This window comes from Onychomys torridus, chromosome 16 (genome assembly GCF_903995425.1).
Source record: "Onychomys torridus chromosome 16, mOncTor1.1, whole genome shotgun sequence".
Taxonomy (NCBI): Eukaryota; Metazoa; Chordata; class Mammalia; order Rodentia; family Cricetidae; genus Onychomys; species Onychomys torridus.
Genome location: NC_050458.1, coordinates 48162189 through 48303966, shown reverse-complemented (window position 1 = coordinate 48303966; position 141778 = coordinate 48162189). Strand labels below are relative to the sequence as shown.

Sequence of the window (141778 nt, the reverse complement as noted above, 5' to 3'; positions counted from 1 at the left end):
AAGGAAGGGGCCAGAGAGGGTTTCTGCTGACCTGCCTTGGAAGGGGCTGAGAGGGTCTAGAGAGGAGGCCTCTCCAGACCCCGGGGTCTTAGAGAGAGGAAACAGTCCCCACTCCCCAGGACTCCAGGGAGAGCCAGGCTTCTTCTTTTTCTTTCTTTCTTTCTTTTCTTTTCTTTCCTTCTCTTCTTCTTTCTTTCTTTTTTCCTTTTTGGGTTTTTCCGAGACAGTGTTTCTCTGTGAGGTTTTGGTGCCTGTCCTGGATCTCACTCTGTAGCCCAGGCTGGCCTCGAACTCACAGAGATCTGCCTGGCTCTGTCTCCTGAGTGCTGGGATTAAAGGCGTGTGCCATGGCAGCCCGGCTAACAACCAGGTTTCTTATATAGTAGGAGGTAAAAGAGAGAGTCAGAGGCTAATACAGGTGTTTCTAATGCTGAGTAGAGCATTCCAGAGTTCCCAGCATACATTTGGGGATGGGCCCTGTCCAGAACCACTTGGGGTTGCTAGTGTAGTAAGGACAATATGAGAGTGACCCATGCCAGCTGCAATGGGAGCCTTTGGGCTCAGTCCTGAGGGCCTCTGTGGTGAACCCATGTGAGGGAGAGTCTTGCTAGAACCATGAGGGTCTTGGTAGATCCCTCTTTAGTCTAGCAGGATGTGGCAGGAGGGTGGCCCAGCGGGAGTTCGTGAGGCCCTCTATTTGCAGAGCAGGCTGGATGCTCATCTCCGGGTTAAGAAGCAGAGGCCAGGGCCTCACCCCTGGTCCTGAGTTATCCCTCACACTCCTCTGAGGGACCAGAAGGCTTTGGGCTGGAACTGGCAGCCAGAAGCTCTTTTCCACGTGTCTCAGTGCCCCTGATGCTTCAGATCGCCCCAGGTTGGGTCCCAGTGGTGGCAGTTGGAGTTGCGGCTGATGGGTGGGGTTCCCATCCTCGGGGTGCTGTCCTGTCCCTGACAGCCAGGAGTACCGCATGTCATCCATGCTTGTAGCATCCCTGCAGAGTATACCCGTGTGGAGAAAAGGGGGCTGACACTGCAGCTCTTGTGCCCAGGGTCACACTGCCCAGAAATGGCGCTCTCGCCGCCACACCACATTGTCCCTGTGGCCTTGGTGTCACAACCACGGCCAGCCTTGTTCATCCCAGCTCAATTCTAACTCCTGGCCTTTCTGAAAAAAGCGCTGTTCAGAACTCAGTGCCTAGATTCCACTGTCAGAACCCAGAAGGGAAGCTGCTCCAATAGGAGGAGCCCCTGGGAGCCCCCCTCCAGCTGTTTACATTAGCTCCCTAACAGGCAAGATGCTCCCCCAGAACTGAACAGCCCGCTCCCAGCTGCCTGCCACATGCTCTGCTTTGTTTTGTTTTCAAGCCACACAGAGCCACATGGAGGCCGTGTGTGTGTGTGTGTGTGTGTGTGTGTGTGTGTGTGTGTGTGTGTTCCCATTCATCCAGATCCTGCCCCTCCCCATCTTGAGCTAGTACCAGGGCAACCCCAAGCCTGACAGGCAGCCTCACTCTGCCCTCAGTCTGTGGCACAGGCTCAGTACAGGCCAGAGTGTGAGCACGTGCATGGCTCCTGGAGGCCAGGGTGTGAGCACGTGCATGGCTCCTGGAGGCCAGGGTGTGAGCACATGGACGGCTCCTGGAGGCCAGGGTGTGAGCACATGGACGGCTCCTGGAGGCCAGAGTTGCCTCCTAGCAGAAGCTCTTGTGCCTCGAGGGAGCTCGCTATGCAGCTGTCTTCTATTGGAGGGACTGGCCACGCCTCCATAGTCAGACTAATGCTGAGGTCCATCTGTTGTGTTTGCCTAAATTGTTCTAGTATTAATAAAAACTCAAGAGTCAGAAATTGAGATGAAAACCTGGTAAGTCCAAGGAACAGCGGAAGGACAACTGGCTGACCCCACTCTCCATGTTTTCCTGATCCCAAAGCTTCAGGAATCCCTCCTTCTCTCTTCCTGTCCCTCTCTATCAGACTTCCTCGGACTCCCAGCATCTCCATGGCTAATCCAGGTCAGCCAATTGCTGGTTCCATCTTTGACACCGTGGAGTGGCAGTGTGAACAATTCTCCCACAACACACATCCATGTGATGCTGTAGTTGTGACAGTCCACACCAGTGCCGAGCACGGGCTGGCCTGAGAGGAAAGCTGTCAGCACATTCACTCCCGGCACTCCCTGTGCGTCAGCCTGTTGCTGCTGCAGGCACCGTTCAGAGAGTGTCCGTCCACCAGAGCAGTCCCTAACACAGACACCACGCCACCCACAGAGTCTGGCTCTGGACCAGCACAGAAGTCAGGGAAATTCGGCTTCGGCAGCAGCAGCAAAGCATCTTGGTACCTGTTTCCTTAGTGCAAAAGACTGCACATAACTCTGGGTCCTCAGGCAACACAGCAGTAAGCCAGTACCTCAGAGAACACTTTATTTATTTTTTTGGTTTTTCAAAAAAGTTTCTCTTGAAACTCAGAGATCCGCCTGCCTCTGCCTCCTAAGTGCTGGGATTAAAGGTGTGTACCAACATGCCTGGTTAGAAAACACTTTAAAATGACCAGAATGAAGCCAGACATGACAGCAAATGCCTTTAATCCCAACACTCAGGAGGCAGAGGGGTAGAGAGTCATGGTGAGGAGAGGCAATCTCTTCTGGGTAACATGTTTCTCCACTCTCAAGGAGCCTTAAGGAAGGAGTCCTGCTCACAGGCACCAAGTCTGTATCCTGTTCTTCAGATGTGACGTCCAGTCTGTTCCTCAGCCCTGCTGAGTTACAGGGCTGAGGTACAGGCATCAACTGGAAAACAGGCCATGAGAGGACAGTGGCAGAACAGTGACATCATGATGGAGCAGCCCAGCCCAGCCCTTCCTGGCAGTCGGCTGACACTGGTTCCCTAAATGGGATTAGGCCTTACGTCATAGGGTGTGTGGAGAGTTTCCAGGCAGGAGCTCCCTCCCTGCCTCCCCACCCTGGGCTGGCTGACCGGTTTCTCATTCCCAGCTCCTCTGAGGTTATTCTGCCTGGAGGCCTGTTAAAATGGCATCTGCCTAGGATGGGCAGTCCACAATGGCAGTTTAACTGGGCTTTTCTCACAGGCTCTGTGGCCTTGTGTTGTAGTCAGTGGACTCCCTGTGGGCTGGAGAGGGGAGGGGCTTGTCCGGAGTCTGGAGCTAGTTGGCTCTTTCCAGTAACACGTTTGCTCTGCAGCAGCCCATTGGCCACTCCACGCCGCCACCACCCTGAACAAGACCCCCTCATGATTCTCCAGTGGTCTGTTTCAGGTACGATGAGGAGCTGGCCCAGGGTGACGGGGCTGACAGAGAGCTCAGAAGCCGCCCCGGCCAGCCAGTGGGGCCCAGAGCAGGCCGCTCGAGAGAGTCGGGGAGAAATGTCCTCACGACTTGGAAGTGACCAGCAGTGGGAAGAAAGACCCCCAGCCTTCCTCCAACCGCTCCACCAGACGCTGCTCAACACGTATTTTGGAATTTCCTTTTTCTAGAGTGCTTTCCTGAGCCCTTGTAAATAAAGACACTCTGCAAGGTGGAGGACTCCATGTCATCAGGGCTCACATACGCTCTCGAAAATGACAGCATCAGTGTGTGATGTAACATCCTTTTTTTAAAGATTTATTTTATTATTTTTATTTTTTGAGATAGGTATCCCGGGCTGGCCTGGAACTTGTTATGTAGCCCTGGCTGGCTTGGAACTCTCAGAGATCCACCTGCCTCTGACTCCTAAGTGCTGGGATTAAAGGTGTACACCATCACATCTGGCTTTATTTTAGTGTGTGTGTGTGTGTGTGTGTGTGTGTGTGTATGTGTGTGTGTGTGTATAGCACCCAAGGTAAACACAAGAGGGCACCAGATTTTCCAGAGCTGGAGTTACAGGCTATCCAAAGAGGGTTCTGGGAACGAAACACTGCCTCTCTGCAAGAGCGACAAGTGCTTATAAATTTGAGCCATCCCTCCAGCCCCCTGATGCTGCTTCTTAAAAGGCTCGCATTCGCCTGGCGGCAGTGGCACTTGGGAGGCAGAGCCAGGCGGATCTCTGTGAGGTCGAGGCCGGCCTGGTCTACAGAGTGAGTTCCAGGACAGACACCAAAACTACACAGAGAAACCCTGTCTCAAAAAAACAAAACAAAACAAGACAAAAAAAAAAAAAAGGTTCACATTCATTAAACTTTTCACTTTGAAAAAGGTTAAACAGTTAAACAGACACGTTTCAAAAAGACTAAACGTGACGTGTTTCCTGGAGCTCTGCTGCCGTGAAAAGGTTTACTCTGAGAGCCGTTCTGTTTCATCCCCTCACTTCATGGTGGAGCAGACAGGCATTTACTCCTGCTGCTGACTCCTGGAGGACCAGTTTCTGTCGCTTCGCTTTGGAGACAAGGCACAGTGGAGCAGGTGAGCCCAGACAGCTCCTGAGGAGAGGTTACTGTGGCTCAGGCATCTGGCTTTGACGGCACTGCCGGCAACAGTTTACAAGGAGCTTCCCTGGATACCAGGGCCTCGGAGTAGTTTGGGGAGAGACGAGCTGTCACACACATAAGCCCTGCTTGCAAGTGGGTTTATATATATTTTTTAAAAGATTTATTTATTTATTATGTATACAGTATTCTGCCTACATGTATGCCTGCAGGCCAGAAGAGGGCACCAGATCTCATTATAGGTGGTTGTGAGCCACCATGTGGTTGCTGGGAATTGAACTCAGGACCTCTGGAAGAACAGCCAGTGCTCTTAACCACTGAGCTGTCTCTCCAGCCCTTGTTTTGTTTTTTGAGACAGGCTTTCTCCGTGTAGCCCTGGCTGTCCTGGAACATGCTTTGTAGACCAGGCTGGCCTTGAACTCAGCGATCCACCTGCCTCTGCCTCCCAAGTGCTGAGATTAAAGGTGTGCGCTACCACCGCCCGGCACAACAGCCTTTTTCTGATAGTCACATCTAACACCTGTAGCTTGGTATGTTAGTCACTACCTGGAATTTATGAAAAGAGACCCCTGTGCTCAGCTGTGTTGGACAATGGATGTCACATGTGTGCCCATGTCTCCCTACACATGTATACATGTTTTTAATGTGTCATTGCTAATAAAGGAAAGGTCTTCTTCAATGTGTTTGGTGCCATGTAAGGTAAGTCACAGCGGATGTTCAGCCAGAATCTGAAAAGGTTGCAGCTGGGGTACGTGATTTTTCCATGTGACTTCCTGGGCAGGCAAGACACACTCTGTGCACCCCACAGGTGCAGCACCATGTGCTGGTGACGGGACTCGGAGCCGAGCTGAGAGCCAGACTCTGTTTCTTAGCTGTGATCTATGTGGTCCCATTGGCTCTTGAGACGTTGGTTTCTTACAATATAAAATGAGAGAACCCGGTGTGGGGACTGTCAGGTCCCAAAGACACTCAGGACAAATGGCTAACGGTGGTGCCTGTTAGCAAGCCAGAGCACACAGGGGCGGCCAGGCTCACTCAGCACCTGTGGCTACTCTCAGCTTTTCTCACCCTGTCCCCTACCTTAAATCTCTCTAGCCCGAGGACTCCCTTCCCTTCCCTAGCTTCTCATTCCCCTGGGAGCCTGCCATTTCAGCCACACACTCTGTCCCGTGCCCCTCTATCCTGGCCCTCTCTTCTCTTTCTTTTCTTCTCTCGCTCCCCCCACCCACCCATGGCTCAGTTCAATCTATTGGCCAAGTTCAGCGTACTATTTTCTCTCCCTGCTCTGGACTCTTCCAGATGCCTCTGGCTATTTCTCCCTCATACCTATAATAAAAACCTCCTCCTTGCCAGGCGGTCGTGGCACACACCTTTAATCCCAGCACTCAGGAGGCAGAGACAGGCGGATCTCTGTGAGTTCGAGGCCAGCCTGGTCTACAAAGCGAGTTTCAGGACAGGCTCCAAAGCTACAGAGAAACCCTGTCTCAAACCGCCCCCACCCCCCCAAAAAAGCCTCCTCCTCAGCCATACCTTGGAGTAGTCATGTCCTCATCTTCACTCAGAGATACACAGCTGTAATCCCACACTTGGGAGGTGAGGGTCAGATACTCACAGTGCATTCAAAGTCAGCCTGGACTACATAGCTAGACCCTGTCTCAGACTCCTCGACTGCAGAATGGGGGTTAGCTGAATTTTCCTCAAAAGTAACAAGGGCCACAGGCTGAACCTGGCTCATTTCCCTCATCATCTGGCTCCAACTTGCTCCTCTCCTGAGACAGTGAGTTGCAAGGCTCATTCATACCCACACCCTACCCCACCCGCACCCCAGAGCGCCCCTGCCTGTGGTGGTGAGATGACTCCTGCTAAGTTTAACCCGTTGTGTTCCTGCTTAGTTCTTACAGTCTTCCTTTGCAGGAGGTCTGGAGAGGGGAAGTCCCTGGCCAGGCAAGCTGACCCACTGAAGGACTGAGGATGCTCAGCTGTTTCGAACATGTGATAGGCGATTTGTTGATGGCTCGGTTGCTAGGTGTGAGGCCCTGCCAAATGGATTTGTGTCAAAGATTGACTGTTGCCATGGTGATATCATACTCTGCGGCAGATGTTTCCTCTGCATGCTTCCAGAACACACACCAGGAGGAAGCGTGTGATATCAGAGCAGGCCTTGAGGAACCGTGAGGATGGGAAACCGAGCTGCATATCGCCCAAGCCCATGGCTCAGGCACTCACCCCTTTTGGGACTGTCCTGGATCACAGTCCTGTTTGTTACTTTCCCCTCATAATGGGTGGGTCCCAGGACCTGAACAACAGTGTCTAGTTATGTCCATGACCAGATATGTGTGAACTATCCCAGGGCTGACCTACTGTCTACCTGCTTCCCACAGGGGCTGCTGTAGCCCCCCCACCCAGGCCTTGAGATAGCCCCTCACTCTGTCTCCCTTCTTCTCTGATGCTGAGTCTCTGCTAGTGTAACCATTTGTCTTGGGACTACACTTGTCCAGCAGGCTTTTTCTACAATGTGGCTCTGCCACTGTCCTGTGCTTGGGCCAGTCCTTGGTCCTCTGGTCCAGGCTCCTGCCTGCCTGACTCCCTGCACAGTGTCATCGACCTCAGGTTTACCTACCTCTTCTCTGCACGGGTTATGGGCCATCCTTCTCCAACAAAACAGCACACTCCCTCTGGGGGACACTATCACCTCCGTACCAGGTCATGTTCGGGGTAGGGGGCAGGCTGGGTCTGCTGCAGAGCTAAAATGCCCTGCCATTGGGATCCTGGACCTCCTACTCCTGGCCTAGCACCTAGATAGTCATTGTGTTATTTAATGTGAACTGTGCCAACCATTGTTGTGCCCTGGGACCTTTCAGGACCTGCTGTGAGGGAACAGTGGCTGTTTCTTTTATGGTTCTTACCAGCCTCAACTGGATCTGCAATGCTTTGAAGTTAAAAACAGCATTCTCTAGGAACACGTTCTGTTTATGGAATAAAGTATTACCTAACCCTAGAATATAAAGTAAAACCAATGTAGTATCTTACAAGAAAAGAGAAACAAAAGATTGCTCCTTTTGGACCCCAAGAAAGGCAGCCTTTTGCCCCCTGCCAAGGTAACTGGAGCTGTTAGCAGGAGCCAGCCTCTGGATCTGCAGCATGCCCTGCATACAGCCATGCCATGCCTGCCACACATGCTTCTCCCCACCAGGTTTAACTAATTCGATTTTTGTTGTAGAATATCATTTTAAGGTGTGTTACTTTTGTTTATGCTGCATTTGTTTAACTCTGTGAACCTGTGTTACTGTGCCTGTCTAAAACACCTGATGGTCTAATAAAGAGCTGAGCGGCCAATAGTGAGCCAGGAGAGAGAAATAGACAGGGCTGGAGGCAGAGAGGATAGATAGGAGAAACCTATCATCTCTGAAAAGGAAGCAGTAGCCAGAGATGGAGAAGGACTCCAGGGGCCAACCACCAGCTTACACAGCAAGCCTCGGAGTAAGAGTAAGAATTACAAAAGTAAGAGAACAGGAAAAGCCCAGAGGCAAAAGGTAGATAGGATAATTTAAGGTGAAAGCTAGTGAAAAACAAGCCAAGCTAAGGCCGAGCATTTATAATTAAGAATAAGCCTTGGCCGGGTGGTGGTGGTGTATGCCTTTAATCCCAGCACTCGGGAGGCAGAGCCAGGAGGATCTCTGTGAGTTCGAGGCCAGCCTGGTTTCCAAAGCGAATTCCAGGAAAGGCGCAAAACTACACAGAGAAACCCTGTCTCGAAAAACCAAAAAAAAAAAAAAAATAATAATAATAATAATTAAAAAAAGAAAAAGAAAAAAAAGAAAAAGAAAAAAATCTTAAAAAAAAAATTTAGCGGAGCAGTGGTGGCACACACCTTTGATCCTAGCACTTGGGAGACAAAGCCAGGTAGATCTCTGTGAGTTCAAGGCCAGCCTTGGCTACAGAGTAAGTTCCAGGAAAGGCTCCAAAGCTACACAGAGAAACCCTGTCTCGAAAAAACAAAACAAAACAAAACAAACAAACAAACAAAAAACCTAACTAGAAACAAGCCAAGCTAAGGACTGGCATTTATAATTAAGAATAAGCCTCCATGTATGGTTTATTTGGGAGCTGGGTGGCTGGCCCCGAAAAGAGCAAAAACAACCAACAGCAGAGCTAGATGTCAAGGATCACCAGGGCCTTACCATCTCCTCCATCACCCTGCTGCACAAGGACACTGGAAGCCTGTCCAGGACTGAGGCCCCATGAGTAGCAGCAGCTATATTCTGCCCACCTCACCCCGCTTTGTTTTTTGAGACATGGTTTTTCTTTTTTTTTTAATTATTAAATATATTTATTTATTAAAATTTTTTCCATTTTGCATACCAACCTCAGTTCCCCCTCCCTCCCTTTCTCCCATCTCCTCACCTCCCTCCCACTCTGCCCCCATCCACTCCTCAGAGCGGGTAAGGCCTCCCATGGTAGTCAACAAAGTTTGGCATACCAAGTTGAAGGAGAGCCTAGCCGCTCCCCATTGTATCAAGGCTGAGCAAGGTATCCCACCATAGGGAATGGACTCCAAAAAGCCAGTTCAAGCATCTGAAATAAGTCCTGGCCCTGCTGCCAGGGACCCCACAAACAGATCGAGTCACATAGCTGTCACCCACATTCAGCAGGCCTAGTTCAGTCCCATGTAGGTTCCCGAGCTGTCAGTCCAGAGTCAGTGAGCTCCAACTAGCACCGGTCAGCTGTCTCTGTGCATTTCCCCATCATGATCTTGACCCCCTCTTCTTTTTTTTTTTTTTTAAATGTCAAATGTCATTTATTGAAGGAGGGAGGAGGTCTTAAATACAGACTTACAGTACAATGGGGGAACCCCAATTGGCAGAAGTTTGCTTCTGATGATGTGTGTTTTTTTTTTTTTTTAAACTGAGGATCGAACCCCGGGCCTTGCGCCAAGCGCTCTACCATTGATCTAAATTCCCCACCCCCGCTCCTGATGTTTTACAATCTTGTATCTAAGCAGTTAATGCCCAATATGCTGGATTCACAGATGAGGAGCTTCCCTTAAGCATTCAGGAGGGTGGAATCTCGATGGGAATTAGCATAGGGAGGATATCAAGGTCAAGGAGACTTGGTTTTTCTGCATAGCTCTGGCTGTCTTGGAATTCACACTGTAGACCTGGCTGAACCAGAGATCCACCTGCCTCTACCTCCTGAGTGCTGGAGTTAAAGGTGTGTGCCACCACCACCCAGCATATTCATATTATTTTTAATTGTGTTTGTGGGCATATGCACATGACCACAGAGGTCAGAGTTGATGGGTCCCCTGGAATTGGAGTTTCGACAGTTGTGAGCCACCTGATGTGGATGCTGAGAATCAACCTCAGGTCCTCTGAAAGAGCAGCAAGTGCTCTTAACCACTGAGCCATCTCTCCAGCTCTCTTTTTTAACTTTTTCATTGCATTTATTAGTACTGTGGCATGGAGTCCCCAGTGCCATACAATATCTTGAACCTGGCCCCTGAGTCTGTTTCTGCAAGGTACAGCCTTCAGGACACACTTTCCCATTAAAAACAACACAACCCCTCTTGTCTTTAGCATGAGGACAGGGAAGGAGGGTCTCTGCAGATGTTATGAGCTCAAAAACCTACTGACATGGAGAAGGCCATGCAAAGACAGGCGGAACCTGAAGTGAAGCTGCTGTTGCCTAGAAACAAAGACAGGTGTAGAGGCAACAGTGCCCTGCAGACACCAGGTTATGGGCCTCAGGCCTCCTGAATCACCCAAATATATCCTGGGTTTTTAGGCCACCCTGCAGGAGAGATGGCTCCAGAGACATTGTTCCTGAGTCAGTAGCTTCTTAGTGACGGTGGATGTGCCTGTTTGGGTCTGTCCACGTGTCCTCAGGCTTTATTCCCCCTGACCCTGGCTCTGCAGCTCAGAAGTCACCTGCAGCACGCTGATGATCTTCTTTCCCAGGCCCAGTTTCTTCATCCAAAGCTTATGCTCAGTGAACTGCCCTGGAATCCTGTCACTCTCAGCAGCTGGTACCCCAGTCCATTTTTGCCTCTTGCCTTGGGTTTCTGGGATCTCAGTGCCCTCCTCTCTCACATGCATGCATACACACACACACACACACACACACACACACACACACACACACATCTGAACTCCATCCAGGAACCAAGTTTTCTTGATTTTTATTACCCCATCACTGTCCCTTCTGTCACCCTGTCCCCGTTCCTCTGTCTCCTCACCCCTTCTCTCCCACTCCCTCCAGCCCCACCCTTCTCTTCAGAATGGCAAACCCAAGGCAGGGCAGGCTCCTACTTCTGGTACACCTGGTGGCACTCATGCATTTTGTCAACAGATGTTGGGGACACCGAGCCCCCTAAGTGGACAGAGGGCATGGGCAGGAATGGCTGGCTCTTTCTTTGCAGAGGGTCCCCCTCCTGCTGTGGTTATGGATTTGGCAGGCTGAAGACAAGTTGTTAGTTAACTCATCTCAACCAGAACCTCTTGGCCCATTTCCATTCTGGCCGGTCCCGTTGCTGGGCTACTCAGCCTGCTGGGTACCTTGCTTCAGGTGTGCCCCATGGGATCATTCTCTCTCTCCCCTTACCTCTGAATTCCATCCAGGAACCAAATTTTCTTGATGTTTCCCACTCTACTGCTGTCTCTTCTGGTACCCTGTCTGTTCTGTAGCTTATCCTGGTCAACCTTTGTTCTAGACATCAGGCCCTAGCAGTCTGGAACTGCCACAAACAATGTCAGGTGGTGAGTTGAGGGAGAGCCCAAGAGGTGCCACTTAGGGGTGGGGTGGGGAGGTCACCATGGGCTGTTCCAGGTAGAGAGAGCATGGGTGGGAGGCTCCTGGCCTCTGACATTGTTCACTCTCTTGCTCTCTCTTAACATGGGGTTTCTCTGTGTCCTGGGTGTCCTGGAACTCCCTCTGTAGACCAGGCTGGTCTTGAACTCACAGAGATCCATCTGCCTCTACCTCCCAAGTGCTGGGACATTGTTCTCAAGAAGAAAACACTGAGAGCCAGGACTCGGCCTGGTCCTCATAGCTTGGTAGTTATCCTGTTGAACATGGCTTCCCTAGGACTTTGGTTACCACACAAAGAATATCCCTCCAACATCCTGTGATTCTTTTCTTTATTTTTAAAACAGTGTATTTTTATGTGTATGGGTGTTTTGCATACATATATGTGCACCACGCTCATGCATTGACTGTGCAGGCCAGAAGAGGACACTGGATCCCCTGGGACCAGAGTTATAGACAATTGTGAGCCACCATATGGGTGCTGGAAACTGGACCTGTGTGGTGATATTATGTTCCCCAAAATTTTGTGCACCCTAACAAACTTATCTGGGGTCAGAGAACAGAAGAGTCACTAGATATAGAGGCCAGAAAAATGGTGGCACACATGCCTTTAATCCTATCACTTGGGAGGCAGAGATCCATCCGGATCTCTGTGAGTTTAAGGCCACACTGGAAACAGCCAAGCATGGTCACTCATGCCTTTAATCCCAGGAAGTGATGGCATAAAGCAGAAAGGTATATAAGGTGTGAAAACCAGGATCTAGCTGGTTAGCATTCAGGCTTTCAAGAAGCAGTTCAGCTGAGATTCATTTGGATAAGGACTCGGAGGTTTCCAGCTGACTGGATCAGCTAAGGAATTGTCAAGGTGAGGTGGCTATGGCTTGTTCTGCTTCTCTGATCTTCCAGCATTCACCCCAATAACTGGCCTCAGGTTTGATTTTATTAATAAGTACCTTTAAGATTCATGCTACAGACCTGCATCCTCTGGAAGGGTACCTACTGCTCTTAACCACAAAGTCATGTCTCCAGCCCTTAATCCTATCATGCTAAAGCAGGTAACAGTAGGACCACCATCCAAGCCTTGGATTGCCCACTGCATCCCAGGTAGGCTAACAGGGACCACAGCTGGCTTACCAATCAGGCCCCAGCCTCTTCTCTGGGCTCCTGCCCTGTGGACAAGGTTGTAACAGTCCATCTGAACTGCCTGCCACCTACAGCACCACCCAAGAACAGAACCCTGACCTTACACTTTCTCCAAGCTTTACAATGACTACTCCAAGCCTACAGCGGGTTCCCTCCTTGTAGTGAGACACCCTGGTTTCAGTCTGTGCGTTCTAACAGCTGTCAGTCATGAGCCTACTGCCCAGTGGTCTCTTAGGAAGAACAGGAGAAAGCAAAAACCTTTAATGGTCCAACCTGGGAATGTGGGGTTTGGACACCGCTGAGTTTCAGGAGAGGTTGAATCCCTCCCCAGGTCGGCAGAACCCCAGTCTGATCTTAGCTTGCTGGTAGACAGATTTCTCCAGTCTGCAGCTTCAGGGACTGGGAGAGTGCATGATCGGTGGAGGATGGGATCTCAAGGCAGCAAGCTCTGGGCACGGTGCCACCCTCCACAACAGTGAGGTAGGGACCCACAGACCCATGTCACTGGACAGTGCTGTGGTATGGTTAATGACTTTTGCAAGTGACACTCCTCAAAGCCTTCAGGGCACTAACTTAAACAAAAATACTGCTAGCCTGAGAGGTATGTCACATGGTCCAGGCAACAATTCCAACCCCCACAGAATCATCCTTCACTGGACAGAGAGAGGGGTTAGGCTCCGAGAATATGGGGACTTCTCGCAGGTCACATGGCTGCTGAAGGGCGGAAGCTACTATGGAATTTTACCATGTGACTTCCTGAATGACTCTAGGCAGGAGGCTGCTTTCTTGTGGGAAAAGTAGAGATGGAGGCCAGAGTGTGACAGTGAGGAAATACCTGGTCACAACAGCGGCTGAACCTGGAGAATGGAGACGCTGGTGACTGTTACCACTTTCTGACGTGTATGAGTTGGAACTGAAAGACCCATGGGGGAGATTTTAGTGCTAATGGCTCAGTGGCAGGACCAGGCATCTACAGATCTGGGCCTTCCTCCTGCTTTGCTGTGTGACTGCAGACTAGTTACTTAGCCTCTTGGAGCTGGGCTTCCTCATTTGCCAGATGGAAGTTAGCCTGTGCCCTCCGACCTCACAAGGATGAGGAAGGGAAGATGGAAGGGTTAGAAAGTGCTAGAACAGGCCTGGCTGTGGGGGGCACAAGCCTTTAATCTCAGCGCTCAGGAGGCAGAGCCAGGCGGATCTCTGTGAGTTCGAGGCCAGCCTGGTCTACAGAGCAAGATCCAGGACAGGCACCAAAACGACACAGAGAAACCCTGTCTTGAAGAAAAAAAAAAAAAAAAAGACAGAAAGAAAAAGAAAAAAGAAAGAAGCCTCTGTGTGTAATTTATTTGGGAGCTAGGTGGCAGGGCCCCAAGAAAAGAATAAAAACAAACAACAACACCTCACCATGCCGTACTTTCAATTTTTTTTCATAGGAGTTCAGTGGTTCAAACTCAGGTCATATGCTTGCATGGCAAGTTCTACACTGAATGAGCTCAGCTCTAGTGACTTTTTTCTTATTCGGTACCTTTCAAGACCTCGATGTACATCCTCCTCTGTAGCCCAGGCTGGGCCTTGAACTCACAGGATGCACATCCTCCTAAAGTTCCCAGACATCTGTGAACAAACAGTGCAGACTCCAGGCCAGAGCAGCAGGAATGAAGGTGCTCCATCCTTTCTCATGTGGGTTGTCTGGCGTGGCTTCCAGATGCAGCTGGCTTTTCAAGCTGAGCTCTGAATAACAGTGAATGGACAGAAAGAGCATGGGAGACTAGAGAACAGTATGGGATCATTTCATAAAGATGATAGGGGCAGATTATGCTTGCTGCTGGCTAAAGAATTTGGACCCTGGGACTGGAGAGATGCCTCAGTGATTAAGAGCACTGGCTGCTCTTCCAGAGGACCCGGGTTCCATTCCCAGCACCCACATGGCAGCTCACAACTGTCTGTAACTCCAAGATCTGACACCCTCACACAGACATACATGCAGGCAAAAACACCAATGTACATCAAATAAATAATAAATATTTAAAAAAAAAAAAAGAATGTGGACCCTTTCTGTAGGCACTAGGCAGCCCCTGAATGTTTTCGAGGAGCAAGAGCAACAAGATTGGTGTTCTTAGAGAGGTGTGTGAGGGTGTGGGTAGTGGTCCTGAGGATGCCCCTCAGTGAAGGCAGCTGAGGATTTGAGAAGGGAGTTAGTTCCACCTGGGGAGATGTAGAAGCGAGCCGGTAGTCCTCAGCTGCCAGCAGAGGGCAGGCATGGAAAACGGGTTGGCACCTTCAAAGCGATGACTTTCATAAGGGACTTACTGTGGAGAGGTCATTTGATCTTGGTTATAAAATAATACTGTTTCAAGGGAACAACCCAATGACCAGGAAATCAGCCAGTCTCAGGTCCCAAATCTTCTAATTAAGATGAAATTGGTCCTTTCAGAGCTGAGCGTAGTGACTGGCACATGCCTGGGGTCCCAGCCCTCCAGAGGTGAAGACAGGAAGTTCAGAGTCACTCATCCTTAACTATATAACAAATATGAACAAAATAATCCGCAGGAATCTGGGCTTATAGGAGCTCTTCCCCAGCCAGCAGAAGAATGGGCTGGGCTTTCTCCTATTGCCAGCACATGGTAGTCGACATTCGATAAATGTGACTTCAAAGCCTGGACCCTGAAATGAAGAACCCCTGGAGGAATCTCTACCACCCCAGATCAATCTGGCTCCTCTGAGCCTGTTTCCTTGGGGAGGGCGAGTGGCATGGGAGTAACAGTTATGCCTGCTGTTTGGACAGGAGCACAGGCTGCACTTGCACACTTGGGCCTGGGTCCAGGGCTTCTTACCTCACTGCTATTCTTAGCAGAGAAAATGACACGCACCTGCCCGCAGGAGCTGCCCTCTCCCTTCCCACTGTCCCCTGGGCAGGCAGTTCCTAGACCCTGCCCACCGCCCTTGGCTCATGAAGAACAGCCTACAGTATGGGTATGGCGGAGCCAAGAGAGGGTGTGCCCTGTGCTGGGAGAGCCCTGGGCTGAGTCATAGCCATAAAGCTGGGGGTGTGTCCTGGTGACACCAGATACCCACATCCGGCCTATCTCCTGTCTCCTCAGCAAGGGAGCTCAAACAGAAAGGCTTTGAGGGCTACAGGAAGCCGGGAGACAAGTGGAAAGTTTTGCCCAGCAGCTGCCCTGGCTTAGCAGCAGCCCGCACCTGGCCCGGCTGGTCACTTGGACTGGAGTGGCTTTCCCATTTGCAGATTTCAGCTGGCTCTTATAACATCCCCTTCCCTACCCATCTATGTTCCCAGCACCCCTTGATGCCCTACCTCAGGGCCACAGCCCACACTGATCCTCTTCCCAGTGTGGTCTTCCCTTCCCCCTACAGAATCCTGCTCTGCCCTTAAGTCCCAATTAAAACACACTTGCTGCAGACTTTCTGCCATCTTCTGGGAAAGTATCATTATTTCTCCCTACCCATGCCAGTATCCAGGCCAGACTTGCCTTTCTGTCACCCTACCCTATGCCAAATAAATCATCTATCTTTCCCTACCCAAGCTTGAAGAGTTTAAATTTTTGTTTTTCTTTATTAACATTATTTTTAATTATTCGGGGGGGGGGCTCGCGAGTGTGTGGTCAGAGGACAGTTGTTTTCAGCGTTAATTCTCCTTCCTCTGTGTCTTTCTGAAATCGAGTTCAGGATGTCAAGGCTTGCACAGTGTCTTAGGGTTTCTATTGCTGTGGTGAAACACCATGACCAAAAGGAAGTTGGGGTGGAAAGGGTTTATTTGGCGTACACTTCCACATCACTGTTCATCAGTGAAGGAAGTCAAGACAGGAACTCAAACAGAGCAGGAACCTGGAGGCAGGAACTGACGCAGGGGCCATGGACGGGTGCTGCTTATTAGCTTGCTCATCATGGCTTGCTCGGCCTACTTTCTTATAGAACCCAGGACCACCAGCCCAGGGATGGCACCACCTGCCATGGGCTGAGCTCTCCGACGTCAATCATTAATTAAGAAAATGTTCTGTAAGCTTGCATATAGCTGGGTCTTATGAAAGCATTTTCTCAATTGAGGTTCCCTCCTGCCATGATTTTCTTATGTGTCAAATTGATATAAAACGAACCAGCACATACAATAACTATTATCAACTGAGAACTGAGCCATCTCACTGGCCCAATTTAGGATTTATCTATCTATCTATCTATCTATCTATCTATCTATCTATCTATCTATCTATCTATTTGAGATAGGACCTTACAAAGCCCAGAGTAGTAGTTTTGAACTTACGATGTGGGTCTTGATGACTTTGAACTCCTACGTTTCCTGCCTTTACCTCCCAAGTGTCAGGATTAGAGGCATGCACCACCACTTGCCTGAGTTTTAATTCCTGATTTTACTTTAAAAACTGTTTTTGAAAACAGTTCTTACTATGTAGCCCAGGCTATCTGGGGATTCATGACCCTTCTGCCTCTGCCTCCCCAGTGCTAGGATTATAGTTGTGAGCATAGAGTACAGATATTTGGAGTAGTGGAAGGTCCCTGGAGGATAAGGTAAGGGTAGACTCATGAATTGGTCAAACTCCATGGAAAACAACACAAACGATAGACCCTCCTGTGTGCTGTGCACTTTAGTCAATAGTGGTACACTGGTACTGAGCAGTCATTTGTAACAACAACATTAGGTCATGCCCACTGACCTAAGATCTAAGTGATAGAGGTCATAGGGGTAGGAGGAGATAAGAGGAGAGGAATGCAGGCCTGTGGGAAATCACCTCTACATGCCCTCCTTTACAACCTCCCCCCATCAGAGACAGGATCTCGTGTAGCCTGGGGAGGAGCGAGATTGCTACATAACCAAGGGTGACCTTGAAATTGTCCTGCCTCCGCCTCCTGAGTGCTAGGACTGTAGCCGTCTGCCAACCCGCTCAGTTTATGAGATGCTGTAAACTGAGGGCTTTGTGTCCCTAAGGCAAGCACTGGACTGACTGAGCTATGCTCCCAGCACACCTCTGTGAGGTGGAGGCCAGTCTGATCTCCATGGTGAATTCCAGTATAGCCAGGGCTTTGTAGAAAGACTCTGTTCTAAAAAGGAGAAGGAAAAGGAGGAAGAGGAGGAGGAGGAGGAGGAGGAGGAGGAGGAGGAGGAGGAGACCAACAACAAAAATTAAAAATAATTTCTTTTACTTTTAATTGCATGTATAGTATATGCAGGTGAGTGTCAGTGGCCACAAAGACCGGAAGAAAGTGTCTCCTGGAACTTGAGTTACAGGTGGCTGTGAGCTGCCAGGCGTGGGTACTGGGAACCAAACTCCTTTCCTCTACAAGAGCAATAAATGCTCTTAACCATCTCTCCAGCACCTCAACGGAACTTTTTTTTTTTTCTTTTGGTTTTTTGAGACAGGGTATCAACGGAACTTTTAAGAGAGTGATTTTAGGTTTACAGAAAAATTAGTAAGAGGGGTTGGGCTCAAAGTCACAGAGATCTGCCTGCCTCTGCCTCCAGCGTGCTGAGGTGAAAGGTGTGTGCCACCACGTCCATCTATAAATCGTTTTTTCCCCCCAATTATCCTGTGATAAAAGAAAAATCGCCTGTTTCTCTAGGGAGTGGCAAACGCTTGTTGCAGCCATGCCTGTGTCTTCCTCTGAGGACACAGTCCCTCATCAGTCCCTTTCTTCCTTCCCCAGAGGCTTCAGCCATCACAGATCTATGCTTTCACTCAATTTCCTATCATGGAACTCCTAGGTGCTGGGCAAGCTGATCATGAGCCACATGCTATATACCCTCAAGAATTGAACAGTTCTCCAAACATCATTTGGATGCTGTGCAGGGTTAGGAGACTTCGGTCAAGCTTAGCCATGGTACAGGGGGCCTCTTTAAGGCCAAGACAGAGCTGGCTAGATTCAGCCTCATTTTGCGGGGCGGCGCGCGGGGGGGGGGGGGGGGGGGGGGGCTTTGTTATGTAAATGTCAGTTGCTTTACATGCAGCTGTGTCTGTCTGTGTGGGCTGCCCTATGGGTGTTGGGTCCCTGGAAGTCCTAGGCAGGGTCTGGCACCGGATGTTAGCTTTCTGGGCACACTGCAGGAATGCCCTGACCTGTGATTAGCCAGGCCAGGCTTGGCAGAGGGCTCTCCCTAGTGCCCACATGATACTCCCATCAGCCTTAATGAGTGCACGTGTTGCAATCTGAAACCGGAGCCGCGGCTGGAACCAGTTGCACAGAAAATGGAGCTGTCACAACAGGAAGGCTACATCCAGAGCCTGCCAAGGGACAGCTGGGATGGGGGGCGAGGGGGGGCGGCGGCGCTGGCCTGCTCTTCTGGCCCCCAGGCCACCTGGGAGCTTTGGGAGCCTAGATGGAAGCTTAGCTTCCGCTGGATTTGGGCACTTCTGGTCTGCCCAGCCTTGGCCTTACCCTTGAAGGAGGATCCTGTCCTGGAACATCAACCTTTCACATTCCCATTGCTGGCCTCTCAAATATCTTCCAGATTGTGCTTATCTCTGGCTTCTCCCAGAACCCAATGTGCCTTGCTGTGACGTCTCTTTTCCTGCCTGTTCTCATCTCCCCTTCCATTGCTCTAGCCAGCAGGGGCTGCTGGGAGGTGGGTTGTGTAGCAAGGGACCTGGCCTTCTGTGTCTACTGAACTCAATTACAAGGAGAGAGGAGAAAGAACACTGGAGAACTTGGGAGGTGGGGGCAAACTTGAAAGGGGTCTCTGACTACTGGGTGGGGACCCTGGGGGCAGCTCTCCTGACTTCCCCAGGCTTGACTTCCTCACTTTGGAAGGAGGATCGGATCCGTCAGTCATCTTTGCAGTCCTTTGGCTTTGTGGTTCTGAATCCCAAATGTTGAATACATCTTCCTCCTGCCACTATCTGTCACTGACTGGCCAATAGTGGCCTCTGGTGTGAAATCTCACTCTGTGATTTTTTTTTTTTTAGACGTATTTATTTTTATGTGTTTCCCCTGCATGTATGCATGTGCGTCATGTACGATGCCTGGTGCCCTCAGAGGTCGGAAGAGGGCATCGGATTCCCTGGAACTGAGTGATGTATGGTTGTGAGCCACCGTGTGGGTGCTGGGGAACCCAACCCAAGACTTCTGCAAAAGCAACAAATGCTGTTAACCACTGAGCCACATTCACTGTGCCTGCACCCGAGGAGGAGGAGGAGAGGAATCCACCATCGCATGATTCTGACCACATAGAGTAGGGCTCAGCTCTAGGTCACATGACTGAAACCCATCTGCATCCTGTCCTGCTTGGGCCCACGCGCCTTGTCAGCAGTGTCTTCTCCTTGTCTTCTCCTCTTTGGTTTTTTTTTAAAGGTAGGTTCCATGTATCCCAGGCTGGCCTTACTTTAAACTTGATATTTACCCAAGGATGGCCTTGAACCTGTGATCCTCTTGCTTCCACCTTCCAAATGCTGGGATTACAGGAATGGGAGACCTTGCCTGGTTTATGTAGTGCTGAGGATCGAACCCAGGCTTTGTGTGTACTAGGCAAACACCCCACCAACGGAGCCACATCCTCAGCTTCAGAAATCTTCCTTTTTGTGTATCTGTATGTATGTGGTCTGTGTGTGTGTTTGTGTGTGTGTGTGTTGTATCTGTATCTGTGGTGTGTGTGTGTGTGTGCTGTGGTGTGTGTGTGTGTGTGTGTGATGGGTGTCAGTCCTTACCTTCCAGCTTACTTGAGACAGGGTGTACTTGTTGTTTGCCGCTATGTATGTGTGAAGGGCTAGCTGGCCTGAGAGCTTCTAGGCATCCTCCTGTGTCTGCCTCCTACAGGAGCACTGGGATCACAGACGCTCTTCACCTTGTCCAGCTGGTATGTGGGTTCGAGAAAACCAAATTGGGGTCCTCAGGGCTCACGGGGTAACATATTTTACCCACTGAGCCGTCTCCCTGACCCAGGTCCATTATCTTCCCCAGACCCAGAGGGAAATGGTGGGTGCCAGAAGCGGGCATTCATGCATGCAGAGTTGTTTAACCTCGGAGTGGAAGCTAACCTTGGACAGGCCTTTAATCCCAGCATTTGGGAGGCAGAGGCAGATCTCTGAGTTCCAGGACAGCCAGGGCTACACAGAGAGACCTTGTCTCGAAAACCAAAACTAAAACAGAACAAAGCGAAACACCCTGGACTTGAAGTGGAGTTGGCCTCACTGGCTTGCTGCCCGCCCGGGGCTGTTTGAGGTGGAATGTGGGTGCTCGCTCAGTAGTCTCAGACTGGGTGGAGGCTCCCGAGGGGAGATGAGATGAAGGTAGGAAGGGAGCTGGGAGGGACAGAGGCTGTGGGAGTGAAAATGCAGAAGCCAGGGCAGGGCAGACAAGCTGGAGGAAGAGGAGGTGCATGGCATCTCTCTGGTGGGAGACAGCAAACAGGTGGTGCCGGCTTAGCCAGGCCAGCTCTGTCCACTCTTATGAGGCATGGAGAGTGGGTGGGAAAAGGGAGGCGGGGACCTCGGCTACTTGCTCTGCCCCGGTACAGGCCAGGAAGTGACTCTGAGATCCATCCTGGCACGGGCTGGCACCCAGCACCAGTGGGTCGAGCCTTTACTGCACGGTGGGCATGGTACTAGGCACTTTCCATGTATGCAGAACTGCGTCTAACAGCCACCCTGAGAAGGAAGGCTGGGCTGGGCTCGTTCTGTGGATCAAACAGGTCTGCAGATGCTGAGAAGGGACAGGCTTGCCCGGAGTCTCCTGGATGAGGAGAGGAATGGTGGGGGTGGCATTGGAATTCACCTTTGTCCCAGAATGTCAGTTAAACCATTGGGCATGGGCTTATTGCCCAGTTTTCTCTTACTCTCTCCCCTCCCCCCTCCCTGCCTCCTGCCTTCCTTCTGTCAGGTGTCCTTGCTTGTTAGAGAGCCTGTGGGAGATGAAAACGTGGATTTGAGAACGAACACCTGGCGCGCCTCCTGTTGCCATGCTGTGGCAGTGTTACCTGGAGCTAGCTGCCCGACAAAGGACCACAGCCTCCACCTGGGTGGCTGAAAACAATGATGTTTACTCTTCTGCAGTTCTGGAGGCCTAAAATCAAAGCGCTGGCAGGGACAGTTGATAAGGAGCTGCACAGGAGAGGGAGGGTGGCATGCCAACACAGATTCCATTCTGAATCCCAGGTGTCATTTTACGACATGCAGGCTCCATATCGGATGGCCTGAAGAGCATCTACTCTGCCATGAAAGAATTTGAGGAGATTGTTCTAGACATTTTTTTTTTTTAAATTTGTATGTGTGTGGTGCGTGTGTGCACCATGTGTGTTTGGGTGCCCTCAAAGATGGTGGGGGATCTCATGGAGTTATGGAGTTGGACTTACAAGTGGTTGTGAATTACCCAGTGAAGGTGTCAGGAATAGAACTCAGATCCTTTAGAAGAGCAGGAATCACTGTTAACTGCTGAGCCATCTCTCCATCCTCCGCTACTTTAAGATAGACCCACATTGTAGCTCAAACTGCTCTCAACCCAACCCGGCTATGTAGTGGAGGGTGACCCTGAATTCTTGGTCCCCCTGCCTCCACCTCCCAAGCATTAGGATTATAGGTTTATACTACCACTCTTGACTGCTGTTGTTGGAGGTAGAGTCAGGCTAAGGAGTTCAGGGTGGCTTTGAACTCTGGTTCCTCCTGCCTCCCCACCTGTGTGGTGCTCAGATTGAGGTGTGCACCACCGCGGCTAGCTCCTCGGGGAATTTTTATTTTTATATTTTATCAAGTAAAGTCTGGGCCTTGTTGGGTCTTCATTCAAGTCTTACTTGGTCCAATTTGGCACAGATGGTAACCCTGTACTAGAGCCCCTCCGCATGGGTTTTCCACTGAGTAGAAATTAGAGTTTCCATCAGGACCTGTGCCCTGAAGTAGGCAGTAGTTGAGATCCGTGGTGGAGCACACCTTTAAATTTCTCTGTAACACCAACTCCTGGGAGGGAGATGAAGATCAGGAGTTCACGGTCATTCTTGGCTCTAGAGGGAGTTCTGGTCAGGTTAGGCACCTGGTGATGGTTTATTTTTGTTGTTTGTGTTGTTTTTAGAAGGTAGTGAGAAGGCTCAGCAGGTAAAAGTGCTTGCTGTCTAGTCTGATGACCTGAGCTTCCTCCCCAGGACCTACAAGGTGGAAGGGGTGGACTTTCTCCAGGGGATTGTCCTCTGACCTTCACACTTACGCTGTGGGATGCATGCACACATACAGATAAATGGAAAAAAATAAAAAAGAACCAATCGGGGGCTGTGTGCAAGAGGAAAGAGATGGCTTATGAAGAAGTGCTGGCCACACCTCCTTAAGGATAGCCGCTCATAGGCTGTGCCGTGTCCCTCCGCCTTTGGGCCGATTCGGGCAAGTGGCCCACAGCACGTGAGAGTGGAGTGCTGTACCTGCCTGTTCAATTAAGCGTGAGTCTACGTGCACAGGCCAAAGGACAAACCATCTCGGCAAGTGAGGGTGGGGTGACTGCCTCCTAATCAGTGACGCATTCATTGCACACGCTTGGCCAGGGTGTGCTTCATTCCTGGGTAGAGCCAGGGACGGCCCCAACAGTTGACACTCTGGTGTCTCCAAAAATCTTAACTATTTGTGAGTGGGTGCTGGAGATGGAGCCAAGGGTCTTGTGCGCTGAGTCACATCCTCACCTTCCAATCCTGTGTGTGTGTGTGTGTGTGTGTGTGTGTGTGTGTGTGTGTGTACACATCCAGGTGTGTATTTGAGTGCCTTGACCTTTGTATGCATGTATGGAAGCCAAGAAATTAACTTTCTCTATCACTCTCCAAAGTTTATTTATTTGTCTATTGATTTATTTGTTTGTTTATTTATTTGAGACAGAGTCTCTCACTGAATCTGGGGCTTGCTTTCAATTAGACTGGCTGGCTAGAAAGGCCCCCCAGAATCTTTCTAACTCCTTTCTCCCAGCACTGAGATCACACACACATACTGCTCCATCTGGCTTTTTAGATGGTTTTTGGGAATCGGAACTCAGATGGTCACGTTTGTGCCGTGAGTACTTTACCCACGGAACCATCCCTCCTGCTGCCAATCCCCATTTAAAATATAAAAGCTGAGCAGAGTCTGGTAGCACATACCTGTCGATTCCAGCACTTAGGAGGCAGATCTCCGTGAGTGTGAAGCCAGCCTGGCCTACATAGTGAGACCCTGCGCCAAACATATGAAAGCGGAAGTCGTTTTACAGAGTATAGAGATCCCAGGACATATTCAGCACTCACAGGCCACACCAGGTCACCCTGAGAGCAAGGTAGGCTTAAATTCACTAGTCCTGGTTTTCCTGGACTTTCCCACAAAGAAGGGAAGGAACTTGTAGGGTGGAGTGGCTGGTCACTGCCAAGCTCCCCTCCCTGCCCAAGCATCCTTGCTTCTTGCATGCCTGAAATGCTCCAGCCAAGAGGAACCCCTTTCTCCCTGCAGGGCTCATTGCTTTCTGGGAGGTCTCTGCTCTTTGTCATATTCTAGCCATCTTAGGGCAGTAAACTGTCACCTTGGCTCTTTGACATACTCTACCCATTTGGGGCCAGTAAAATGGCACTGTGTTGTTGTCCCTTCCTAGTCTCTGCTAGGTTCACCAAACATATGAGAGCTGCCCCACATCCTGTTTTTTGTTTTGTTCAGACAGGGTCTCACTACGTATCTCTGGCTGTCCTGGAACTCACTATGTAGACCAGGCTGGCCTTGAACTTACGGAGATCTGCCTGCCTCTGCCTCTTGAGAGCTGAGATTAAAGGCATGTGCAACCTTGCCTGGCTATCTCTACTTATTCTAAACTTTGCAATTACTGAGATTATTTTACCAGCAATACAGCTTCATCTAGGTGTTTTATTTATTTATTGAAAACATTTTGGTCACTGTGAAAATATGAGGGTTTTCTTTGGAGGAGGGTTGAGATAAGGTCTCACGTAGCCTAGGCTGGCCTTGAAGTCTATGCACATACTACAGTATATTATTGCATTTTATTTACTCTGTGTGTGTGTGTGTGTGTGTGTGTGTGTGTGTAGCCATGCATATACTACAGTCAGTATACTTGTAAAAGTCAGAGGACAATTTGCAGGAGTTCTGTTCTCTCCTTCCATGTGGGACCTGGGAATCAAACTTAAGATTGTTAGGCTTGGTGGCGAGTGCCTTTGCCTCTCAGCTGTCATCTTTCCAGCCCCTTGAAAGTATGTTTTAACCCAGACTTTTTAACTCAGGCTGTGTTGTATGAAATGGCTAATAAAGGACTAACTCTGTCATCCTCTGACCCCGATAGCTCTATGACAGTGGGTTCCTTGTGTGGGAAGGATGGGGCAAAGGGGCGTGGGTGTGTGGTCACTCTGCTTAGACACAGGGCAATCACAGCTGTAGACCAAGAGCCATTCTCCAAGCATCTCCTCACGGCTCTGAGAGGCTGGCTCTGTCTTCCATGCCGGCTGCAGACCAGGACACAGAGGTGCTTCTGTGACGTGTGGAAAATCTTTTGTTTGGAGAGGGGCCAAGGTAGACAGACCTGTGGGATATGAGTAAAGGGGGCTGGGACAAAACTGTGAGATGTCTGTGCAGACATTTGCAGCTGACAGAGGAGGTCTCTGGTTGGTGGGCGGTGCTAGGCTCGATGCTTCTCTGTGGTTTCCAGTGTCCAGGTGAGGCTAGACTCACCAGCGTTTGGTGTGAAGCAAGATTACTCAAGCGTGTAATGAGGACAGGTATGATGATCAGGCAATGATAAAGTGATTGCTCCTGTTAAGAGTCCCTGGGAGGAACTTTGGAGCTCTGGTTGTCCTGGAACTCGATCCATTGACCAGATTGGCCTCGAACTCAGAGATCTGCCTGTCTCTGGGACTAAACACGTGTGCAACCACTGCCTGATTTATTTTCATTTTTTAAGGCAGGGTCAGATATAGCCCAAGTTGGGCTTGGACTTCCTAAGTAGCTGGGATGACCTTGAACTCCTGATCCTCCCGTTCTGTCTCCCAAGTGCTATGCTACCACACCTGCCTTTTCGGTTTAGTTTTGTGTGCAGGGAGATTGAGACAGGGTCTAAATATGTACCTTGAACTTTCAATGATTCTCCTGTCTCTGCCTCCCCAAATGCTGGGGTTCTAGCATCTATCATCATATCTAGCTTCATTTACTCATTCGTGGGAGTGTCTTGTGCGGTAATCCCGGCTTGCCTGGGCCATTTATTCTTTTTCTTTCTTCCAATTAAGAGTTTTACTCAACAGAGTAAGTTCCAGGCAGCCTCTTGAGTACCAGGATTACAAACCACTATCCACTCCTACTTACTCCCTACTCCAAACAGTACCGGGAAAGTTACCTGCTGTCAGTTTCTCAGACCCTCCCTCGGGCATCTCCCACTGTGTGAAGCAGTGCTGAGGAAGTTATTAGCCATTCTGACTCATTGTCATTTCCCTCTGCTCCTGGGGCTAATGCCTTATCAGGCAGGGCTACAGTGAGAACCAAAATGTCTGTGCATTGCCTGGTGCCCTGAGGGCCATATCTCTGTCCCCCTGGAGGGAAGTTTCTCCACCCCACTTCCTCTTCTTCTTCTTCTTTTTTTTTTTTAAGACAGGGCTATGTAGCCTTGGCTAGCCTGGAACACACTTTGTAGACCACGGTAGCCACCAATGCAAAGACATCCGCTTGTCTCTGCCTCCTGATGCTGGGATTAAATGCGTGAGCTACTTCTAATGATTCTCCAGTCTCTGTTTGTTCACGCCTGTCTCTGTCCCCAATCATTCCTGGCTTGGAGGAAACTTTTTAAATATATAAGAATTATGTGTATGTTTGCTTGTATGTATGTCAGCACCACGTGAGTGCCTAGTGTCCACAAAGGCCAGAAGAGGGCGTCAGATTCCCTGGACTGGAGTTACAGACCGTGATGAGCCGATGAGTCGCCATATGGGTGTTTGGAATGGATAGAATCCGGGTCTTCTGGAAAAGCAGCAAGCTCTCCAGATCCGAGGAAACTTTCTGCAAGTCCACCTGAATTTCCAGTCAGGCACGGCAACGCTCCTAGGTGCTAGGAAAACCACAGTACCCGCCCAAGAAAGTCCTACCTCCGGGCGGCTCCCAGGGGGTGACCCATGCTGCCCTTTCTGCCGCTTAAGTAGGCGCTCCTTGTTTGACTGACAGGGGAGGCCGCTAATACTCACCCAGGGAAGTCCCCTTGAGCGTGCTTGGGGGCGTGCCGCCTCGGCGTTGGTCTGTCCAATCCAGAACGCGGACGGGGCTGAAGGGCGGGGTCTGAATCCCGACAGCCAATAGGGCGAGCACAGCGGGCGCGGCGGGGGCGGTGCGGTCTCGGCTGGCGGCAGAAGCGGCCGCGGCGGGTCTGGGCAGGGCCGGGCAGCGCGGCCGGAACGGAACTGGGAAGGGGTCGGAGTCGCAGCCCGGCCGGGGTGGCGTGCGTAACGGGACCCGAGGAGACGGGCAGCCGAGGTGAGGGGTGCGCCGCGACGGTTGGGACGCGGGTCGGTGGCCGCGCCTCCCCATGTCAGGCCGCGCCGGGGCCGAGCGCGCGGGGCCGCGCCGCTCGAAACTTCTAGTCCGCGCGCGAGGGGCCACGCGCCGGCGGGCGGAGCCCGGGAGGCCCGAGGGGCGGCCGGAGCGGGCGGGACCCACGCGGACGCACTCCTGGGCCGCTTTGCGGACGGCCTGCCTTCCCTTTCCGTCCTTCCCACACTCGGTGTCCGCGCTGGTGAGAGCCAAGCCTGCCCGGTGGACATGACCTAGGGGCGTATGGCGAGACAGGAAAGGCTGGGTGCCGACCTTTTGACTTTCATAGTTTTCTGGACTCGGTGGATCCGAGTGTCAACTACCTCTCTCCTCCCGTGGGGCTCAAAAGTCACCTTCTTTTCTCCCCGCCAGACTCCAGACTTGCGGCCCCCCGCTCTGAGAAGGTCGGCTCTTTTTTTTCAGGAGTGGGTCAGAGGAGCTGGCTGGGGAATCTCACGGCCTTAGAGATTAGACCTGGAAGTAGACACGCCCCGGGGATGCTGCGTTCTTGTTGGGTCCCCAAGGGAAGATGACTTTGGTCCGGGGTGTGTTCACCACTCCTGGCCCTTGCCGTCTTTCCTTGACCGCAGCTGTCCTGAGGTTTTGTGATTAAGGGGAGTAGGTTGCTGACGGTCTCCAGGACTACTCATTACGCTGTTTAACAAACACGCCTGCTCTGTCGTGATGTAAATCTGTTTAATCCCGAGTGGTGGTGGGTGTGAGCTCACACCTTCCTCCCCCACTGCAGGTTTTTCAGTTTGCTTGAGTTCTGTTCTTGCGCCCCCACTCCCCCGGATTGGCTTGGAGCCCCTCCCAAAGGGCTCATCCAGGTGGGCAGTGTTATGGGTTAGGCTCCCTCTTCCATTGTAGGACATTTGGATTCGCCTTTTCACAGAAGCACCGAATTGTGCTGGTTGGGATTCTTTTGACTTACGTGGAACACTCTAGTCTGTGCATTTACGCTTGACTGTAGTTTGGCAGTCTCCTTGGTGAAGCTGCGCCCCTTGAGCCGTGAGGCGACTACATGAAAAGCTTGTGTGATGTGTGTTTCTTTTCCCTGTGGTCTGGAGGCTTTAAAGAAACTGACCATTAGGCTGATGGGTACTTATTGCTTGGGAAAATAACCCAGCACGGAGGAGTAGAAGGTTGGTTAGATCTCTTCTCTCTGTGCAGAATCCCCTCCCCTCCCCCCAAGACAGGGGACAGGGTTTCTCTGTGTAGTCCTGGCTGTCCTGGAACTCTGTCTGTAAACCAGGCTGGCCTCGAACTCCCAGAGCTCCGCCTCCTGAGTGCTGGGGTTTGAAGCATGCACCACCACTGGCCAGCAACTGTGCAGGATTTCAAAGAATAACTACTTATTGGGATAGAAATGGTATTTTAGTTCATGTGTTTTGGGAGCTATAACTTGTTACTTCTGAACATAATAATTATTCCAAGAGTGTGTGTATGTAAGATCTAGGTTTCCATCCTGCCTGATAGAGGTGTTGCCTTGGTCCTGAGTGCCAGCACACATTCCTGAGGGCTGGGCATTTTCTAGGGGGTGTCTAGGATGATTTGCCCTTAGGTCTTGCGGGCTTTTTGTTTGTTTTGTTTTTTAGACACAGGGTCTCACTCTGCAGACCAGGCAGGCTGGAGACTCATAGAGATGAAAGGCATGTACTACTATACATGGCCACCCTTAATCTTTTTATTCTTTTCTCTTACCTGAAAGTCCATGTTGATGGGTTGAGGCCTGATTCCTAGGCTTCCTGCTTCTGAAAGTGGTCATCACTCGATCCTTGCAGGAGGTTATGGAATATCAAATAATAGTAGTAAAATTCACCCACTGTCGTGGCACCTTGTGAAGCATGCCCAGGTGACTGTGGCCTGCCTTATTTACCGTCCCATTGTACTTGGCTTTCTGGAGGTCACTCTTTAGATTATGTAGGTAATAACCATGTTCACATGAGCTGTAGCACCTGCTCAGTTTTTTTCCAGTTTGGAACCACAGCTGCATACCTGAAGGCAGTAGAGGGAGGCAGGGCTTAGTTACCTAGGTGATTTGCATTCTAGGGACAGAGTCCTTTATGGCCTCTGCACATCCTCCTCACACCTGAAAGTAGACCTGAGAGCATGGTCTAAGTGGGCCTTAACTTGTTCCTGATGCCTCTTAGTGGTGGTCTTTGGGATGGCTGTTTGAGAATGTTTTCTGATTTTTAATATTTAGATGGTTGTGCTGACTAGAGACCATCTTAGGTCTCCTAGGGCTGGTTGATGGCTCAGTCAGTAAAGCATGTAATGTTCAAACATGTCACCTGAGTTTGAGCCCCTTGTGAGAAAAAATGGTGGGGGTAGGGAGATGACTCAGTGGCTAAGAGCATTTGTTACTCTTACAGAGGACCTGGGTTTAATTCTCAGCACCTACATGGTACCAGTTATCTGTAACTCCAGTCCCAGGAGATCCTACACTCTCTTCTGACCTCTGAGGGCACCAGGCACATACATGGGGCACGTACATACATGTAAGCAAACATTCATACACATAAAATTAAGAAATCTTTAAAAAAAACAAAGTGGACAATGATCAAGGAAGGTAACTGACTTCAACTTATGGCACGTGCACACACACACACACACACACATACACACACACACACACACACACAGTTTCTCTGTGTAGTTTTGGTGCCTGTCCTGGACCTCGCTCTGTAGCCCAGGTTGCCCTCGAACTCACAGAGATCTGCCTGCCTCTGCCTCCTGAGTGCTGGGATTAAAGGTGTGCGCCACCATCGCCTGTCAAGGTTTGCATTTTTTAAAGAACATTTATTGTATGCATGCGTGCATGTATATACAGCTGTAGGAGTTAGTTCTTGTCAGTTCTCTCCTTCCACCCTGGGGATTCTGGGGATTGGACACTCAGGTTGTTAGGTTTGATGGCAGGTGCCTTTACCTTCTGAGCTGTTCTCCGAACACCTGCTGGTGTTTTTCTTTACCTGCCCCCCACCCAGCTTTCCTCCCCCTCAGTGCTGGGGATGGAACTCTGTGTGCCACATGCTAGGCAAGCAGTCTACCACGAAGTTATGCCTCCACCTCATTTAAGAAATTTCAGACTTAAAGATATTCACACATTTCTTGGGGCTAGGCACTGCACTAGATAGAGAAGGAAATACAGCAACGGGGTATAGTGGTCACAGCTATCAGGGCCTCAGGGCCGCCTCACAAAGGAACCTTGCTGGAACATTGAGGCAGGGTCTGAGCTGGAACTTACTGTATGGCCATCCTTGGCCTCAGAATCAAGGCACTCTTCCTGCCTCAGCCCTTCAAGTGATGACATTTCAGGCTTGAGACATTACATCTGCTGTCATGTAATTTTTCTCTCTTGCTAAAATACCAGCTGGCAGAGTGGGAGATGGATGGGGACCAGAAGCCTAGGCTCTTTCTAGCCTTTTATCCACTAACTCTGAGGCTAGGACACTCTGCAGATATCAGGGTCTCAGTATTTATATTTGTAAGATGAAATTCTGAGAAGGGTTGTGAGACACCCTCCTCCCACCCCAGGAAAAGAAGCACACGTGTGAACAACTTGGGGCCAGCATCAGGGTAAGGACTGCCACACTCCAGCCCTAAGCTGCCTCCCTCCTGACGTTGTGGTGGGGTGGTGAGCACAGCCTTGAAGCTGCCCCTCCTTCAGAGAATCTGTAATCCTATTTCCCCTGTCCTCTTGGAGCTAATAATAATGGTGACTTATATACACGGAGGACACATTCCGAAGGACTGTCCCCCATTATTTTGTGCTCAAACATTTGAATGACGTGAATTGTGGTGAAGAAAGTGGTATCGGGCCTGGCCATTGCTTTGTAGAGTCCATTCTGGGTCCAGGACTTGGGCTTCTCGATGCCAGCTTGGGGTTTTTCCATTAGGTTCTGCTTCCTTGGTGATTGTCATGATGAGTTGTTAGCATCAAAAATATCCTAGAATGTCACTTGGAGAAGAAGTTTTGTTTGTCCACTGAGGGGCTGTTTTTCCTTTGGAATTTGAATCCTAAATACTTTTCTATTTTGAGAATGAAGAACTTGTTTTATTTTTTTTTAAAGTGTTCTTTAACCTTTATTTTTTATTTCACGTGAATGAGTATTCTGTCTATATGTGTGCCTATACACCATGTGTGTGTTGGATCCCCTGGAACTGGAGTTATGGATAGTTGTGAGCTGCCGTATGGGTGCTGAGAATTGAACCCATGTCCTCTGGGAGAGCAGCCAGTGCTCTTAACTGGTGAGCCATCTCTAGTCCCCTTGTTTTTGTTCTTTAGTCTTTTTCAGAGGAGAAAATTTGTAGGATTTGAGTGTTTTGGGCAGACTTAGTTAATGTTTATTGATTAAAGAGTATATTTAAATGATTACTTCTCAGTTGCTTAGCACTTGAGAAAGCTGTGAAGTAAATACATGTTAAATGGAAATTAGAACTTGAAATCAGACCTGGTGGTGCATGCCTTTAAATTCCAGCAGAGGCAGGAAGATCTCTGTGAGTTAGAGGTCAGCCTGGTCTACAGAGTGAGTTCCAGGACAGTCAATGCAACACAGTGAGACACTGTCTTGGAAATAAATCATGGAGTTGATCTATCCAAGTATGTCCTCATTGATGAGATACTTTCTGCACTAGAATCCCCACGTAATTTGAAGTTGGATTGTGTTGAAGTGTGTTGGTGGCTGTCTTAGTTACTTTTCTATGATAAAACACCTTGACCAAGGCAATTTACTGGAAGAAAGGGTTAGAGTCCTGGATGGCTCAGCAAAGGCATGGTGGCAGGAACAGTTGAGAGCTCACATCTTGCTTAGAAAGTAGGAGGCAGAGAGGGAGAGGGGAGGCACATTGGGAATGGTGGCATGGGCTTTTGTAAGCTCAAAGCCCTCTCCCAGTGGCATACCTCTTCCTATAAGGCCACACTTCCTAATTCTTCCTAAGCAGTTCCGTAAACTGGGTACCAAGCATTCAAACATAAGAGTTTAAGGGTGTCCTTCTCATTCAAATAACACAGTGACCATGACTGTCCAGCAGTGACTTCTTCCTAATGCTTCATGAATTGTCTGTTTATTATAGCACAGAGTCTCAGCTATATAAAGAGCAAGTGTTTAAGAAAGGACAAAAAACTTAAAAACTGCACAGGTTAAATGGCTTTGTTTTGTTATTTTTTAAAAAAATATTATTCTGTATGTGCATGTATATGTATGTGTGCATGGGCACAGCAAGTGCAATTACCTGCCAAGCCATCTGTGGTGGTTTGAATAAGAATGGCCTCCATAGGCTCATATATCTGAATGCTTAGTTATCAGGGAGTGGTGCTATTTGAGAAGGCTTAGGAGGGCTGTTGGAGTAGGTGTGGCCTTATTGGAGGAAGTTTGTCAATAGGGGTAGGCTTTGAGGTTGCAAAAGCCCATGCCTAGCCCAATCTCAGGCTCCACTTGTGGATCAGCATGTAACTCTCAGCTGCTTGTCCAGCACCATGCCTGTCACCATGCTCCCTGCTATGATGATAAGCCTCTGGAGCTGTAAGCCAGCCACAGTTAAATTCTTTCCTTTGTAAGAGCTGCCTTGGCCATGGCGTCTCTTCACAGCGATAGAACAGTCACTAAGACTCCATTTCACTGGCTTATTTCTGATGAAAATAATCAACCTGGTCAGAGGTGTTGGGTACTCAGGCATTGGCGCTTGTAGTACTGCCTAGAGTAGAGGATCTCTCAAACATGGCCAGTGTGGAGGAGTCCCCTGTCCTCTTCTCATGTCATCCTGACACTTGTCAGGAGGCAGCCAACCACAGTTTGTGATTGTAGCATGGAAAAAGTCTGTGCTTGGGCTAGAGAGATGGCTCGGTGGTTAAGAGTACTGCTGCTTTTCCAGAGAACCAGAGTTCAATTCCCAGCATCCACATGGTGGCTAAGAGGCTCTTGTTAACACCAGTTACAGGGGATTTGACACTCTCTTCTGGCCTCTGTGGGCACTGCATGCGTGTGGTGCATAGATGTACACATGCAGGCAAACATCCATACACATAAAATAAAAATGTGTGTGTGTGTGTGTGTGTGTGTGTGTATTTATTTCAGGTGGGTTCTTTAAATACTCGATAGAGAGGACAGAGCAGTCATGCAAAGCCCTGCTATATGAGATAAGAAGCTCAATGTCATGCATCAGCCTCCCCAGGAAAGGATTTACCTTGCAGAGAGACTTGGTAGAGGTTAATGGCAAGCAGTCAGTTCTGAAGTGTTAAGCAGCAGACAATTACCAAAAGTAGAGCCTGATGAGGAAGAGAGGGTACCTGACTATAAGACCTGCCACAAACCTTTGCTGTTTCTGCTAGTATTCCCAACGGCTTACTCATCAGGAACTGGCACCATACATTGGTCTTTTCCTTCCGTTGGCTTTCTGCTTTCTGCTTTCTGCTTAGGTATTGGTAGAAGCAAAGTTGTCAATTGGAGCTGGGGAATTTCATTGAGCTGCCGTGGAAGTGCTCGAGTTTTGTTTTATTTAGTTTCTTGTATTTTTAAGTGTGTGTTTGTATGTGTTCATTTACATATGTATGTAGGTGACTGCAGAGGCCAGAAGAGGGCATTGGATTTCTAGGAGCTAGAGTTATAGGTGGTTGTGAGCTGCCCAACATGGGTGCTGGGAACTGAACTTGGGTCCTCTGGAAGAGCAGTACATGCTCTTAACTGCCAAACTAGCTAGCTCTTAGCTCTTTGTTTTATTTTGCTTTTCTTTATTTATTTCTTTATTTTTGTTTTTGTGATGATATTGGTTTCAAACTCACAGAGATCTGCCTGCCACTGCCTCATGAATGTTGGCATTAAAGGCGTGTGCCACCATGCCCAGCTTTTTGTGTTTCGTGTGTGTGTGTGTGTGTGTGTGTGTGTGTGTGTGTGTGTGTGTGTGTGTGTCTGTGTGTGTCTGTGTGAGTCTGTGTGTGTGTGTGAGATTTCCTGCAGGCATGCACTTGTAGAGAGAGGTCTGAGGACAACCCTTGGGAGCCTGTTTTGTTTTATTTTATTTTCTGTTATCTAGTGTGATCCAGGGATCAAATTCACAGGCCTGTATTTGAGTACCTTTATGCTGAGCTATCTCAATAGTCCCGTTTTTGTTTGTTTTAATTATTCATTATATGTGTGATTGTTTTTCTTGCATGTATATATGTGTACCACATGTTTGACTGTTGTCTAAGAAGTTCAGAAGAGGGTGTCAAATCTCTTGGAACTGGGATTTTAAAGTTATGAGCTAGCCATTAGGGTGGGGAGCGTGTTGTCACATAGCCTGTGCCCTGTTTCTGTGGGTTCTCTGGAGCCATCTCTCCAGTTCCAATAGCCATTTTTTAAGAGAGGACATAGCTTGGCAGGCTTTGAACTCATTGTCTTCTTGTCTCAATGATTTTAGAGTGTAGATTATTGGGGTTTTATTTGACAACTCTCCTTGGGCTGAGAGCATTGGGAATATTCTATCTTAGTTGTGTGGGACATCTGTGTGTGAAGGGAGAATAGGCAAAGTGGATTGAAGGGGTGCATTCTGGCTATGTTACGTAGAGATCTTGGGATTCCAAGGCTCAGTAGAAACAGCTGGGTAGAAATAACTGTGTTTCCCCAGGGCAGTACCAGACAGAAATGGGTTCACCATAGAGGACACAGAGGAGGGCTGGTCTGGCCACTGTTAGCATGCTGCAGAGCTCAACTCCAGGAAGGTGGCCTTTGCTGAAAGTGAGCTCCAGGGTCATCCAGATTGTGGGTTCAGTGGTGTGTGGGGTTGTTGAGTGTGGTGGGAGGGCAGCTTCAGGATGTGAGCTCTTTGTAGGCCAAGGTTAAGGTCTGGACTTTCTTCTGGAGAATGAATTCAGTGGGGAGCCTTCCAGGGGATGAGCAGGATGATCTTGGCAGAGCTAAGAGGTCAATTGAGAAGTCAAGGAGTGGATGGGAGAGATATGATTCTGATTGCTCCTTTTCACAAAGATCCAGTGTCCTCAAAGGCTTGAGGATTACCGTGGCAGCTCTTCGGAAGCAGTGGTTTAATTTTGTACGAAAGGGGCTTTCAGGGAGGGCTGGCCTCAGTCATTGATTCAGCTCCATTGTCTAAATGTTCACTTATGCTGTTAGGGTGGGGAGGGTGTTGTCATATAGCCTGTGTCCTGTTTCTGTTTTGATTGGCTTATTCTCACAAGTCTGTAAGGCTAGCTCCTGCGGATGAAAAAAGGCAAAACTATAGCAATGAACCAGAGGTCAGAGCGTGGATTTGGAGCCAGACAGCCCTGGGTCCCGGTCCCAGGTCTACTACCATGTGACCGCATAACCTCGCCTGGTCAAATGGTTTGACATTTCGGAGACTGGGTGTCTTATTTTCAACTGCTGTAACACAGTACGCTAGGCATTTGTTTATAAAGAACAGAAATCTTCTTCCTCAAAGTTCTGGAGTCTGGAAGCCTGGGGTGAGGGCGTAATAGTGTTGGGCTCTCTTCTGGGTTACAGATCCAATTTCTGGTTGTGCTCTTACTCAGTTGAAAGAGAGTAAGGGAGCTCTCTGAGTTCCTTCTTTTTTTTTTTTTTTGAGACAGGGTTTCTCTCTAGCTTTCTGCCTTTTTCCTGGAACTCACTTGGTAGCCCAGGCTGGCTTCGAACTCACAGAGATCCTCCTGGCTCTGCCTCCTGAGTGCTGGGATTAAAGGTGTGTGCGGCGGCCGCCGCCGCCGCCACCCCACCCCCCCAAACAGAGTTCCTTCTTAAGAAAGGGCACTAATCTCATTCTTGGGTACTTCACCCCCATGACCCAGTTAGCTTCCTAAGACTCCACCTTCTAGGATTTGAGCTTGGGAATTTGGAGTGGCTCCCTTCCTCTGGATTGTGGTAGGTGCCGTGCAGTCACAGACCCAAAGTTCATGCCATAGTACTTAGTCATTTTGTATCACCCAGCATGGTAATTAGGTGATTTGTGGATTTGTAAATTAAGCAAAACCCTAAAGTACTCATATTGGATTTATTTTTCCAGTTCTTTTACAAATGTATTATTCTTTCTTCAGCCAGAGTACTCATTAGGACCTTCTTTGGTGACTCAAGGTCACAGGGATGCTATCAGAGGTCACCAGTATGGGTGATGCCCTTTGTGGCAGGACATATGTCCTCTGTTTTTGCACTGCTCTGAGGTTTTGTTTGCTTCTGTCCCCTTAATGGGGGTGAGGCTAGGAATCTGTATCTTATCCAGGCAGTGGTGGCACACATCTTTAATCCCAGCACTCAGGAGGCAGAGGCAGATGGATGTCTAAATTGGAGGACAGTCTACAAAGTGAGTTAGTTCCGGGAAAGCCAGGACCGAACAGAGAAACCTTGAAACAAACAAGAGATGAGGGCAGCCCTGCCCTGCCTCCTGGCTTGATGATGCTGTGTTTGCTTTAATGTGATGCTCATACAGGCCTGTCCCAGTGATGAGGAAATGTTGCTGTGATTGCACCTAGTACTTAGGGGAAAGGAGCATGTGATGGGGGTGAATAGCACGGCGAAGATGAAAAAGGGCTTGAGAAGATGAAGGATCAAGCTGCGTGCCCAGGGATCCTGGGGAAATAGGGTTAAACTTTCACGAAGCTGTGGAGTCGGGGGTTTCCGAACTGTGCCGGTCCCCTTTCACTTTCAGGATTAATATGCCAGTTTAATTGGCTCTACAATTTAGATTAAGTGTATCAGTACACCTTGGCTGTTCAGGTGTCGGTGGTTGACTATGGACTTTTCCATAGCTTTCGTTTTGTGTTCAGAACAGCTTTGTTGGTTGCTAGTTTCCCTTGTTCATGGTTCAGAAGAAGGACAGGAAGAGGTAGAAATTGGAAGGGTCAGTGGCTCCCCAGAGGCCACTGTCTAGACCCCACATGAGGGGTAGGCAGTCACAGGGCCTTTGCCTGGACCTGCAGGCTAGTCTGTGGTGTCTAGAATCAGCTGTGGCTAGTTTTCTAAGTTGTCTCTTGAATGAAATTGAAATTTTATTATTTTAAAATGATGTTCAAATTGTAGTTTGTGAACATTTTCAGACTTCAAACCATGTTTGTGTTTCATTATATCAAATTATGTTGTCTCTAGCTGAGTTTGCCAAGATTGTGAATTGTGGTCAGGCTCTCTTCCCACGCAGACCTTCAAGCCCGCTATTAGTGGATTTTGTAGCTCACTGGTTTGCTGAAGCTGGCTTGCCTGGGCACCGGTTAGCTTGAGTGTGATGATGTTTTTAATTAAGCACTTGTGACCTCTGTACCAGCAAATATATCATCAGATAAGGAGGCTGGGCATGTGCCATGGGAAGATTGGCATGGCTCATGGCAGAACCAGTGGTCATGGGGTACACTGTGTTCTGGATTTTCTGAGAGACCATGGAAGTTTTATGTTTCTGTTCATTGAGTTCTTACAACCAGTTGGTGATAACTCCACTTCATCTAGTAGTAATCAACCCCAAAGGTCAGAGAAGTGACCTTTAGAGGGTTGCTGTCAGAACTGACCTTGAAGCCCACACCAGTGTCCCTTTATTCTGAGTCACTTGCCCTTAATTGTGAAAAAGATCCTTAAAAATTCCTTTTTCCTCCCTGCCTCTGAGGAACATAGAAATGGGGAAAATTATGTGTCTTTAGTTTAAGCAGGAACTATGTTCACAACTAACCCAATTAAGAGAATCTGAACATTGGCAGTTTACAAAGCCAGGGAGTTTGTAAGGTAGGAAGGGAGCTGGCACGAGCTGGGACTAGGTCACTCCCATGCTTCTCTCCCAGTTGATGAGGGAGGTCAGAGGGTGGAGGAGCAGGGCTCTCAGAGTTCCAGAGGCCTGCTGGGGGCTATTGCTCCATCTTCCACAGCAGCCCTGAGGAAGCAGCTGAGGGACAGCTCACTTGGTTGCCTTGTGACATTAGCTGAAGATCATTTGGGTGGATACCTGAGAGCAGATGTTCTGACTGCGTGGCTTTGTTTGTAGACAGGGTTTCACTGTGTAGCCCAGGTTGGCCTCCGACTCCAGATCCTGCTTAGCCCCCAAATGCTGGGGTGACAGGCCTGTGCCTTCACACTTGGCTCAGGTACTTGGTGGTTATGCTTCAACTAATTGCCATTTTTTGTGCCAAATGACTGGATATTAAAAAAAAATTACATTCCCTCACCCCTGTATGTGTGTGTGTGTGTGCACATGCATGTGCATTTGTGTCTCTGTCATGTGGAGGTCAGAGGGCAACTTGCAGGAATTGTTTTTTGTTGTGTTTTGTTTTTTACTATGTGGATACTGGCGCATAAATGCCTATTTTCAGTGCCCTTATCTGCTGAACTGTCTAGAATCTAGATTCTATTTGCCTTTGTTGTTGTTGTTAAGTGTTTTGCTTTGTTTTTTTCCATGTCACCATGTCTGGCCTAAACTCCCTCATTGAGTATTTCTGTTCAGGTTCTTTCTTCCTTTGCATTGTTGGGGGATTAGACCTGGGCTCTCGTACATGCAAGGCAAGCATTCTGCCAACTGAGTTACATCCCCAGCCCCTTAAAAGATTGCCAGTATTTTCTTGTTGACTGTGAGATTGAAACATTCCCTGGTGCTGGGCATTTTAGGTTATTTCCACTTTTTTTGCTGACTAGATGAATTTGTAGTTGACAATTTGAGTTTGCTTGCTTCCTTCCTTGCTTGCTTGCTTCTTTCCAGACTTATTTCCTTCCTTCCTTCCTTCCCTCCCTTCCTTCCTTCCTTCCCTCCCTCCCTTCCTTCCTTCCTTCCTTCCTTCCCTCCCTCCCTCCCTCCCTCCCTCCCTCCCTCCCTCCCTCCCTATCTATGTAATTAGTTCCTGAGGAGAAATCCCCAGGGATGACTTTAAAGCTGTGGACACTTTAGAGTGTTTTGAGACTTGTTTGAATTCTTGTAAGTCCATTTTTCTAGAATTTTAGGAGAAAGAAAACTCTTGGGAATTCTTCATGTTAGGTGCCTTGGCCTTTGGAATTTGCAGTATCCGTGAGATAAACTCCCACCAGAGTTTTTGAGTGAGTCACATTCTTCCTAATCTGGGTGGTTTCTCCTTGTAGGGGATGCTTTCCTTTGGGTTGTAGCTCAGTGATAGAGCTTCTGCGGAGCATACTCAGGTCCTGGGTTCAGTTCCCAGCACTAAAAAAAACGCTAGTCCTCTTCCCGAAGGCTGTGAGTGGTCAGACTGCTTGGAACCACAGTAGCTGATTGGGCTTGTCCTGGTTTGCGTCTCCACATTGCAGAATGTGAATGGGGAAGGACTGGGCAGGGCTGTTGGCTCCGGAATCATTCAGAGGGCGTGGCAGCCTGGAGTCACTTGATCCTTTGGACTTTGCCCCTGTGACTTGGGGTGCCATTCTCACAGATGCTTCAGCTTCTCTTCATTGCTACAGACCCGCACTCTACTGGAGTTGATGATCCATCTTGTTTCTGTTGTTAATGTTGGCTGAGGCCTGCTGTGTCACTTCCCATTGGCTGACTGACTTTCACCTTTTACTGTCTATAGAAGACTGAGCGGTGTCCTGTTCACTCCTTTCTCAGGGTTTGCAAAGGACAGGGTGTGTGTGTGTGTGTGTGTGTGTGTGTGTGTGTGTGTGTGTGCAAGCGCGCGCGCATGTTTCATGGATGGATAGGGTGGGGGCTTCTGGTGTGGAGGTTATGACCAGGCTAGCCCACCTCTGCTCTCACCTTGGACAGTGTGCCTCTCCCACCTCCACCCCTCCCCTGGAGGCAGTTTCCTCTTCACATATCTGGCCTCACCACAGGCAAAACTCTGAATCTTAGTTCCTCTTCTAAGAAAAGCCGCTATTCCCAGCTGAACTGAAGCAAAAGACTGCTCCATACGGAGGTAGAAATGAGGAAACCATCTCAGACAACACAGGGCATAAGAGGCATTTGTTTCCTGGCACAAGTGGGTTTTTAGTACCAGCACTCTGGGGCTAGCCTGACTGTTGGCTCTGCTAGGCACTGGGAGCTTCCTGCTTTCCCACCCCTGTTTATTCTGTCAGTAAGACCAAATTTTAGAGTAATGCTTGGCTGTGTACTTGGCAGCTTGTGTTTTTATCACCAGTGTGGAAATTGTACTTTGGCTTGTTTTCTACAGATGCCTAAACATGTCTGAGTCTCTGTTGCCTTAGCAACTGGCTGAACTTTGCTTGTGTGTGGCAAAGACTCTGGCAGGGGCCGGGTGGGAGCTTTTTTAGCTAAATTAGATGGCCAATGCCAAGCCCCAGTGGCACTCCCTGTGGCTGACCCCAGAGTCCATTTTATTTTCTTGAGAAATCCCCGCTGAGCCACTCCAGCTCAGCAGGATAGCATGGCATGGGACAGGGCTGACCCAGTCCTCCAGCAGCTCCTAACTCAGGCTTTGCTCTCCACTGGGGCCAGGGCTTCTGCGATTGTATGAAGTTGCTTGTGTTTTTTTACGTGGGCCTAAAGACTAAGTCTATCATGGAAACAGGGCCTTAAGGGTATGCCTAAACACCATACATTATGGGGAAATGAGTATGATGTGGTTACAGGAGTCTATGATAGGTGTTACTTTAAGAAGACCAAGGGAAGCCAGGCGGTGGTGGCGCACGCCTTTAATCCCAGCACTCGGGAGGCAGAGGCAGGCGGATCTCTGTGAGTTACAGGCCAACCTGGGCTACAGAATGAAAGCCAGGAAAGGCACCAAAACTACACAGAGAAACCTTGTCTCTAAAACCCCCCAAAAAACAAAACAAAAAACCCCAAAACCAAAAACACCACAATGGTTGCTGTAATGAATATTATCCTTTGTTACCTTATCCTTAAATTTTTTTAGCATTTATTTGTGTATGTGTATGGGTGAAGGCTTGCCAGGGCCCACATGTCAAGGTCACAGGGTAGCCTTGCAGGAAGGAGTTGGTTCTTGCTCGGGATCTGACTCAAGGCATAAGACGGACAGCAAGTGTCTTTACCTGCTGAGTCTGCTTGCCAGCCCTGTTAGTTTACATTAATTCGGCTTTTACTTCCTTTTGACTTTCTTCTTGTTCTTATAAGTGTAGATCCGAAGTTGCTTGATGGGAGTGGGAACCGAGAGCTATTTATCACCTTTCTATAAAGCTCAGCCAGCCTGCCTTCCCTCAGGTACCTTTGTGTTCATTTCTAGGATTGCTGTTGGGACCTGAGCTGCTCCGTCCTCCTCTTCTTTTGGGCACACCTAGGTTCATGACAGTTAGAAATAATTTCAAATATGTTCTTCTTAGGAGTGTAGAGGGACTTCTCATAACTTCTGAAAGCTCACTGTGTGATTGGAGACTGTAGGGATTCCCTCTCTGACACAGAGTTGGCAAATTGCCAGCCCCGCCAGGACCCACAAATGCTGCAGATCTTACTCCTACTCCTCCGCACATTGCTGGTGTTGGCGTCTGTGTGGTCCTGTTTGAGGGCCTAGGTTGCTCACTCTGTAGGAGGGCCGTGTTTCAAGCAGGTAATAGCTGCCTCTGAGTTTACGTCTTGACACAGCCAGGTGTCTGATGTGGATGCTGCAAAACAAGCCCAGGCTCTCTTCAAGAACAGTAAACTTGCTGGGTGGTGATGATGCACTGTGAGTTCGAGGCCAGCCTGGTTTACAAAGCAAGTTCCAGGACAGTCAGAGCTGTTACACAGAGAAGCCCTGTCTGAAACCCCCCCCCCCCCCCCCCCCCAAAAAAAACCAAACCAAAACAGTAAGCTCTCTTAACAGCTAAGCCACCTCTCCAGCTCCCACTTGACCTTTACAGTGGGGTGCTGATGGGTATGCTGTATGGTGGGTGAAGGACGGCTGCACCACACTTCATGTAGCACACTGCCTGCTGTGGGAACCCACAGTTGAGCACAGGTATATGGAAGTTTCCTGACTCTCGGGACCCATGTTCTAGCTCAGTTCTGTAGTGGTCCTAGCTCCCTGTGGCCAGGTGACCACCAAGAGTTTAGTCCCTCAGGGTGCCCAGCAGTTACAGATTGTCAGGTGAGCCCAGCCCTTGGCTGTGAGCTGTATGTGGTAAGTGGGTGAGGATAACTGAATAATGTAGCCCCAAACATAAGATCATATATTTAAAACATGAGTTTAAATGAATAAACATGGCAGCTTCCACAGTAGCTACTGCCCTTCAGACGCTTGTGACCTGTGAGAAGACCCCATCATTCTTGGAGCCTAGCCTCTCTGTCCAGTGAAGGATGATTCTGGGGAGGTTGGAGTTGCTTCCTGGACCACGTGACATACCTCCAGACTAGCAGTATTTTTGTTTAATTTAGTGTTCTGAAGGCTTTGAGAAATGTCATTTGCAAAAGTTATTAACTATACCACAGCACTGTCCAGTGACATGGGTCTGTGGGTCCCTACCTCACTGTTGTGGAGGGTGGCACCGTGCCCAGAGCTGGCTGCCTTGAGATCCCATCCCCCACTGATCATGCACTCTCCCAGTCCTTGAAGTTGCAGACTGGAGAAATCTGTCTACCTGCAAGCTAAGATCAGACAGGGCTTCTGCCGACCTGGGGAGGTACTCAACCTCTTCTGAAACAGGTAAGTTTTAGGAGAGGTTGGACCCTGAAAGGTTTTTTCCCCCTCTGTTTTCCCTACGATCACCTTGGACTTGAGTGGTCCGCATGTTTCAGTCTCCTGAGTGTTGGGATCGTAGGGTGTACCATCCATCACACAGGCTCCTGACCTGGTTTTCATTTCACTATGCTTGCCACAGTCATTTTCAGTTGATTGTTTGCTGGGCTGGTGCGCCAGAGCCCCTGCTCCTCCACCCTGATCCTCCTCACCCAGTTCTGCTCCTCCTCAGGACAGGTGAGGACGCTGACTTAGGCAAAGTGCCAAGCCTCATCTGGAAGTGTGGTACATACTTGAGATTGGAGTATTGTGGTGGAACTTGGAAGCCAGACCCGAGGACGAGCCAGAAATAAATGGCAGCAAGTATACACTGTGTCCATTTTGTCCTGGACCAGCTCTGTTCTTTGTAAGCAGGAATTGTCATATCAAAGAGAGGGACCGTGGGAGGCATGCTTCAGTCCTGTGTGTGGTGGACCTCAGCACTTGCTGGTACAGATATACCTGAGCTTTGGGTACACACTGGCTTTTCTCCAGTGTTTTCTTGTTGTGACTGGGCATAGTAACTTTCTGAAAGCGGTTTTAAAAAATCTCTCCTCTGTGAAGGATGGAAGGAAACAGCATCTGCAATCATGACTCAGCCCTTAATCTAACAGTCATTCTGACTGGAAGTTTGCAAGCTGTTAGCCTGCTGGCATCAGCAGCTGTGAGCTCTTTAAATATTTATATTTTACCACTGCTCAGCTCTTGTCTTCTATAGGAGAGGGCAGCAGTGTCTCTGTCCTACAGTCCACGTGGTCATCTCTGATGCTTACCTTACAGGAGGAACTGTGGGTTAAAGATTAAGCAGTTACCCAGGTGAGCTTTGCTCTGGGCCTTGAAAGGTCTGAGCTGTGTGTTTCTGCCCAGAGGTCCTGGAAAGTGGTCAGAGGCTGAGCTTTCCCCAGTACGAGAACACGACAGTACAATCTTCAGTGCGTCTTAGAAGGGTTCTGTTTGAGTTTTTGATTTTTTTTTTTTCTTTCTTTTCCCCTTCCTTCCCCTTCTCTTCTCTTTCTTAAAAGCCAAGTTGGAGTACAATACAAAAAAGGGAGGGAGTATTGGTCTGGACAGTGACTAAAATATTGCTTACATTCCTTTAATTTGAAAATGCCCTTTTAACGTTGATAATTGAGCAAGTAGTGTTTTTTTTGTTGTTGTTGTTTGTTTTGTTGAGATTGGGTCTCATTTAGTTCAGGCTGGCCTGGAACTCGTGTAGCTGACGAGGACCTTGAACTCCTGATCCCCTTGCCCGTAGCTCCCAAGTGCTGGGATTATAGGTGTGTGGCACCTGGCTCAGGAGCTGGCTTTTGAAGAATGTTGTTATATGACAGTATAGAAGGTTAGTGCTTTACATTGTTCTCACTCCAAATTTCCAACACCCAGTTGGAAATGGCCAGTACTGTGCTGCCTGTTTTTAAAGCCTACTGTTGGATACAGTTTGACATGGGCATGCACTGTTGCCATTCCCACGAACTAGCAGCTGCCTCCTGCTGTTTTGTAGCCCCTCCATTTATCCCTCTCCTCCTCTTCCCCAGGTAGGAAGCCATTGCCCTGTCTGCTTGCTTTAAAATGCAAAAGCCTTAGGACTTGAAGAAGTGTGTGTTTGCAGGTTTGTGTGTTTTGGGCTAAGTTTCATGTAAAATTTTTGCTTCATTCAGGGTCACGAAGATCGTCTCTTGCCAGTGCTGCAGATCTGGGTTTTACAGTTGGGTCTGTGATCCATTTGAGCCACTTTTTATATAGTGGGAGATATGTAAAGAAGCCCCCTGTGTATTCCCCCCAGTCTTTCAGCACCATTTACTAAAATGTTCCCCAAATTTTAAGGGGGAATTTTCTAATTGGTCTGGAACTTGTGGTTCTGGGCACTTGAGTTTCTTCCTGTTGGCTGCTTATTTACTCTCTGTGCTTCATGTAGTCTGGGTGTTTTTCTTTCATGAGTGTCTGGCCCCTGATGCCAGGAGCCCTGTCATAGTGTAGCAAGTTATAAAGGGGCAGGTTGCTGCTTGGCCAGATGGACGTGGACTCTCTCCCTGCTCAGGGTTACACAGAGCTCTGGACACCGGAGCTTTATGGACATCCCGGTTGGTGGCTTCTGGGCAGTGTCTCATTTCCAGTGGTGACTGTGGAGGCCTGCCAGGACAGAGAAGTGAGGGTACAATAAGCCTTCTGTGCCTGGGTACGTAGGGTGGCACCTAGCTGGGGATGTGGCTGTTTGGAGGCTCCCTTAGGTGGGAGAGGCCCAACAGTGGTGTGACCTGCCTGTTGGCTGAGGGAACCTGGCTTCTCCATGGTCTGACTATTCTCCGCCAGTTAGATGACTATGTAAATTCTTGTGTTTGTTCTTGGTCACAGAGGCTCGCCATTCCCTGGCAGTAGGTCTGCCCTGGACCTGTGTGGTGTGGCTGTGTCCCTGACGGTGTCACCACCTGTCGTGTAGCGCCTCTCCTCTGCTCTGAGCACTCTGCCAGCCTCAGATGGCCCTCTGAGCGGATGTCAGGGAACTGAGGCTTGGAGGAGCCCACGTCAGAAGCCCTGGAGCATGTAGTTGGCTATTAATGTTGGAAGGACCGATGGGTTCGCTGTTCTGTACTCCTCTTTAGAAAAGTGGTTTCAAGGTCGTCCTGGTCTTCCTTGTCTGCAGTGGGAGGAAGGGGCCAGGCTGTCCAGATTCTACATGGCTCCTGGTAGCCCTCACAGTGAAAGCCCAGACTTGTAGAATGGCCACCGTCTACCTCATGTCTTGCCACATTCCTGCATTTCTCCCTCCAGGGAAGAGGTAACTTCTGTCTCTTCCTTCACCCACCCTTCCACCCCTTGCCCTCACTTCACCTCCCCGCCCAGGATGCCTTGCAGTATAATGCTCCTCACTTCCCGAGGATTTGCTGAGGAAGGTGCGGGCCTGCTTTTTAAAATGGAATCCAGTTTTTAGCTATGCAGTGGCATAAGCAGACGTTTATGGAGTCAACAAATGCATGTATGGGCACCGGGAGGACCCTTGGCTTGGCATCTTGTTGTGTGAGAAGTGGTTCTCTAGATTGAGCTGGCTTTATTGCTTTTTTCTTTAGATGGGAATTATATTGACTCTCTTCTTTCTCTCTGTCTTCCTCCCACCTGCCTCTCCCTTCTCTCTTTCCTGTTATTGAGACAGGGTCTTACTGTATTATAAGGTCCAACTTTCCTGGAACTCACTGTGTGTGCCAGGCTGGCTTCACACTTGTCACTGTTCCCTGGCATTATAGTCATGAGCCACTGCACCCAGCTCCTTGGCTGTCTTTTTTTTTTTTTTTTTGATCATGGATTTTTAAGTTTATACATATTTTTCTCTCATAACAATTAAAAAATTGGTACCTCTAACACTTCTTATTTATTTATTTGTGCATTTGTTTATTTATTTTGTATGTAGTATGTGTATGAGTACAGGAATGCATGTGCCACAGTTTGCCTGTGGAGGTCAAAGGACAAGTCTTGGGAGTTGGTTCTCTCCTGCCACCTTGTGGGATGTGGGAATTGAACTCACGTTGTCAGAGCTTCCCAACAGTACATTGGTCAACCCTCTTACTGGCCCAACAGCTCTTTTGAAATATGTCTACTATTGGAATTTTGATGGTAAGTTCAAGGACTAATTTGAGTTTTGCAGTGTTTCTTTGGAACATAGGGGCTGGGCCACAGTTGATTAGCATGGCTCAAAACCGGTGTCTCTGGAGCTCAGGGCTTTGGTACTTTGGCTTGGCTTTGGTGCTGCTCTAGTTCAAGGACTGGGGGGCTGCTGTCTTGCATACTTGGGGCACACTCCTACAGGCTCGTGGGGTTCTGACCTTTGAACCAGATTATTTCAGTTCACTGTACAGTATCTTCTTTTAGTTACTAGGAGACAGGAGTGAGCAATCTCATTTGACTGCCTGGTATCTGAGGGAAGCTAAGGGGTGTAGGGATGTAGAAGAGGAAGGGGAACATAGGGGTGGAGGGATGAAGAAGGTTGGGGGTGTATGTACATGGCTTCAAGTTTATTTCGTTATCAATTCTGCTCCCAGCCATAAATAAATAAGTAGATTGTAAAAAAAGAAAGGAAAAATACTCCAGGGCGTTCTATTCTCCCTGGCATACCCAGATTTCTTGCCCTCTCCCATGTGCTCTGGCAGTGGGTATTTAAAACAAAGGCCTTAAGGTGTGACGACTACCACTGTCTGAACACAATGGCACGGGTGTGTGGGGGGGGTTGTTCCAGAATGAAAAGTGGGCTGTCTTGAGTTACTTGTGAAGGAGTAGCCAGTGAAGTCCTGGAGGGAAAGCGGCTGTGTGGAGGGGGTTGTCTAGCAGCTTGAGGTGGGGTTCTTCCTATGGGACTGTGAGCAGTCTGAGGCAGCCATGAATGTTGGGGCTCCGGTTCTTTCTCACTACACTTGTACATGATCCATGTCGTTAGTGTACGTAGAGAATGGAGCCTCAGAGAGGTCGGATGCACCCAGCCAGCCAGGAGCTAGAAACAGCTCAGCAGGTAAGAGCCTCACTGTTCTTCCAGAGGACCCAACCTTGCTTCCCAGCACCCACAGTTGGGTGGCTTATAACTACTTATAACTTCAGCTCCAGAAGATCCAACACCTCTGGCCTCTAGGGGCACCCACACACGTGTGGCAAAGAATAAAAATAAGTCTGTCAATTTACATGTCTAATTTAAAGTGACAGAGTCAAGCTTTGAACTTGGGTTACTCTCAGTGTGTTGTGTACAGATTCAGGATTCCATCTCTCCCCGTACTTATGAATTAAGTATTGGGTGTGGTAGCCTTTGTGGGCCGAAAGGAAGAGATTTGTTAATCAGGGTCGTTGTGGAGGAAATTTAGCATCTAGAGGTGTATATAGCTGTGCATTCGTATTTACGAAACTCACACACGCAGTCTGTGTCTTAGTTGTCCAGGCTGTGGGAATCTTCTAAGTCAAAGAGTGGGGTGAAATCAAACCTGAGCCTCAGGAAGGTCTTCCTAGGATGTCCAGGCAAGAATAGAGATGGGCTTCAGAGGCGAATGCCTGGGAGGGGGCTTCTGACTCTTCTGGGGTTTTTGCACATGTGCTTCTCACTCCCTGGAATGTTCTTCACTTGTTTGGTCCCTCTCATCCTTCAGGCCAGTGTGCCCTTCCTCAGGCCTTGTGTGGCCCTCCTGTTCTCAGAGTTGTAGTGTTTCTTGATTCTACCATGGGGTGGTCACATCATGCAATCAGGGCCTGTCTGTCTCTGTGTCCTCTGTTCTCTGGATAGTGTGAGTACATGGTGTGAATGGGCAGCCCAGGTGTGAGAGGTGAGATCATGTTCTAGCAATAGGTTGCAAGGAGTGGGAGCCAGGGGCTGGAATGAGGGGTCATCTGGTGTGTTTAATTCTATTTGACCAGATTACTATTGCCTTCGGCTCATACCTGTGTTATTTTAGTCAAGTGAACACTTCTTTCTCCCAACCGGCTGGGGTGGGGGCCAGAGGGCCCACTTTCTACAGCAGCACAGCTTTACTGAGCCTGAGTCCTTTTCCTCTTAGGTTGGACAGATTCTTTTTGGCAGCCATCCTGTCCCTCTTTTCCTAATCTCTAGGGCAGCTTCTGGCCTTCCAATTTTCATGTCATCCATTGTCTAATGCTCACTCTTTCCGTAGTAATTCACAGAAAAGGGAAACTGGCTAGAGGTTGCTTGGCTGAGACTTCCAGGGCAAGGGATGGTTGACCTTGAAAGGAAAGCCTCTGATGAGTCAGGGCAGATTGTGTGTGTGTGTGGGGGGGGAGCAGGGGGAGGTGGCAGGTGGGTGGTGGTGGAAAGGGAGGTGATTGGGCTGGGTAGAGGGTGGCACAGGACCAAGGTGCCCTTGATGTTTTCTTTGCATTGTGCACTGGTGGTATGAGAGTGAAACCAGGTAACCAGTGGTTCTAGAGGAGACTCTTGCAGTCAGCACGGGACGGGGTGGTAGGGTGGGTCTCCTAAGGTCGGTCAGTCAGTGTGTGGAATCTGTGAGGAGAGAGAGAGAGAGAGAGAGAGAGAGAGGGGGGGGGGAGGGGGTGGGTGGGTGGGGGAGCTCACTGGTTTTCGTCTAGACTGCCTGGTCACCTAGATCCAGCCATCTTCCTGTTGCCACCCTCTTCCCCATCTCCCACTTAAGTGCTGGTGTTCCGTGTACACTTAGCTTTTACCTAGCTCAAGTCCTCGTGTTCACACAGCAAGCATGCTCACATACCTAGGCAACTCCCAGCTGCATTATCTATGTATATATTTATATGTGGGAATTTACACTGACAAAATTGTCATAGCAGAGGTTTAAGGACAACATGGAGATCTTTTTGTTCCATGTGGTCCGTAGGCTAAGGGGAATCTGCTCACAGGAAGTTCCATACCTCATGGGCAGTACCTAGAGTTAAATACCTATACCACAAGTGTGTTAAACAGATGCCTTGAGTCAACGGTTCTCAACCTGTGGGTTGCTACCCCTGGGGTGATGTCAAAGGCCCCTTTCACAGAGGTTGTCTAAGACCATCTGAAAACACAGATGTTTACATCACAATTCACAGCAGTAGCAAAATCACAGTTAGGAAGTAGCAATGAAATAAAATAAACGTTATGGTTGGGGGTCAGCAGTACACGAGGAACTAACTGTATTAAATGGTCTCAGCAAAGGGAGGCTGGGGACCACTGCCTTAAGTGAATGCATGTACTCCTAGCAGGAAGGGTCACAGAGCATAGGAAGGAGGCGTTTGGCCAAGGCCATTGATAGCCACATGTAGTTGACTGTCTTTATATTTAATTGAATATCATTTCCTGGGTAGAGATGTAAGCACATTTGCTGTCCTTGGGCATTTCAGATGCTTTGGGAGTTTTCTTTTTTTTTTTCTCTCTATATACTTATTTATTAAATTTTTTCCATTTTACATACCAACCCCAGTTCCCCCTCTCTCCCCTTCTCCCGACTCCTCACCTCCCTCCCACTCTGCCCCCATCCACTCCTCAGTGTGGGTAAGGCCTCCCATGGTAGTCAACAAAGTCTGGCATACCAAGTTGAAGGAGAGCCTAGCCGCTCCCCATTGTATCAAGGCCGAGCAAAGTATCCCACCACAGGGAATGGGCTCCAAAAAGCCAGTTCATGCACCTGGGTAAGTCCTGGTCCACAGACAGATCAAGCCACACAACTGTCACCCACATTCAGGGGGCCTAGTTCTGTCCCATGCAGGTTCCCGAGCTGTCAGTCCAGAGTCAGTGAGCTCCAACTAGCACTGGTCAGCTGTCTCTGTGGGTTGGGAGTTTTCTTATTTTAGTTCTTTGTATAGGTCTGTGGTCTGTGCTCTAATGCAGGGGGATTGGCCAAGAAGGTTGAGAATTCTACTCTGCCAGAATATAGAAAACTGGTAAGGGTTTTGTGATCTAATCGAATCGGAGCATAAACAGTCCTTGGAATACATTGGGTGTGGTGGCCTCGCAGATGCAGGAAACCTGAAAAGGAGCCAGGGAGGGGCTGTTGTTTTCCAAGGGATGGGGATCCCCTAAAGCCCAACTGAGATGCTGTTGCTAGGAGGAAGAGGGGCTGTGCTGGGCATGGAGCTGCATTTGGGAACGTCATAGAGCCCGTGCAGATGGGAGATGTAACAGACTAGGCCAGATGGTGTCCAGGATGCTAACCGCCTTTGTACTATGTCTTCAGGCAGGAAACAGCACCTCATCCTTAGGAATGCCACGGATGTAGCCAGACTGCATTCCTGAACTTACTGTCAGTGCACACAAAGAAACCTCCCTGAGTCCTGCCCTGTGTGTGTGGGGGGGGGGGGGGGGGGTGGGGGGTGAATTCAGGGCACAGGAATGTCATCACCTGGGAGCCAGGAGCCCTGCTTTGCTGTCAGCAAGACAAAGGAGACTCTTAGCCACCAACATGTGGTCCCTGTGTCCTTTTTATGTTGCACGTAAACAAAGGCTGTTTGCAGTGTTTTTCATTGGGTTTCTTAGTTACAAGTTACTACACTTATTAATTATGCTCATGCCAAATAAAATAAAAGATGGAGGTGGAGGTGGTAATGGTAATAAGCCTTCCGACTCAGCTTAAGGTCAAGCCAAGCTGACTGTAGCAGATCCATGGGTGTCTTTCTGCAGGTTCTCATATTGTACTCGCCTTAAAAGCTTCAGTGGGCATCACTCTGAAACTTGATGGTTCCACTTCCCTTGAGTTTACATGACTGTCTCAGTTTAAGATCTCAGCAACAAAGATAGATCACTTGTGCTCATGCAAACAACCCTAATTAGATTCAGTGACTCACAATAAATAAATGAATAAGTGAATGAGAGAGAGCTGAAAGTAGGTTGTCTTCTGACCGCCACACAAGGAAGTGAATATTCTTAAAAAGAAAGAGGGAAGGAAGGCCTAAGAATTAGAGAGTTGCAGACAGAGTGGGTTGTCAGATTGGCCTGAAAACCGTGGGGGTGGGTGTTGGGGGTTAGGGGTGCCTCAACACTGCCTTGCTTTGGGTTCTGCCTTTGCTAAACAGGATTTTCTTCTTGTGTCTGTCTTGTGACATTTCTGTCATCTACTTCTAGCTTAGAAATGTGTGGGTTTTTTTGTTTTTTTAGACCTGGTTTCTCTGTGTTTCTCTGGTTTGGCTGTGTCTTGGAACTCTCAAGTTGGCCTTGAACTCAGAGAGCTCCGCCTTCCTCTGCTTCCTGAGTGCTGGGATTAAAGGTGTGTGGCACCACCCCCTACTTGAAAATATCTTATTTAATACAACTTCAAACTCATCTGAAAGAATAGAGTTGTATATGCAAAATGTATTTATTTTATCTTTCAGGTATATGTGGCACTGGGATAGACTCGGAGGCCTATGTGAGCTAGACAAGCATGCTTACTACCGAGCTGTTTCTGTAGTTCTGGGTAGCTAGATTTTGAAGCCTATTGGTGAGCTTGAAAAGGAAACCATTGTGTATCCTGCTAGAGATAAATTTGGTCTAGTTCCTTCATCATTCTCTTGATTTTCTTTTTTCCTCTTCAAAGAATACTATATATTTAAGTGTATTTCTGTGATTACTATATTTAATGTTCTTACATGCTTTATAAAGCAGGACTCAAATGATCTGCAAATTATTTCATTTTTATTTGCTGAATAATTGTCTTTTGCATTCATTTGTATTAATGTTCTATGTAGCAACAGAACTGTGTGCGTGCGCATGTGCGCATGAGCACATGTGTCTTTATGGGAATTTATAAAGAATGTGCCCATGCATTTATGGAGGCAAGTTCCCAAGTGCACTGTGGCTCAGGAGAGCCGGTAAAGCAGCTCCAGCCTGAAAGTGGGCAGGCTGTGATCTCCTTACTGTTTTTCTGGGGAGGACAATTTGAAATCAGCTGGTTAAAATGTTGATCTTAGGGGCTTTGGAGAGTTGGCTCAGAGGTGAAGAGCACTGGCTACTCTTCCAGAGGACCCAGGTTCAATTCCCAGCACCCACATTACAGCTCACAACTCTAATTCTAGGGGATCCACCACCCTCACATAGACAAACATGCAAACAAAACACCAATTAAAAAATGCACATTTAAAAAAAACTATCATAATGCCGGGCGATGGTGACATACTGTGGCTGTGAGCCTTCTTTATGCATATCTATTGGTGTATAGATACATGTGTTTTTCTTAGATTTTACTCAGTTGCTTGTGGTGTGTGCTCAGCATATAAAGGATGTGTAGAATATAGTTTATCTGCAGTACTTGTAAGTGGGGTTGCTCATTTTGGTATCCACAGCCTAGGCCCAGGCTTAGTTCTCTCAAAAGTCAGCTGGTCTGCAAAGCAGATAGCTTGTTCCACATGGCTGCCTTGCATTGAAGGAAGGAAAAGAAGCGGTACTCTCATTGCTTAATGACACCCCTACCCCTCTTTCTCTCTGTTTTTTGTTTTGTTTTGTTTTGTTTGTTTTTCGAGACAGGGTTTCTCTGTGTAGCTTTGGTGCCTGTCCTGGAACTCACTCTGTAAACCAGGCTGGCCTTGAACTCACAGAGATTCTCCTGCCTCTGCCTCCAAGTGCGCCACCACCGCCTGCCTGGTCCTTGTTTTGTTTTTTGAGACAGGGTTTCTCTGTATAGCAGCCCTAGCTGTCCTGGAACTCACTCTGTAGACCAGGCTGGCCTTGAACTCACAGAGATCTGCCTGCCTCTGCCTCCCAAGTGCTGGGATCAGAGGTGTGTGCCACCACATCTGGCTACTTAATGACCTCTCAGTTGGATGATCTGAGCTGCTCCCTGCCTTCACCCGGAAGAACTCTCTACTACTTTGTGTTGAAATGTCAGACAGCATTCAGGAAAAAGCCTCCTTATTGGAATGGTGACAGGAGCAGGCGACCTTCTCTGTCATTTGGAAATAAATAGGTGGAATACAAATACAAATCATATCCAATTAATAGAAGAGTTTGTCTGTAGTTGGGTTTTTTTTTTTTTTTTCCTCTTTTGGGAGCCCACCACCCAGCTCCCAAATAAATCACAAAAGAAGGCTTATTATTAGTTATAAATGCCCAGCCTTAGCTTAGCTTGTTTCTAGCCAGCTTTTCTTAACTTATCCCGTCTAACTTTTGCCTTTGGGCTTTTCCTTTTCTTACTTCTGTATATTTTACTTTCACTCTTACTCCATGGCTGGCTGTGTAGCTGGTGGCTGGCTCCTAATGTCTTCCTCCGTCTCTTGCTCCTAGAAACCTCCCCCCCCCCCCCCGATTTTTCTTACTCTTTTATTCTCTCTGCCTGCCAGCCCCGCCTATCCTTTCTCCAGCTTTGCTCTTAATTAGACCATCAGGTGTTTTAGACAGGCAAAGTAACACAAGCTTCACGGAGTTAAACAAATGCAACATAAAGGAATGCAACATATCTTATATTAATATTCCACAACGTTTGTCAGTTATGATGCCTGCCATCTGGCGTTCACAGGAAAGTGCTGTGTGTGAGTTGAGTGTGGTGGCTTACATCTGTAGTCCTAGCACTTGGGATGCTGAGGCAAGAAGATTGCTTCAAGTTCAGAGCCAACCTTGGAAACGGAAACAGACGTGCTGTAGGTAGAGGACAAAGGAATTGGGTCCTTGGTGGAATTGGCTAATGTCAGCCATTGGGTAGAGCCATTAGTGGGTAGGAGTGGCATTTTTGTTGCTGTGATCAAACACCATGACCAAGGCAACATACAGAACAGTTTGTGTGGCCTACTGCTCCAGAGGGTTAGAGTCCATAGTGGCAGGGCAGAGGGAGCAGCAGGTAGGCATGGATGTTGAGAGTTCATATCTTGAGCTATATGCACAAAGCAGAAAGAGTAAATTTGAAACAGCATGAGTCTTTAAACTCTTGTAAGTGACATACTTCCTTCAAAGCTGAATCTTCTAGACCTCCCCACATATCACCACTAACCTGAGACCAAATGTTCAAACGCCAGTGCCTGTGGGGACATGTCTCATTCAGACTACTACAGTGGGCAAGATGGAGGACAGCCAGAAATAGAGGTAGGTACGCAATTTGGAGTGATTAAGGTTTGGTCCTCTGCTAGTGGTGCTGTTCGGGGAGACTCTAGAAACTTTAGGACACAAGCCTGGTGGGAGGAATTATGTCACAAACATGTCCTTGGGGGCTTTATCTTGCCCTGTTCCTTTCTTGTTTCTTTGCTTCCAAGCTACCATGAGGTGAACAGCTTTGCTCTGCCCCCTGCCCCTCAAATTAGGATGCCCTGTCTTTCCATAGACCCAGAAACAGAGCCCCAAAGCTGAATTTTTGGAATTATGATCTGAAAATCTTTTCTCCTTGACATCTCTTAAGAGAAATGTAGTGTCTGTGATGAGAAGCTGAGTAATGCATAATAGTCCATTTCATCTTCTTGGAACCTGGGAAGTCGGAGAGGCTGGTCTTTGTGAATCTGCTTGGGAGTCCACACTAGTAATGTGTTTGCTTTAGTTCCAGGGCAGTGGTCAGCAGTTCTGTTAAAGGTGGCTGTGCTGACCTTGGCCACAGAGTCACCTTAAATCTAAGTTAGAATGAATTCAGTCCTCACATGCTGTTGACCACTTCAGAGTCCAGGGGCATGCTTCTGTTTCTAGAAGCTATCCTATTTCACATGTAGGAAGGTGCTTTGTGAGAAACCATCCAAGGCTACTTAATTCAAAGCATGACTGAATTCCTAACCAGCTTGAAGCAGCTAGTAGGCTTAGTGGTTCTGAACATGGTCTCTAGGTCAGAAAGCTTGGTTGCTTCTGTCTCTCCCACATGGAGCTGTGGGGCAGGGTTCCCGGTGCCTTGTTATGGTCATAGTGCATCTTCCCCTAGTTAAAAGCTAGGTGTGGAGGCACACTCCTGTCATCCCAGCTCTCCAGAGGCAGGAAGGAGGATTGTCTATAAATTGAACATAGAGAGTTCTAGGAAAGGCAGAGCTACATACTGGGACCCTGTCTGAGGAAAGAAACAAAAACCAAAAAGCTAAAAACAAACAAAAAACAAGAACAAACTACTACTACTACTACTACTACTAAAAAACAAAACCCCTAAAAACAAGCCTTTGGGTTTTTTTTTTGTTGTTTTTTTTTTTGTTTGTTTGTTTTTTGTTTTGTTTTGTTTTAAAGACAGGGATTCTCTGTGTCACTCTGTAGACTAGGCTGGCCTGGAACTCACAGAACCACCTGTCCCTGCCTCCTCTGCTGGGATTAAAGGTGTGCATCACCACCACCTAGTTCTAAAAACAAGCTTTTTATAGACTAGATGGTATGTGGTAGTTTGAGGTAGCGGCTCCCTTTCTGTTTTCTGCTCAGTGTTAGCTAGACAGCCCTCTGAAACTGTGGTGGGAATGCAGAGCACTGCTGTAGGGACAGGCTGGCGAGGAGGGCTGCAGGGGGGGATAGGGGAGATGCCAGGAGCCACCTGGGGTGCTGCTTGACCAGTGCCTCAGACCCTGAAGAATGGACCTCATGCTTTGGAAGCCACTTGCTGTCCTTCTCATTAAGTACTGGTCCCACGGAGTTGTTGATCACTTTGTATGATTATGAGCTTACCAAGGGACCTCCTTCATTTCAAGGTCCTCACTTTGAGATTTTAATAGGTTGTTTTCTTTTGAGGCTAGAGACACTGTGGCCAGTTGGTGGTCATCACTAACCACCTGAGTCTGCCAGCCTGCTGTCATACTGTTCATCTTATTTATTCATGAAAATCTTCTCACATCCACCCCTGCATGGAATTCCTTTATGCTGTTGAGATTAGGGAACCTTTCAGCAATATGACCCCATGTCTGCTTGTGTGCCACATGTGAAGTTGCATGCTGGTCTGTGGTGCCTCTGCTTTTGGGTACAGCTAAGGGTCTTACCTTACCTAGTTTTATGCTTTTCCAGAAGGGGTCATAAAATTTCACAGTTGGCTTTTTGGAGTAAATGGTGTGGGATGACCTTGTTCTTTTCCCTGTGAAGTGTAACACAATCAGGAAAGCCAGCTGTGGTGACAAGCCTCCCTCTGGAGCAGGGGTTTCAGGATGGCAGGTTTCAGTTGGTGGCAACTTGTCGCCTGGAGTGGTGGATGTTATAAAACCCTGTGGGTAGGGGCTGGCTTGCAGGCTTTGAAGTGTAGTGGTCCTAGCTCCTCTGCCCAGCAATAAGGTTGGCCTTTGACTTGGCCTCAATGATGTCTGTTCAGTTGAAGGACTCAGAAAGGAACTCTACCTACTCTTCTTTTCTAAAGCCAGTAAATGCATGTTGAAAAATACAAGTGCAGGTGTTCAGAAGAAAATCACCTTAGCACCTCAACTTACATTTCCCATGTCTTTATAGTCACACATGTCGACACGGTTTAAAACGTTATTTCATGTTGTTATTTTGTATGTGTGCACATGGAGGTCAGAGAACAACTTGCAGGAACCAGTCCTCACATTCCATCATGTGGGTCCTGGGAGTTGAACTCAGGGCAGCAGGCTTGGTGGCAGTTGTTCTTTACCTGTTGAACCTACTCTCTGAATTCAAAATGTCTTTATTTGTAAGAGCTCTTGAAAGATAGTATTGGAAGGCACCAGGTCCCCTCTGCTGTGTCCTTAGTGGGTAAATTAAAGTCGGCTGTTTCCCTGCCTTGGCTAAAAGGCACTAGCCAATACATTTGGGAGCTCTGCTGATGCCCAGCTCTCCCTTGGAGGTGGCTGCTGAAGGTGACCTCCTCAGCTCAGAGTCACTTTTTCTGGGGAGTTGTCCACCTTTCTTCCTTTCTCCCTGACCTAGCTTGGCCTGTTAGGTCCTTAGATACAGTGCTTGTCACTCTGTGTGGCCCTCTTGGTATTTGTCCATCTACCCTACCAGACTTGAAGCTGCTTAAGAACAGGAATAGTGAACTACTTAGCCTGTAACTCTCCGAACAGAGTCAGGTGGAGTGTTAGCTCTTCCTCACTGTGACTTTTAGTATAAATTGCCAGTTTGATAGGCTCTAGAATCACCTGAAAGACAAACCTCAGGGCATGTATTAGAGGGCCTTTCTAGATTTTGTTATTGAGGTGGGGAGACCCACTTTTAAGTGTGGGTGGCACCATAGCATGGGCTGGAGTTCTAGACTGAATAAAAGAGAACATGAGCTGAGCACTAGCTAGTGATCAGCTCTCTGCTTCCTGACTGGGTGTGCAATGTAACTAGCTGTCTCATGCCTTCCGGCCATGATGGACTGTACCAGATTCCTTCCTTAAATTGCCTTTAACTTATATAATCACTATAACAACTACCTACTGTAAAGAAGAAAGGGTGCTTTTGGCTTATAAGTTTGGAGATTTCAGTGCACAGCTGACTGCCTCTTGCTTTTGGGCTTGTGTTGAGGCGGTACCTCATGGTGGGAGTATAGTGGAGCATAATAGATACCTGATGGCTGGGATTCAAAAGAGAGAAAGAGACCTGGGTGGGTCCCACAGTTCCCTTTGAGGACATGTGCCCCTCCCCCTAAGTTTTTACAAGCCCTCAGTAGTGACAGTGAGGACTGTCTTAACCCATGGTCTTTAGGGACCTTAACAGCCACACTATAGCAGTTGGTGGAATTAAATATGAGTACATGGGTGAAGTCACACCAGTAAAGCATTCAGGCAGCACGGCCTACCTTTAGTCCTGCAGATGTCCCCAAACTCACTGTAGCTCACTCAGCATTTGTTTGTCTTTAACTTAAGCTCTTCATTCTGGGATTGTGTTCCATTTTCTGTATAGTGCCTGAAGAATGCATGCACTGTTCCCAGCGTTAGAGTCAGTGTGACATCTTAATTCTCCCAAAAGACATTTTTGTATGCAAAACATTAGTTTAGAAATGCAGATGTTGGGCTAAGATGATAGCTCATTTGCAAGTCCTTGCTTGGCAAGCTGAGAGCCTGAATTTCATCCCAGAACCCATGTGAAAAAGCTGGATGTGGTGGCATGTGCTTGTTTCTCATTGCTGGTGAGGTGGAGACAGGCAGATCTCTGGGGTTCACTGACCACTTAACCTAGCCTATTAGGCAAACAAGAGATGGTGTCTTTAAAAAAAAAAAAGTAAGCATTGTTGGTCCGTGGTAGGGCACGCCTTTAATCCCAGCACTAGGGAGACAGAGGCAGGCGGATCAGAGTTTGAGGCCAGCCTGGTTTACGAAGCAAGTTCCCCCAGAACAGTTATATAGAGAAACCTTGTCTTGAAAAACCAAAACAAACAAACAAACAAACAAACAAAAAACCCCCCAAAACAAAAAAACTAACCATCAGATATGGTGGTACACACCTTTAATCTCAGCACTCAGGAGGCATAAGCAAGCAGATCTCTCTGAGTTCAAGGCCAGCCTGATCTGTGTAGAGAGATCCAGGCCACCCAAAGTGACAAAGTGAAAGACCTTGTCTCAAAAAATAGACGATGCCTGATGGCCTGATGCATGCATACATACACATATTTGCAGACATTTGAACATATGTGCATGTATGCACACACACCACCCATAAAACTTAAGTATTGCTTCTCTTGATGGCACTGGGGGTTTTGTAAGCTATGTATGGGGTGGGGGCAGCACGTTCTATCACATTGGTACTTTGAAGCTCTCCTTAGTTGAGTTCCCAGCTTTAATAGTTTGCTGTTGCTGCTTCCTTTTTCTCCCCGTGTTTGGACAATTGCCAGAAAAGCAAAGAAGCTTATGTAAGAGATTTTTACCTTTTTAAAAACTTTGCCAAAGATAGTTCAGCTTTGTTCTGGTGCATTTTCTAATAGAGGCTGTTAGAAATTTGGCATAGATGTAGGAGGAATAAAGCCAGATGACTCATTTATATCTTGGTTCCTGAAAAATAAGAAAGACTAGCATTAAGATTTGAAATTTGCCACTACCTTCCTCTCTCCAAATGATCTAACACCACATGACTTTACTTAGTAATATAGTAAGTTTCTGAAATTGAATATCTATGTGGTATTTGAAGACAGGAACGAATCGCTTCATTGCTTGCCTAGTAGCCATTGAACCTGTTGCTGAATTCTACCACAAAAGGCACTCTTGTGACAATGTCGAGCAGCTGAGTGACACTAACCACAAATCAGAATCTTTGGCCTATGATAGTCAGTCACTTTAAGGTTTGAGTCTCAATAAAATACACTTCGGCTAAGATGTTTCTTCCTGACTGCAGCATCTTGCATTGCAGTTCCTGGTCAGTGTTGTCCCAGAGGGGCACTGGGTGGGAAGTTCTGTTACTGCAGTTGGCCCCCCGCCCCCCAAGATGGGCAGAAGCCATGCAGGAGCCACAAAGAGCCTCCTGCTTTCACAGTCTTATGCTTTTAGGATTCTGTTCTCTGAATCTGTTGGAAGGCGGATACCAGTGTTGAGGCAGGAGGGATCCCAAGTTGGAGTCCAGTTTGGGCTGTGTGGCTAGATTATGTTTCAACGACAGAAACTACTCTTTAAAACCCGAAGATCAGTGTTTGCCAAGCCAGGGAGTTCTGCAAAGGGCGCAGGGAACTTGAGGGCTGGAGAGGGTTCTGTCAATGGCCCTGAGTGATGCACTCGCCTCTGTGCAAATTGATGTCAGTGAAGGGAAAAGCAGCAAGGGGAGGAAAAGAAAGGAAAGTCCATGTCTCTAGAGCAGTGGTTCTCAACCTGCCTTATGCTGCGACCCTTTATTTAATACAGGTCCTCATGTTGTGCTGACCCCAGCCATAAAATTATTCCATTGCTACCTCATAACAGTAATTCTGCTACTGTTATAAATCGTAATGTAAATACTTTTGGAGATAGAGGTTTGCCAAAGGGGTTACAACTCACAGGTTAAAAACTACTGTTCTAGAACAGCTTATCTTGGTGGCCTCTGCTGGGGCAGCTGGCTTGATCTAGTTAGTCTCCTTTCTGCAGGTGTGGCAATTGGAATGCTGCTAACTAAGGCCCTGTAGTCAAGAGGGCTCTTAAGGCACTCCCACCACCAGCTGAGCTACCTGGCTTTGTGTGTTGGGCTTGCTGAATGCAGGGACCCAGGTATATGGGAGGTGTCAAGCCTGTGAAGGCGGGGCTGCCAGGTATCCTTGCGTCCCTCCTCCTTCCGTTGGTGTGGTCTTTTCTGATGTTTTCGGTCAAGAGGTTTCCAGTCCAAGATTTCAGCAAGAGATCTCTAACTGATTTGTGCACGGTGAGACTAGGTGACTTTTGAATGACATGCTCAAGTGAACAGTGACATCAGGACGCTGACAAATAACTGAATGTTCACATGTATCATTTTCCCTTACACTCTATCATTTCGTCATATTCTTCCTCTTGGCTCATATTTTAAGGTAGAAACTGTCCTAAAGTGACCCTTTCCAGCCACTGCCACTTAAACATCGTGTCCTAGCTGGCTGTATGAAAGGGGTAGAACTTACCTGGGAAGGAAGCATGGGGAGTTTCCCCGCTGTTATGATATACATGCTGGCAGGTGACAGACAGAGATGCCATGCAGAGAGCGCTCAGTGAATCATTTGGTTGGGGAAGAGAGAGCTAGAGAGGGCGGGGCGAGGGTTCAAGAGGTGCGCACTTCATGGGAAGAAAACGGAGAGAGAAGAAAGGGAAATGGGCTGGCGGAGTTACCCCTTAAGAATAAGCTTTTATGTCAGGGCATAGGGTGGCACCAAAGGGCGGGATCAGAATATTAATACCCGCCTGCTGAACCATCTTGCCTATAATTTAAAAAATCTTTATTGGCAAATAATATGTGTTTATAAAAGTGTCCAGACATAAGTGTGCATGGATTTTCATATGCAGAGTATGTATATAATTAGTTCAAGAACCAGAAAACAGGCCTGGGTCTGTGTCTGTTGTGAGGCCCTGGTTCTCTCTCAATTACTGAAAGAAAAAAAAAAAAAAAAAAAGAACTAGAAACTCAGAAGTCCTCTGTAGCTTCTGTTCCTTTCCACTTCCTGGACCTGACTTCCCAGCTTGGTGGGGTCCCCGCTTTGTTCCGGGGCTCATGGCTGTGCAGTCTTGCGGACACACTGTACCCAAAATTTTAGCATTCTTTTTTCTTTTTCCTTTCAGTTGTTTGTCAGAGTAGAAGGAATGGAGTGTGGCTTTTGCTTTTTACTCTGTTCACCTTGCATATTTGTGTACCCTCTTTCTTAGGAGACAGTTACCTCATTCCTGCCCCCCCCCCTCCCGTCTTCCGCATCCGGTCTTCCACTAGCAAGCTACTTTGCATTGGAGAGTGCTGCATAGGAGTAGAGTGCCAATGTGGGGACACTGAGGTTAGCCCACCCATGGAAACAAGCCACGGGGGACACAGGGCACTTTGTACCTGCCCCTGAGATAGGGAGAGCACGCCTTTTTTCTGTCCTAAGTAGGAGGACCCTAAAGACAGGGCGAGTCTGTCATGTAGGTTGAGGAGCACACACTTTGGTTTGGAGGAGCAGCATGAATTTGTTGGCAGACCTCCTTCCTCTGGTTTTCAGGGAATGCTGAGATTCCTGGGGTCACTTTCTGAAAAGAGAACTGTTGTGGGATGGCCCAGGGAGGCAGGAGCCAGCCGCAGTCAGACCCTGGTGCCTGGGCTGTGAATGCAGCAGTGTGAGGAATGACCTTATCTCAGCAGCCAACAGGAAATGATGAAATGTGCTGGGAGAATTGGGCTGGGAGACGGAGGTCAGACCTACCAGCGGGGGCGGAAGGAGGCAGGTACTGAGCAGATCTGCAAAGTTGGGCGGCTGCAAGCTGGCGTCTGACAGAAACGTGCGTGCTCTTTACGGTAGGCCTGTCTGAAATAGAATTGCTATACTTTTGTGTGTGTGTGTCTATGTGATTAACAGCAGTCTCACCTTGTAAGTAAGCCTGCCTAGTTTGAGAGGTTCTTGACGGAAGTGTTCAGCCAGTTCCACATTAACCAGCATGGAATGTTTTCTCCTGCATGCCCTGAGAAAATGACAGCGAGTGCTTGATTCTCCTGTGCTAGATTTTGACCGGAACAAAAAATGAATACTACTTTATGCTTTATCCTCTTTGACTCTGGCTTGGAACATGTACGCGTGGCTCCTTTCCCAGTCCCTTTGAACTGTTCAGCGTGCTTTCCTCCAGCTTGCATACCTCTAGTGGAGTTTTTTCTAACTGCCTACCTAAATGAGTTCCCTGAGTTAACTGTTACTGGAGGGCTCTTCTTTCCTGACTTCCATGTTTATTATGTATGCTGCTTTCGTTCTTAAAATCAGAGCTAATCTATAGGCCCAGAGAGAAAAGCCAGCAAATGAGCTTTTCCAGTTGACTGTAATTGCTGGGAGGGCTCGGGAATTAGCATTCCGCTGCTCTGGCCTGAGTCAGCTCTTTCCTCAGTTTTCAGACCCCATGTCCTGTCTCCAGTGCTAGAAACTTGATGTTCTTATCAGATAGCAGATGTTCTAGTTTAAAAACTCAGCAGCCTCATACACATTTAAAATTATTTCTTATCTCAAAAGTCATATTGAGAAACTGAGAAATTATGACTCCCTCCTCCCTTTATTTTTTGTAGTACTGTAATTGTAATTAAAAGCTAAAACAACCCCCCAACCCCTGCTGCTTACATGACCCTCCCTACATCACTTACTCTTACTGGCTTACCTAGTGCCGTGGACAGTGGACCCGGCAGTGGCCTGGTTCTGTTGTAAGCACTCTGCTGGTGCAGGCGGTGCCGCCACAGCTGCTTCCTGGGTAGAGCATGCGCTGCTGTGGTTTGTGCCTATGTCTAGCACTGTTTGGGCACAAGGAGCTCTCCCACAGTAGATGGCGCATGTCTCTCAGACCTTTGCCTGGCCTGCCGGCTTTAGTTTTGCTCTTGTAGCTTTGAACAGCTGCCCCCCCCCCCAAACCTTCTGGGTTGTAGACTGTTCTGCTGAATATTCTGCAATTGTGAAAATAACAGCGGTTTCATGACTTCAAGCCAAGCATGCCTTGCAGGTATGAGAGCTCCACCAGTGAGTGAGAACATGCTGCCTTTGTTGTTCCTTCTTTTTATTTGGCTCTTGCTCCCCTAAGTGCAAAGTTGTTTGGCGGCTTAGTTTCAAAGGTAGGGCTTGGTACTTAGAGTTGGAGGGCTGTGGCCAGGTCTCACTTGACAAAGGAGTTGAGACTAAGAAGGTAGTGACTCATTCAAGGTCACACAACTTTTTAGCTAAGGCTGGAAGCTAAGATTCCTGCTTTCTAGGTTATTTCTTTTTTGTATGATAGGTATCTACTTTCTCAATATTATACCTTGGATGGCCCCCTCTTCTTTCAGATCCGTGCAAGGCAGGAGTGTGCTCTTTCACTGAGCCTTAGCCCTGGCCTCAAGTTTATTTTCTTCTTTTCATGTCCAAACACTCAGCTTTTATTAAATAACCTTTTTTTTTTTTTTTCTTTTTTGGTTTTTCGAGACAGCATTTCTCTACGTGTAGCTTTGCACCTTTCCTGGAACTCGCTTGGTAGACCAGGCTGGCCTCGAACTCACAGAGATCCGCCTGGCTCTGCCTCCCGAGTGCTGGGATTACAGGTGTGTGCCGCTGCCGCCGCCGCCATCACCACCACCTGGCTTTAAATAACCATTTTAATGAGTACTATTTGGCTTAGATGTGTAATGAATCAAATAGATTAATATAGAATATAATGTATAACGAGGTCATTATCAGTACAAAGGGCACTGACAGTTCTGGCTCTGAGAGATACTTTTTCTTAAAAATAAAGCGTTCTCTGTCTCATAGTTTTCCTGCCTCTCTCCTAAGTTAAGTCCCAGCCAAGTGAGCCCCATTATGCGTTATCTGTAGATGAGACAGCCAAACCTATTAAGATCACATCTACTAAAAGAGATGGACAAGTACTTCATTCTTCTTTCAAAGAGGAAACATGACAGGAAAACCCTGAACACAAACTTCTGTTTCTTAGTATTTGTGTGTTTCAGTTCCTGTATGGGAATACTAACAGCTTTTAAATTTTAAGACAGGTTTTGCAACATGAGAGACTTAAAAAATTATAATGTAAATATAGAAATGATTTAGTTAATAAAATGGAATTTATTCACTGCTTTTCAGACTCTTTAAACATAGTTTCTTGGGGTAGACCAGTACTTGGGAGTGTGTCAGGCCCTGGGTCCAATCTCTAGCACCCGGCCTTCACAAAATTCTCTATAAAAACTGAATTCAAGTCTTTTTGAAATTCAGATATAATCACAGATTGGCTAGAACAGTGAATGACTCCACCTACCTGGGTATGGTTCTGTGCTGCTGTCCAAAGCCTACTTCTAGTACTCTGGGGGAGCTTTATAGACAGCATGTGTTTTTATTTTCTAAAATAATTAAGAGTATAATCCTTAAAAAGTTTCTGAAATAGGCTGGCACATGCCTTTAATCCCAGCACTGGAGAGGCAGGTGGATCTCTGTGAGTTCCAGACCAGCCTGGTCCACATAATGAGTTCCAGAACAGCCAGGGCTACACAGTGAGGTCTGTATAAACATGATGGTTAAGGGGAAGGTTTTTACTGTAGATATGAGGGAGAGAACAGCCAGAGGATCTGGAAGAGTTCAGAGCAGAGAGACAGAAGTAAATTGAACATAGCCAGCAGACTGGACGTGGCCAGGGCTGTCTGTGAGAGAGGGGAGTATTGTTCAAATCTTAAATAGTCTTATAATAAAAATTCCAGAGCCAGTTATCAGGGTGAAAGCTAAAAGATCAAAGAAGCAAAACAGCCAGCCACTAGCTCTTACCTCTATGAAATCAGCCTAAAGAGAGTGAGTTCCTGTTTCCTCACACTTTCTGCTCTGCCATATTACTTCCTGGGATTAAAGGCATGTGTGCTTCCCAAGCAAAGGCATGAGATCTCAAGTGCTGGGATTAAAGGTGTGGGCCACCACCACCTGGCTCTGTTTTTTGTCCTATATGGGATCAATCCCATGTGGCCGGGTTTGGCTTTGAATTCATAGAGATCCGGAGGATCCCTGCCTCCCAAGTGATAGGATTAAAGGTGTGTGCTATAGTGGTTGCCCTCTGTGTCTAATCTAGTGGCTGGCTCTGACATTTGATTCTCAGCAAGTTTATTAGGGTACACAATATATCACCACGGGAGAATAGCAGGGGATGGAGAAGGTAGAAAACACAGCCAGAGAAGCAGGAGCAGAGCAGAGAGAAAACAGTGAGAACAGCAGGATTATAAGGAGGTTGAGTGGGGGGGGGAGCCTGTGAGCTGGAGGGAGTTTAGGGTCCAGGAGGTGAGAAGGGCTGGGATGCCAGTATGGACTTTGAAATATGTGACAGGTACTTATGATACCAGCATGCACTTTGATATGCTGGTCAGTGCCACAGGTAGCCATGTGTCCCTTCTGCCAGGGGTAAAGAAATGACTCCTTTTGGTGGAGGGGAACCGGCTTCACAAGTTCCTGAGGAATGCTGGCCTTTCTTTATCTAACCTCCAGAAATCCTCCTATAGTCCAGGTTGAGTTTATTTTTGGATAGTTAGACTGTCTTTGGAGTTTGGGGAGTTGGAGTTTCCTTTGGACCTGGCAAGACCATTCGCAAACAAACAAACAAAAAATACTGAAATATATACACAAGAAAATGAATGTCTTTAATAGATATCTTATTTGTGCTTAAAATTTAATTTAATTAATGTATACCTACTATACCTACTGTAATCTATAAAAGCCAAGAATGGAGTGAGTTTATTTTCATGGTGTAGGGAAGAACTATGACTCCCCCTGCCATTGAAACAGGCATCTTTTGTATCCCTGAGAAGGCTGTTGCTTCCAGCCCCTCCAGCCCTTCCAGCCCTTCCAGCCCTTCCAGCCGGGAAGCCTGATGGTAAGGCCTGGGTGGAAAGAGCTTGGCTGAGGCCAGGAACAGGCTGCTGCTTCTCAGTGCATCCTCTGCCCGCACCTTAGTGACTTCTGTTTCTTGGTAGTTTAGACTTTTGTATTTTCACTAAGGTTTTTCAGTTTACTTACGTGTATCAGTGTTTTGCCTGCATGTGTATCTGTGTACCACATGTATGCCTGGTGTTCTCAGAAGCCAGAAGGAGGCTTGGGATTCCCTGGTATTAGAGATAATTGTGAGTGAGCTGCCAGGTGAGTGCTAAGAATTGAACCTGGGTCCTCTGCAAGAGCAGCCAGCACCCTTACGTTTGAACTAGCTCCTCTTGTAGTTTCAGTGTGTATTGTACAGACTATTTTACCTGGCTTCCTTTTCCTGATAATATATTTGATTCATTTCTTGTTGGAGTCAGCCGTACTGCCCGACACACATTCTTCCTGTTCCTAGCTTCTGCCCACTTTGTCCCAGGAAAGTCAGAGACAGGAAGGGATAGGAGGCTCCTGCAGTGCTGGTTCTGCTGAAATTTGTGCTCCTAACATTTGGGCCTTCTCCACTTCTATGCTTGTATGGGGCCTTTCTTCACACTGTGCCAGTGATAGCCTCAGAATGCCCTTTCAGACTTTGAAGAGACTTTTGCTAGTTACCTCGGGCTTCATTGCTAGGTAAAGACAAATATGCTTGCATGTCAGATAGTAACAGGAAAAACAAAGTCAGTGGTGTGGAGGAAGGAATGAGTGAGCTAATGGATTCCAGTATTCCTCTTTCTGTAGAGATTTAAGTGTGTGTGTGTGTGTGTGTGTGTGTGTGTGTGTGTGTGTGTGCACATACATGCATGTACATGCGTGTGTATTGGGGAATAAACTCAGGCATTTTAATCAAATGCTCTACCATTGAGTAACTGCAGACCTAGGGGCTTGCTGGATGTGGTGTCCCATGCCTTTAAGCACTTAGGAAGCAGAGGCAGATGGATCTCTGTGACTTCAAGGCCAGCCTGGTCGAGATCCTAAGTTCCAGGTCAGCCACAGCTTGAAGTGAGACCCTGTCTCTTAAACAGACTGAGAGGCTAGAGAGATGAGTAAGCAGTTGAGAAAGTGATGTTTTCACAGTGAACTCCTGAGCACATCCAGTGAACTGCGAGGACTGCAGTTTGCATTTGAGGGAGATTGAAGATGACGGGATGAGAAGCCGGGACATCGAGCTTTGTCAGCTCTAATTGTCCCACTCCCCAGTGTTTCTGCTGTCCTGTGCTCATTTCCAGCCATCTAACAGTTCATTACCTGGAGGTAAGGACAGTTCACCTGGATATGGGATGCCGGTATCTGTTTGTTATTCGTACATTTGCATTTTTATTCATTTCATTTCTCCATTTGTGCTTGTGGTAACCCTCCGCAGGTACTGAGCTAGACCCATGGCATCCATAGGTATTGGAGACCGAGGGTGTGTGTGTGTTTGTTGGTTTGCTTTGGGAATGGGATCTCACTCTGTAGCCCTGACTGGTCTGGAACTTTATGTATAGACTAGGCTGGACTTGAATTCACAGAGATCCACCTGCCCATTTCTCCTAAGAACTGAGGATAGAAGTGTGTGCCACCATGGGGTAGAGACTTGTAAACAGCAGGGTAATGAGTCTCTTGGAGAACTTTAGGAGCTTTATTCTGTAGATTGGTGAGGAGCTTTGTTGAGAGGGTTTGTCAGGCAGACCCAGAAGAAACAACATCTTGGAGGTCAGAAAGGATTAATTCACCATGCTTTAGAGCAGTGATTCTCAACCTGTGGGTGCGACCCCATTGGCAAACTCCCACATCCAAAAATACTTACAATTCATAACAGTAGCAAAATTACAGTTATGCATAGCAATGAAAATAATTTTATGATTGAGGGACTGCATTAAAGGGTCACAGCCTTAGGAAGGTTGAGAACCACTGCTCTAGAGTTCAGTATGTGCTTCAGGTCCCCACCCCTATTTACCTGGCCAAGGCCGCCATTTTCTGCCTTAAGGTAGTCCTGTGCTCTTCATTTCTCTTTGAAGCTTCCCACCTGTTGTGCGACCAGCTCTTGTGTCTCTGTTACAACTGTCAAGTCAGTGTCTCATTTGAACCATCCTGTGGTGAAGAGCTGGTGAGTGCCCTGTCGGATGGCCCAAGTCCTGAGGCTGGAGACCGTTCTCCACTCTGTCCAAGGGAACTCTCCTCCTTGGGCTTCAGATCTAGTCCATCCGTCCTCACGGCTCTGAGGAAGGCCCAGAGTCCTTAGTGTGCCAGCTAAGGCCCTTGGGCTTGGTGGCCCTTCTTTTGTCTTCTCCTGTCCAGCAGCTCCCTCACCACTCTGCCGCTCAGTTCTGATCCCTGTTCTCTCTACCTAGAGGGTACGTACCATCCTTAATGTCTCCAGAGTGACACTCCTCTCATCTGAGCACCCACCCGGGAGAATCTGTCTGGACCACATCCTTTCAGGTCCTTTCTGCAGGGCTTTTGGGTGGTATACATGTCTGAAGGGTCCAGCTCTTACAGACTGGTTTTGCTGGGCATGGGCTCTTACTGGACAGCTGCCATTGCTCAGCACACTGTATCTTACTGCAGTGTTTTCTGGCTCTCACTGTTGCTGCTGGTCTAGTTGGGACTCTCTAAGGGCAAACTGTCATTTTCTCTAAATGCTTTTTTTGATTTTCTCTGTGTCTTCATGGCTTTGCAGTTTAACTTGTCTCTGTGCAGCTATTAAAAATCTTGTTTGGGCTTATTAGGCTTCCATGATCTGTAATTTAGTGTCTGATTATTCCGAAAACTTACCTTAAATACTGCTTTCTCCTGCTCTTGATGTACTCTTTCTACTATTGCTGCCCTTTACTTCTCCCTTTTTCTTCATTTTTGAGGGTCTCTGACTTTCATAATAAATTAAAAATTTTATTGAAAATATGTAAAAAATGGGACACAAGCTGGGCCACAGAGGTGGTGGCACACGCCTTTAATCCCAGCACTTGGGAGGCAGAGGCAGGGGGATCTCTGTGGTCTACAGAGCAAGATCCAGGACAGGCACCAAAACTACACAGAATGCTGGGATTACAGGCGTACACCACTGCCAGCTGGCTGTCTAATTTATTTTGAGGGTTTCTCTACATAGCTCTGGCTGTCCTGGAACTAACTTACTATGTAGATCTGCCTGCTCTTCCTCCCCAGTGCTGGGATTGAAGGCATGTGTCACCATGTCTGGATCAGGCTATTTCTTAAACCAATCAATTTTTTATTGACTGGGGGAGCGAGTAGGAAGGAGACAGGGAGAAGAGTAGAAGGAAGGAAGGGGGGTGTGTGTATTGTAATTGAAGCTGTGATGGTAACCAAGCTATTTTCTTCAGGACTCCTCAGTTAATACTTGGCAATTAGGCATTTTCCTGGGGGTAGAAATGGGATTCCTTTCTCTCCTTCGTACCGTGCTCACTAGAAATGTCTACTAGGGAGGCAGTGTGTGAATTGATGGTGAAGGCTTTGTGTCCTGGAGTTGTCAGTGTGTTCTCAGTGTTTATCAACAGTTGAAAGTCTTCTCTGAATCCCGTGAGTGATGCAGGTCCAGGAACACAGCCAGCCTACTCTGGATGCCATGTGCCATCATAGAAGAGGGTACATGAGCTTGCAGAGTCACTGTCAGTACATTTACTAGTTAGGTCGGTGGGAGCATCAGGTAGACAGCTCTCAGCCAAGGTGGGAAGTCTCTTCTGTAGGCTCTTTAGCCTTAGGCTCGGAGGCTAAAGGTCAGCTAAGTGATACATCCTGAGAAGTATATCTGTTGGTCAGATAGGTTAAGCCAGATGCAAAAGTTAAGAGAGATGGCCACTAAAGGGTCTTCCTATAGCAGCTCACCAGAACCATAGTGCTCTAGCCAGCCAGATCAAGCAGTCTGCACCAGCTTTAGAGAGGATCTGTGGGTACAGCTTCTTCAGAGAACTTTGATGCAAGGTGCTTATGCCCTGCTTGCTAAGTGACACCTGCCCTGTGGGTGGGCTGTGGCCAAAGGGGCAGACAGGAGTTGTGCTCAGTATGATAAGCCGAGAGACCAGTATCTGTGGGGTGCCTCAGACACGTGGGCATTCATACTCAATACATCATTTAAATGTAAAACTTTCTCTGTGAAACAGAGCCTTGTTTATCCCCATTTTACAGATGGGGGTGGAGCCTAGAAGTTAACCTTCCCCATCGCTGCTGTGGCCGACTCCAGGTCCTTCTCACTTTCCTCATGGAAAGGGGGTTTCCTACGACTAAATGAGTTCCCGATGTTCCAAACTGCTGGGTTTGTTGTTGTTTGTTTTAACTAACATCAGTATCAAGTTAGAGCTCTTCCTCCCCTCCCTCCCTCCCTCCCTCCCTCCCTCCCTCCCTCCCTCCCTCCTCCTTTCCCCCCAGGGCTCCCCCCCACCTCCTCCCCTCCCTCCCTCCTTCAGTTTTGCAAACTGGCCCAGCGCTCTTCTCTGGGGTGGGATGCTCCCACCCATCAGGTGGCCTCCACCTGGTCCTTGCAGATGAGCAGAATGGGTTCTTGAGAAAGTGGCATTGTAGTTGAATGCAGACAATGATCACACAACACTTAAAAACCAAATCTTCCTGTGTGTGTGTGTGTGTGTGTGTGTGTGTGTGTGTGTGTGTGTGTGTGTGTGTTTTAAGATTCAAAGGTATGTGGCAGAGAAATACTTGAACAGTTCCTTTCTAGATACAACTTCTGAAAGGTGTGGTGTTGTCATGATTTTGTGGCATTTTCTGTCATTCTTGTGGAGGTGGGCTTTGAACTCAAAGTGCTGTTTTCTTGAGGAAATTGATGATAGGTATAAGGGACATAATTCACTTCTGGTGACTTGAGGACTCAGGCTGGTGTCTGGCCCATGCCCGTTGCTATTGTAAATAATAACCCCCTCCCCACCAAGTAAGCTTAAAAGCCAGCCAACCTGTGTGCTGTACAGCTTTGGTTGTACACAGATTCCTTCCCCTGGGATTCCCACCCCTTCAGCCTGTGGCTTCCCAGTGATAGTCCTGTCTCGAACACGCTGTCTGTATCCCATGGCACTTTTGCACAGCCCTTTCTTCATTGGAAGAGGTGCCCTCTGTGTTGGAAGAAGTCCTTTCTGTGATTGGGAGCCTTATGAGAACAGAGCCCTCGGTGCTGGGGACCTGGCCACAGGCATGGTTACCTAGTTGTCACCGCTCAGGAAGACTCCCCCACTCCTCAGCAGAATGCTGCTGGTTCCACACAGCCTCCAAGGCAGACTGGATTCCATTTTTCAGATGAACATCGTCTCAGGCCTCAGAAGTACTTTGCCTGATGTGATCAGACCACCAGAAGGTATGATCTTGTGACAAATCAAAGTCACAGATTTCAGAAACCTCGCCTGGTCATGTGCTGTGGCATTATCCTTCTCTTGCTGTTTCTAATTTTCCACTCAGCGACTGTCACCTCTAAAGCAGCTCCTAGAGGCATCTGCTTTGTCAGACTTTTCTGTGGGGAAGGGCCTCTGAAACTGCCGCCTGTGCACAGTTATCCCACAGAGGCCCTTTGTGTGACAGGAAGTCCTGCTTCTAGAGGGGCTGTCTCAAAGTGGAGGGGTTGGAAGGAGCTAGAGGGGCTGACCTGGGACACTCTGACTCATGTGTGTTGTTAATAATGCCCTTTGTCTGCTCCTGGGAACCTGCTTCGGCAGCCGTCCGCTCCGGCAGACAAAACTCGCTCTTCCTTTCCCTCATGCCAGCCCTTGGTGAATGTCCCTATTTTCTGTCCCTCTGAACAAAGGACAACCTCCTGACCCATTCTATATTTTCCCCCACTTTGGCCAGAAGAGTCCTTCCGACTCGTTTGGATCCATGTGACTTTTCTGGGAGTTGAAGTGTGGCTCTCGAGTGGGAGCTGAAGCTTACGAAGAGGTCACTCACCAAGCAGGCTCCCCTGACTGGAGGGAAGTGTTTGATGTGTCTTGACAGTGAGCTGTGGCAGTGCTCTCAGAGGCTGGAGCAGAGGGGAGCTGAGTCACAGCAGAAGTACACAGAATACTTTGAAACACCAGTACCCCAGTTGGCAGCCCAGATCTCTATTGCTTTGTGACACACCTCTCTTGTGAAACTCTAGCCACCTGTCACTTGTTCAAGACTGTTGAATCTGATCTTAAGATATCCTAGAGTGAGAGGGAAGCCATGCAGAGCTGAGTTGATGCATCCTGTGTACTCTCCAGCTCTAATCCTTAGCAGATGCACACACATGCACACAGGGGTGTTACATGGTAAAAGGACCACCCTGACCCATAAAGGGTTTCTCTGTGTAACAGCCTTGGCTGTCCTGGCACTCACTTTGTAGACCCTGCTGGCCTCAAACTCACAGAGATCTGCCTTCCTCTACCTTTGCGTGCTGGGATTAAAGGTATGTACTACCTACCTGGCTAAAAGGATTTTTTTATATAATATAATATAATATAATATATATATATATATATATATATATATATATATATATATATATATAAATGTATATATTAAATAGGTCATGTATGCTGGTGTCCCCAGAGGCCAGTTGGAGTTAAATCATTTGCGAGACACCCAAATTCAGGTCCTCTGAACCAAACTCAGGTCTTTCGAGAGAACAGCAAGAACTCTCAACCACTGGACCATCTATTGAGCCCTGCCACCCCCCACCCAAAAAAAAGAGTAATATTTATCATTTTATGTGCATGAGTGTCTGTGTACCGTGGTGTGCCTGGGACCCACACTAAGAAGAATGTGTCCTGGAATTGGAGTTTTCCTATGATTATAAGCTGTGTAGGAATTGAACCTGGGTCCTTTGCATGGGTAACAGTGCTTGTGACCTCTGAGCCATCTCTCCAGCCCGCTGGTGAAGGGATTCTAACTAATACTGTTGGAATATCACCATTTTTTAGAATGTTTGGCAGACTGATTTGCACATTGTCGCATAGCTATGTGGGTATGTTAGTAAGCCAGTGAGCTCTTCAAGTCTAAAGCAGGCCTTTGTTGATGTGGCCACTTGGGCTGTTTGTATAGGATACTTGTATTTGGGGTAGAAAAGCCCCATCAGTCAATTATGTTCCATTGAAGCTAAGAAAATATGGCAGAGTTTGGTGCCTCTAGATCGGAGTACCTTCCCATATTTAGAGCAATCAAAACTGTGGAAACTCCTGTCCAACCTACCCCACCTTGTGCGGAAGGGTCAGCAAGGGTGGGTGTGGGAAGAGGGGCTTCCGGCTTGAGCAGCTCCTGAGTGCTGGGACCATTCCCTATGTGGGATTTCCAAACTGACCACTGTCTGGAACAGAGTGGGGAGGCAGAGTTTACAGGGATGTCGGAGGGTTGAATGGAGGTGTCTAGAAGGCAGTTGGATGTGTGAATTTGAGCTCAGGAACAGATATGGGCACAAGATTGAAGGTGGTTTGATGTGTGGGATGAAGGACTTTGCTCAGGTGGAGTGTGCTATGGGAGCGGCCTGTGACAAGAGTGGCAGTCTTGGCCAGAGAAGGTGGCAGTGAGGAATGGGAAGAGCAGGAGGAGGCCTTCTGATTGCTCTTTGTCTTCTGCGGATGGGGAGAGAAGGGAGGTGGGTGGAGGTGAACTACGGAGGTCTGCAGGGATTGTGGATTGGCCAGCTGCTGATTGACAGTAGGGGGCGGGGCGCGTCCTGGAGAGCCAGTTTTCCAGTGTTGCCAGTAGGTTGGTCAGAATGGGGCAAGTGGCCAACAGCTGGATTGGTAGCTTTTCTCTAGGCAGGTGAGAAAGAGCTGGGCATAAAGGAAATGGCAGTCCTCCTTCTGTGCCCTGGGAGTGAAGCTGTGGCAGTGGTTAGCCCAGGACTACTGAGAAGAAATGTGATGAGTTCAAGGCTATAACATAGAACACCGAGGAAAAATAATTTTCACATCACAGTCCTTTGACTTTCCGATGACTTTTCCTCATGAATGTGAACATCAATTCAAAAGAAGGAAAACCTGTTTGTTCAGTGACAAAAGCAGGCTTTATGATTATCAACAGGACTCTCTGGAGCAAATACTGAGGCTTGAAGACAGTACCTGTAAAGTCTGAGGGATGAATGTCTGTTGTGTGTATCCAACATTCTGGAAGGTACTTTGACATTCATAAAGCAGGTGCCCATGGAAGGACCTTCCAGAGCCCCGCCCTGTTTTTCCCTCCCTCCCTCCCTCCCAGATACTGACAGGTGGCCTGCAAGCCTCATGAACTACAGGCGCGTTTCTCCGTGGAAAGGCATGGGCCATCTTGTAGGTGTGCCCAGCTTTCTTTTTCTTTTTTCTTTTTTTTTGGGGGGGGGGGGCATTTTTGAGACAGGGTTTCCCTGTGTAGCTTTAGAGCCTGTCCTGGAACTCACTCTGTAGACCAGGCTGGCCTCGAACTCCCAGAGATCCGCCTGCCTCTGCCTCCCCAGTGCTGGGATTAAAGGCGTGCACCACCACTGCTCGGCTCACTCCCAGCTTTCTTATTCAAAGGAAGAAAATTGTTTTTCTTTTCTCTTCTAAGGCATACTCCAAGTCATTTTAGGACCCAGACTAAGGAGCCTATAGTTTTCTTCTACGCGTCTCCCCCAGCCCTGTCACTTGTTGACTGACTTGACTTGGTCATTTATTGATTCAGACATGTCGTTACTTGGCTAATATTTAAGTGTGTCCCTCATGCCAAGCACTGGGGACAAGGAAGAAAATGCACAGCCCTTGTCCCCAAGTAATGGATGTCTGTACAGTTCTGTGTATATCCAGTTTGAAATGTAAACCACTCTCCTGCTGTCCTTTATGGGACTCTGCGTGCCTGGCCTGTCAGTTCTCCATGGTTTTCTTAGCTTTTGAGTGTTGGACTTTTCTCCAGTTTGGGTTGTTATAAATATTACTGGGATGAACATTTTGTTCAAGCTATTTTTTCCTTTGCGTTTATTTGCTTGGGGCGTATTCCCCAGTGTGGAACTACAGAGTCAGAGGTTGGTAACTGTTATCAGCCTTGTTCTGTATTTCCAGATTTTTCCATAAAGCCTTTTGGCAATGTAAGAGTATATTTCTGTTTCCCATAGCCCCATCCCAACAAGTTTTTGAGCTGTTTTAAGGAAGCCCTGCTCCTTCCTCTTATATTTTCATGGTGTTCTATCTGTATAGGTTATGCCTCACTAGTGAGCAGTGCCAGTTTTCAGGTGCTGAACATGACAAAAATGTTGGCATTTCTTACCACCCCTCAACTCTCCCACATGTTCCTGTGTGGTGCCTGGGTGTGCAATCAGAACACAGTGACCCTGGGGCCAGGTTGATCTAGAAGACCCTGCTCCCTACAGCTGCCACTTGAAGCCTCCTCAATGGTGGACACAGCAGAAAGGGCAGCGCTACGACTTTGTACTCATGTGGCTGGAGCAGCTCATGCCACCTGGTTTAGCAGATGCCCACGAGTGCTTCTGCCTCTGTCTGCTCCAGCTCTTCACGCTGCTGATGGTATTGCAAAATGGTGCAATTGTCAAACAGCGTGGCTTTTGGAAGCTGTTTCTCAGTAGGATCCAGCAGCTCCTAGGTGTCTACTCTAGAGAAATGAAGATGTACGTAGGGCTGTGCAGAGACCTGTACACAGGTATTCATTGCATGCAGTCCTTTTCATACTAGACCAAGAGCAGAACTTGTTAATCATAAACAAATTGGAGTGTGTTTATACATTGGAATGTTATTTAGCATTAAAAAGGAATGAATACTGATGTGGGCTCCAACACTCACTTCACAGGCATGCTTAGTAGAAGAAGCAAGACCACATCACGTATGATTCCTTTAATATGAACTGTAAAGAGAGGCCAACCCTGAGTGATTGTTAGGGGATGTAGGGAACAGACATGACTGCTAAGGGCCGTGGGATGTATTTGATGTGATGAAAGTGTTCTAAAAATTGGCTAGTGATGCTAACACAACTTGGTGAGCTTCATAAAAATCACTTCCATTTTAAATGGGTAGATTATGCATAAGCTGATGTGAAAAGTAGCTGTTTTCAGTAGTTAAGCCTTTTCGTCACACCCCAGCTCTCTGCTACATAATCCCCACCCATGGTTCTGGAGATTGAAGCTAGGGCCTTAGCTTAGGGAGTCACCCTACTACTATTGAGCTATATCCCTGTCCTGACTTTGGTCTCTGCTAGACAGATGTGTATGGGACCTTTTCGTTTATATACAGAATTCCATTCTTTTTGTACTTCTCAAATTTCAATTTTCAGTATTAAAGTTCCAGTCAGTGGCAGCAGAAGTGGGTAGGGCTTTGCAGCTCCAAAGGAAGCCACTAGGACTCATCTGGCAGGCCAGGTTGTGGAGTGGATCCCTCTGTCGGCCATGTCACTGGGCACTTGTTCCTGTCCTTGGGCAGAGCTCTGGTATTACTTCCCACTGACTTGCTGGCCTAGAAGGCCATCTTCCTCTTTTCCCTTTCCATGGCAGTAAAAGATAGACATTAGGAGATGGTGTGTGAGGTGGCTGCTACCTGTGGGGTGAGGGTAAGGGTGACCTCTGTGTCATATGTGTTCTCATTAAGCAAAGCCTGTGCCACCAACAGTGAAGACAACATGCCTAGTGACATGCTCTCCTTTGCAGAGAACAGAACAGTGGTTTTGGAGGAAAGTGATTATCTTAGCCACTGAGCAGTAGTTGGAATTTTAAGTGAGCCTGTGCTTCCCATTTGTATTAGCCCTTACTCTTCCTGGCTGACATGGGGTAGGGAGTAGGTGCAAAGCCCCTTCACAAGCATTGCTCTGTGTGTGCAAAACCTCCATCTTAAACAAACAACCACCATTGTTCTGATGCTAAGTGGCTTCCTGTGGTAGTTTATCAAAGGTCTGGTAGATGCCCAGATCTCCTCTAGGCAGTCTCCAATAAAGCAGGCACTCAGGAGACAGTACTTAGTGGCAGTGAGTGGTGAGTTCCTCTCTGCAAGAGGCAGTAATAGTGACCTTCCATTTTATATGGAGAGAGCAAGGCAGGACAGGCTATATTTCTCCCTCATGGAAGAGGTGAAGAGTCTGAGGCTGGTGGGAAAGTGGCTTACATAGGAGTTACTTTGGCAGCTCGTGAAAGCCAAAGTGAAGCCTCAACCTTGAGAGCAAAAGTAGTTGGCGATTTCTCATGGAAGCATTGCCTAGGGTGCGTTAGCCGCTTCCCCGTAGGGTGGCCCGTCAGGAGCTGTGAGCATCGTGGAGTTAATCCCCACTTATCCAGCCCCAGCTGGGTCACCTCTCATCACCTTTCTTTCCATTATTATGTTCCTGTTGGCATTCTTATATTATTAATACTAGATTTCAAAAGGTGCCTTTTAAAAAAAGATTTATTTATTTATTATGTATATAGTGCTCTGTCTGCATGTGTCCCTGCAGGCCAGAAGAGGGCACCAGAACTCATTACAGATGGTTGTGAGCCACCATGTGGCTGCTGGGAATTGAACTTAGGACCTTTGGAAGAGCAGTCAGTGCTCTTAACCTCTGAGCCATCTCTCCAGCTCAAAATCTGTCATTTTTGTCCTTTTAAAAGTAGCTCTGTTTTACCCGTTTTAACCCTGTGAGACATCAGCTGGTATTCAGGTGGAGAAAATCTTCAGCTGAGTGTCCATGTTATATTCCTAGGGCACCTGCCAGCCAGAGATATAGAGTACATTGTTGTGAGATCATGCCTAGACACAACCCTGACTTGTTCCTTTACAGAAGAAAAATGCCTTGGAGGGCCCCATGTGAGCCCCAGGCCTTCCCTGGTAACATCCTGTGGGTGAGCTGACAGCTGGCCTGAGACCTGATTTTGAACTTCCTCCTACCTTTGTGACTCCTTCTCTGTGACCTCAGACTGTCATTACCCTAGAGCAGGCCATCTGAAGATGACAACAACACCTGGTCCTCAGCTTGTGTTCTTTGTGCTGTTAGGATACAGAAGACACCAGCGCAAGACATGTTACTACAGGAATCCACAACTTCTTTTGAACTGATATCTCACAACCTGTCACTCTCTGTAGCTTCTGTCTTGTTCCATTTCCTGAATGCTGTGTCCTGCACAGATGAGCAGAGCAGAGCCAGCTCTCCTTTGTGGGGCTCCAGATATGGAATGAAGACAGACTGCAGAGAGCTGGGCACACACAGCCCAGAGGTGATGCCAACTGTGACGGGCTGTTGGAGAAAGTAGCTGAGCCTGGAGGACCTGGCAGAGCAGGGCCATTAGTGTTTATGATCTCTTGGCTTGGTGTGAGCCTTGGCTTATGGCACAGTCTGGCAGAAGGAGCTTCACGGCTATCTTCTGAAGCCTGCTGGGCAGAGAGCAGCAGCTGTCCTGTGGTGCCTCCTTTCCTAGAAGAGTCAGGAAGGAAGGGACTGGTTCCACAGGTGAGGCTTTAGCAAGTACTTTCTGCTTCAGACTGACTTGCCTTTCTCTGGGTTCAGAACCATCTTCATTTTCCCTCTGAGGCCTGATATTCTCTGATCACATGACTGCTGCTTTCTGACAGGAAACAGTTTAGAAACCAGAGCTTTAGGGCAGACGTAGAGTTGATAGCCACAGATCTTCCCAGAGCTACCTCAAGTAATTATTTGTTTGGTTTCAAAAATACTTGCAATTCTTTTCAGCTTAAACGCCATCAGTTCTTAGGGTTGATGTGAGACAAGCATTTGGCAAAATGAGGTTGTTTATTCTCTGCATGTGTATGGGTCGAGGAGGGTGGGTGAACTGAGCAGTCTGCTGGGTCGGCGGGTGTACTTTGTTTTGAAGGGGTTGGGAAGACTGAAGAAGTCCAGGACTACCTAGCTGAGCCAGCCCCATGCCTGTGTCTGGTCTCCAAGGCATGCTGGACCTTCCTGCTGCTTGGATCTGTGGGTTGGGTGGGGTATCCTACCTTGGAAAGGGCTCTTCATGCTAACATGGCTCCCCCACCTTCACGGGTGGTAGAGGAGAGATTGACCCTCACAGCAGGCCTTGCAGGGTGAGTAGGAGTTGACCAGGAAGGGTAGTTTGGGGCGGGGCAGCAGTGTGTTTCATTGGTAGTTGTTCACAGAGGCTGAGGCCGCTAGGGAGGTCATTGAGAGCAGTTAGCATGGAAGTGAGCGATGTGTGCATGGCCAAGAAGAGGTAGTAGGTTATGGCAATGGGCATATGAGTGCCTTCAAGGTTCCACTTCCGGCTGAGCCTGGGCTGTCTATCAGATGCATTGCTATGGTATCCTCAGCGTAGCACACTCAGCCCTGGCTCTGCTTTAGAATTTTACCTTTGCTGAGGTTCATTGCATGAATGTTCATCTCTGTACTCCTAACTAAACATGTAAGAGCTTACTCATCTGATAAAATTAGACAAACCTCAGGGCTTCTCTTTACTCTGTCTTGTTTCTCCACTGGGAAGAAGCCTGGGAGACAAGTGTGTCAAGGAGCTGCTGTTCTCTCAGCACTGAGGACAGTGTGAGTCACTGTAGCTCTGCTGGTATTTCAGTCCAGTTTATTTTTAAACCGTTCTGTGCAAGCAGAGTTCCTCATGGTTCCTGTTACTAGGGCTCCATAATATTTCCTTAGGTCTGTGTGCCTGTGCTTTCACACACCCTGTGGGCTTTCTAGTCCCTCAGGCTGTCTCCTGGTCAGGGTAGGAAGGAAGCAGTGTTTCCCCAGCTGCACTAGCAATTCTCCCTAAGTGGGAAGAGTCCGTTGTTACAGTGCTTGTGACTGTTGGGGAGAAGGGGCTCCCCTGGGGAAGGTGCTGTGTGGCTCAGGGCTACGAGGCTCCCTCCCCATCAGGGCTTTACTTCTAGGTCTCCTGGTGGAGAGTACAGGCAGGAAGGTTGGCTTGGCAAGTGTTGGTGCTGCGTGCCCTTGGTTGGTTCTTGGGATCCTTTGAGGATCATGTTTGACAGCAGTGGTTTCTTTTCCCCTTGAACTTTGTTTGGAGACGGCAGGCTGGAGCTCATTACATGGCCAAGGCTAGACTCTAGCTATGGCACTTGTAGCAATCAGTTCTCCTCAGGCTCTTGGGCGTTGGGAGTGTGGTAGGAGCCACCACGCCTATTTCAGTTACTCTTACTGGCCACTTATGCGAGTGTTGCCGCTCTGGAGGGAAAGGTACCTGACTTGTCGGAGGTCAGGTGGTACCCGAAGCTGGGGTGTGGTGGGGGATGGTCTCCCTGCAGAATGTAGCTATCATGCTCCTCTCCTAGAGAGAGCCCTTACAACCGAGCTTTGCTCTGACCTACCTCCCCTTAAGGTACCTTCCCAGCAGAGCTCTGTTTCTTCTCTCCAGCCCAAGATGTTGCTTCTTCTGCTTCACTCTGCTAAAGGGGAAACCCCTGCAGAAATGTTGCAATCTCCTCAGGCTCCAGTGAAAAATTGTTACTCAGCCCCCCCTAAGGGGACATCTCAGCAAAGGTTTTTTTCTGCTCAGTCCCCCTAAGGGAATGTCTCAGCAAAGATTCTTCTGTTCTGCACAGCCGAAAGGTCTTCACCCAAAACTCTTTTAAGAAAGATTTGGGAAGGAGTCCAGGAGAGTGGCTGCCTCTGCCAGGGTGGGAAAGGACAGTCCACACAGCTGACCAGGCAGAGGGGCTTATATAGGGCTTCCTAGGAGCAGAATTTCTCCCGGGAGAAGATTTTTTGCTCAGGAATTGGTTAGTTTTCCTGCTCAGGGATCGGTTGGTTTTGTTGGTCAGGGGCAGAGTTGACTTTGGTTTCAGGGACAAACTGTATTTGTTTCACTGGCTGAGTCTCAGGGCCAGGGTGGGTCTTTTTGGCTGCCCCCTTTTCCTATAATTTATCTTTGGGGAGCCTCTTTGTTTCAAGACTCTGAGGTGTAAAGGCAGCCTGTGTGCTAGCCCTGGTATTCTGGCCATATTTACTTTGCCCCCTGGTCCATGCATTTGGGATTATTCTGCAAGGTTCTTCTCTGCACTCCAGCTCTTGGAGGAAGTGTATTTCCTAGATGATTGCCCAGGGTTTAAAGATAGTCCCAGAGGACCATGCATGGAAAGAGACAGCTCGTGTCCACCTAAAGTGGGTACTTTAGAGGTAACTAGTTCAGGGATAGCACATGAAGTCATCTCACACTAGGTTCTGAGCATATGCTTGAGTCTTCAGGGACCCTGTGCTGGCTACACGTTTTCAGGATTCTGCTATAAGCATGCATGATGACTGGACTGTTTGGTACTAAAAGTGCAGTATTAATTGACTTAACTCCTCACATGCTTGAGTCCTCCGATGTACAGAAGAAGAAGAACGTGTAAGAAGGTGACCTTCTGGTGTATCAGGTGCTCTGGGCATGTGCAGGAGACTCCAGGTGTGGGATGTTGTCTTAGTTAGGGTTTCTGTTGTTATGAAGAGACACCGTGACCACGGCAACTCTTATAAAAGAAAACATTTAATTGTGGTGGCATGCTCACAGTTCAGAGGTTTAGTCTATTTTTGTCATGGTGGGAAGCAAGGCAACATGCTGGCTGGCAGACAGTGCTGGGAAGGAGCTGAGAGTCCTTACATCCTGACTCAGGCAACAGGAAATGGTCTGTCTCACTAGGTGTGCCTTGAGCATATATGAGATCTTAAAGCCTGCCCCCACAGTGGCACACTTCCTCCAACAAGGCCACACCTACTTCAACAAGGCCACTCCTAACAGTGCCGCTCACATGGGGGCCATTTTCTTTCAAACTACCCCAGACATTCTGCTGATTTTGTGGATAGACCAACGGACCATTTTAGAGGAATTGCCCCTCACCTATTTGTTCTCAGCTCAGGACATTTTTGGTTAGTGATCTAAGTAATTAGTCTTTTTCCTTTCCCGTGCACTGTAAGACATGCTAGTGTGTGGCCGTCATGAATGAAATTGAGAGAATCAGTGAACCCAGATCCATCAGTGTCTTACAGAGCTGGAACCCTGGCAGGTACACCAGCTCCCTTCAAAACCTCCTTTCCTGTCCTGAGTCTTCAAGCTCAGTGATTTGCACCTGCTCCTGCCTCACCCCGAGAGTGCAGCCTGGCTTTAAGGCTCAGTTCTTCCACTTCCTGGGTGACCTGAGCACATGATACACAACAGCATTTCTGTTTCTTCATCTTCCTCTGCCTTACTGAGCTGTTGGAGAGTGGGTATGCCCCAGCACTGGGGCTCATACTCAGTAATATTAACTGCTGCTGTTTCTGTTATCAGCAAAGGCAGAAACTATATATCCCCACACAGCCCTGAGGCTCATCTCACCAGTTTTATTCTGCTCTTTCCTGGGATATGAGATGCATGTGTTGATTGTTAGTGCTGGCCCTTTGACTTTTAGCCTTAGTTCACATAGGGATTAGGACAAGAATAGGGTCCTGTGTCCGCAGCATCATGAGTAATTTTTGTGATGTGAATGATCTTGGGGGAAACACAATCTGTGGCTTGATTTACTACAAGATCCTGGAAGAGAGGCAAGCTAGTTACTGGGGCCCTGGTAAGGATGCACGCACAAGGAAGTTGATGCTCAGGTCCAGTGAGATGGGAAAGCACTTGCAGCCCTGGAGAGCACTATAAATATGCACTTGTAGTTTCTAATCTCTGATCTATACAAGTTTTCCCGTAATCTCTTTCTTGTGAGATGCTCTTTGAAGTCATTAAGAGATCAATTCTATTCTCTCTTTTCTTTAACTTTTTTTTTTTGAGACAGGGTTTCTCTGTGTAGCCCTGACTCTCCTGGAACCTCAAACTCAGAGATCCTCCCGCCTTTGCCTGTCGAGTGATTTTCTTTTGTTGGGTATTTACATTTTTAAAAATAATTTTTTGTGTGTATAAGTGTTTTGCTTGTATGTATGTCTGCAACACCATGTGTGTGCAGTGCTCAGGAAGGCTAGAAGAGGGTATTGGACCCCCTGGAACTGGAGGTACAGACAGTTGTGAGCTGCCATGTCATTGCTGGAATTTGAACCCAGGTCCTCTGAAAGAGCAGTCAGTACTCTTGACTGCTGAACCATTTCTCCAGCCCCTAGAAGTTGGCATAGATTTACTGGTTTTGTTTGTTTGAGGGTGTAGGAATGTCTAGGTGTACTTTTCTTTTAAAATTGGTGTTCGAAGCCAGGCCATGGTGGTGCATGCCTTTAATCCCAGTACTAGGGAGGCAGAGGCAGGCAGATCTCTGTGAGAGGCCAGCCTGGTCTACAAAGCAAGTTCCAGGACAGGCTCCAAAACAACATAGAGAAACCTTGTCTCTAAAAACCACGAATGAACGAATGAATGAATGAATTGGGGTTCTAGCTGGGCATGATAGTGCATGCCTGTAACCCCAGCATTTGGCAGACTGAGGCAGGAGGATGTTGAGGCCTGGTTAAGTTGTATAAGTACATTCCAGGCCAGCCTGAGGTTCATAGTGAGACTTTGTGTCACAAAACAAATGTAAACTTGACATTTGAGACAGGGCAAGTACCCTTGCAGGTCTGTACTAAAGATGATAAGGAGAATTTGAAAAATGTGTGAATGTTTTACTTACCTGTATGTATGTATACCACATGTGTGCAGGTGCAGTGCGGAGGTCAGAAAAGGGCATTGGATTCCCCGGAGCTGGGGTTAGACACAGTTGTGAGTTGTCGTGTGGTTGTGGGAACTGTCCTGGGTCCCTTGCAAGAGCTGGTAGTGCTCTTGATAGCCGAGCCATCTCTCCAGCCCCCAGAATAAGGGTGACTTTAAGAAGGCTTGTTCTCTTTCCTTTTCAATCCATCCCTCCTCTTCCATACTACCACAGGTATAATGTCTCCTGTACCTGCTGCGATAGTCTCAGCCTTATTGCGAACACAGGTAACAAACAGTGAATTACAGGTAGTGAGAGGCTCCAAGGGCTCCAAGAGATAGCAGCATTTTAGTTGCTCTTTCTCCTCCTCTCAGAGTGTGTTCTAGTCCTTTCTCCTGCCAGTATAATCTGCCCTTAAAATGCAAATGGAGGATGTACGTGGAAGCTTGCCTGTTAAACTGTGTCTAAGAGATTTGCCAACAATCTGGGGTGCTGAAGCTAGAGCACCTGGTGAAGTAATAGGACAGAAATGGGAAGCTGTCCAAGCCCGGACTGTCCCATCTTGGTTCTGAGTTCTGACTGGGCACAACCTGAGCTGTGAGGACATGGTGGAATCAAGCCTCGGACCACAGTGATGGTTTTTTAGACATCACGGGGAGAAATGCTGATTTGTACAGTTGAGGAAAGCAGACTAAGGGTGGCTAGGTGATTGTGATTTGGCCATAGATGGGCCGAGAGGGGTACTGAGAATGGAGGGCCTCATGTAGGTGTGACCGTGCATGCTAACCAGGGATTGTCATTTGGAATTAGAGCTGTCACGGGCCTAGCAGGGTGGCTGTGTGGAAGAGCAGGGCCAGAGACACTTGGTGGATGCTGAGTGGGACTTGCATGTATGACAGTAGGACCCCTTCACTGGGTTTGCCAGTTTAGGAAGTATGAGCTTCCTCAACCTGCCTCCCCTGTGCGAAGAAGGCCCCTGCAATGTTGAGTGAAACCAAATAAGACGAGCCCCACCTCTCTTCTTAACTGAGGTTCTTAAGAGTGTTTATTTTCAGGAAAATGGTTCTGTGCCCTCATGGAGCTCCTAAAATCTCCTGCCTCTTACCAGCCCACTCTGTAGTTTGATGGGCTAGCCTGTGTCACATGTGACTTGAAAGCCTCCTCTAGCCAACTTGGTTTTCAGGTGATTGTTTCCAGGGCAACTACAAGTTCTTGTCTTCAGGGAGATGCTTCTTGGAAGCAGAGAATTAAAAACTGTGCTCCTACCGTTGTTATTTAGACTGGTTGAGTGCTGGGCAGATGGACTGAGCACTGGGCCTCAGGCCTCTGAGAATCAGCCTTTAGAAGCCAGCGTGTTGTGCTGGACAGAGTTTCCCACTCATTGTTGAGCTGAGTGCTCTACACAGCGTTCCAGAGAGAGAAGTCACTTTATTTGCTGATCTCTATCACTTCCTTTAAGGAGTGTTCCCTTTTCCAGATGAAGTCATTGGAGACAAAATAGGTTTGGCAGATAACTGAGTTGAAACACGTGTTTCTGCTTAATCAGTGGTGTGAGGCCATGTGTTAGCTTAGGCCTGAACACCCACTGTGTGCAAGGTGACTTGAGGACTAGAGAGATACAGGAGACCCTGTCCTTCTTCCAAGGGCTGACTGGACACACACTGAAGCTGGAGCAGAGGGAACCCAGGGGCCTGAGGCCTCAGCTGGGCTGTAGTGAACATGGCTTGAGCTGCCCGGATTTCCTTGAGCTACTAAACCCACTTGTAATGTATAGAGTAGTCATAGGCTCCAAGAAAGAGAGCCTAAAAACTTTTAGAGGACTTGAAGAAAAGCACATAAAATAAAATGAGAGGGGGAGTTACAGTTGTATTAATAAAAGGATTCTCCGCTGTAGATAAAGGCTCCCGTTCGTTTCCTTCTGTGGATCTCATCTTGAGTCAAGATCACTCTTGAGTTCAGCTCACTCTAAAGCCTGTGGCAAGTTTTAACGGAGTGACTGGTACCCAAGGAAATGTGGATGCTACTAGAGTCAGGACGGTGAACAAAAGAGGGCAGTGAGACAGATTCATGCACTCTCAAGAGTTTCCATGTTGGCATAGTAGGGCACGCCTTTAATCCCAACACTCAAGAGGCAGAGGCAGAGGCAGGTGGATCTCTGAGTTTGAGACCTGGCAGTGCCGGTGCCAATGGAGTACCTGCCTGGCTGGGTTGTGTGCTCTGGCGAATGGGGGTGGGGAGCGAGGCTTGCGGACTAGACGACTTGGTAGGAAGTGAGCAGGGCTCTCTAGCTGTGGCGGCTGCCGCGGGGCATGCGGGCAGTGTAGTGTGTTGCTAGGCTGACTTAGGTTTTGAGAGGTTGACAGTAGACTGAAGTGGGACTGGGTGCTGGGAGGACTGCTAGGAGACAGATGACAACAAGATGCAGGGAAGAGGTGACATGGCAGTGATGACGTCAGAGGGAAGTAGAGGAGCTGATCATCGTTTTGGATTTGCAGAGGGGAGGGAGGCCAGCCTAGCAGTGCATGGGAAAACCTGTCTTAAAGCTGTGAGGCTGTTCTGGAATGTGGTCCTGTAGGACCACCCTTCATCCCAACATGGGGCCATTCATGAAACAAGACGTCTTGTTTTTTAGAGGTAGAAGTTCCCTTCACCACCAGGGGCATAAGTGTCCCAGTGAGGACTGCATCTGTGAGCTTTGAGAGACCCCAGTTGCTGCCCTTGCAGTGGGGCATATGATGCTGCTCTAGAGCTGCCTGAGTCCTGTGTCTGCACAGCCCTTGTGCTGGCTGCCTGGCGTCCCAGGCTTCAAGTGCATTTCCTCTTTCAAATCTGTCTTGTCTTCCTTTTCAGACAGGACTTGCTGGTTGGGAAGCTGGCCTCCCTTGTGTGCCAGCATCACAGGCCCGAGTCACTTTTCTCAGCCTGGGGTCAGCATTTGATGGGCACTGAAGCGTCTTTCACTTTTCAGCTTTCTTTTTTGCTGCCACAGCTGTCCCACAGTGAGCACCTGCTCTTGGCTGTCCTGGCTGAACCCATTTGTAGAATAAACCTGCAGCTGAGCCAGGTCTTAGGAGAGATGGTGACTTCTCACGTTGAGGCGGTTAGACACTGCAGAGCTGAGGACAGATACAAAGCACATATGTGTTTGGTTTTTAAAATGTATTTTAAATTATGTGAATGCATGTGGGGGGGGGCATGTGAGTGTGGTGCAGGTGCCCAAGGAAGCCAAACACATTGGATCGCCAGGAGCTGCCTGACATGGATTCTGGGAACCACACTTGCATCATCTGCAAGAGTTGTACATGCTCTTAACTGCTAAGCCATCCCTAGTCACATGCTTGGTTTGTAAATAACATGTTGGGTTTTTTTTTAAACTTTTTTCATTTATTCTTTGTGTCTTTCACATCATGCATCCCGATCCCACCCATCTCCTGGCCTCTCCCGCATCCACCCTCTGCCCCTGCAACACACCCCTCCCCCCAATAAAACAGAATAAACTTTTTAAAAAGAGAAGAAAGGGGAAAATCTCGTCATAGAAACTACAGTGTGACACAGTGAGCTACACAGTAAACCCCTTTATCCATACATCTTGACATGCAGGCCTTCATCACAAGGAATCATTGTTTTAGTTCAAGGCTCCTGGTCTCTGTAAGTGTATCTTATTGTGAGGTTTTAGTTTTGAAAAGCTGAGTGCAGAAGTAATAAGGACGATACCCCATCGGTCCTCTCTGGAGCTTTTGGTACTGTCCTCCTGCCCTGTCCAGTGCAGGCTGGGCCCATCACCTTCTGTTCCTCTTCTCCCTCTACTAGGAAGTACCTGTCCTTACTTCCCATCTTTCTAAGTCCTCAGAGGCCATACTTCTCTCAACAAGCCCCTGTCCCTCAGACTTTTTCCCTGGCACCCACATTTCCTCTGTCCTAGGATTCAATACACTATGTGACTGTGTCACTTAACTGCATGCCAGGGTGCCTCCAGGGTGATCTCATCCCCAGAGGGGCAGGGACTGAGTTTGTCTTGTTAATTGCTGCTGTTCTATCACCAGTTTAGGAGTTCCTGGTGCATGGTAGGTGTTGGTGGAATGGATGGGTAAGTGGATCCCTTGTTTAAAGAATGGTGCTCCCCCTCCCCCCTAGGGCTGCACAGTGACTTAGAAGTTGCAACAGTCACCTGGGCAGTGGTGGTGCATGCACTGGGGAAGCAGAGGCAGGTGAATCTCTGAGTTCGAGCCCAGCCTGGTCTACAGATCAAGTTCCAGGACAGCCAGGGCTGTTTAGAGAAACCCTGTCTCAAAACAAAACAAAACAAAAAATGTTGCAATCATCTCCTAGTAACCTAAGAATTTTCTCTGCATGTAATGAGTAAGAAAGAAACCTGTGTGAACCATGGGACTGCAGACCAGCCTGGAAGGCCATGTGGGCACTTCTGCTCCCCTTGTGGCTAGTGTTAGCAAGGATCAAAGGGGAGGGCTCCTGCTCTTCTTTCAGGGGCGATGGACACAGTACTTGGGCAGTCTTGCTTTCTACAGTAGCTGAAAGGCCTCTTGGTTTTCCTTTTGAATGAACTAAGGGGATTAAAGGGAAGCTAGAGGTCTTACGTAACACACCCTTTGTTTACCTGATACCTGTTATCAGGCCAGAAATGGTAGAAGGAGGTTGTGCCAGCCTCCACTGGGGCCAAGGGCAACTGTGGCACCCTCTGTTAACCTCTAAGCCTCTGCACACTAGCAGAACACTGGCTCTGGGACAAGTGTCGACCTTGTTCAGCAGCAGAAGTCATGGGAACAGGGACCTAGACATTCCTGCTCCATCCTTATTCCTGGACTCCTAAGGAGTGCCTCTAAAACTGGGTTGTTTAGTGAGTGTCTTTGGAGGGCGCACTGTGTGCTGGCTTTAGACAGGGTCTCACATTGTGGCTCAGGTGGCCTGGAGCAGTCCCGTCGCCTCCCCAAGGGCTGCGACTCCAGGCATTGTCCACCAGGCATTGTCCACCGGCTTTTATAATGAGCATCCTCTTGCTCTCGGGCTGCATGTTTGTTGCGTCGTCATTGTCAACCTGACTGGATTTAGAATCACCTAGAAGATGTAAGTCTAGATGTGTCTGCAAGGAGACATAAGTCTAGATGTACCTGGGTTTAGCTGAGAAGGGAAGACCCACTCTGAATGCGGGCAGCACCATCCAGTGGGTGGGGGGGTCCTAGACTGAAGAAAAGGAGAAAATGAGCCGAGCACCAGTCTTTGTTGTCCTCTGCTTCCTGGCTGTGGTGGCAGTGTGACCAGTTAACTCACACGGGCCATCTTTCTCACCTTGATGGATTGTATCATCAAACTGTGGGCCCAGATAAACCCTTCCCGCCTCAAGTTGGTTTCGTCTGGTATCACATCCCAGCGACAAGAAAACTAAAGGAGAAGGAGCTCCTTTTTGAGGGAGCAGAGTAGCCTGTGCTGTCCTTGCCAGTTAATGAACTGATCCCAGGTAATGCCCTACCCATGATGGGCAGCTCACTGGGTGGCTACAGAAGCTCTGCATCCTCCTAAGAGAGGTCTAGAAGGGGGAGCCCTTCACTGCGGGTTCTTGTGCATCCACCAAGCCACGCATCTGCCTCAACTTGTACAATGTGTGTCTTCGTCCTCCTGGCCGATGTGAGGGGAGAGCCTTGTGTTTTTATCATTAACATTGAATTATTAGAGTAACTAACCTTCTCCTTCACCTACAGCACTGGGGAGCTCTGAGAACTCTCTGAATGATTCTGCTCGAGCGTTAGAACTCAGTTTCTTTAGGAAGAAGTCAGCAGTCAGTTTCTGAGGCCAGACTGTGTGAACTGGCTTGTCATTTTGTGCTTTTCCATAGTTCTTTAGTAACTGTTATCACCAGTGTCCCCCTGAATCTAGGACCTCACTTTACCACTCAACCATACCTTAAAGCCCACCTGAACCTCGTAATGGCTCAGGAGGTGGTATGCTACATCCCGCCCCACAGAGGAGGGCTGTGAATCATGAGGGGGCACATACTTTCGAGATCACTGTCAGTAGGGAAGCCCCGAAGCTGCAGCCTGTTTCTGAAGGAGTGGCCTCCCAGGCCTGAGTCTGAGCAGGACGGGGGAAGATGCAGCAGACATTGTGGAGTGAACTTTGCCACATGCTGAACTGTGTCAGGGTTTTGTTGTGTTTTCTCCCCCTCCTTGAGTCTGCCACTGTGACAGATACCTGAGGAAACAGTGTAATGGGAGTAAATGTTTGGACTCAGGGTTTCTGTTCGTGGCCATGACTCCATTGTGGTGAGGCAGAGCATCACAGCAGAAGGGTGTGGTGGCGCAAAGCTGCTCATCTCCATAGGCTCTGAGAAGCAGAGAAAGGGACCAGGGCATGTTCCCAGCGGCCTTCCTGCAAGTAGGGCCCACCTCCCAGTGATGCTGTAATGTTCTCAGTCTTACACAGCAGAACAGTTTGGGGGGTTAATCCTTTGATGTCATCAGAGCCCGGCTTGAGACTTAGAATTTAGTTATTGGGTGAATAAATGAGACCTGCCTGCAGTAGTTGGTAATGAGTGAGAGCCACCGGCAGTGCTACAGAATGCTCCTGTGTGATCCGGAAGCCTGAGCGCTGATTCTGTCGCTGGAGTGCCATCACCAGTTACACATGTCCAGAGATGAGGTTTCTTTGTCCTGACCCTTTCTGACCTCCCATGTGGACAGGAAGCCCTGCTGCCCGTGCGCCCTTGCCAGCTGCCCGTGCCCCCTTGCCAGCTGCCCGTGCCCTGTGGAGGGACTCTTGCTTCTCTTGCTCTCCATGTGTATTTTAGAAGAGAGAAAGGCTGAGGTTAAAGCAGTGAACATTCATTCCCAGGAGCTAGAGAAGGATTGAAAACTGAAGCCAGAGGTCATGGCAGATACTTAGGTTTCATTTTGTGTTGGGGTTGAACCCAGGGCTTCGCACCTGCTAAACCAGCATTCTCGACTCAAGCCACACTTGTCCTCAGTGGTGAAGTGTTGAAAGATTGGTCTTTGGAAGTCCTCTCTGGTGTACTAAGGCAAGAAAAAGAAAAGCCAGAGAGAGGAGGAGATAAGCTGGGACTGTGGGGCTGTGGGGTGTCGATATACTCTATATATGTGAGATACACACACACACACACACACACACACATGTGTGTATGTAGTCTCTATATGATATGTGTATGTGTATATGTATATATGTAGATAAAGTGTCTATATATGATGAATGTATGGTATGTGTATGTATATAGTCTCTATATATGATGTATAGCTACAGTCCAAGCAGATGTATAGATAGTAAATGTAAAGTGGCTGGATTTATGGTGTTTATAGAAAATCTTTTTCTGCTGGGCCTGGTGGCACATGTCTTTAATGCAGAGATAGGCAGATCCTTGTGATTTTAAGGCCAGCCTATCTGCATAGCAAGTTTCCAGCCAGCCTGGGCTACATAGTGAGACCCTGTCTCAAAACAAGAGAAAGAAAGGAAGGAAGATAGGTCATTTTCTATTTATTGACTGTTATCAGCTAAAATAGAAAACAAACAAACAAACCTGAAGAGTCACTAAAAGTATTAAAGGCCTAGCCGAACACTCTGTTACACAAGGGAACTCTGTTACAAAGGACTGTCACTACTGAGAAGCCCTAGGAATCCTGGGTCAGGGTCTCAGGGCACCAGATTCAGTTAGGGCCTGGCCAGCAGTCCTTGTTGTTTGGTGAAACTCAAACAAATTGAAAGGTTATGTTTGGAGATGCACAGGACCTGCTAGAAGAATGACCAGGGCCAGAGAGATGGCTCAGAGGATGGGAATTTGGACTCATGTATGCATATGCACATTCTCTCCCTCAAATAAAAGTGAACTATTTTTAAAAGATCACGAATATGTGATAAATGACAGCATGAGAGGATAAGAAGGTAATGTATGGGGCAGTATGTGCATGTAATACAAGGCCTTTTCGAGAGAATTATCAGTCAGATGCACAGTGTGAGCTACTGCTTAGTCCACCTGGAGGGTTAATACTCAGAGCTGTGTTTGAGGAGAGGGTTTAGCTAGCTCCGGAGGGCACAGCACCCCACAGTTAGTATCATCCAGGCTGTTCTCCGTTCCCGGGCTGGACAGACCCCTTGCCCTTTCTGTGCCCATTTCCCTGCTCTAATGGGGCATGGATGACTGCTGCCCCATAGTTATTAGTCAGGACTGAACTAAGTGCACACATGAAGGGCACAAGGCTCCCTCGAAGCAGGTGACCTCCAGTCCTCTCCCTGAGTAAGGGAAGCTGACAGCCTCCGAGAAAACGCTTGTCCCAGAAGCAATAACGACAGCAACAAAAACCAGTTCCACTCCCTAGTGTTTCTTGCTGTCTTTGGGGAGCTTTCGGGGTGGACACTTGAATATGTCAGGTGTGTGCCAAGTAACTCTTGTTTGTCCTCACTAACTATATTAGTCAGGGGTCTCTAGAGGAACAGAACTGATAGAATTTATTAGAGTGACTTACAGACTGGTCCAACAATAGTATCTCCCAAGAATCCAGTAGTTGTTTGGTCCATGGGGCTGGTCTTGAGTATACACCGGAATCCCAAAGAGGTAGGCTCTGACGTCAGTGAAGGGATGGACTTGCCAGTGAGAGCAGTGGCAAGTAGACAGAGAGCAAAAGCCCCCCTTTCCATGTTCTTATAGCCAAACGTGTGTTCTAGATTAAAGGTAGATCTTCCTACTTGACAAGATGTCATTAAGAAAAAAGAAATCCCTCACAAGTGCACCCAGCCCCTTGGATTTTAGCTGACTTCAGATGTAGTCAAGTTGACAGTTCATGCAGTGTGAGGAATTTGCCCTCCTCTTTCTTTGACTAAGGCTGGCTGGCTCTCAGAAGAGCTTCTGTGGTGTTAACTAGAGCCAGCTGAGCTCCTGGGACATCTCTGGGAGGTTCGTGCAAACCTCAGTCTCAGGGACCTGAGACTCGAGTGGTGGGACAGGGAAGAGAAGCTGGCCTGTGGCAGGGCAGGAGAGACCAGTATGCTGGGGGTGGTGCCATGCATTCAACTGAGATGCCTTGCTTTGTGTCCCGGAATGGAAAACTACAACCATCTGTGTTTGTCTTTCTTAGGTCTCTCTGCAGGTTTTGAGCGTCTGAAGTGGATCCCTGAACCAGAGTATCTGCTGCCATCTCCCCATCCTCTGCAGAAATGTCTGTCACCTACGACGATTCTGTGGGAGTGGAAGTGTCCAGTGACAGCTTCTGGGAGGTAATGCCTCCCCTTTTGATGAATGCAGATCCCAGTTGCTGGTGTCCAGTGTGCCGTTGTGGTTTTAGTAGAGTCAGGAAGAGAGGAACGTAACTCAAAACCAGCTGTCACTTGCCACCAAGTGGGTGGTGGCAGAGATAGGGAGTGTAGGAATGCTCCAGCCCTCAGTGGATCCCCCACAAGCTGAGGTGTGTTTGTGACAGGTCTTGATGGTTTGCCCTCCAATGTTCTTGGGTGTCTAGCCCCATGTGACAGGCAACCACACACAGTAGTTAGGCAGCTCAGTCTCACAGGCAGTTTTTACACAGGAGTGGCTATGATAAGACATTGTTTTGCAAAGTTCAGGCAAGCGGTCAGAGGGCTGCCCAAAGGGCCTTCGTGGAGCATCTGCCTGCCAGCCTGTGTCTTGGGAACTCCCTTCCTGATGAAGTCATCTTGTGACTGGTTTTGTTTTTGGAAGTTACTCTCCCGAGCCCACTTACTTTTCCTGTCCACTACTTAAAGAAAAGCCAACTGTATTCTTTCTGGTGGTGCTGGGTGGTGGTGGCGGCGGCGGTGGCGGCGGCGGCGGCGGCGGCGGCGGCGGCGGCGGCGGCTGCTGCCTAGGGTTGGGACGCTGCACCTCATGTGTGCTAGGCAGGGATCCTCACTGAGTTCTACTCCAGCCAAGAAAGTCAAGGCTGGACCATATTTTACCGACATGGAAAAACCCCTGGAACTTTCTTTCCCTTTTGGGCTGCATGGACAGGGTGAGGAGCTGGGCTTTCAGCTGGTGGCATATCAGCTCTGACTCCATCGGTGCTGTCACTGTGTGACCTTAGGCTGGTTACCCACTTTACCTGAGCCTCAGAGTAAAAGGGGGCTGCTAATTCTGGCTCCCTAGAGAGGCTGCCAGATGAGATGGAATGGAGTCTTCAGCACTGTGTGGGTGCCTTTTTGACAGGAGGCTCCAGAGGAGGGAAAGGCGAGTGTGCACTCATGTTAGCTGGGACTAGCATGTCTGAAAAATTGTCGTCTGCTGTTACAGACTAATGGAAACAAGTGATTGCTCATGCCCCGGGTTTAAAAGGTAGCAGAGGGCTCAGTCTTCACTATCACTTTTATTTCTGTGTTCCAAGTGCGAGGACTGTGATTGACTTGTAGCTAAATATTTTATTCTGTTAAAAGGATCTACTTAGCTAGATGCAGTGGTTATATGCCCATAGTCCCTAGCATTGGGAAGGCTGAGGCCAGAGGATTCCTTCAGCTCAGGAGTGGGAGACCAGGCTGAACAACTGGGCAAGATCCTGGCCCCAGAACAAAAGAGAACTGGATATGTATTACCAAGCAGATCCTGTGTGTGAGATCCTGTGAGGATATGGCAGGGCATGTAGAGAACAAGTCTGGGGAATTAGGGGGCTGCTCCTACAGGTGCAGAGTTGGTAGAAGTGAAGGAGAGTAGGCATGCTTTTCTCAGACTGCTGGCTGCAGCTGTCTTGTAAGGACGGAAGCGGAAACTGGAATCTGGATGGCATGAGGCACCTCTGCCCCGGAAACTTTTAAGGCAGCAAGGGTCACAGGGACAGACATGTTGCCAGCTGCTCAACAGCAGGGTATATTGGAAGGGTTGGAGGAAAACTAGGGGGAGCTGCCTTAGAGCTGTGGCTGTAGACATCATCTGGAGCAAGGCTGGGCTGGCCCTTGCCCTTTGCCCCTGCAGATACAGGTGTGTGGGCAGGTGGGCCCCTCTTGCTGAGAGAAGTTGGCCCTAGAGAAGCTGTGGCCCCACTAGTGTTATAAAAGCACCCATGAAGCTGTGTTGCTGTGCCTCTGTGTTTCTGCAGCAGGCTGCGTCCATTCTAACAGCCCATCAGCCATACACACAGAAACTGTTAGGACCTCTGTGCTCTTCTGCAGCCTTGTCAGACTCCCACAGAACATTCGAAATCACGAGTGACTGCCCGAGCTTGCTTTTAGTCCTCACAGCTGCCTCCCTGGTGTGAGCTCTGCTTACAGGCTCAGCTGGGTAGGAAAACAAGCTCCAAATGGGTCAGAACTGCTGACTTCCAGAGTAGAACATGGCAGGGCTGGGATGTGGGCACCAGGATACAGGACCTGTGTGTCTGCCCTGCTTGTGGTCTCCTGGAACTCTGTCCTGAAAAGCCTGTTCCTCCACTCTGAGGTGTTGCTGCTTTCCTGTGTAGAAGCAGAGACAAATGAGACGTGGAGATGAGGACGACAAGGATAGTTCTTGTCACAGTGCTCTTGGGCCAGCTCTCAGTACCCCTGCCCCACCTGTTGGCGCCTGTTGTTCTGTAGCTTAGTGGAGTCAGAGTAACCCTGTTTGCCTTGGGTTGCCAGCACCTAGAGCTGGGCATGGTGCATGGAGGGCCTTTGTAGTTGAGGGCCTGGTGGTGGCAGGCGCTCAGATATAAATGACTGAGGATCTTCCAGGAGCCTGGCACATCCTCTCTAGGAACTCGAGTCTGGTAGCTGAGAACTGGCTGTTTTCAGCAAACTGATGCTGGCTTTTAGACCCCTGGCTAGTCCACATGCTTAGTAGACACGGTAGGGTACAGCAGCTGCAGCCGCTTCCAGGCCTGTTTACCTCCCCCTCTAGGAGACTGCAGGGTGCTCGCTGGGTAGTGTGTTTTGGCTGCGTGTCACCTGACAGAACATCCCATTTTGGTCCCAGGACCAGGCCTTCTGTGTATACTGTCTATAGTACCATTGTCAGCCCATGCACTCCCTCATGGCTAATGTCAGCAATCTAGTCATGCCCTCTGGTACAGAGTTGAGTGTATGCATGGCCACAGACCATGATGCCCAGTCTGTGATAGTGTCTCTCTGATTATGATGGGTTACTAGTGCTGGATGCTTCCTCACCATTGGTGCTGTCTGGTGTGCCTCAGATACCTGGATCCCTAGCTTCACAGGGCTCTTCAGGGGTCGGGCCAGGACTTCCCAAACCATAGTACTCCTTGGTTTTCAGCTGCACACATGAGCATTGCACACGCAGAGATGGGGACATCAGGGGAAGCAGGCTCCATCTTGTTACTGACAAGTCTCTTCACTGTCTAGCCACAATTCTGAGTGCCAGACAGCCACTTTTGTGGGGGCTAGGAGGGCTGCCCCTCAGTTGCAAGTCAAGCAGCTCGTCCGCCCTTTGTTCTTCCTTTGGATTTCAGTCTCTCGGTTAAGCTGTTGGAAGCACACGTTTCCACACGGAATTGCAGAATTTCAGTGGTCTTTGGTATTGATTCCTCATAGTATCCTGGCTCCCTGGGACTTTGAGGACAAAAGTTGGATTGGGCTTGCAGAGCTGGAAGGGAGCTGGGTGGACAGACAGAGCCTGAGAGGGCAGGCAGTGGGAACTGTAACTGGGCTTGAACATGAGGGACCAGGGCCGAGTGGCTCACACCAGGGTTGGAGTAAAGGGACTGGGAGCTTGAGTCTTGAGGGACGACTGCCCCAACCCTAACCCCACTTGTCAGTCTCTTGATTTCCTTCCAGGGCACTTGCCTGTTTATGACAGGCTGACTTGTTTCCACATGCTCTTGACTTGGATCCCCGCGGTCACAGAACTCTGAGGGTGTCTGTCTCTCCTACACTGGATGTCTGTGCTTTCTCTAAGAGCTGCTGGTCTTAGTGGGAACTTCATACCAGGAAGAGAACCTCACCATGCCAGCTGGTGGCAGCAGCTGTGGCTCATTCTTGCCATTTTCTGGGCTGTGTGCTGAAGGATGAACAAGGGCTCATGCCTCTGTGGAAGCCTGGAGTTCGAGGAGGGACCTTGGGGATAGTGGTGTGCAGATCCGGTCCATGTTGTGGACACAGATGCCTCTGGGGCACCAAGGTCCTGCCTTCCTCCATTGTCCAGTGCACACCACATGCACTGAGGACATGGGGTGCAGCAAACTGGGCCAGTAGCCTTGTGGAGAAGCTCTGTTAAGAGTAGCTTTATTGGAGCTGGGCGGTGGTGGTGCACTCCTTTAATCCCAGCACTCGGGAGGCAGAGGCAGGTGGATCTCTGTGAGTTCAAGTCCAAACTGGTCTACAGAGCTAGTCCAGGACAGGCACCAAAGCTACAGAGAAACCCTGTCTGAAAAACAAAACAAAACAAAACAAAACAAAGCAAACAAACAAACAAACAAAAGAATAGGTTCATTGGAGCTGAAGCTCAGTAGTTAAGAACACTGGCTGCTCTTCCAAAGGACTCAAGTTCAGGTCCTAGCACCCATGCTGGGTAACCATCTGTACCTCCTGACTTTAGGAATCTAGAGCCCTTTTCTGGCCTCTGTAGGCACAGGTACAAACACACACACACAAACACACAAGAGTAGATGCACATACACAACCCTCCCCCAATAAATAAATAATAAATGTAAAAAAAAATTGAAAATAGGTTTGTTTAAATACATCCTTCCTCCCTATTATTTAATGTGTTCTACTTTTGGAGTTAGGATCCAACAACTGAGTGTTAGGGGGTTCCACTTTATCCACTTTTAAGTCTCAGGTTGAACATTTGATTAAAGATTGATAATTCAGTTACCCTTAAAGTTCTCATGTGATAAAAAAAATAATGAAGTTCTCATGTGTTTGTACTTTTAAACAATCAGAGCAAGGGATGTCTTTACTAGGCAGTGAACCCCATTTCCTTCCCTTTCCTTTTCTGAGCAGTGAACCCCATTTCCTTCCCTTTACTGGGCAGAGAACTCTGTTTCCTTTCCTTTGCTGAGTAATGAACCCCATTTTCTTCCCCTTCCTTTGAAGACCAATTCCAGAAGCAGGATGGCAGGAGCCAGTGTGGGGCTGTTAGCAAACTCCAGGATCTGGGACAGGAGTGAGGTCCTAGGCTTTGTCATGCTGGGATAGAAGCTGCTTATTTGTAAAGCAGTAGGGGTACCCGCAGACCCAGGCATAAGCTTCAGCCTTGGCCCTCTTAGGGCTCTGCAGGCAAGGAGCATCATCCCATGCAGATGAGGAGCCCAGTGAGGTGTGATGCAGGCCAGTGGTTCAGGGGAACGTCCTACCAAGGTGCCCCAGGTTCTCTGCTCCAAAGTGGAGGCATGCTGGAAATTTTAAGAAAGTCCAGCATGAAAGTGGAAGAACCCTGTAGAAATGAGGGTAAGAGAAGCACTATCTGGCGTCTGAAAAGCAAGACATAGACATGAAAGTTTTCTAGACGTGCGTACTCCTTATGTTTTCTAGAGGTGCGTACTCCTTATGTTTTCTAGACGTGCGTGCTCCTTATGTTTTCTAGACGTGCATGCTCCTTATGTTTTCTAGAGGTGCGTGCTCCTTATGTTTTCTAGAGGTGCGTACTCCTTATGTTTTCTAGACGTGCGTGCTCCTTATGTTTTCTAGACGTGCGTGCTCCTTATGTTTTCTAGAGGTGCGTGCTCCTTATGTTTCCTAGAGGTGCGTGCTCCTTATGTTTTCTAGAGGTACGTACTCCTTGTTTTCTAGACGTGCGTACTCCTTATGTTTTCTAGACGTGCGTGCTCCTTATGTTTTCTAGACGTGCGTGCTCCTTATGTTTTCTAGAGGTGCGTGCTCCTTATGTTTTCTAGAGGTGCGTGCTCCTTATGTTTTCTAGAGGTGCGTGCTCCTTATGTTTTCTAGAGGTGCGTGCTCCTTATGTTTTCTAGAGGTGCGTGCTCCTTGTGTTTTCTAGACGTGCGTGCTCCTTATGTTTTCTAGAGGTGCGTGCTCCTTATGTTTTCTAGAGGTGCGTGCTCCTTATGTTTTCTAGAGGTGCGTGCTCCTTGTGTTTTCTAGAGGTGCGTGCTCCTTATGTTTTCTAGAGGTGCGTGCTCCTTATGTTTTCTAGACGTGCGTGCTCCTTATGTTTCCTAGAGGTGCGTGCTCCTTATGTTTCCTAGAGGTGCGTGCTCCTTATGTTTTCTAGAGGTGCGTGCTCCTTATGTTTTCTAGAGGTACGTACTCCTTGTTTTCTAGACGTGCGTGCTCCTTATGTTTTCTAGACGTGCGTGCTCCTTATGTTTTCTAGACGTGCGTGCTCCTTATGTTTTCTAGAGGTGCGTGCTCCTTATGTTTTCTAGAGGTGCGTGCTCCTTATGTTTTCTAGAGGTGCGTGCTCCTTATGTTTTCTAGAGGTGCGTGCTCCTTATGTTTTCTAGAGGTGCGTGCTCCTTATGTTTTCTAGACGTGCGTGCTCCTTATGTTTTCTAGACGTGCGTGCTCCTTATGTTTTCTAGACGTGCGTGCTCCTTATGTTTTCTAGACGTGCGTGCTCCTTATGTTTTCTAGAGGTGCGTGCTCCTTATGTTTTCTAGACGTGCGTGCTCCTTATGTTTTCTAGAGGTGCGTGCTCCTTATGTTTTCTAGACGTGCGTGCTCCTTATGTTTCTAGAGGTGCGTGCTCCTTATGTTTCTAGAGGTGCGTTGCGTGCTCCTTATGTTTTCTAGAGGTGCGTGCTCCTTATGTTTTCTAGAGGTGCGTGCTCCTTATGTTTTCTAGAGGTGCGTGCTCCTTATGTTTTCTAGAGGTGCGTGCTCCTTATGTTTTCTAGAGGTGCGTGCTCCTTATGTTTTCTTAGAGGTGCGTGCTCCTTATGTTTTCTAGACGTGCGTGCTCCTTATGTTTTCTAGAGGTGCGTGGCTTCCTTATGTTTTCTAGACGTTGCGTGCTCCTTATGTTTTCTAAGAGGTGCGTGCTCCTTATGTTTTCTAGACGTGCGTGCTCCTTATTTTTCTAGAGGTGCAGTGGCTCTTATCGTTTTTCTAGAGGTGCGTGCTCCTTATGTTTCTAGAGGTGCGTGCTTCCTTATGTTTTCAGATGTGCGTGCTCCTTATGTTTTCTAGAGGTGCGTGCTCCTTTATGTTTTCTAGAGGTGCTGCTCCTTATGTTTCTTAGAGGTGCGTGCTCCTTTATTTTTCTAGAGGTACGACTCTTGTTTCTAGACGTGCGTGCTCCTTATGTTTTCTAGAGGTGCGTGCTCCTTATGTTTTCTAGAGGTGCGTGCTCCTTATGTTTTGCTTTCTTTCAGCACAAGCACCACAGAGTTAAAAACCCAAAGATCAGTAGGAGATGATAGGAACGGAAGATCCAGAGTACTCATCCCTGTTGGAAGGATCAGAATAGGGCTTTGATGGGTCATAGGAAGTTGATGAGATGGAGGCCCATGCTTTATTGGAGGTCCTGTAGGCGTGCATACAATGTTGCATCTGTGACACGGAGTGATGCTTCCGGTGGTAGTCTTCAGAAGACTGTCCTGCAATCCTCCTGGCGTCACTGAGATACTGTGGGTTTGGGCTCCAGTACTCAGGCTTCAGATGTCACTGAAGACTTTGTAGGCCGCACAGGGATCAGCAGAGCCCTGCTAGCTTGTTCCTTCACTTCTCTTCCAGCAGTGTGGAAGCTGAGGAGTGGCTTGTTCCTTCATGCATGTGCGGGCTAGTTTATGTAAACTTGACACAAACCAAAGGCATCTGTGAGGAGAGAACCTCAATTAAGAAAATGCCCCAATAAGATAGGGCTGTAGGTGGACATACTGTAGGCCTTTTCTTGTATGAGAAGATGCAGGCATGACCTGGCAGCCAGCCTCCTTCTAAATAAGAAGCATGGCACACCATGCCCCAGAAGTCAGAAGACTTAATTATGAAGTAGCGTGAGTAGTCCACTCTTCTCTAATGTGCTTCTTTCCAATAGAGACCCTGGTGGTGTGAGCACGCGCTCACTGTCCAATCTGAGGTAATGTGCCAACCAGTCAAGGTCTATCGGCTTCCACTGTATACGTGCTTTATTGCTCACATGCAATAAAGCAGACGTAGTTCCCTGAAACCATCTCCGGAGCACCTTTTACTGACCCCCGGCCATTGCTGCCGTGTCGAGGCACAGATGGTGATTTGCTGCCGGGTCAAGGAATGACTCAGACAGAGGTAGTCAGGTGCCTGCTAAGAGAATGGGGTTCAAGGACAAACGCTGCTTGAGTCAGAAACGTTTTGGTCTGACTTTCTACAGAGAAATCCTTGGTCTTTTTTTTGGTGGGTAGGGAGGGGTGATTTCCGGAAAGGGTTTCTCTGTGTGTAGCCCTGGCTGGCCTAGAACTCAGTGCTTGGGTTAAAGGTATAAGCCATCACACCCAGCAAATCCTTGGTTTTCTATAGAGGGGTGTTTTGATCTAGAGCTGTGGCAGAGAGCTTCGAATGCACAGAGAAAGGAAGTTAGGACTGGATGTTCCTTCTCTGAATCTTTCTATCCTGTGGCTTTCCTAGTAGTAGAGAGAGATAAGGACAGTGAAAAAGAACAGGGAGGAAATTAAGATTTCCTGATGGCACTGATAGATTTTTAAAAAAGATTTATTTATTTATTATGTATACATTATTCTGTTTGCATGTATGCTTGCATGCCAAGAGAGGGCACCAGATCTCATAGATGGTTGTAAGCCTACATGTGGGTACTGGGCATTGAACCCAGTGTTCCTAACCTCTGAGCTATCTCTCCAGCCCAAAATATTTAGTTTTAGTTTATGTGTATTGGTGTTTTGCCATGGGTGTCTCGGCTCCCCTGGAACTGGAGTTACAGACAGTTGTGAGCTGCCATGTGGGTGCTGGGAATTGAACCCAGGTTATCTGGAAGAACAGTCAGTGATCTTAACCACTGAGCCATCTCTGCAGCCCCCTGATAGAAATTCTTACTGTGTCACAAAAGAGGGCACTTCTCAGGTCTATGTTCTTTATGTCCTTCTTTAAATGCATTGCTTGATCACTGTAGTTTAGAAAGTGGAGAATCTGAGCTGCCGCCACATTTGGTTCCTTTTTCACAGCTTTGTGCTAGTTGTGATGATTGCTGGCAGAATGAGCAACTCAGAGTCTCTGGTTTTCCAGTGAATGGAAATCCTACCCCACGGAGACCTTTAGCATGATATCCACATGACCCTAAACCATCCAGCAGTTTCGGACTGCTTATCAATATGACGGGTGTTGGTCTCCATATGTAATTTGATTGTTAGAATCCATAAGCATAAATTTAAACACACCAGGAGGATTATAAATAGATGGCCTGAGCATATATGAGCCCTCAGGACTTTTTTCTTTTTATATTTAGAAGGTACATTATTATGATGGATTTGAACATCAGGCTGAGAGAAATTGAAGCTCAGGTGTAGCATCAAATGTGGAGATGTTACAGGAGCAAGGAGCATTCTCATTACCTGCTGAGCAGGCTCTTGGACCTCCTCAGTATTTTGACCAAGTTCTTCTGTGTGCCTTAAGAGCTTGGAAGGCTGTGCCTTCTCCAGGGGACACAGCATATTTCAAAGATTTAAGACAAGGACCTCCTGAGCCTCTGACTAAATTTCTGGCTCAAGTACAAGTTCCATGGAATAGAAAGTGCAGCACGCTGAGGTGGCTGGCATACTGTGCATGAACTTGATTATGATGTAGCCACAGCAGAGCCATAGAGGGTGCTAGGTCAATGAAGAATTCCCCTCTGGATGATTGGATCCTGGCATGTCAAGAAACAAGGACTCAGACCTATAACTGGCAGTGTCTTTGCAGAGGCTCTTGCAACACTGAACTCTAACTAGGGCTGTCTCACTTCCCGAGCCCACACAGACAGATGAGCCTGTGTGGGTGGAGCAGTGTCCTTAAGTGAAGAGAAAGTGCACGTGCTCAGGGAGCAGTAGAACAGAGACAGACTGAACCAAGCCTCGGCCCCGGTGTGCCTGTTTTTGTCACTCAGAAAATAGCCAAAGGAGAGTGGAGAGTATTACGTGACTTGAGCTATTAAATTACAGGTTGGATAATCATTATCCTCTATGGAAGCCCACACAAGTTTGAAGATCAGTCACTGTGAAGAGCTTTTCTCCTGTCAGTACCTGGAACACATAGAACATTCACTGATGCCCAGTTCCCATGGAGCAATGGCTTCTCTAATACTCAATACTACTACCCAAGAGTTTACAATTTGGAAGGCCACTCCAGGGAGAGCTTCCCCACAACACTGTGAGTTAAAAACTGTACTTGTGGCCATGGAACACAATCCTCGCCTATATTAACCTGTATACCGACAGTGTTTATTGTGTTCAGCTTAGTCCTAGATTACCTCTGCTTTTGTAAAGACTAAAATTACATCTTCTTGTGACTTCCCTAAGTTAGTTTTGCAAGCTGTGTCACAGCAGCAACTACATCCTATCTTTGTATCACATGAGAACCCATAATTCTCTTAAAGGAATCACAGCCTTGAGTGGCCTCCTCCTGGCAGGATGCAGGTGACAATGCACAGTCAGGTTCGTCAGTCTGCATGGTCATTAAAGCGCCTTTCCCACTTTAACTCATCATCAAACAACAGGTTGAGGATGGAATGCCTGGGCCCCGTTTCTCCCTTTAGGTCCTTTGCAGCCAGCAGGGATCGGTCCCTGGGGGCTAAAGTCACTGGCATTATGGCAAGTGGATGTCTTGCATATTGCTTTAATTGGTAGGCATAAATATGTTCATGTCATGGTAGACACTTATTCTCATTTTCTTATGGCCACACCGATGATGGGGGAGAAGGCCTATCATGTCATTACTCACTAAAATGTTTTGTGATAGCAGGAGTGCCATATCCTATAAGAACAGATGATGGCCCTGTTCCTGCTCATTTCTCCTCCACCTTTAAACAATTTTGTCTCCAATGGAAAATTCAACATGTTACTGGGATTCCTCATAGCCCCCAAGGTCAAACTGTAATGGAGAGAGCATACAAACAACTTAAGAACAAATTGATAGATAAGGGGGATGAAAAGGTGGGCGTGTATGGGTCTGAGTAAGGCTCACCCTCAACATATTACTAATATGGCATTATTTACTTTATTTTTTTTTTGAAAACAGATGACAAGGGAAATGCTTCAACTCATAAACATTGAACATCTTTGTCAGGGCCTATGCGGTTACCTCTGGTGACCTGGAAAGATGTAATAACAGGTAAATGCCAGTCACCAGCCCTATTACTTACCATTGGGAGAGGTTTCCGGTGTATTTTTCCAGAAAATGGACTTCAGCCCATCTGGATCCCAGCCTGGCTCACCAGACCCTTGACAGCTGAGACCAGCAATGAAGCAGATGAAATTGGGCAGCTGCAAGAGACAGTGGTAAACACTATCCTGCTCATGTGTTTACTTACTGTGCTGCTTCTAAATAGTGCCAGCACTGAAAATTACTGGGCATTGGTACCTAACTCTTCCTTGTTATTAGGGGTGGAGGTCAGAGGACCTTTTCTTTAGCTGTTTGCCAATGGCTCCAACCTATTTCCTGATATGAGTCCTATAAGAGAAAATTCTAAAATTTGGAATGACACCATTCCCACCCCAAAATGCCCACTTTGCCCTTGTAAGAGTTATAATCTGTTTGCTTTGTTATTATCTCTTTAGTTGTAATATATTGGTTGGCATATTCCACTCATTGATCAACTCATCTGCTCTTAAGAAAGCAAAACAATATAGAAGAGGGAACTGTAGGAGAAAAATGCAGGCATGGCCTGGCGACCACCCTACTTGGCATACTGTGTTTCTAAATAAGAAACAAGGCATACCATACCCCAGAAGTCCGAACACAGAATACTGAAGTAGTTTGAGTATCCGGTAGCTTATCTCTGTGCCCTTTACCAACCCACATTCATTGCTGTCCTATCAGGGGATGCCCCAGTAATGATGACATTTTCTTTTCTCTTTTCTTTTTTTTTTTTTTTTTTTTAAGATTTATTTTATTTATTACATATATAGTGTTCTGTCTGCTTGTATGCTTGCAGGCCAGAAGAGGGCATTAGGTCTCTTCATAGATGGCTGTGAGCCACCATGTGGTTGACTGGGAATTGAACTCAGGACCTCTGGAAGAACAGTCAGTGCTCTTAACCTCTGAGCCATCTCTCCAGCCCCCTGATGGCATTTTCTTAATTAGTGGTTCATAGGGGACCAACCTATTGTAGGTGGTGCCATCCCTGGTCCTGTGGTTCTGGGTTCTATAAGAAAGCAGGCTGAGCAAGACATGTTGAGCAAGCCAGTAAGCAGCTCCCCTTCAAGGGCTCTGAATCAGCTCCTGCCTCTATGTTCCTGCCCTGCTTGAGTTCCTGCCCTCGCTGCTTTTGATGGCGAACTGTTATATGGAACTGAAAGTGAAATAGACCCTTTCCTTTCCATCACAGCAATAGTTGGAATTGCCGTCTGCCAACACGATTCTTTTGGGCTGTTGATGGGAAGGTCTCTTAGAACTGCCCCGGGTTGAGAACCTTGTGAATAAAGGGCGTCCAGACTGCTTCAGTATCCAAGATGGAAAGTATCCTAGCAACTTCTCAGACCTATGCCTCTCCATGTGGAAAGAGAATCCAGATCTAGCACCAGCCAGATGTGGGGTCTGAGAAGACATTATGGGGTGCCTGGTCTATAGGCAGGCAGAATAGAAAGTAATGACACTATGTTTTGGTGTAGTAGATGTCCACACGAGGTAATGAGGGTGGCTTGAGCTGCAGGATAGATGTCAGAGGAGAGGTGCTGTGCATGGCTCATGTTTGTGGGCCGTGACCTCCTGTCCCAAGCCTTCCAGAAATCTGAGGTCCTTCACTCTTACCTCACATGTCTCCAGGCCAGCTCTGACCACTTGAGAAATGTTCCTTTCTAGAACTATGGTATTCATCTGGCCATAAGTCCCTTCAGGCTAATGTAGTGATGGTTTATTCACTGTGACACCACTGTGTGCCTCACATAGTCCTTGGCACATAGCAGATGTTTATTAAATATTTGTGGATGGCAAGAGGGAGTTGCCAGAACATCAGAAGCTGAGAATTAGGAATGCCTGACTGGCTGGAGTTAGCTGGCTAGTGGCAGTGGCAGACACGGCTCATTTCAAGATTCCAGAACCATGAAGGACCTCTGGAGGTCACCTAAGCCGCTTCTCATTCCTTCCCTGTGTGGACAAGATAAAGATACAGCCAGATAAAGAACTTAGGTTCTGCCATGCAGCATAAGAGAGTAGAGCTGGCAGGAAGGAAGCCCAGCCTGCAGCGTGAGCTTCCAGGACACTTGGCACAGAAGTGCTGTGTTCTCACCCCCTGTTCCAGCTCAAGAGGCAGAAATGCAGAGAAGAGGCCTGGCCACATCACATGCTTGGGGCAGGGCCAGACCTGTGCTGCTGCTCTTGTGAGATATGATAGAAGAGGGCCAAGAGAGCCTAGGGGCTTGAACACAAAATCAGAAGGCCTTTTAGTCCATCTTGTGGCCACCTACAGGGCTGTAATTAAGCACTGCCCTCCAAAGGCCTGTCATTTCTTGTGTCTTCCAACCCAGCAGAGAAGGCTGCAGCTTCTAGGCATCCTTTATCGGTGTTGGGATATTTGAGTTCCAGAGCATGGCCTGGAGGGACACTGCCAGCCTTCTGCTGAGCAACTTGATACAGATGCCTTACTCTGCCAGGGATGAGAAGGGGCAGGTATGGTTTTTGAGCCTTCATTACAAGGGTAAAATCAAAGTTACCCTTGGCAAGTTGTCTTAGTAGCATATAAGTTTGAGGTTCCTGGGGTAAAGTGCCATTGGAATACAGTGGAAACGGGTGAGGCCTGGCCCTGTCATGCAACTCTTTACCCTCCTTGACACCAATGTTCCCATCCACTGAGAGTGCATAGGGTGGCTTGTCACAGTGGGACTGTCCCTCCTTGCCTGGCAAAGCACAAACATTGTGATGTAACACACGATGACAGGATGTGACACGTGTTACTAAGAGTCTAGTCCAGCTAAGGGCCATGGCCAGTGTGCCTGAGGTGACTCAGAAACTGTGCCTATGGGCACCATGTTCTCAAGGGCACATGTGATTCCCACCTGGAACACATGGCAGGAGCCGAGGGGTGCAGGTGATGCAAGCGCTCCCAGGTGGTCTCGCCAGGGAAGACTCTGTGGGGAAGACTGGCTGAGCCATTTCTCAGGCGAGGTACTGCGGGCTGGGCAGTTCAGGTCCTGCTCTGCTCCTCGACTCCCTTTCGTGCCTGTGCTTCCTCCCGGAAGCTTTTTTTTATCCCTGCTTTGTGTACAGCGTTCGTGGTTTATAGAAACAGTTTCTAATATTTGGTGTGTCTACCCTGACCTACACTGCCTTCCAGCATCTCCTGTCATCCCCAGGGAACAGTCTCCTACCTGCCTGGAATGTGGGGGCATTAGCCCAGAACCAAATCCCTGGATGGACCAAAGTTACAGGCATACTGGTGCCTAGTGACTTCAGTCCCTCCTGGTTGTTGACAGAAGTCTGTTTTCTACTAGTTTATCCAGTAAGAGCCTTTGCCCTGCGCTGCTCTGCCCTGCCTGGACTTGAGATCTCTCCCTCTCCTCCCCCACCCCTTGGGTTTGCTAGTCTATGGGTGTAGACAGCTCCCTGAGCGCTCCTTGCAGCAGCCCTGTCTTTGTGTGTGTGGTAGCTAGGACTTAGTGAAAAATTTTCTGTTCAAGTTTCTTGCAGATTTGAGAGGGGGGGGGGGAGAGAGAGAGAGGGGGTAGGTAGGTGGGTGGGTGGGTGGGTGGGTACACATACTTGAGTGCAGGTACCCACAGAAGTCAGAGGGGATCCCCCTGGAGCTGGAGTTACATTCAGTTGTGAGCCACCTGGTGTGGGTGCTGGGAATTGAACTTGGTCTCCTGGAAAAAGCTCTTGACAGCTGAGCTCTCTCTGCAGCGCCCCCTGTTGATTTTCGACATAACAGTTAGGAGAGAGTCTGCAGTGCAGTGGTTCAGGATGTCTGTTCCTGAGCAGAACTCTTCAGTTTTGTGTGGGATGGTGGCTGTGCATCCCTGTAGCTTTAACCTGTGAAATGCTGTTTAAAGCGTGCCACCTTAACTTGCAGAGGTGTACTGGCCTGCATGCTCTTCTGGTTGCTCTGTGGTTTTACTGCTCATGTTTTCATTGAAAGCCTGCTGTGTAGACGGCGTAGAGAAAGAAGAATGGACAGGCATTGGTCCACGTGATGTACGCTGTAGCCGCTTTGTGCATTGTGAAACTTTTGTTGTCTGGATCTACCCGGGCCTGACGGTGCAGGAAGAGGGCTTGGCTGTGGCAGAGACAAGGGCGCTGTTGCCTGGCCAGAGGAGAAAAAGGTAGTCTGGGGCATGGATCCAGGACCACTGCCTGCAAGAGAGCATCCACTCCTCTCATTTGGGAATCAGTTGGTCAGCTTCCTGACAGCTGAACCTCTCTGGGGTTTCAGGCAGTATTGTCTGTCTGGGTTCCTCCTGACACCCGAGGCCCGCCCTGAGGAGGGCAGTACCTCAGGACCAAGACAACTCGGGTGGGAACATGAGTTTGACAGTGGTCTGGTCTGGTTCTAGTCACATTAGGGACACAGGCTCTCCCCGAGTCTCTGCCTACATTTGGGGTTATTTACCTGAGGTAGAACATGTGCATGTTGTCTGCCTTCTCCCCTTTGCTCTATGCCTGGCTAGATGACCACCTGTCCCCAGAAGCAGTCCCAGGACCAGTTCAGATTCTCTGCCTGCTGGGACAGCTTTCCACACTGGGAGCTGGGAGGCTGTCCTTCGGGTGGCAGGAGTACTGTTTGAGTATGGCCATTGGCCTGAAATCTTTTCTTCTAGGCTTTGAATATTGAAGAAGTGAGCAGGTTTCCAGATGCTAAAATACACATCTGGTTGGTCGTCTCCAGTTGAGCACTGCTGTGACAGATGGAAACTGTCTCTGTGTGTGGTTCTATGTGGCTACTGAGACTCAATCAGGTTGTCTCTTTGTTCCTCTTGCCAAAACCCAGTGTTACTGAGCTGGGTTTTGTTACTTGTTTTTCTTCTTCTGTAAATTTCTTTTCTTTTCTTTTCTTTCTTTCTTTCTTTTTTTTTTTTTTAGAGATTTATTTGTTATGTATATAATGTTCTGTCTGCATGTATGCCTGCAGGCCAGAAAAGGGCACCAGATCTCATTACAGATGGTTGTGAGCCACCATGTGGTTGCTGGGAATTGAACTCAGGACCTCTGGGAGAGCAGTCAGTGCTTTTAACTTCTGAGCCATCTCTCCAGCCCCCTTCTGTAAATTTCTAAGTGACCACAAAGCCCCATTGGAAGAGGAGCAAGTGTGTGTCGGTGTTTCAGGGTGGGTTGTGGAGAGTTTTTTGTTTTCCTTTTTGTTGTAAGGAAAGGGAAAAGCTGAGGTATTAAGTCACAGCTCAGCTTCAGCCCTATATGTTAATGAGCTGATGAGCTGCCAGCCTTGCTGAGGAGATGAGTCAGGCTTTGCCTGGGCTGCAGGGGCTCTGTGGAGGGTTTACAATTAACAGTGGGTTCAAGAGTCCCACCCTTTAGTAAGTGGCCCAAGTCATGGTGGGTCTCTGTCATCCTAGGCTGTCTGACTTTGGTGGGGGGGTCTTAGCTGTTCAGCAGGATTCTGGGTCCCGCAGGAGGAGGTCATTACCTCCGCCTGCCAAGCGCACTGGCACTCAGGATAGCCTTTCCCTCTAGGTGCTGGAGCCAGCATCTCTCGCTCCTCTTGCATCTGCATGCAGTACCCACATGTTTGTCCTTTGCAAGGTGATGTCTTCCGCCCTCCTGCAGGTCATCCGCAGCACCCTCCTCCTCCCTTAGCTAGCTCAGCACTGGAGGAGAGAGACTTGGGAGTACCAGAGCTCTGCAGAGAGGGCGGGCCCAGACATGCCTTACAGGCTTACTGTGTACTGGAGAGTCTGGGTAGAGACTGTTGGAAACCTAAGAGAAGGTTAGAGTTCTGAAGACATTGGTAGGAAACTAATGAGAATATACTCAGTCCTGTTTCGGTGCTGTTCTCCGTGGACACCCCCCCTCACCCCCCTCTTAGTGCTGGTTCTTTCAAGGCCATAGTTGAAGGAGAAAACAGGCTGAGGAGGTAGCTCGGTTGGCAAAGTACTGGTGGGCAGGCATGGTGACCCAAGTTCAGTTCTGCAGCATCCACATGAGAAGCTGAGTGTGATGGCGCACACGCCTGGAACTCTGTGCTGGGAGGTGGAGACAGGAGGATCTCTGGGTTTGGTGGCCAGCTAATATAGCCAGATCCGTGAGTGAGTGAGTGCGTGCGTGGGTGCGTGCGTGGGTGCGTGCGTGCGTGCGTGCGTGCGTGCCAAGTTCATCAAGACCTTGTCTCAAAAAATAAAATGAGTAACAACAACAAGTAGAACAATTGAGGAAGATTTTCACACACACACACACACACACACACACACACACACACACACAGGGCGAAACTGTTTTCATAGCTTTCTGTGCTTCAGCTTCTCTAGTGTCACTCTTTGTGTGTGAGGAAGGGTAGCCTAAACTTGCCCTTGACAAAGCAGATTCAAATCTGAGCTTGCTATCCAGCCTGTCCTACCTGAGTACTTCAACCCAGCCAGTGTGACTGCAGTCAGCACACTTCTCAGCTGCTCTAAGCTTCATCTGTGAAGTGGGGGACAGTTGCTGCCACTATCAAGGTTCCTGGCACATAGTAGGCACTCAGTAGGTGGGAACACATATGTACTACTGTCATTGGAAAGTAATAATAACCCAACATGTAAGGATTGAGTTACATGTTACCTGCTCTGGGAAGCCGTCTCTGCTCGTCCATCTGCCTGAAGACCTGCTACTTCCCTTAGCCCTGCACATTGCTCAGCTGCCTTTTTCCCTGACCTACCAGTTGGTTTCTGCCACAGGACCTGACCTGGAGTTATATACTCAGAAGCTCATTTGCTGACTTATTTATTCCTGCTGGTAATAAAACAGGGGCTTGTCTGGCAACATGGGGTAGCCATCAGTGTGGGGAGATGGGATGACCCTTGAGTGAACATGAGGGGACCCTACTGCCTTACATAGCAGCAACAGATAGGCTAACCATACTGGAGGGTCTAGCAGGTAGACAGCCACACTGAGTATGTGCCTAACCCTAATACTAAGCTCTATCTCACAGGTTGGGAACTACAAACGGACCGTGAAGCGGATTGATGATGGCCACCGCCTGTGTGGTGACCTCATGAACTGTTTGCATGAGCGGGCACGCATTGAGAAGGGATATGCACAGCAGCTTACTGAGTGGGCCCGACGCTGGAGGCAGCTTGTGGAGAAAGGTAAGTACCCTGGGCATGGGTACTAACTGCTCACTTGCTAGGGATCTCCTGATGAATTGCTCACAAGTGGGCCAGGAATGCATCTTGCAGTTCTTCTGGCGCTGTGTGTGTTTTGTGGTTTTGTTTGTTTGTTTTTGTTTTTTGTGGGGGAGGGCAGTACTGTGCCTGTCAGCTAATAAGCACAGGCTGCGTGAGCTTCTGTCCTCTTCTTGGAGACAGCAAACTGCTGGCTGCGAAGATCCCTGATCTCCTGTTGCAGTCCTCCCTTATCATCCACAGGAGACTAACAGCTGCAGAGGGCCTGGGGTGCCTGTAGGATGGAGGACTGTGTCCTCGGCAGAAAGGAAGGGAGTCTACCCTGGGAGAGGGAAGAGACAAAAGAGGAACTGCACAGGCCCGAGCAGAAATCTCTGGATGGTGTCTCGGGACACTTTGTCAGTTCACGCCCTTCTTGTCCCCGTTCCCCAAGGTTCAGGAGGGAAACTCTTCATCAGGACTGTGGTCACTTTGGATAAGGGTTTGGGTAGGAAGGACAAGAAGAAAGCCGTCAGTGAAACAGGTGAAACCTGTGGAACCTAGCTGGGTCACTGAAGTGCTCACAGCAGCCAGCAGTCTGATCTGAGTCAAGCCAGAGAAGAGTGGGGTGTGGGGACTACAGAAATGTCCCCTGTCCTGTCTCCGTTGACACTGTTATGCTCTAGGCTCACTGCTCATGGGAATGAATAAAGGTGACCGATCTGTCTTATGGAGACCACTCACAGTCCTGGGCTGTCATGGGAGCATTGGTTGAGAGGCAGGCAGCTCACGTCGGAGACTTCTCCCTTTTCTGGCCACCCTAAACAAATTGAGCTCTCCAAATGCAGAAAGAGTTATATCAACAAAGACCTCAGAGGGAATGGGGAGCTGGTGTAGGTGGGTAAGCACTTGCTCTGCACATAGAGGGCCTGATTTCCAGCTCCTTCCTCTGTAAGAGTCACATGCAAGACTCGGGACAGCTCAGTGGCTAAGAGCACTAGTTACTTTCAGAGGACCTGGTTTTGTTACCAGCACCCACATGGCAGCTCAAAAACACATGTAACTCCAGTTCCAGGGATGCCAATATTCTGTTCTAGCCTTTGTGGGCACTAGGCATGCACACAGTACACATACATATATGTAGGTACTCACATGTGTTTAAAATAAATCTATTTAAACAGCCAAGCACAGCAGTGCACACCTGTAATCCCCATTCTGTGAAACAGAGACGAGAGGATCTGGGTGATTGCTGGCCAGCCTGTCCAGCTGAATCCATGAGCTCCAGGTTCCATGAGAACCTGTCTCAAAAACAAAGAGAAGTGACTAAGGACGACTCACACGAGCCTTGTCCGCCACATAAAATGTGTGTGCACGTCACATGAACATTCACTTACATAACTGCATGGAAAATATGTGTGCATATCACTGTACACATTACTCACATGCCCACATGTACATGCACACCTGTGTGCACACACAGGAGCTCAAAGAAAAGGAGTTGTCTGCAGCTGGGCTCCTCCCAGGTGGACAGCTGTGGGGTGACAGGAAGTCCTGCTGCTAGCAGAGGCCGAGTTAACATGCTTCTCCTGTGTCAGGACCACAGTATGGGACTGTGGAGAAGGCCTGGATGGCTGTCATGTCTGAAGCGGAGAGAGTGAGCGAGCTGCACCTGGAAGTGAAGGCCTCGCTGATGAATGAAGACTTTGAGAAGATCAAGAACTGGCAGAAGGAAGCCTTTCACAAACAGATGATGGGAGGCTTCAAGGAGACCAAGGAAGCAGAGGACGGCTTTCGAAAGGCTCAGAAGCCCTGGGCCAAGAAGCTGAAAGAGGTGCCTCCCTCCCTTCCTCCCTCCCTTCCTTCCTCCCACTGACAGGGCTCCCTTCCTGCACTTCCAGGAACTCACCTTCATCACAGGAGAGCATAGCTGAGGGAGAACAGGCTGTCTCTGGGCCGAGACCCTGCTTTCTGTGCCTTCTTTAAATTTGATCTGTACCAGCCCATCACAGACTCCAGACAAGCTCTCATCCAGTACCCTTTCTCTCTGCAGCCTGGAGAACTGTCTATGCAAGCAATGCAGGAGACCTTTGGACTAGTGTTAATTCAGAATTGTCCTTTTCCTTAGGTGAATTTTTCTCCCAAATTGGCACACAACACCAATTCCCACTGTTTGAAAAGCACCAGTCAAACTCACTGAGTCACTGTGGCCTTGGCTACCTGGTAGATGTCATCCAGATAGTCTGGTTTCAGCATGTTCACTTCCTGCCTATGGTGTGACCTCCACCTCACTGGAATACTGCACCTTCCCCCTTCCCCAAGAGCTGTGCTGCTTTCCCCAGAGTCATCCAGAGCATGCCTCCATCTTTGCTTGCTCTCCTTTTCTTGTTTGTTTTTTCCCTTTTTACCCTTTGCTCTTTTGGGGGACTCGCCACCCAGCTCCCAAATAAATCACACACGGAGATTTATTCTTAATTATGAATGCCCGGGCATAGCTTGGCTTGTTTCTTGTCAACTTTTCTTAAATTATTGTGTCTACCTTTTGCCTCTGGGCTTTCTCCTTGTCTTACTTCTGTAACCTTGCTTTCACTTTTCCTCTGTAGCTGGCTGGGTGGCTGGCCCCTGGCATCCTCCACTACTTGTTCTCTTGATCCTTTTCCTCTCTGGTCTCTCCTATCTATCCTCTCTGCCTGCCAGCCCCGCCTGTCCCTCTCCTGTCTCACTATTGGCCGTTCAGCTCTTTATTAGACCATCAGATGCTTTAGACAGGCACAGTAACACAGCTTCACAGAGTTCAACAGATGCAACATAAAGGAATGCAACACGTTGTTGCATCATTAAACAAATGTTCCACAACATAAACAAATGTAACACATCTTAAAATAATATTCCACAACATCCTATTCTCTATATCTTGGCTTTTACCGCACCTTCCTTCTTTCTTCCTGCCCCTGAGCCTTCATAAATGAAACTATGTTCCCTCGATGTGTCCATTACTACACTCTTCTCTTTCTCCTCGAATGAAATCTATGACTGTGGTTCAAATATGTAAGTCACTTTTAAATATGCATATATCTCTGAGAGAGGAAAGCCAGGAGATGGAGGGGCTGGGCGCTGTTAGAACCCTGGAACCCAGGTGCTGATACTTGGAAGCCTGAGCTGGGGGGGGGAGGGAGTATCTAAGCCAGTGGTTCTCAACCTGTGGGTTGGGTCACAACCCCTTTGATGGGTCAAACGATCCTTTCACAGAGTTTGAATAAGACCATCAGAAAGCACAGATGTTTACATTAAGATTCATAATAGTAACAAAATTACAGTTATGAACTGACAAGGAAAATCATTTTATGGTTGGGGATCACCACTATATTAAAGGGTCCCAGCATTAGAAAGGTTGAGAACCACTGGGCCAAGCTCGTGACCTTGAGACCAGTATAGACTGGGTTTCATGACCTTTTTGTCAAAAGAAAAGTCCTTGGAAATTGTGACCTGTTCCTGCCAGCCCACCTTAAGCCCTTTATTCATGTGAGGGTTCTCTCAAGAGTGTGTGCTCTCTGTCAGTCTTCCCCCTCCCTTCCCCACCCCTAGGGTCTCACTTTTGGCAGTGTGTCTAACTGGCTGACCTGGGCTCACTATGTAGTTCAAACTGACCTGGAACTCATAGAAATCCACCTGCCTCTGCCTCCTGGATTTAAAGGCATGCTCCACCATGCCAGGCAAGGGTTCTTTGGAACTCCTTCTGTTGACTGTCCTGACATGCACTTTCCTTGGGTACCCACACCTCTTCCTTTACTCCAGACAACGTCAGGGCTTTTCCTACCGTTCTCTATAGAGTTCTGTCCCTGAACTTCCTTCCAGTGTTCCTAGCATCTCTCCCCTGCTTGATTTTCCTCCACAGCACTTAGCCCTCCTAACTTACTCCAGCATTTAGTTATGCCTGCAGTAGGCCACCTAATTCAAACCTACAAATGAAGTCATGGGTCAGTTCTTCTGTCCTGTGTCCCCAGTGCCTAGACCCACGTGTGGACACATATTTACAGAGTGAGGCCTTTTGTTCCGGCCTGTTGTTCCAGTGACAAAGCACCGACAGTTGTCCTGCCTTTCGCTCTCGTCTGACAGCACATCCATACAGTTCCACAACCTGTGCAGTCTCTGAAGACTGACCTTGCAGCACTGTTGCAGTCAGAACTTCCTCTCCCTGTAGGTAGAAGCAGCCAAGAAAGCCCACCACACAGCATGCAAAGAGGAGAAACTGGCCATCTCTCGAGAGGCCAACAGCAAAGCAGACCCATCCCTCAACCCTGAACAGCTGAAGAAACTGCAGGACAAGATAGAAAAGTGCAAACAGGATGTCCTGAAGGTAACCCCACACTTGTTTTGCTGTGTCAAATGTTAGTGTTGTTTGTTCATCCATGTAGCACACAGTGAGGCTTTAGTACTGTTTGATGAGGTGGCTGGATGAGGATAAATGCTAATAAAACACCCCCTCCTGGGGCCTCACATGCGCACTTGAGCCCCACCTTAGCACAGGCATTGTACCTGCCTCAGCTAAGGACAGAGCCGAGTGCCAGGCAGGCAGGAGAGTGTGGTCCTTGTGCCAGGGGAACAGGTTCACTTGGGTGACTTCCCAGGAGATATATTTGAGGACATCTGGGCTGATACAGGGAAGAGCAGCTTGTGCAGGGTGCAGAAATGAGGATGGGCAGGTAAGCAGGGCTGGAGGTTAGGAGGACCAGTGCTCTTCACAGCCTGGCAGATTTAGGAGCTTTGGGATATACTGAGGAAGACCTGGAGCCAGGGAAAAGGGGAGGAGAGTATAGAAGAGGGCTGGTCAGACTGGACTAGAGATGTGGAGGGAAGGCTGCAGACAGATCCAAGGATTAGATGCAGGTAGGGAGGGTGTCTGGGAGCCCCTAGGGAAGTAAGGCATTGGAGAGAAGCACTTGCCCTGTGGCCACACCAGTAGCAACCCAAATAGCAGAGGTTACAGGAGTTGGGGGTGACAGAACAGTGGCTTTTGGCCAATAAGAAAGAGAGCAGACATCTTAATATCCAGTGCCGTGTCCTGGGAGCCCTTCTGCTTCTGCTGTTAGGTGGTCTACCTCAGTGGGTCAGTGAGAAGGTCACGTGGATGAGATTTTGTCAGAGAACTTGGTGATCTGATGCACCCCACTAGTAAAAGGAAGGCTTCTACTTGAAAGATCCCAGAGTCACAGGAATTAAACACTAGCTGGCATCTTGTCATTTAGAAGTTCCTGGGGGCCTGGGCTTCTCAACTCCCCTTCACCACTGCTCTAAAAGTGATGGCCCAGGGCCTACCTCCCTGCCGGTGGTCTGGCTAGCCTGAGTCTACAGGAGCAGATGAGGGGGTTCACAGCAGGCTGTGTCCCAAGAGGACTTCCTTGAGACTGGCAGTTGGGAGGGCTGAGCTGAGCACCTACTTGACACCCTTGAAAAACTTCAGATAAGGCTTGGCATCTCTTGGATTGTGTGATGGCATTCCTGCTTTGTGACTAAGGAGCCCAGATCAGTGAGGACAAGTAGCATGCTGCTCTGTAATGGGAGAACAGGGATTATGACTCCAGAGCCTGCGCCTGCACTACAATTTTCACCTCCACATCTAGCAAGGGGAAAGGCCATCTCCATAATGGTCTGTGGCTCAAGTATCCCCCAACCCATCTGGGGTCAGGAACTGGGGGAGTTATGGGACCAGCCTCAGGTGAGGGATCTGCACCTCCATAGAATGGGTACTTGAGCTCAAGAAACATAAGGCCTGGGGAATGCTTAGCGCCATGGTTAGGATCACAGGGACTATGCTGCCCAGGAAGGTGCATAAAAGAAAGATACGTACGTACGCGCGCGCGCGCGGATGTGTGTGTGTGTGTGTGTGTGTGTGTGTGTGTGTGTGTGTGTCTGTCTGTCTGTCTGTCTGTCTGTCTGTCTGTCTCAGTCAAGGAAGGAGAGGAGAAGCCTTCCTCCCCACCACTACCACACAGATATCTGTGCTTCTGCATAGTAGGGTCTTTCTCAGAACAGACCTAGAGTATGAGAGGTCTAACGTGAAGTGTCTGTCAAAGAGACAGGCACTTGTAGTGGCTTCGCTTTTGGAACTCGCCCTCCCTGAGTGGTCTGCCAGCAGTCTCAGAGCCTGAGTGACCTGTGTAGCCCTAGGGTGCTGGAGAGAGTGCAGGCTAGTTCACAGGAAGTGTACCTTGCAGTGTCCATCAGAGAGGAGGTTCATATCAGGGGCACAGCATCTCTGAGGGGCCATTGGGGACTTTGTACATCTCTGCCAGGGGATTTTCTGAATAGTGATGACGCTGCTTGGTCCTTGGTTGATGCAGGGCATAGGCCATAGCCTCAGCATAATTAGGCTAGAAGAGGGGGAGTCCAGAAAGAGGAACATCTATGGTTCTCAGAGACAGCCAGAGGCTTTGTGATTTGAAGGCTCCTGCTCCTCAGTGCTGAGGGCCTGTGATCCAGGGCTCCTACACAGTGCTTCCAGGTTGCAGCACAGGATAGTACCAAAGATGATGGGGTATAACCAGAGGGTCTGGGGAACTCGGTTCTTGTATAAGTGGCCTTTCCTTTCCTCATAGAGGACCTAACTTGACCATTTTTAAGTTTAGAAAAGAGCAAGGAACCAGATGCCAAGAGAGGGGCCCAGAATGTGGGTGGAGCCATCCTTGGTAGGTCAGGAAGGGCTTCCAGAAGAGGAGTCAGCTTAGAATGTACAGAAAGGAGCGTCCAAGTCTGAGTCCTGGGGTAGGTGAGTAGAGTTGGTGCCCACTGTGAAAGATACAGAAGTTGTTCCAGGGGCCTGGGTACCTTCCTTGGAACAGTGGATGCATTCGTGTAGAGTAAAGTAGTTTCAGGCAGACCCACAACTCTAGTTTCAGCTCACAGGGCAGTGTAATGTAAAACCTTGTAACAAATCGGTGGTGAGACCTCCAGTCCCTCACTTCATCCTGGAAAAGGTCTGTCAGCAGCACATACAGGCATCTGCCACTCGGGTAGTCAGTTCTTGTCACTGTGAAATGCCCAAGGAACAACTTGAAGGAGAAACAGCTTCTCTTAGCTTACTCTCGGAACCATTAGGCAGGGCTGCCTGGCTCTGTTGTTCTGGACCTTCTAGGGGCAAGTTAGAGCACCATTCCAGTGGGAGCATGCGGTAGGGAAAGCTACTTACCTATAGCAGCCAGAAACAGCACAGGGGAGGAAGGGCCCAGATAGAAGACAGATCCATGAGAGACATGATCTCTGAGACTCGCTTCCTCAAACTGGGCCCTGCCTCCTAATAATCCATTGAGATGTGAATTTTTTTTATGAAGTTAGAACCCACCTTAACCATCAGTAGCCCATCTGAATGATGATGGGACCATCTCTCACCTGTATCTACCTGCGTGGTCCTTGCTCCGGGGAGAGGCAGAGCAGGCACAGAGTGACTTGCCATGGAGAAGCACAGGAGCTGGACTGGACTTGGAGAAAGCCAGGCTCCAGAACTTCTGCTCCCACATTTGGGATCTGGGAGGCCCGAGAAGAGTGGGGCACATGGGGTGCACAGAGGTGGGCTGGAGACAAATCTCTGTCTGTGGCAATTTTTACACAGACCAAGGACAAGTATGAGAAGGCCCTGAAGGAACTTGACCAGACCACGCCCCAGTACATGGAGAACATGGAGCAGGTGTTCGAGCAGTGCCAGCAGTTTGAGGAGAAGCGTCTGCGCTTCTTCCGGGAGGTTCTGCTGGAGGTTCAGAAGCACCTGGACCTGTCCAATGTGGCTAGGTAAGCTTCCCTGAGGCAGAGAACTCATCAGTGAGAGTCACAGGGAGGCTGGGGGCGGGGCGCTCACCCACAGGGCTTTGCACACCACATTCCGGAGGCCCAAGAGGGCCATGGAAGGCTCCATGCTGCCAGCTCCAAAGGGGTCTGGACAGGAAGGGAAGCTGTCTGATCTGGTGCCACAGCCAGGACCAGCCAGACCCAGCATTCTGGAAATCCACCTGCACCGGTGTACCACTGGCCAGGCCTCGTGTCTTCTGCCCCCAAGGACAGTCCCTTGTAGAGGTCCTCTCTTCCCTGCTGCCAGCTTGACCGTTGACATCTTAGTGGCTGTAGTCCTGGGGAGGCCAGGCAGCAAGACCATCTCCAGTTTGACTCGTGACACAGTGTGCCTGCATCAGGAGAGAGCCAGATAACGGGACAGAGACAGAAATCCACTTCCTCCATCCTTCTGACAGAAGCGTTGAGAAATGAATGTCAGGTCAAAGCTTGTTGTTAGTAGAAAACGACATTCCTTTTGTCTCTTCTAAAAAGATGGAAAGCAGTCACTGCACAGGGGCTCTGCTGTCATTTCATCTCTGTGACAGCCTGGAAAGTAGGCCGAATTGTCCCCATCTTGCTGATGAGGAAACGGAGCTGCTACACAGCTTTTAGGGGACAGGGACAGGGACGGGGCTGGGACTGTGTCCTGCCCTTCTGTGTATGAGGTACCTTCCACTGTTTGTACTTGGCTCTGGCAAAGGCCTGAATCTCTATGTTCCAAGTCACCTCTGGGGTACATGGTGCAGTGGCTCCTAGGGCTGCTGTGACAGAATCTGGGTGGCATGGCAGACACCGAGGGACGCTCATCCCTCAGTTCTAGAAGACAGAAGTCAGAAACCACGGTGTCGTCACACTCCCCACTGAAGGCTCCAGGCAGGTCCTTCTGCCTCTTCCAGCTTGTGGGTCTGCCACAGTCCTCAGCTTTCCCGACATCTGACCACTTCTCTCCAGGCCTCTGGCCATCTTTCCCTGAGTATCTAGGGTAGATTTCTCCTTCTTTCTAAGGACAGCAGCCCGGCCGCACTGGGGCCATTTTACTGAACCTGTTTTAAGCTGTTCACCTCTAAAAGACCCTGTTTTCAGAAAAGGTCACAACCTGAGGTTAGGACTTCAGCTATTGTATTTGGAGAACACAATTCAATCCTTAGAATAGGTATTATACCCACTCAGCAGAGAAGGAAACTGAGGCTCAGAAAAGGAGAAGAACCGCCTATGTGGACAATAAGTGATCTATCAGGTCCGGCCTAGCCCCGTGTTCTTGGTCGTAGGAGGCCGGACTGGGTCTTGTAGTTCTGGCCTCCTCCCATACTACCTTTCACATAGGGAGGAAACGTCCAGCTCTCCTGAGAGAAAGGGAGGAGGAGGCACTCTGACATTCTCCTCTAAAGGCTTCTTCCTCAATATGACCTGACCCAGTGGGACTGCACAGTTGCACCCACAGAGCACACCCAGGATTTGATGCAGGGCAAGTCTCAGTGTGCCCCTGGTTTGATACAAAGCTTATTTGTTGGTGGGTCCCAGGTTCTAGAGGATGGTGTCTGCATCTGTACATGTGACACCAGGGAATGGCATCCCTGACGTGTGTCTGGGAAACTGTGTGGCTGCAGAGACTATCATGCAGGCTCCAGGGCCTGCTGTGGCTGTGAGGAATGGTGGCTGGGCCCTGCTTTTATAGAGCTTTCTATGTGTGATTTAGCTACAAAGCCATTTACCGAGAGCTGGAACAGAGCATCAAAGCAGCTGATGCAGTAGAGGATCTGAGGTGGTTCCGAGCCAACCATGGGCCAGGCATGGCCATGAACTGGCCACAGTTTGAGGTAAGATGGTTGTGTGCCTATAACTCTGCCCACCTGGGAAGAGACCTTTGCCCCTCTAGTTGAGCTATGCATGTTGCTCTCAGACCATGCTTTGTATATACAATAGTCCTGACTGGGGTAGTGTCTAGTGTCCCAGTACTGTATCTGAAGTCCTCAGATACTCTCAGGTCACCATTAGCACTCCACTGTTGTCCCAGACAAAATACTTGTGTTTATCCCTCCTCCCAGGGTATCCATGAAGTGAAGTGCCCAGTCTGTCCCCAGGCCTCATGTTGGGCCACAAGTACAGCCAGTAACAGTGAACTGCTCTCTTTATCCTTTCTCTGGGGGCTTTTTCCTGCCTTGGGCTGTAAATCCAAGGAGTCTTGTCTCAACATTAGTTTGCCTATTCTCCCATTTTGTGGGTCTTAGCGTTATAAAATCCATAGGCCTACGGATCCTGAGGCTAGGCTTTGATCACCAGGCCTACCCAGCTCCCTGTCAGCAGTGCAGAAGGAAGTGGCTGGAAGCCCCACCAGCCATGTTCCCTGAAGGAGGCATTCTCTCCTCCTCATTCACATGGTGTGGCATCAGCCCCCACCTTGTAACTGCTAATAAGAGTCCTCCAAGCCGGGCAGATGCCCTTAACATGGCTATGGCGTCTCTGACCTGACAGTAGCCAGAGCCTGGGCTACATCTATCCTTACCCTTTCAGCTGTGGGACTTGGGCAAGCAGCTACCCCTTGTATGGCTTAGTTTTTACATGTTAAAGTATGAAGAGCAGCTTGTGGTTATTGAAGGGCATAACCTAATCTATGATGGGTTATCACATAGACCTGGGCTCCCCGCAAGTTCCTCAGCCTTTTTTGACTGGTATTGGTCCTCACCCCCACACTTCTAATTTTTGGAAATTCATATGATTTCTCCAAATTGTGTCCCCTGCATCTACCTATCAAGAGGCTGCAGAGCAGGTGGGGCCCTAGGAGACCCTGGGGTCCAGGGCCTTTTCTAGTGAAGTAGCCATAGAAGGAGTAGGCCTCTTCCTTCTCCTGGCATGGAGCACTTGGAAGAAGTACGCTGAGTGGTATCTTAGGCATAGCTCATACTCAGATCCCAGTTTCTCTAGAGTGGCACAGGACACCATGTATGTGATAGTCCTGTTCCCTCAGGGTGGCTACTCTTCCAGAGGGAGCAGCAGGGGGAAAGATTGGGCTGACGGTCCTCCTGGAGGGCGTACCTGACCAGAGTCTGTGGGCTCTTCTCTGTGGGTCCCTGGCTAGGGACCAGCCCTCCTGTGTCCTTATGTTCACATTGATAGTTATTGCTGGGTTGTCTCTGACTTTCTCTAATGAAGTTGTTTTCGTTTTTCATGCCACAAGGATGAAGTAAGTTTCTGTTTTGTGATTAACTCATGGATTGCTGAGCCCCCTGCTGCATGTAGTCAGCCCACTTAGTCGCTTGTCTGTGGGGACCCTGGTTCTGTGGCAGAGAGTCTGACATTAGCTCTTTCTTCCAAGTTCCAAAGAACTTGTCAAGTTCCTGGTGTGATCCTGTCAGTCCCCAAGCTGCCTTGTGAGACTCCACTTAGAGTCAGAGGTCACATGGGGAACTTGAGATTCCAGCTGAGTTCTTAGCCCACTTTCTTCTATCCGGACAGTCACTGATAGACAGGGTGACTTGGGTTGAGCTCCATGGGCCAAGGCTGTGATCTCTCTGTTTCCCTATGTCACAGATCAAAAGCCAGGTTTAATGTAGCTAAAAGGCACTGTGACCTTGATCTTTTGAAAGATGGAACAAAGATGGACTCTAAAGCAAATCAGATTTAAATTTTTAAATTAAGTGTGTGGGGGAGCCTCTTGGTGGAGTTGGTTGGTTTTCTCCTTCCTTCTTTACATGGGCTCTGGAGATTGACGTTGGCTTGTCACCCTTTCAAGGTAGATGCTTTTTTTTTTTTTAAAGTCTGATTAGCCATCTCACAGGATTATAGTTACATTTGTTTGATAAATGGAGATGGGAGGTAAGGAGGATTTTTTTTTTGAAAACCAAGACATAGCCCCCTTTCCACCTGTATGTTTCAACAGTTGGTGAAAGCTTCTTGTCAGGAAGTCAGAAAACCTGTGGGGACACAAACTCTCTGTCCTTCTCTGGTGGCTGCCAGCATGTCATCTGATTAAAAGTGGTGAAAGGTCCACTTTGAAGACCTGAGCATTCAGTGCCTGCCTGTTGGTCTCCTTTGCTATGCCATAACCACCTAGCCTCTGATTTTATTTGCAGTCCTGGGTCAGTTTCCTATGGTCAGGCCTGCTCAGGACCCTTCAGAGAGCTGTCAACCCTGTGACAGTTTAGAGCATAAATGGAAAGGATCCTCAATGCTCAAGGACTAAGCCGTGTGCCTCAGCCAGGCTCCCTATAGGGCTGGCTTTGGTCTCCATGACAGACTTGAGACCCCCAGAGCCCATGGCATAGGGGGATAGAGGCTAAGAGCAGTGGTGAGCAGGGAATGGGTTAGAAGGCTCTTGAGGAAGTAACCGTCATCAGCCATGGTTTAGTGTTTCAGTGGGGGGTGTTGCTGGGGATAGAATCCATGGCCTTATATATGCTAGGCAGGCACTCTACCACTGAACTACATCCCAGCCCTCAGACCTGGGTCTCTTGTCACCCAGGTCTCATGTCCTATGAAGTCTGCCGTTTCATGTCAAGGCCCTGTGGTTAAATGGGTACCGAACTTCATAGCCTTTAGGCCCAAAAGGCAGCTTGAGGTTTGCTGGGAAACGGAAGAGCAGGGGCCACAAGGCTGAATGTTACTAATAGCACAAGATAGGCAGCTGCTGGCTGAGCAGAGGTTTTGGAGCTCTGTGGTTTCCCAGAAATGAACCTCCCGTTTCTTTCCCTGGACCGCTTGCCCAGGAGTGGTCTGCAGATCTGAACCGAACTCTCAGCCGGAGGGAGAAGAAGAAGGCTGCTGACGGTGTCACCCTAACAGGAATCAACCAAACGGGGGACCAGTCTGGACAGAACAAGCCTGGCAGGTGAGCTCCAGGCACAGTTCCAGTCTGAAACTAACCATCTGGTCAGGACTGATGAGGATCTGCTGGTCCTGGGATGCCACCAGCTTGGGCACTTGGATGATTACACATGAGACAGAGACCCCAAGAACAGATGTCCTGCAAACGCTGAGCTCTGGGTGAAGCATCTCTCACTTCTCTTTCTGCTCGCTGCTGGAGTTCCTGTAAGATCCAGAGAATGCCTTTTGCACATTGTACCTGTACTGGTACATGAGGTGCTGGTGTTAGCTGCTTGTGTTCATCTCCATGGTGCAGCCCTGGTGGAAACAGCAAATAGAGACATGATGTCAGTGGCATCATCCTACGGGACTTCTGTGTGCAGGTGCTGGTAGATGCAGGACAGTGGGGGATGGTCACATGTCCCCCTTGCTTAGTGGTAGTTATTTCTGAATAGGCTCAGGGTGTATGTAACTCAGCAGCAGATCATTTGTCAGGCAAGTAAAGGCCCTAGGTTCAGTCCCAGCACCCTGAACAGACTATTCCCTTGTTCCCAAGGACAGAAATCTCTGACTAGATTATCTAAAAAGACTTGTGGTTAGGAGTACCAACTGTTGTCATTAGAACCTTCTGGAAAGTATGTGCTGTAGGACGTGCGTGGCTAGAGGTTTCTGTGCTATGCTTAGGTAATTGTCACCTTAGCTCAGGTTCCAGGGACATGCTTATGGCCCAGGCACTAAGACCCCTGTCCTCCCAGGCTCCCCAGTTACACATGGCTGTCCCTGCTCAGCGGCTGTGCCCAGAGGCTGTGTAGAGAGCTCTTTCTTAAGGGCCTAACCTCAGAACCAAGCCATGCTCCCCAGTATGCGCAGTGCTAGGGGGAGGAAGGAAGGAACTGGGACTCAGAGGAGATCCTGTGAACTAGTGGCTAGTCAGAGAGAATGCACCAGGTCAGTGCACAGCACTGAGTCCCTCAGAAAAGACAGCTAGAGCAGGGAGCCCAGGAGGGCAGAGGGTCTGGTGGTGTCCAACACGCTGCCTGCACAGTACAGACAACCAGCCAGCGCCACTCCGTAGCATCTGGGGGGTTCCCACCCTCCCTGATGGCTCTGGAGTAGTAGCTGCTCAGTTTCATGCTGCCCAAATCCCAGGTCACTGGTGTGGGTGGCAGTTTTAGCCATGGGAGCCCACCCAGGGTGAGTCTTTCTATACGTTTTTCTTGTGGTGGCTCCCCGCAGCCCCTTCATCCCACTCCCTACTAGTACCCAGTGTCTCTGGCTGACACTTAGCTGGGAGACAGTTGGCAAAGGTACAGGAATGGTTTGGCTCCAGAGCACTAGAGGGCCCTCCTGTGCACAAGCCTTAGTTCTGACTGTGGAAGCTCCAGAACCAGGGAGCTGGCCATTGACCTATTAGTAGTTAGAAGGGGCACTGGAGAACTGAGGAGGTCCCTACTCCATGGATACAGTCCTTCTGGGGCTGCTGCTTCCCAGAGCAGCTCACCATCTGACTAAACCTCATGTGGGAATGAGGGGGAAAGAGACTGGAGAAACCCTGAGCCAGGAAGTGCTTATGCACCTGCGGTGGACGATTAATTGTAGATGATCAAGGTATAGTGAGTGACACATGGAAGTATAGCCACATGTCCTACTAACATAATCTTTCAATCAGCATCCTCCTTATCAAATGAAGGAGGAGCTGCTGTAACTCTAGAGATACTGTCACTGTCTGCAGCTGGAATCACCAGGCCCCTCGGTGGGCCCCAAGCTGTGATCCCTGAAAGCTCTCTTTCTCCCCCATAGCAACCTTAGTGTCCCGAGCAACCCCGCCCAGCCCACGCAGTTACAATCCAGCTACAACCCCTTCGAGGACGAGGACGACACGGGCAGCACCGTCAGTGAGAAGGAGGACATTAAGCCCAAAAAGTTGGTGAACACACACTTCCCCCTGGCTTCCACCTCACTCTGTGTCTCCTTTCTCTCTATCCAGGGGTCTCTGGGGCTCTCACCTCCTCACTTCAGTAATGCATGAGTCCTGCAGGACCTGGGCGCCTGCCCTCTGTATTCCGGGCCTGCTGGGACAGTGTCAGGCCTCTCCACCTCTCTGGGAGGGCACAGCTAACACTCTTTGGTTGCTTTTCCTCTGTCTTTTGTTAACCCTTTAAGGCCTGAGCAGTATCACTACAGGAAGACAGACAGGCAGTCTAAGCTGGGGGAGCTGCTGAAACAGGTCGAGGTCTACCTGCAGGCACTACTCTGGGGTATTGGCAACCCCCCAGCTTCTCATGAGGGCTCAGAGGGGCCTGGCTGCACCTGCCCGTGGGGCAGGAACTCTGGGTGGGGACCTCATGTCCTCTAGCAGTCTCGTCCGTGCTAAGAACCTCATGGCATCCTCTGTTGCAGTGTCAGCAGCTACGAGAAGACTCAGAATTACCCTACTGACTGGTCTGACGATGAGTCTAACAACCCTTTCTCTTCCACGGATGCCAACGGGGACTCGAACCCATTTGACGAGGATACTACCTCAGGGACGGAAGTGCGAGTTCGGGCCCTCTATGACTATGAGGGGCAGGAACACGATGAGCTGAGTTTCAAGGCTGGTAGGTGACCTTCCCAGTACCCACCCTGGGAATGGAGGCCTCCAACCTGCTGAGGGGACTTGTCTTCTGTTCTCGAACTCTTGTAAAGTTCCTGCTAGTTTCCTGTGTTGGTCTTAACCACGGTAACTTTCCCTACCCAATCTTTGCGTGTCCCCTTGTCCCGGCCAGGGAGGTGATAATGTGTTGTTCGTGTCTGGGCAGTTGAAGGCCATCTCTGACTTGTGCTTTGTTAACCATTGACCTTCACTGTCTGCTGGCTGTTAGTCACTGGCTGATATTATCTCCTCTGATTTCACAGGTGTCTGAGTGCTGTTAATTTTCTTCATATCTCTGTGTTCTGGTGTTTATGTGATTAACTTGTCCCAGGGTTAACTGTCGAAGCCACCAAACTATAGCTGCAGTCTTTCTTGAGTACCTCATTGTTAGCTCTTTTCCTCTGGTCTCCTAGGCAGAAGCTTCTTGCAAGAAGCTATGCTTACAATTTGGCCTGTCATTAGAAGTGAGATTATAAGGACAATAGTGACTTAAGTGTGTCCTTCAGAGCCTTTGAGGGCTAGTCAGAATGCCATCACTGGTGGAGACCGCTGTCCATCCTCTTAGCTGTGTAGCTGGGGTATCTCATGCTGCACCCTAGTCCTCTTGTTTCTCCTCTTTGGGTACTGCAGACTTTGTTGTGCTGGTCTTTTTAGCCCTGCCTCTGTCCTCACTGTGAGCCAAGGCAGTTTTCACTGTGCAGTTTTTCCTTACTGCCCCAGAGAGTGAGCTCTTGTGTCCTGATAGCACAGCACGCTCATGCTCTCTGCATCCTGGGTACCTTGTGTGTTACTGGGAACCTCATGTGTTAGCACTCAGGCCTCGGCCGTCTCTTCATCTGCAAATGGAAGTGTCTAGAGAGACCAGTGGCTCTGCCAGGCCAGCAGGAGCTCAAGAAGCAAAACCTCAGGGGCTGCAGGAATGAGCCCCAAGGACACCTTGAGCCACCACACAGAACGAAAACATGGGGGCATGTTGCTAAGCAAGGCAGCCCAGGACACACAGGACAGACACGAGGCTGAGCCTGGTGCTGTTACAACCTGGACTGCTACTTGCTCCAGGTTTACTCTGAGAGCTGCCGCCTTCAGACCCCAGTGGTCCCTGTGACAGAAGCTTTGAATACAGTGTAGTAGTGAGATATCCCGGTCTCGCCTCACCTTCAGGAAGCTGCCTGTCCCTCTGCCCTGGAGACCCTCTGAGGATCTGTCTAGATGCACGTTCCACATCCACATGGGATTTGGATGCACAGGTGACTTAGTGGCCCACCCTGTCACTAAGGCAACCCTCTTTTTGTCTTGCAGGTGATGAGCTGACCAAGATAGAGGATGAGGATGAACAGGGTTGGTGCAAGGGACGCTTGGACAGCGGCCAGGTTGGCCTATACCCTGCCAACTACGTGGAGGCTATCCAGTGACAGGCCATGGGCAGGCTGGTGGAGAGACGGAAGTGGGCAGTTCAGGGGCTCCGTTAGCCGTGGCCTGTGCAGCGACACCTCTAGTTCCCCCAGCAGCCGTCTAGGCATCCACTCCACCTGCAAAAGATGATGGTTCTGTTGTTCTTGGCTTCCTGGTGTATTTTGAAGGCAGATGAGCTGGTGATTTCACTGGGGACTTGGCCCCTTTCCAAGCACATCTGGGCAGATCTAGGCACAGGAAGAAACATACATCCAACAGCAAAGCCAAGCCCTTCCCTACCCCTACCAGCTCTCTGTATCATGGATCTGCACCTTCTTGCCCTTGCCTCTCCTGAGTCAATGACGGATCACACTGATTCTTGTTCCACTGATTATTTTCTCTGATGAGTCCCTACCTGCAAGTTCAGTGAACAGACTTCAACGCCGTTTTCTGAGTAAAGAGTTTGAGTTTTTAATTTAAAGGCAATGTACAGTTATACTTTTTTATATGCTCTTCCAGTCACGTAAATTATGGCCTAGATTGATCCGAGATATTCTCTATGTAAGGTGTCTTCATTTCTCTGCTTTGTCCAGATGTGGGGTTGCTGTAGCAGGGGTTCCATGGCAAGTGCCAGTTGTAGGGGTAACATTTTGCAGCATTCCCCAATATCACCATGTTTAGAAATTATTTTCACTCTATTCTTGCTTCAGTTTTTGCAGATTAACAGTTTTTAAATTAGTGATGTGGAAAGTTAGGAGAAGACTAACTTTTCAAAGCAGCCGCATCTGCAGATTAAGATGCTTTACATTAGACTCATGTCTTGCTGTATATCTGTATATATTATTTGATATTCAGAGAATCTATAAAGTTCACCTACTGTTGAAATGAGAGTTGGCGGCTTCTGACAGCAGGTATTGTCAACTGCTTGAAGCCCATGGCATTGAGGCACAGGCCCGGCTGGCCGACAGCCTCCTCCCAGTTAAGATGTGGCTCTGGCCTCTGAGTGGAGGCTGCTGAGAAGACTAATTCTCCCTGGCCAGAGCTCCAGCTCCGTGGCAGAGCACTGGAAAAGCTCCCAGGTCTTTGCTGTCATCACAGGCTTCACAGTCCCTGTGCCACTCACTGCAGAGTTCCAGGGCTCCACCCCCAGCACAAGTCCCTCCAGGTACCCTTGTCCTCCAGGACAGTGGGACTGCTCGGAGCCCCAGGGATAGCTCAGGGAGGGCCTTTATTTTGTTAGCTCAGACAGTGTGCAGTGTTGCACATCAGCAGCTTGTGTTTCTCAGTGTTTGCCGTGAGCGCCCTGTCACTGTGGCTGTGTGTCCTGACAACTTACCAGCAGAAGTCCTCGTTCCTCAGCTATAGTCCTTAATGTTTAGGAAGTCCTTAAATGTATAGTATTTTAGAAGAAGAACAAATGAATAAACAGTTGATCTTGTGCGTTTGACAGACCCTTTTCTTTGCCTCCACCTCATGTTCACACAGCTGATAGACCTGTCTCTAGGGCACAGCAACTGAAACGGGGCAAGATCCAGTACACAGGACCTCTTCTCAGGGCCACGGCTCAGGGTCCTGCCACCAGAGGCCGAGGACTTGAGGCACCTTGGGCATCCCTGGGGAGGGTGTCCCTGGTGCTACCCTCTCTCCTGACCTAACAGAACAAGACCAGCAGCCACTCTTCCCCATACCTGTGTGTACCTACTGTGTGTTGACCTTGTGTGTCACTGTTGTATTTTCTGCAAATAGCTGGTCTTGGGGTGTAATGTGAACAACGCAGGTCCCAGCTGGTCCTAGGTGCACAGAAAATCTCCAAGAACCTTGTCTCCTATTGGGATCAACTGAGGAAATCAAGCCAGTCTTGGTAGCCCTAACCAGTCTAGTGAGAAGGTCCTTGTCATGGTAATGACCACCTATGCTGGGGACCTGTCACTACCCTTGGCTGCCCTTTCCACACCACCTGGGTTGGGACCCCAGATCCCCTTGGCCTTCCATAGCCCCTAAGCTGACTCAGGTAGGGTGTAGTAAGCCCCAGACCCTACCTGGACAGGAGTTCCATGAGAGCTAACAAGGAGGCATCTCATTGTACCTGCCAAGCCCCTGCTCATCCCTACTGTAATGTCTGCATAGCCCAGTACCAGGCTGCTGTCTGGCTGTGCTGCGGCCAGAGCTGAAACAGTGGTCTTCAATGGTCTCTGCAGATAGACAACAGAGCTATCCAGACAGACCTGTCTCTGCTTAAGCTAGTCTCCTAGCCTGCCCTAGGGAGCCTGTGGGGCTGGGCCATGCCAGGCTATTAGGGCAGACCTGTAGGGTACTGCTCATAACTCATCAGGATGGGGATAAGGAAGGTTTATAAAGGATACCCCATGGACACCATACCAACTCCCTCGTGATTCAGAGGAGAATCAAGGCCAGATGAGAGCAAGGTGAGACTTGCCCGTGGACACAGCAAACAGCAGGGACGTATAAACCAGGTTGCCTCTCCTGGTAGGGGAAGAGGTTGACTCATTTATTCACCAGGTAGTTATCCCTAAATACACACACCCAAGCATTGATTGAGTACCTACTGTGTGCAGGACTTCAACAGTCCAAGCCTAAAGCAGAACCAGTGGGTACCCTTGGGAAGACAGCAAATCAGCCCCACACCGGAAAAAGAATGTCCCTGGTCATAGATGTATTCTGGAAGTCTCCAGATGGGCAGATGCTTCTAGTCCAGCGCTAGAACAGATGAGGTAAAGCACTTTTTCCTTGGTCCTTAACACTGTTTTCCCCCGATTCCAGTACCAAGCATCCTGAGTCCGTCCGTCCATCCTCCCTTCTCTGGGAGGTCGAGCTGGACAGCAGAGACAGCACCTTGACCCTGGCAAGTACCTGAGCCTCATTTCTGCAAAGGGAGATCAGTTAGGATGAGTGTGGGTGTCCAGGAACCAAGAGACCCAGCCAGGTGTGCTCCCTGGGAGCTCCTCTTGGAGCTGCGTTACCACCACCGGCTCTTCATAGGCCAAGCACTCTCCCCTTTGCTTCCTCACACAGGACCTTGCCTGGAACGTTCTCCAAGACAGGGTAGTTGTGCGCCCTCCCCATCCAGTCTCCAGATACCTACAAGAGACCTGGGCCCTGGGCACCCATATAAATGGGTGGGTGGGCAGCGACCTCTCAGTCTTTCTAGTAGAAAGAGGCAGAAGGGCCCTAGGGCCAGGATGAAACCAGACCCAGATTTTCCACTGTGAAAAGTTCGAACCAGAACCAAGGTGGAGGTGGTTCCAAAGCACTGAACAGGCTGGACCAGGCCAAGCTCAATCTGGCCCAGCCTGTGAGTGAAGTACCAAACTCGGCGCCAGAGCACCACCACTACAGGATAAATGTGTCTAATATTTGTTGGTTGACATCCTCCCCACTACAGTGATAGCTTTTCAGGAGAGGATATTTCCTGAGGTGATTGGGTCATGAGGGGAAGGCCCTTATGGTAGGATTAGTGCCCTTATAAAGGAGGCCCGAGGGGTCCTGCCCGCTCCTCCCACCTGTGAGGACACAGCTAGGAAGCACCATCTAGAAAGTGGCTGGGATTTGCTGTCTGGTGTAACAGGATACTGTGCCCAAGCATGGATCCTGGTGCATGACCCTAGTCACCTGAGCCCTTGCAGAAAGCTCTTGAGTTCTTGAGCCTTGCTTTGCTTGTCTCTGAATGGAGCCTTAGGAGTAGACATCTGTATCTCACTCTGTGTGGGACCCTGTCCTAAACTCTTTTAACATCTGCTGAGTAATTGTCATGGTAGCCCCGTATACTAGGTAATGTTAGCTTTACTTCATAGACGAGGAAACTGAGGCACCAAGAGGCAACGTGACCAAAGTGGGAAAGCTACCATGCAACAGAGTAAGCTTCATGATAGCCCAGGGTCCTTCATTCTGGACTGTTGTTGGCCTGGGAGCACCTGCCTCAAAGGACACAGCACTGGGCCCCTTGACTGTACCCACTTGTGCCCATGACACTTAGTGCCAGGCATGGTGGTGCATACCTTTAATCTTGGGAGGCAGAAACAAGGGGATCTCTCTCTGAGTTTGAGGCCAACCTCATATACATGGTAAATTCTAGACACATAATGAGACATTGTCTGAAAAAGAAAGTCACCCAGCTGGGCCAGGAGTACCTAGTTCCAGAGGCATCTGATTCGAAATGCTCCTCATCCTCTCCACAGCCTGTTGTTGCTCACCCCTTGTCGCTCCCCAGCCAAAGTACGGATCTGTCAAGTTTGCCTATCTTCCCACTCAACTTTATACCCTCAGTTACTAGAAACCACTACTGTTTTTGTACATGATCTTAACTGTGTAGCTCAGGCTAGACTCAACCTTGGAAACAATCCTCCTGCCTCAGCTTCCTCGCAGGCATGAGCTGCCATGCATGCCCAGCTAGTACTGATCTGTTTTCTCTTTATAGCTTTTGAAATTTCCAAAATGTATTCTGAATAGGATCATATCAAGGGTAGCCTTTGGGGCTGGAGACATGGCTCAGTGATTGAGCAGATTGGAGCTCAGATGTCCAGAGCTCCCAGAACATGCCAGGCAGATGTGGCATCCCACCTGTAATTTAGGCCTCAGAAAGCAGAGACAGGACCCTCCGAGCAACAAGCTGACTAGCTACACTAGAGGTGTCAAAAAGCCCTAGGTCTGCTTGAGAGACCCTGCCTCAATAAGGTGAAGAGCAATTGAAGAGTCCCAAGGTTAACCCTGAGCCTCCACATGCACATATATTCATAGACACATCCGTCTGCACGTGTGCACGCACTCATGTGTGAGCATACACATATATACCATATTTATATGAAAAGAGAAGCTGGTCTACTTTCTGACATTACTCTTTGGAGATTATCCATGTAGTTTTGTGTGCTAGTATTTTGTTCCTTCTTATGGATAGTTTCCATTGAAGGACACACTCAGATTCATTCATCCAATTGAAGGAGATTTGATTTGTTTTTAGTATTTGAGGATAATAAATACACTTAAGTACAGAATTTGGGGACCTTGGGAAATGGTTCAGTTGGATAGTGCATTTGCTCTGCAAGCCTGAGGACCTGAGTTCAGATCCTCAGCACGTATATAAATGCTGGATGGGCACAGCAGCCTGCCTATAATTTCAGCACTCTGTGAAGACAGCAGATCCCAGGAACAAGCTGGCTAGCTAGAGCAGCCACTGGGAGCTCTAGATTCAAGTGAGAAGCTCTGCCCCCAATGAATAAGGTGGAGAGGTATGAGGGAAAACATCCTGAGCTACCATAACCAAGTGTACACACATGCATGTATACACACATACACTCACACACCACACTCACCCAAAAAAAAAAAAAAAAAAAAAGTACAGGATTTCCTGTCAGTGTTTCATGTCAATTAGTTTCGCTTTAAATTACAAACATACTAAAGCTATTCCATTTATTCCATTAAGAGGTAATGGTGTTAGCTTCTAATCTTTTTTTTTTAAGTCCAGAAACCAATCACTAAATTTACTTACTGGGTTTTTCAAGACAAGGTTTCTCTGTGTAGCCCTGGCTGTCCTGGAACTCGCTCTGTAGATCAGGCTGAACTCTAACTCAGAGATCTGCCTGCTTCTGCCTCCTGAGTGCTGGGATTAAAGGCATGAACCACCACTGCCTGGCAAATCACTATATTTTTCAGTGTCTTAAGTGTGCACAACCTGAGAGTATAGAGGTTAGTAGAATCAAATGAGATTGCCCATGATCCAGTGAGTTTATTTCCAGTTGGGTCTGACCTATACAGAAGTTGGTATGTTCTCTTTCAACACCAGTCACTGGTAGTGTCTTCCAGAGGCAAGAGACAGGCTGTTGCTGTTCTCATGGGTTTCATTCTGTGACTGTCTGGGTACATTTACCCTTCATTCTGGTGGCAGTTGGACCAAGTCCAGCCCTGGCTTATAAACACACACTCCCTGCAGCTGCCCCACTTACCTCAAGACTGGCTCATTGGACAGGCTGAGTGAGTCTTCTGTTTCTGAAGTGGAAATGTGGTGCCACAGGCCTTTGGAGGACTTTACTGGAAATTGCTCTCCAGCCCTAAACCTTTATATGTGCTGTCAAACTCTGTCCTTGGGCATGACACAGGCCCTGGTGAAGGGAGAGAGGACTCAGCAACCCCATGAGGGCCTAGTGGCCTAGCAGACCTCTCCAACTTCTCAAGGCCCATTGAGCCCTGTCCCTTCCAGAGGCTAGGGGAGCAGTCAGTGATTACTGGGGTGGGAGCTTTTCTTGAATGCTGCTCACTCACTGGGAGGTCATTCTCTACATACACACACACCCCACCGCCACCACAGTGCTCCTGCAAATGACCCTAACTGAAGCCATTGGTTTGGTCTGCTAGATTTGGGTGGAACTTTGTTGTTTTGTGTCTAGTTGTTGATATTGTCATCGTTGCCTTTCCTAGGGCAAAGACAGAATAAAATGTGTCTCTAGCAAAGGTTAACAGAACGGTGTAGATGAGCAAATGGCACCTCTAGAGAAGAACATGCTGAATGCCGGAGCCCTGGGAAGCAGCCAGCTGAACTGAGACAGAAGCTGGGCAGGACTGAACTTGACTCTCAAACCTGTCTGACTTCTACCACAACACCCTACCCGAGGCCACCTTTTCCAACTGCCCTACACTCACCCTAGTAAAAGAGGCACCTGCTCCAGAGTCCCAGCCTTCCGGCTATCGGTATCGTGTAAGGTTGGGATGGAGCCCCGTGTGCTGGTTAAGCTTGGGGTGCTGGAAAGATGGCTCACCGTTTAAGAAAGTGCACTGCTCTTCTAGAGGATCTGAATTCCTTTTCACTAAGCTCCAGGACCCCCAGGGTACCCACATGCATATACACAGACACGCACAATTAACGTCTCATTGGGCGCATCAAGCACATTCCGGGGAAGGCCCCCACCCATGCTCAGGAGTAGTCAACACAAGACTAGCCAACTGAAAACAAACTCAATGGTATGTTTGCAGACTTTTTGTTTCATTTTGTTTTGGGGATCATGGTTTTTTGTTTTTCCCAAGATGGAACATAAAGTTTGGTGGGAAGAACTGAGGAGGATCTGGGAGAAGTTGGAGTGGAGGGCATGATCAAAATATATTGTATGAAAATTTTTTAAATTAAAATAATCAGGGGTCACCATGTCTGTCATCCCAACACTTAGGTTATGAAGGCAGGAGGATCAGAGAGTCAAGTTCATCCTCAGCTACATAATGAGTTCATGAACTACATAAGACCCCACCTATCTATCTATCTATCTATCTTTCATCTATATCTATTTATCATCTATCTATATCTATCTATCATCTATATCTATATCTATCTAATCTATCTATCTAATCTAATCTATCTAATCTATCTATTTCTATCTATCCAGATATACAGGCAAAGCACACAGGCAGAAAATAAAAACCATACACATAAACACACACACTATATATATAGTGTGCACCCCTGAGCGTACAGTGCCTTTGGAGGCCAGAAGAGGGTGTAAGGTCCCTTGGTATGTGGTGGCTGGGAATCGAACCCCAGTTTCTCTGGAAGAGCACTCAGCGCTCCTAAGTGCTGAGCCTTCTTTCTCTCCAGTCGCCGGAAAACATGCTATCTACAAAAAGAACCAAACAAATTTTCTACCACAGATTCAGGGTTTGGCTTCAGCTGAGACTAAAAAAGAGTCAGTGACAACCCAGTGTGAGGGGAAGAGTCCTTGGCCAGCCACCCTACAGCTTTCCGGGACGCCAGCCCCCGGCGGGGAAGCCGAGGCGCCTGGCACAGGCGCACCAGAGCAGCGTCCACGCGCCAAGCTGGCAACGGTAAGGTGAACGTCAGAACCAGGAGCGCGTGGGCCGGGCCGGGGGCGGGGCTGGAGGGCGGGGCCGGGGCGCAGCCTGTGTGAGGGGCGGAAAGAGAGTGGCTGGCGCTCTTTGTGGGCGGGGCGTGGGCGGGGCCTCCCGCCGCCCGCTGCAGGTCGGCGGTTGGTCGCTCGGAAGCCGCCCCAGTTTCTGTTTTTCTCGGGACGTCCTGCCAGGTCGGGGCGCGATGCCTCTGGACCCTCGGGTGGCCATGGGGGACCTTGGCAGTCAGGACACCTTGGCCATCTTCAACCGCCTGCGTCTGGCGCTTAGCCACCAGGTAGCGGCCGCCTGGGGAGCTGGGGACCGCGCGGCGGGCGGGGGAGGCGGCGGAGCCGCAGTGTCCGTCCACGGCCGAAGTCGTCCACGCGGGATCTGAGTGACTGCGCTCGCCCGCGCCCGTGAGTGAAGAGAGAAGTCAGTGTCTATTTATTATATTGAGGCAGTGTCCCACTGTGTAGACCAACTTGGCCTTGAACTAGCAATCTTCCTGCCTCTGCCTCCTGAGTGCTGGCACTTTTGGTGTGTGCCACCGTGCTGTTTACCTCCGGGCTTTTAAATAACCGAATCCTGAAAGTGTTATGCTGTCGCTTTTGCCACATTTTACTGGTCACCCAGACCACCGCGGTAAATGCGAGGCAGAAATTGCACAAGAGCTAAGTGGGGGAGGGGGGAGGAAGGCCAAGTGGTTAGTGCAGAGGACAGAGGAATCATGCCCAAGGGCCTGTTAAGTGAGATACAGCCACGCCCAATGCATGGGAAGGGACAGTGTCCTGGGTGTGTGTGTGTGTGTGTGTGTGTGTGTGTGTGTGCGCGCGCGCGCGCGCGTGCTGTGTTCCTAGTCAGCATTCCTTTATGTGCTAGGTTCCTAACTGGAGGTTTAGAGGTAAGTAGTGTAGGATATGGCTTCAGACCTAAGTTCTCTTCACTGTGCATACTGCATACGCAATAGTGTATTGCTAATACAGTACAGTAATTGTACTGATAACTCTTTCTGGACCCATGAGTAACCCCCACACACACACACCAGTGCAAAGCCAAAGCCTCAAACACGCTAAGCAAGTACCTGACGACTGAGAGTTTGTAATTTATAGATATAATATGTGTGGGTGTTTTGCCTGCATGTATGTCTGTGTGTCTGGTGCCCATGGAAACCAGAAGAGGGCATCATATGCCCTGGAATTGGAGTTTGGCGATTGTGACCCAGCATGTGGCTACTGAGGACCAAACCTAGGTCTTCTGATAGCAGCCAGTGTCACTAACAGCCATCTCTCCAGCCCCAATATTATTAGAAATGTTTAAAGTTCTTTAAAAAAAAAAATAGGCTGGAGAGATGCCTCAGTGGTTAAGTACCAGCTGCAGCAATTCCCAGTACCAACATGGCAGCTCACAATCTTCAGTAATTCCAATTATAGGGGACCCAAAACCCTCTTCTGGCCTCCATGGGCACCAGGCACCCATGGTGTGCCCAGATATACATGCAGGCAAAACACTCATACACAGAAAATACAAATAAAAATTTAAATTTCTAAAATCCTAGATGACAATTTTCATGTTATTTGATTGTTTTATAGCAGAATGCCTGGCATGGGATATGACTGAAAGTATTATTTAGCTGTACAAGAAGAAATGGCACTTACTTACAAAGGACATACAAAAGAAAGACATGATTTATTCGTTTGTTTGGGTTTTTTTGTTGTTGTTTGTTTTTTTTTTTTTTTTTCAAGACAGGGTTTCTCTGTAGCTTTGGTGCCTGTCCTGGATCTCACTCTGTAGACCAGGCTGGCCTCGAACTCAGAGAGATCTGCCTGTCTCTGCCTCCCAAGTGCTGGGATTAAAGGCGTGCACCACCACTGCCCAGCGATTTATAATGCATCCTACAATGTCTGGACTCTTAGGTCTTCCTGATGGAAGAACCACCATGATACCATTACTCTCCTGGTAATTAAATGAGGTGCCATTGATAAAGCATGGTCACAATTAGCTCCTTACAAGACTCCTTCCCAGACATCTGACCAGGACCAAGATTGGAATTTCTCACTTGTGGTACTTAACAGTGGAGCATTCTCTCATACTCCTGGTTCTGGTTCTGGTGAGAGGACCTACTTAAGTGACTTTCTTCAGCTCATTGAAAGCAACAGAACAAAAGCCCTGCCCATGCCAGAGACATTGGACCACACTGAAGAAGGCTTTGCAGCCCTTATCTTTGAAAGTCTTTTTCTAAGCATGCCATGGTGAGTCATGCCTATCATCTCAGCACTGGGGAGGCTGAGGCAGGAGGACTGTCACACATTCAAGGCTAGTTTGAGTTAAATAAGTTTCAGGTTGGCCTAAGTTACAGAGTAAGACATTATTTCAATCAAAAAACTTCCTCTAACAGTTGGTAATACCTGTGTAAAAGACCTCAGACATTGCTCCTTAGACTCATCAGGACCCACCCCATTGTGAGGAAGATGGGAGCTGACACTGGCCATGACCGTCTGTGTGATCATCTAACTGATTGTGGTATGTCTGTGACTTTGGGGTCAGGCAGCATGCCTTGAGCTGTGTTGTATATACTAAATTACACCATGCAGTATATCATGGTGCCCTAAACAGAGATGTCAAAGCTTTGTTAAAGACAGCAGATTCCATCCTATTTAGTGATCTTCACCAAAGTCCCCCAGACCTTTCAACTGGCAGGGTCTGTGCCTAATTTCTCTGTGTCAGCTACCTAGGAGGTTCTGGCAGTATCTAGCCAGGAGATGAAATGGGGAGTTCCTTCAGAGGCCAGTTGCTGTCAAACTAGCTCCAGATGTGGGTTCACTTGGCCGTACCCCTAGGAAGACCTGTATGTACCCTAGACCATGAAGTTGAGGGTTTGTATTGGGAAGCAGGGGACAACATTCTCCAGGTTACCAGGCCAGGAAAGCAGTACATCCCGCTCTTAAGAGATGCAGATAATGTAGCCCATGATGCCTTTGTACTGTTTATCAGCCACGGCCTGCTTGTAATCACATCATACCTTCAGCAGCAGCTTGGCTTGCCTGATCAGAGACACAGCCATCTTGGAGATGGCAACAGAGATGCTGGAGTGAGGAGCTATTGGTGAAATGAACTGCCTGCTCCAGCTAGGTGGCACAGGGAAAACCAGCAGGCAGAAGATGAGAGGAAGGCAGCACCGAATAGCCCTGCTGCCACAGGACCAGACGAATAGGTCACATGGTTCCTAAATGATCAGAATTTAAAGTGTGAATGTTAGACAGATGTTAAGCTAGTTGTGTACTGTGTTGTATAAGATAAACAACCTGCTAATATAAATTAATTCTTAGCAATATATAACAATTTTCTTTTAGGTGTGTTTTGACTGCAGTGCCAAAAATCACAACCAGACAAGCATAATCTATGGGATGTTTCTTTTCATCAATTGCTCAGGGTCACTCTGTGTTCACTAGAGATTTATCTGGTAAGTCTTCCCTTGCTTTTTGTATTATGTTGACTTGATAGCAAGTAAAATGACAGATTAATTGCCAGTTGAGGGTTTAAACCTTGCATCATTGGGGCTGGTTAACAGCACATGCTGCTCTTAATGAAGACCCAAGATAAGTTCCCAGTACATCAGGCTGCTCACAACCTACCTGTATGTACCACCATCTCCAGGGGCATCCAGTGCCTCTGTTTTTTGGTCTCCTTGGGCACCTGAACTCATGTGCACATACTTATATGCATACACATATTTGTATAGTTATAAAAAATAAATCTTAAGAAGGGATCTTTCATCATCTAATAACCTGGGGAAATGAGCCATTTTCTACTCAGGCCTTTGTGGAGATCATTTGGGAGAAATAAAGCTCTAATGTTGAAGAGAGTCTGATGAGGGCTCTCCAAGCAACAGTTCCTTTCCCTCCAGCATCTTCTAAGAAATTAAGCGTACAGAGTACACACTCAAGAGAGATGGGGGTTCTCTGTACACACCATACAAGGTTGTGAGAGTTCACATGAAGGTGGGGTCCTCATATCAGGTATGGCACCCAGCATAATCCTCCAGGTCCCCACTGACACCAGCAGAACAAAGCATGAGTGGATGGATTTGTTTGACTTTTACCTGGTGACTTCACATGTTTATAATATGAAGGTCTTTCTTCCCTCTTTACCAAGGGCTTGGGCTCCACTGGCCACTCTAATGAACCTACTCTGACACTGTGGACCTTTGCAGGTGTCTTACTGTTCTCTTGCTGTGAAGAGACATCATGAACAAGACAACTGTGGCACTTTGAATAGGAATGGCCCCCATAGGCTCATAGATTTGGATGCTTGGTCATCAGAAAGTAGCACTATTAGGAGGTGTGACTTTGTTTGAGGAAGTGTGTCACTGGGGATGGGGCTTTGAGGTTTCAAATGCTCAAGCCAGGCCTACTGCCTCTCTCTCTTCCTGCTGCCTGCTAATCCAGATGTAGAATTCTGAGTTCCTTTTCCAGCACCATGACCATGTCTGTGTAGTACATGCTGCCATAATTCCTGCCATGATAATAAAGGAGTAAACCTCTGAACCTGTAAGCCAGCCCTAGTTAAATGTTTTCTTTTATAAGAGTTGCCATGGTGATGGTGTCTCTACAACATTAGAAACCCTAAGACAGCCATTTTTTTGTTTTTGTTTTTGTTTTTGTTTTTGTTTTTGTTTTTCAAGACAGGTTTTCCCTGTGTGGCTTTAGAGCCTCTCCCTGAATTTGCTCTATAGACCAGGCTGACCTAGAACTCACAGAAATCCGCCTGCCTCTGCCTCCCAAGTTCTGGGATTAAAGGCGTGTGCCACATACCCAGCTAAGACAGCAATTCTTATAAAAGAAAGTGTTTAATTGGGTGCTTGCTTACAATTTTAGAAAGGTAGTCCATGATCATGGCAGGAAGCAGACAGACATGGTACTGGAGCAGAAACTGAGAGCTTTACATCCTAATCCACAGCAGAGAGGGGGGGGAGAGATAGAGATAGATATTGGGGGCCTGGTGTGGGCTTTTTAAACCTTAGAACCCATCCCCAGTGATAACCTCCTCCAACAAGGTCACACCCACTCAAAGTCACACCTCATCCTTTCCAAAGAGTTCCACTAACTGGAATCCAAACATTCAAACATGAGAACCTGTGGGGAATATTCTCATTCAAACTACACTGAGTATCAGATAAAGGTGCTGCCCTCTGAGCAGACAGCCCCATAGTGGGAGGAAAAGGGCCCCTGAAATGAAGGCAAATAATGGTAAAAGGACCCTAGTCAGGCTTGAGGCCCAGCAAGGTCTGCATCAGCTGCCTAGGCCCGTGTTAGGACGCTTTCTGCAGGTCATCACATGGGCTCAGGCCTCTGTTGGTGCCACTTCCTCCAGCAGCTGACCTGTTTCCCTATTTCTTTTCTGGGAATAAACCTGGTAGACAGGCTGTTTAGAACTGTGGGAGCGATTTCTTTTTCTTTTTCTTTTTTTGGTTTTTCGAGATGGTTTCTCTGTGTAACAGTCTTGGCTGTCCTGGAAGCAGTTCTTTGTTGTTGTTATGGCTTAAGGGATATTGACACAATGTGATTACCATAAAGGAACATTTATCCCCATAGGATAAAAACTGATAATGAGGCCTTTTTCATGACAGCATGAAAACTAGCAATAGTTAGAATGTGTTTTCTTGTTTTATAACTTACACTTCTGTCACACTGCTTTGTGAGTTTTGTTTTGGTTTGGTTTTGAGACAGGCTCTCTCTACATAGTGCTGGCTGTCCTAGAACTCCCAATGTAGACCGGGCTGGCTTCCAACTCACAGAGCTCCACCTCCCTCTACCTACCAGGTGCTGGCTTAAAGGCTCGTGCCACCACGCTTGGTTTGTTGTTGTTGTTGTTTTTTTTTAAAGAAGTCTGTAAAGATATGGTAGGCTAAATAGCCATATAACTTAATAGGTAATTATTAAGAAAGAGAAGTGATTTTGTATATTTGTATGTTGTTCCTTGTTTAAGATTTTTGGCTATCCTATTTTGTCTGAGACTGTGGTCGCAAAATGTTTGGAATGTGCAGCCAATGCCCTTGTATCTTTAAAATTTTGACAGATTTAGTTGCTGATGCAAGTTTATTTGTGCCAGCTTTTTCTTTTTGGATAAATGTTCGTAACATGTGGTTTAACATCTTAATTCTCTTTCAAGTATTTGTTATCACGCCACATGCTTGTGTGGAACAGGACAAATTTTCCTTCCATCTTAAGGCTGAGTCAAATCCCACTACACATACTATCTCCTTTTTTCCCCCTTTCATCCAGAAATTGGCAGTGTGGTTGTTGCCATAATTTAGTATACTGCTTTGAAAATAGTTGTACATAATCTGACTTGGCGTGCAAGAGCGGAGCTGCTACATAAAAAGGTGTGTTCTTTTTGTCATTGTGGTGGGCCAGATATCACAGAGACAGTATAAGGAGAAGCATTTCATTTGGCTCACAGTTTCAGTGTGTTTGATCAACAGTCGCTTGATCTGTATGCTAGGGCACACTATCATAGTGGCAAGGAGAGTGTCATAGAAGCTTTTGAATCCTTGACAGAGGGGACATAATGGGCACTGGACTAACTTTCTGTGCAGGGCCCCATAACATGGTACTGTCTGCAGTCAGGGTCAACCTTTATATGAGCTTTCAGGAACTTCTTTCTTCTTGGCTCAAACAGAAGGGTCAGCCCCAAAGGCCTCTGGCCAAGGACCAATTTCAGTTTGAAACCTGGGGGTAAGTGGTGTTTAGATGTAGAGCAGCAAGATTTTGGTGCCATGTAGATGGTGACCCGCAGGTTATCTGGGGACAGAAACATCCCTCTAGTTCATTTGATGACCACAGTGACAGAGCAGGGTTGGGGTAGGTGCTTTGGCAGGTGAGGTGAACACACTCTGAAAGCCACATGTCAGTACCACAGAGTGCTTTTACTGCTTCCAAATTATTCA

The 141778-nt window shown here is 48.5% G+C and overlaps 2 protein-coding genes and 1 long non-coding RNA gene across 12 annotated transcripts in view; all 3 read left to right on the top strand.

The window, feature by feature from the left end:
• Positions 1 to 3531, top strand: part of Ttll1 (tubulin tyrosine ligase like 1) — a 21980-nt gene extending 18449 nt beyond the window's left edge. The window contains exon 10 of one of the 2 annotated variants that reach the window (XM_036208575.1): positions 3268 to 3531. In XM_036208575.1, coding sequence (XP_036064468.1) covers positions 3268 to 3397 — 130 coding nt within the window. In that variant the 3' untranslated portion in view covers positions 3398 to 3531. Of the gene's footprint in view, positions 1 to 3254 lie in introns of both variants that reach the window. The other variant, XM_036208576.1, reaches the window with a different exon arrangement.
• A 23084-nt stretch (positions 3532 to 26615) lies between these two features.
• Pacsin2 (protein kinase C and casein kinase substrate in neurons 2) lies at positions 26616 to 128434 on the top strand. 8 transcript variants are annotated; one of them, XM_036208060.1, is made up of 12 exons: positions 26616 to 26764; positions 92160 to 92298; positions 110174 to 110330; positions 111941 to 112176; positions 114544 to 114699; positions 117949 to 118124; positions 119860 to 119980; positions 121339 to 121344; positions 122867 to 122988; positions 124764 to 124886; positions 125364 to 125560; positions 126895 to 128434. In XM_036208060.1, exons 2-12 carry the CDS (start codon positions 92239 to 92241, stop codon positions 127005 to 127007), a joined length of 1467 nt encoding a protein of 488 aa, XP_036063953.1. In that variant the 5' UTR covers positions 26616 to 26764; positions 92160 to 92238; the 3' UTR covers positions 127008 to 128434. The 8 variants fall into 8 exon arrangements, with proteins under 8 accessions (XP_036063953.1, XP_036063959.1, XP_036063961.1 ...); XM_036208065.1 differs by lacking the exon at positions 26616 to 26764 and adding an exon at positions 27001 to 27023; XM_036208064.1 differs by lacking the exon at positions 26616 to 26764 and adding an exon at positions 61463 to 61541.
• Positions 128435 to 134945: 6511 nt separating this feature from the next.
• LOC118597057 overlaps positions 134946 to 141778 on the top strand; it is a 16168-nt gene continuing 9335 nt past the window's right edge. For both annotated transcript variants that reach the window (XR_004946776.1, XR_004946775.1), the window contains exons 1-2: positions 134946 to 135127; positions 138183 to 138292. This is a non-coding gene — a long non-coding RNA (uncharacterized LOC118597057). The remainder of the gene's footprint in view (positions 135128 to 138182; positions 138293 to 141778) is intronic.

Coding starts and splice junctions, on each gene's coding strand:
- Pacsin2 (XM_036208060.1), top strand. CDS start 92,239: ATGTCTGTCACCTACGACGATTCTGTGGGAGTGGAAGTGTCCAGTGAC. Junction 114,700..117,948: donor GCAAACAGGATGTCCTGAAG/GTAACCCCACAC, acceptor ATTTTTACACAG/ACCAAGGACAAGTATGAGAA. Junction 124,887..125,363: donor GAGGACATTAAGCCCAAAAA/GTTGGTGAACAC, acceptor CCTCTGTTGCAG/TGTCAGCAGCTACGAGAAGA.